The sequence below is a fragment of the Geotrypetes seraphini genome, chromosome 11 (assembly GCF_902459505.1).
Source record: "Geotrypetes seraphini chromosome 11, aGeoSer1.1, whole genome shotgun sequence".
NCBI classification, from domain to species: Eukaryota; Metazoa; Chordata; class Amphibia; order Gymnophiona; family Dermophiidae; genus Geotrypetes; species Geotrypetes seraphini.
In genome coordinates, this window is record NC_047094.1 from 48345017 (window position 1) to 48489195 (window position 144179).

The 144179-nt window shown below is 42.5% G+C and overlaps 2 protein-coding genes across 8 annotated transcripts in view; one reads left to right on the plus strand and one right to left on the minus strand.

The window, feature by feature from the left end:
- Nucleotides 1-1212: 1212 nt before the first annotated feature.
- MSS51 (MSS51 mitochondrial translational activator) lies at nt 1213-68477 on the minus strand. Its single transcript, XM_033962775.1, has 7 exons — nt 68200-68477; nt 52431-52640; nt 48451-48606; nt 41106-41230; nt 26806-27369; nt 3908-4001; nt 1213-3797 (listed from the first exon to the last, which is right to left on the minus strand). The coding sequence occupies exons 2-7, from the start codon at nt 52613-52615 to the stop codon at nt 3563-3565; spliced, it is 1359 nt and encodes a 452-aa protein (XP_033818666.1). The 5' UTR covers nt 52616-52640; nt 68200-68477; the 3' UTR covers nt 1213-3562.
- A 13769-nt stretch (nt 68478-82246) lies between these two features.
- CFAP70 (cilia and flagella associated protein 70) overlaps nt 82247-144179 on the plus strand; it is a 201122-nt gene continuing 139189 nt past the window's right edge. For 2 of the 7 annotated variants that reach the window (XM_033914697.1, XM_033914703.1), the window contains exons 1-11: nt 82326-82476; nt 87951-88144; nt 90479-90665; nt 94882-94980; nt 95769-95848; nt 100140-100316; nt 107238-107420; nt 113289-113383; nt 131238-131331; nt 138556-138690; nt 142710-142856. In XM_033914697.1, coding sequence (XP_033770588.1) covers nt 88061-88144; nt 90479-90665; nt 94882-94980; nt 95769-95848; nt 100140-100316; nt 107238-107420; nt 113289-113383; nt 131238-131331; nt 138556-138690; nt 142710-142856 — 1281 coding nt within the window. In that variant the 5' untranslated portion in view covers nt 82326-82476; nt 87951-88060. The other 5 variants (XM_033914698.1, XM_033914699.1, XM_033914701.1 and 2 more) reach the window with 5 other exon arrangements.

Below are 144179 nucleotides of genomic sequence, written 5' to 3' on the forward strand. Positions count from 1 at the left end.
TTGCTATTCATTTCTTGAGTAACGAGTGTCCCCTGGGCAGATTGGAGAAGAGTGGAGATGGCAGAGACCATTGAGACAATTGTGATATTTGACTCCAACCTCTTTCATCAGATGTGTGAACATAAGAATAGCTTTACTGGGTCAGACCAATGGCCCATCAACCCAGTAGCCGGTTCTCATGGTGGCCAATCCAAGTCACTAGTACCTGGCCAAAATCTAATGAATAGCAACATTCCATGCTACTGATCCATGGCAAGCAGAGGCTTCCCCCATATCTTGAGCACAATGATGGTGTTGAGTTGCAGGGAATATTTTGGAACCTATGCTGACAATGAGGCCCTGGAACTACTCCTACTAGGAAATACGATCACATCACCCCTCTACTCCATGAAGCCCAATGGCTCCCCATATCGCACCGGACAACTTATAAAATACTCTTACTTGCCTGTAAGATCAAACTCACCCACTCACCAGAATTTCTAGACAAATATCTTATCCCTTATGTCTCACCCCAAGCACTACGATCTAACAGTCAGAATTTATTAACTATTCCATCCATAAGGGAGCTATTTTACGATACTACACGTAATACCATATTCTCTGTCAGGGCCCCAACCCTATGGAATGCTCTTCCATTGGATATTAGATTGGAAGAATCATTGGACAAATTTAAGACCAAACTACTTTCTTATTTAGGGACACATTTCTCACATGAGAATGGGCGATTCATCTAATCTACACTCTCCGTGCACAGTAATGAATACCAACCACTTTTAAGACGTGTCATTCCCCCAACCCTCCTTTGTCTTCTCCTTGCCATCTTGCCACCCTTTTTTGTTTATTTTTTCTCGATGTATTTTACTCTTACCTAGTCCTTGATCCTCCCGTTCCTGTACGTTTATGCCTTATCTGTTAAACATATATAGATTTTTTTTCTTTTTTTTGTATTGTAATCCGTCTAGTTGATAGGCAGTATATAAAGTACAGAATAAACTTGGAAACTTATCATTACACTAGTCTTTTAGCCCGTTACATTAACAGGTGCTAGAATATATGTCTGTCTTTCTTTCTTTCTGTCTCTCTCCCTGGCCCCCTTTCTTTGTCTGTCTTTGTGTGTGTTTCCCTGCCCCCTGTGCAGCAGCAGCAGCATTTCCCCCCACTCCCCCTTCTCTTCCCACAGTCTGGCCTTCGGTCCCCCCCCCCCTTCCCTTCCCGCGGTCTAGCCTTTAGCATCTGTCCAGGGAGGAGCGTTACTGTCCCTTTAAGAAAGTTTTCGCAGCTCCCGCAACCATTGCCACCGCTTCACTCCGTCTCCTTTTCCCTCAGTCCGTCGGGTCCCTCCGGGGGGGGGGAGGGGCAGGGAAACCGAGGTCTGCACGCCGGCGAGCAGCTAGGAGAAATGGAACTGAATCCAGGGGTGGGGATGAGGTGGGGGGGATGGTTGCATGCGAGCTTCCTCCTCCTCCTCCTCCCCCACCCCCTCCCAGGTCACCGCCAGTCAATGAAGGGCTGCTGCGCCTCGGGGGCTGAGGGCGTGTGGTGGGGCCGCGGCATGAGCCGTTTTGTCAGTTTGCGTGTGCGGCCATCCTCGCGCTCAGTCCACCATGCGCGTGGGCTGCCTCTGCCCTCGGGGTCCCTCGGCGGTGATGCCTTCTCCCTCGGCTAAGAGAGAGATGATAATTGGTTTAGCTACAGGTAGGCACAGACTCACCCATTTTGGGCCCAGGCCCACCCAGTAACAGCACCACACTGCCCTCTCTCCTCCTTGAGGTCTGTCTTCCTATCTCTCAACCCCGTCCTTCCCTGGTATACCTTACATGCGTCACTAGCACCTGAAATGATTCATTTTTGCTGCCGGTGCTAGCCACAAAGGCTTCCCTCTGCTACATTCCGCCATCACTGACATCATTTCCTATTTCCTGTCTGGTGGGATATGGCAGAGAGAAGTCTTTGGGGCTGATGCCAGTAGCAAAAATGAATCGCTGCAGGCAATGGGTACACATATAAAGTATACCGGGAAGGGACAGAGTTGAGAGAGATAGGAGGGGAAAGATAATGGATAGGCATTAAAAACCTGCATTTTAAAAATATCTCTGGGAGGGGTGAGGGGTGTGGAAGTTAAATGTGTCCCATCCAAGTTAAATGTGGGCCCTTCCAAAATGCTGGGTCTGGCTACACCACTGTTGTGTTATGTTATATTTTATTTCATGTTATTGATGATACATATTCTGCCACATGCTATTTATGTTTATTAAGATTTTTGATATACCGCTCCTGCATTTTACTGACATAAGCGGTTTACAATATAACAAATAATGAAAGGAATTCAATTGAACATATTCAGATAGAAAAGATAGAGATAGAGACAATATATGTACACATCTCAACAAATATTACATGAAGATACAAACAAAAATTACCTTAAAATAAATTAAATTATAAATTAAAAGATTAAACATTAATTAAATTAAAATAAAATAAATTCCAGTCAGACATTTAGAGGTCCTTTTGCTAAGCTGTGGGGTTTTCCTGCATGTTAAGGCCGTTCTTACAGCAGCTGGGAAACAGCCAATTTTCCATTTTCTGGAATTAATGCCAATGCGTGAATGTTGCTATTAGCATATGGCCGTTATCATAAAATTAGTGCGTGAGCCCTTACTGCCACTTATTTTGAAGGTGGTAAAGGACTCATGTACTACTCCTAGACTAATCAGGTAGCACGCAGTAATGTGGCTGTGCTGTTTTGCAGTCACGCCCTCTCAGAGAAAAATAAAGAACAAAATTTTTAATGCATGATTTCCACACAGACATTGGGCTTTTATTGCAGAACACCTTAGTGTGTCCCACGGTAAGTCCTTTTAAGCTACAGTAAGCACATGCAAGGCAGGTTGCAAAAAAAACCAATAGCAAAACATTCGTAGGAAAAACAATTATCCAAAACCTGTTTAAGGAGACAGATGCCATATTGTACTGTTGTCCCCATATAACACAGACATTAGGGTCCAAGATATATGACTTTATCATAACTGAATCTATATTATAATCTGGGCTGCAATGAAATATATAATAAGAAAAAAAAATGTAATTCTCTGTTAAATCAAGCTGCGTTATGTGAGATCTATAGTTTATATGAGGATAATGCCAGGCAAGAAGATGAGAGTATGTTAAGAAAATTGGGAGATAAAAGCCCTTACAGCAATAAAAATATTAGTCTGATATAATAATTGTAATGTTGTTCCACTGTGTATATCCTGGTTATATATATATATATAGATATAGATATATATATAATATAAATGCCATCCTTGGGCATTCTGAACTTCCTCAAGTTTAAAAGGTCTAGCAGGTATAGGACAGAGACAGAAAGTGAACTAATGTCGCTTATTGACAGGGGAGAAGAATTGGAAGGATGCATTTTTTTAACCTGCATAAACTTCTCTTGCTGCCTATCTATTCTACTACAAAATATACTTGTGCTCCAAAAAAGTAGAATACTAAATTATCTGCTATATCAATGGGCTTTCTCTCTTAACTGGGTATGTACGAGTACATGATCGTGTCTTTAAGCTTCATTATCATCTTTCTCTTCCTCTTCCAGTTCTCCCAGATTCAGCCCCTCATCCTTTCCTGACAGTCCATAGAACATGATGTAGTGGGAATTGCTATGTACTGGCTGCTTATTAGGGTTGGACTGGACTTGCTCCAATTTCAGGGAAGCAAAGGGGTTGATATCATGTGCTGTGATCTGTATCTCCAGCTCCATTAGGATTTGCAGAGAGTACCTCAGTTCCTGTTCACTGTCAACAACAGAAGAAAACAGAGGCAAAGGGGTATTCAACTCCTATTTACTACTAAGAGTGGGAAGAAGACGAGACAGCAGAAACTACAACAGAAATGAGGGTCTTACTTGTACATGGTGAAGAGTGAGGGAATTCTGTAGTCCCGCAATAGCAAAAGGGTGGGGAACCAGCCTTCAGTCAAACCCTGGGAGGCATGGAATCCTGCCAAGGAGAGAGAAAAGGAAGTTCAAGTCAGCTCCCTTATAGGCAATCTCTACCTTTACGGTGGAAAAACATGCCTGTGATCACAGAATACTTGATTGTATGACACTGATACTGCTTTTGGCAGTTGATATTAGAAACAGCTTTGCTACCATCTGGTTCAACATCCAGTTGCTGTGGTGATGTTGCAATACTGAATGTTCTCTGAACACCTTGTGCAAGCAGTCAGTTTCTTCAACAACTATACAAAGGACATGGATTTCTATGCATTTCCTTGAAATGGAGAACTCCCACTGTGAAGAACCATCACCACAGCATTTCCTGATGTGATACAAACACCCCATCTCACATACGCTCTCAAGATGAAGGTAATTATAATTTCTCTGCAGAAACTTAAACCACCACAGTGCCACTCCCCCCTGGCAAAATCCTAATTTTACAGGCCTTGCTACCCTTAGGGTTAAGATCTGTTTGAGTGGATTTGCTTTACATTGGTCAGAATTTAGAAAATACTGGTTCCTGTTAAATGCACCAGAAAACAATATACAGTAACAACGCATTTGTAGTTTATCTCCTTCTTCATGCTGTAAACCACCATCTGGGGGTCACATTAATAGCATTCATCTTTCATACCAGGCCATGATCTAATAAGACTGTAGGGATGGCAGCCATTTTGTTGGTTTCCAGTTAATTTAGACTGTAGGCCCAATTTCTTGATTTCCAGTTACTTTAACTGGAATTATGAAAGAAGTTTGGTGAGAAGATGATCATGTTATAAGAAAGAATACTGTCAGCATTTTATTCTTCTAGTGAAGTTTGTGGTGATTCAGCATTCACTGGAAACCAGAGAGACAAGGTTTCCAGTCAACTGCCCTTAAAATTTGTTTCCAAGCTCATTAAAAGAAATCAAAAACATATTTATAGTCCATTTACAGCTTAAATCCCCTTAATCTCTTCTTGTTTTTGAACAATGGAACATGTGCCGGGCTATGCTTAGCACTCCCAGTCGGGAAGCTGACCTAACAGTGACAGGAATGTGTCTGAGCTGTCCTCATCCATGTTTTGGGAATTGGAATGAACGTTTAGAGCCCTGAATGAGATCCTTGGTGTTAATATTATTTCCTGGGTTGTGTGTCACCGCACTTCTTCTTCCACTGGCAAAGAAAATGCTGTATGGATCTCTCCTGGCTTGCAACATGTTAAACAGTGAGCAGCATGAAGGTGTCTGGTCTGGATGGAGAAGAACATAGGTATAGTATACATATATTTGTACTTTCTAGTGTACAGGGGCTTAATGAACAAACACAATAGACTCCCAGGAAATAGACACATGGAACCAAGTACTCTGCTAAGCACCAGGACTAGGTTATAACTGTAACAGATTCTATCTACCTCATGACATGCTCCATCAAACTATATTAGCTCTTTAGCTGAATATATTCCTCCCCTAAATGTTCTTCTCTGAATTACCTCTTTAATGGCACAGTACGATAATCTTTACCGCAAAGAATCCCTAAGATTTTAATGTATCTCCAGAGCATCCTTGTACTATACTAAATTGTTCTCCATAAACTGTACTGTAAATCGCCTTGAGCCTCTATAGGCATAGCGTGACTCATTAATCCCAGATTATATTATATTAGATCAGATCATCTAATTTTCTGTATACCTAGTGTAACGGAACGTATCTCAACCTTGAGCTATAACTGATGCAGGTGTGAGCAAAACTCTGCCCCTTCCCCCTTGACTCTACTTCATGCACTGCACCCCAAATATAACTGCAATTCGGGCAGCAGTACAAGAAGGTCACATTGTGGGCTGGGGTGGGGGGAAGTACAAGACTTGGATGGTGTCACCAACTGGCCATATGATCAGAGCAGGCTAAGTCAGTCCTAGGTGTTCATAGTATCAATCATTGTACAGACACCATACCAGCTGGCTACATGATAACTAAGAGTGCAAGGAACTCATGAAGGAATTGGATCTATCTCTAATGAGCTCATTGAAGTACTTAATCTATGCACATACAGGGAGAAAATAATTCCATGGAATCATTTCTAATAATAGCAAGATAGGAGATGAGAAAACTGCAAAGTCTTGGCAGGAATAAACAAGGAAAGCATGGACTTGAAAATGCTGGAGTAGATATGTAAACTTTACTTTATTAGGCATTGGTATAGCACCTATCAACGTTATCTACATGGTTTACAATCAGGTACGCGAGCATTTTCCCTATCTGTCCCAGTGGGCTCACAAGCCATCTAATGTACCTGAGGCAACGGAGGATTGAGTGACTTGCCCAGAGTCACAAGGATCAGTGTGGGGTTTGAACCCACAACCTCAGGGTGCTAAGGCTGTAGCTCTCCTGTTTTGATTGGTAGGCCCTGAAAGGCAATATGTCAAGAAGTAATAAACAAACATGTTTAACTGATTAAATAGTACTGAGTGGGTTGAGAGCAGAGTTCTGCTGAACACTAGCTCTGATCACTGTGGCACTGTCTGGTTATACTTTGAACTGTTAAAGGTCTGTGCTCCTTGATCTTATTGTGAGATTTTGCCCGGCGGGTGTGGTCCCGCTGAGTTTGGGAGTTTGTGGTGTGTTCTCTCTGATCCGGTAAGAAAGTCGCTAGCTGTTTTTGTATTTTGTTTTTTAATGATTTTTAATTTAAGCGCAGTAAATGTTTTTTGAGTTTTCTGAGCCTTGTCGGGGTTTTGTGCTGATTTTTTCCTTGTGTCTTTTATCCTTTCAGTGATGGATTCTTCCTCTTGAGAAAGAACAGTTGAAGTACGATCTGTGTTGAGGAAGCAGAGGGGAGTTTGTATATCTGTTTGGATTTTATCGTTGTGGATGTGGAGTGTGTATGGATTATTTTTGATGTGACATTGATTTTGATTTGATATGGGCACACATGGACTTGGACTTGTTTGCCAGTTGATACAGGGCGCCACGGCACGTTTTTCATCGCCTTCCTGATCAGGATAAGACAGTGGATAAACAGCTGAGATAAGTATTACTCCTATCTTCTAACACTGTATACCACAGGGGTCAAACACAAGGCCCGTGGGCCATATCTGGCCCGCCTGGCCATTTTATGCGGCCCGTGGTGTGATGGCCCCGGTGTTATCTTCTGGCTGGCTACCTCCTCACTGCCACAGTTTGTAGAAAGCCGCACGCGGCGGCTCCTCACGTGTCCCGCGCCTCATCCAGAAGCATTCCATCTGATGTGACATCAGAGAAAAGGCTTCTGGTTCAGATGCAGGACACGCGAGGAGCTGCCGCCCGCAGCTTTGTGCACACTGCGGCTCCCATCTGCTGTTTTATATTGTCATCATCAACGGCAGGTATTTTCCATTTTGTTCTCTCCCGGTGCACAGCTGTTTTACTATTACCCGCCTTTTTGCTTCAGTTAAATGCTATTTCTTTATATGTGCCACACGTTGTCTTTCAACCTCATTATATCTTCTGGCTCACTGTAGGTTTTGTTTTCTCCTGGCTTGCCGGTATACCTGTATTGCCTGTTTAGTTGTTTTCCTGCTCTATTGCGTTCATTTTCACGGGTGCTTCTGTTTTTGTATAGGTGCCTTTCATACCACAGGTCATATTACTGTATTTACTTTTTCATATTACAGCATCAATCATTGTACATTGACTTGTTTGCCTTTTGTTCATACATATGTTTTTATAGATTGCAGAATATACTTTTAGTTGTTCATTGTTTTTAGGTTATCTTTTTAAAAGTTTTGGTTGATTTTTGACATCTCATTTGCCTCCTTTTCCTGTTTTGCTGTGTATATATGACAATGAATGGAAAAAATGGTGTTACAATTAGTACTATTATGGAGGCGGGGTCTGGGGTGGAGATTGGGCGGGGTCTGGCCCACGACTTAGCCTCTGTTTTGGATTTCGGCCCCTTAATGTGATTGAGTTTAACACCCCTGCTGTATACATTTAATTGGAGGTAGGGAGGGCGTGTGCTATGATGTAAATGCTAACATCTCTGTTGCCCGTTTATGGCATATTTGATGTTGATCTCACTGAGCACACATTTAATTTAATTAAACTTAATTATTGCATGTTCATTCATTTTGTCTGAATTTACCTGAATTCTCTTGTTTTGTGACTGTCTTTTTACAACCAGAATGGCCTTGGGGCAAACCTGGAGCTTATCTGGGCTCTGCCAATGTGAATATTCGGTGCCAGTGCCTGGATAGCTAACCAGGCAAACATGAGCACATACAAGGCAGGCCTAAGTCTGCCCAGTTGGTTTTCTGGATACTGAATATCAATTGGACCTGGATAACTTCCAACAGCCGCCAAAGATCCTGATATTCCACCTGGCATCTGGATTGGAATATCCAGGTTTAATCAACCCACAGTGATCAGCACTAGCTGACCACTGCTGGCTGGATAATAGCTGGGATGCATCTAAATCAGTGGTTCTGAGCCTTAATAGAACACCAAGTCATATCTCATCGGGGCCCAGCTTAACCCAGCAGACTAGGCTGTTGCCTAGGGCAGCAGCTTCTGGGGAGGGAGCAGCTGCAGTCAAAGCAAAATAATATGTTCTGATACTGCATTAACAAAGAGCCAGCATCAAGGGTGGGTGAGCTTCAATTATTCACCCAACTCTTAAACACTTTGGGTGAAAACAGATTCATTTTCTAGAAGATCTTGTTCAACTGTTTCAAGAAAAAAACAAACTGTGCAGGGAATGAATATACATTTCCCAGTTGCCAAATCAGAAAAAAAAGGACCTCAGTAACACTTTATGAATTCATTCTCTTAGATAGCAATAAAGAATACCATCACAGGTTAAAAAAAAAAAATCCACCTCCAAACACTCAATTAATTTACTTCAAAATATATTATTCGCATTCAGTTTTAGCAGAAAAATCCTTGTCCCTGCATAGTTTCGTGCACATTAGATAATTGTCTCATCACTTGGCACAAGATAGTTTAACTGGAGCACAACTTGAAAATCCTGTCAAATAGGAACAGACATAACAATATTCATATTTTGGGACTGAAGGTAATGACACAATTTGTTTCTTGGAAACATGGTTAACAACCTTATTGCAGTAGTTACCTATAGAGCAGGAGTGTCAAAGTCCCTCCTTGAGGGCTGCAATCCAGTCGGGTTTTCAGGATTTTCCTAATGAATATGCATGAGATCTATTTGTATGTACTGCTTTCATTGTATGCTAATAGATCTCATGCATATTCATTGAGGAAATCCTGAAAACCCGACTGGATTGCGGCCCTCAAGGAGGAACTCTGACACCCCTGCTGTAGAGCCACCACTTGAATTCAAATAGGCGCATAGAACTCTACCCGATTAAAAGCAGAGTTGAAATATCTGAGGGCCATAATTGCTTTAAAAAAAGTCCTTATGCTACCAATAGCTACTGCTGCCCACATATGGGTTTTTTTTAACATTGCCACAGCATCCAGGCAGTGGAAGGAACCTACGTAGGAGTTTCGTCAGCCGTAAGCCTGAAGTCATTATGCCGTTGTATAGATCTATGGTGAGGCCCCATCTGGAATATTGCGTGCAATTCTGGAGGCCTCATTATCGCAAGGATGTACTGAGGCTTGAGTCGGTCCAGCAAATGGCCACCCGGATGGTCTCGGGACTCAAGGATCTCCCGTACGAGGAACGGCTGGACAAATTACGGCTATACTCACTCGAGGAACGCAGAGAGAGGGGAGACATGATCGAGACGTTCAAATACCTCACGGGCCGTATCGAGGTAGAAGAAGATATCTTCTTCTTCAGGGGTCCGACGGCAACAAGAGGACATCCATGGAGAATCAGGGGGGGGAAATTGCATGGCGACACCAGGAAATACTTTTTCACCGAAAGAGTGGTTGATCGCTGGAATAGACTTCCACTTCAGGTGATCGAGGCAAGCAGCGTGCCTGATTTTAAGAAGAAATGGGATCGTCACGTGGGATCTCTGCACAGAGTTAAATAGGGGAGGGTTATTATGGTGGGCAGACTTGATGGGCCGCGGCCCTTATCTGCCGTCTTTTTCTATGTTTCTATGTTTCTATGTTTACAGAGTATCTAGCAGTTACAAACATGTAGAGAAAAAAGCCTCAAACTTAAGCAGCAGCATAAATACAGAAATTTCTAGCTGCTTTCAATCTTATCAATGAATTGAATCTGACAGGGTATAAAATTACTGAAAAAATGAGTGAGAAAAAAAATTATCAATTCACAAAAAATAATCTCACTCATAATATTAGCGTGTTTCACTCATATAATATTAGTCTAAATTCAAAATAATTATGCTTCACATATGCTCAGCGACATGAAGCTCTGTGGGGAATATCCCCATCACGGAGCTTACCATCCAGTCATTGCATATAGAAACATAGAAACATGATGGCAAATAAAGGCCAAATGGCCCATCTAGTTTGCCCATCCACAGTAACCATCCCATCCACAGTAACCATTATCTCTTTCTCTCTCTGAGAGATCCCACGTGCCTATCCCAGGCCCTTTTGAATTCAGACACAGTCTCTGTCTCCACCACCTCTCCTGTGAGACTGTTCTATGCATCTACCACCCTTTCCATAAAATAGTATTTCCTCAGATTACTCCAGAGCCTATCACCTCTTAACTTCATCCTATGCCCTCTCATGGCAGAGTTTCCTTTCAAATGAAAGAGACTCGACTCATGCACATTTACATTACGTAGGTATTTAAACGTCTCTCTCATATCTCCCCTTCTCCCGCTTTTCCTCCAAAGTATACAGATTGAGATCTTTAAGTCTGTCCCCATACACTTTATGACAAGGCCACACTATTTTAGTAGCCTTCCAACACCATCTCCATCCTTTTTATATCTTTTTGAAGGTGCGGCCAAACCACTCTCCGTGCACAGGAAAGTTAGAATAACACTTATCTTTAGCACGGATTTGAAGGACTTCACCTGACGCAGCCAGGTGATCTGGTGAATCAAGGATCCTTGTAAGGATTATGAATTCTTTTGCTGGAGCAGTGAAACTTTTGGAGCTACTGGAGAGTTTGAAGATTTTGTGACCAATTGGGGACTGTGAATTGAGTGTTTGATTCTCTAGCTAAAGATAAGTGTTTGTCTAACTTTTCTGTACACAGACAGCGGTTTGGACCTTTTTGAGATATGGAGCAAGTTCTCTGTGGAGTTTTTTTATGCCAGCGATAAGATTGAAGGCGGCTAGAAGTTTCTGTATTTATGCAGCTACTTACAGTAAGTTTGAGGCTTTTTTTCTCCACATTTGTGACTGCTAGATACTCTGTAAGTTCCTTCCACTGCCTGGCTTGGTAACAATTGATATGTAGCTGTGATTTAGGTTTTGTTACCTTTATATTGGTTCTTAAATATTGCCCTATAGAACATATTCCTCATGCTACTTTACTCTGGATCTTTTTTCTTTAGGAGCACTAGAACCAGTGGCGTACCTAGGGTATGTGGCACCCGGGGCCCATCATTTTTTGACACCCCCCCCCCAATGTAAAAAAATATTTTTTTGTAATGACCATGAAACGGAATAAATGGTCAGAATAGAAACAGGCAGTGAAAATTTTCTTATATTCCAAACATAACATAACATAAATGATGTCTGAATTGTCATGACATCAGAAGTACATATGGAGTAGTTGCAGGTGATGCTTGGGACAGTTCTGATTGTGTTAGTTCGGTTTTATGTGTTTTTTGAATAGAAGGGTTTTTATTTCTTTTTGAAGGTTTTGCAGTCTGTGGTTGATGTCAATTGGTTGTAGAGTTGGGGGTCGAGTGTTGCAGCTCGAATGGCTAGGAGGTTGTCGAACAGTTTTTTTCTTTTGACGTTTTTGGTTGGAGGGTGTGTGAATGGTGCGTGAGTTCTCCTGTCTGGTTGAGGTGGATTGAATTATTTAGCTGAAGAAATTAGTTACCCCCTCATCCCACACACATTAATTCTCTTCCATTTTTGTTCCCATTATAAAAAACACTGATAAGTTCCCAGAAAAAAAATACATTAAAATAAGAAGTGAACACAAAGGCCCCTACAGATGAGAACATAACATAAGAATAGCCTAACTGGGTCAGACCAATGGTCCATCATGCCCAGTAGCCCATTCTCATGGTAGCCAATCCAGGACACTAATACCTGGTCAAAACCCAAAGAGTAGCAACATTCCATGCTACCGATCCAGGGCAAGCAGACACTTCCCCCATGTCTTAATAACAGATTATGGACTTTTCCTCCAGGAATTTGTCCAAATCTTTCTTAAAACCAGCTACACTATCTGCTTTTACCATAACTTCTGGCCACTTCATTTTTAAGTTTAGATCTTTCCTTTCAAACAGAGACCTTGCTAGATGTCAAATACAGCACAAGGTAACTTCACATGGACTTAGCTGTGCAGGAAATGTGAATCTCCTCATACACCCACCATATAGTGCAAAAATGTGCAAAGGTTTGTTTTTTTCTTTCGATCACTACATAGCCTAATGCCACACAAGCAGCGCTGTTTCAAACATATTCTGTAGGTCAATGCTAAGGATAACAAAGTTTCCTTCCTTGGACCAGAAAGAGATACTGATAAACCACTGGAAGAGATCCCAAAACAACACCCAAAGACCCACTCAGTGTGTGATCCAGTTGAGTGGAGTGGACTAACTGGGGGGTGGAAATGGGCCCGGAGTTTGCTCAGCAGAATTTCCCAGACCACCTCTTCCTCTCAACACATTGACACACTGCCACCACCACCACTAGGAACACCTCACTGGGTAGGCCAGCTATGCTATAAACTTTATAAAACACATTATTATATTTTCTTATAAAGCACATATTTTAACTGAACTCTCTGACATCCTCAGCCTTTCCATTCACAAAAATAGAAGGAAGAAAAGTTCCCATTTCCTGCTGTCTCATGTCCCCGGCCTATACAATATTTTTTTTCTGCAGACCCTTCAAAAGTCTGACCAAATCCTCGTTTCACTTGCATTATAAAGTACTGAGGATGCCATCTCTCCCCAATCCCAGGTCCTAAAGTCTAAGACAGTAGCGCAAACTAATGCTGCCAGATTCAGGAAAAAAAATTTTGATTCGATTCAGCCTATTGAATTGGTTTTTCAATTCGATTTTCCTCCCCAGTTGGGTGATTTTTTTCAAAACTCCTGGGGTTTTATAGCTTTTTCACCCCCTTTGGCTTCTCCTAATCACACTGGCGCTGTGGTGTAAATAAAATAAAGAAACAAAAAGGACTTTTCCTCTCTCTGTTAAATCCTAGCTCACGTTTGCAGTCCAACACCAGCTCTGGCAGGATACACATTTCAAATCTGACATATTATAATCACAAAACAGAAAATAAAATTAATTTTTCTACCTTTTGTTGTCTGGTTATATTTCAAATCTTGTTGATCCAAGACTCTGGTTTTCTTCTGATAACTTGGGGTCTCCTTCTTTCTTCTTTCTGCATGCTAACCATCCATCTGCCAACTCTGTCCTCCCTTTCCATTTCCCTTCCCTCCCCAGGAAGTCTGGTATCTTTCCTTTTTTTCATCTCCCTCCACAGATCCACCTTTTCTTAACTACCCTTTCATCCGGCATCTCTCCCTCCTTCCCCACCACCCGAGTCCACAATCTCTCCCTTTCTTTTCCCAATTACCCTCCTATCCAGTATCTCTATCCCTCCTCCACACCATCCCTTGTGTCCAATTTCTCTCCCTTTCTGTTCCTTCCCTCCCTAAATCCCATGGTCCATCATCTCTCTCCCTCTCCTCTATTTTCAGACCCATTATTTATTCCTCCCCCCCAAAGTTTGGCATATGCACGTCTCTTTGAACACCCCCTTCCCTCCGTGTACTTCTAAACCAGGGTCCCCCCCCAAAGGCCTGTTCCCCCTTAAAGGTCTGCCTGTTCCCCCCTTGAAGGCCTGCACCCCCCTTGAAGGCCTGTCCCACCTCCTTGAAGGCCTGTCCCCCCCTTGTAGGCCTGTCCCCCCCTTGAAGGCCTGCCTGCCTGTCCCCCCCTTGAAGGCCTGTCCCCCCTTGAAGGCCTGCACCCCCCCGAAGGCCTGTCCTCCCCCCCCTTGTAGGCCTGCCTTCCTGTCCCCCCTTGAAGGCCTGTCCCCCCCTTGAAGGACTGCACCCCCCTGAAGGTCTGCACCCCCCCGAAGGCCTGCACCCCCCTTGAAGGCCTGTCCCACCCCCTTGTAGGCCTGTCCCCCCCTTGAAGGCCTGCACCCCCCCGAAGGCCTGCACCCCCCCGAAGGCCTGTTCCCCCCTTGAAGTCCTGTCCCACCCCCTTGTAGGACTGCCCCACCCCTTTGTAGACCTGTCCCCCCCTTGAAGGCCTGTCCCTCCCCCTTGAAGGTCTGCACACACCCCCAAAGGCCTGTCCCCCCCTTGAAGGCCTGCCTGTCCCCCCCCCCTTGAAGGCCTGTCCCCCCTTGAAGGCCTTCCTGCCTGTCTGTCACCCCCCTCCTCCTTGAAAGCCTGCCTGCCTGCCCGCCCGCCCCACCCCGAAGGACCGCTCGACCCCTGGCCTCCCCGCACCACTATGAAGCAGCACTACCTATGCTCCCGGCCTTGCCGTTCAGTTCCCCCACCACCACCCCCGAAGGACTGCTCGCCCCACTGACCTTCCTGCACCACCTATGAAGCAGCCGCAGCATAATCTCGACGTCAGCGATCTCTGCGCTGCTTAGGCGCTGCTTCCTGCGCCGCGTTCCCGCCCCTCCTCTGACATCAGAGGAGGGGCGGGACCGCGGCGCAGGAAGCAGCGCCCAAGCAGCTCAGGTATCGCTGAAGTCGCGATCCTGCTGCGGGCTGCTTCACAGGTGGTGCAGGAAGGTCAGTGGGGCGAGCGGTCCTTCGGGGGTGGTGGGGGGGAATGAACGGCAAGGTCAGGAACACCCCCTCATGGCTGGCACCCGGGGCGGACCGCCCCCCCCCCCCCCCCCCCCTTAGTACGCCACTGACTAGAACAGGTCAGGTATTTTTGATATAGAATTAGGTTGTGTACTAAGCAGAAAAGAGACCTTAAGCTGAACAGATCTGATAATTTTAAGATAGTGAACTGGTTTGATAAGACAGTGAGCTGAGCCACAGGTATACAAGAAGAGACATAACAGAGAAGAAGTAATAATACCTCTGAGCAAGTTGCTGGTGAGACCTCACCTTGACAATTATGTCCAGTTCTGGAGGATGCACCTCTAAAGAGATAGAGATAGGGTAGAGGTGGCTAAAAGAAAGGCTATCAAAATGATACAGGCAGTGGCATAGTAAGAGGGTGGTCAGGGGTCAGACTGCCCCAGGTACTGTCTCGATGGGGGCACCGGCACCTCTCTGCCCCGCCCCGCCATGCTTGCACTATCCTTCCCCTCCTTCCCCCTTGTACCTCTGTAGATCTTCGCCAACACAAGCAACTTCTCCTACCTCTTGCTCGCGCCGGCCTGGTTCCCCTCTGAATCACTTCCAGGTCACGAGGCCAGGAAGTTACATCAGAGGGAAACCCAATGCTGGTACGAGGGGCATCTGCCCTCCAGCCCAGCCAGCTGATTAACTGTTTCCCTTAACTGTATCTATGACATCCTGTTTGTCTGTCTTGGCTGTTTAGATTGTAAGCTCTTTCAAGCAGGGACTGTTTTCTTCGTGACTCTGTACAGTGATGCGTACATCTGGTAGCGCTATAGAAATAATGAATAGTAGTAGTAGTAAATATATTCAAAAGCATAAGGAAGACCCGAGTAGCAAATCTTTTTCAGATGGAAGGAAAGTCTAGAAGATCATGTTATAAGCTCCAATCTAAGAAAAATCCAGAGTATCCAAGTTTTCTTTAGAAATGTTTTATACTTCTACCCTAACCTACTTTATTAGCACTTGATGGAATATCAATGGACAAAAATGTGAGAATACTTCCAAATGTTAGTATATAGTATTTGATTTTGTTGCTCTTGCTAAACCTTGCTGCTAGTTGTTAAAAGTACTTCTCCAGGCCGAAGCGCTTAGGAAATATATTCAAAATGATCAAGCTTGAAGGGAAAAAGGTGAAACATTTTCACTGAGGCACACTGTGAAAAGATTGAGAGCCGCCAACCTTTCCATTATGCAGTAAATTAGAATGAAACTGACTGAATGGTTAACAAATAAAACAAGAAAAAGAAGGTGATATATTTTTATTGGGCTAACTTCACACATTTCTTGACTAATTTTCAGACATTAAAACTCCCTTCCATAAGTCAGGACAGATGGCAATCATTTGTTTTTATTTCTTAACCTTTAATTTGGTGCTTTCAAGTGGATTAACCTGGCAAGCGCACAACTTTATCCAGTGACAGATAGAATGGACAGAAATGTGCAGAGAGACGAGGAAGCAGGAGAGAGAGAGTTTTCCTTATTATCTGCACATATTTATTTAGTGGGGTTTAGTAACTGCCTTTATGAAGAGATTCGCCTGCAACCAGGAAGTGACTTCAGAGGGAAAGCCGAGGCTAGCAGGCTGGAGATGCTGCTTGCGCCGGCGGGGAATAGAAGAGGTACGAGGGGGGCGGAGGGAAGAGAGATGCCAGTGCCCCCACCAAGATGGCACCCAGACTGATCTTCCCCTTGCCCCCACCCCCTTATTACGCCATTGGCTACCACAAGGGTTATGAGTATCTACTAGTTCAGGGTAGCACAAGGGCCACAATCCAGTCAGGTTGTCAAGATTTCTACAATGACGATGCATGAGATTTCTTTGCACACAATGGAATCGGTACATACAAATCAATCTCATGTATATTCATTGTGGAAATCTTGAAAACCTGACGGGGTTGAGGCCCTCGAGGACCGTGGTTGCTCACCCTTGTGCTAGTTCTTTACATTGTTCTGTACGAGTAATCTGCATTTACTTATTGATGAGGTTCCATGGTCAGTGAATAAGCAGTAGAATCACAATGATGAGATGGTGACCATGTCCAAAGAGTACATATATTTCTGTACTACTAAAAAATAAGAGAATTAGGACAGAGCAGGAGTTCTCAACCCAGTCCTCAGGAGACACCTAGCCAGTCAGGTTTTTTAAGATATCCACAATGAAAGGCAAGGAATGTGTGGTGCTGTGGTTAAAGCTACAGCATCAACACCATGAGGTGGTGGGTTTAAACCCATGCTGCTCCTTGTGACCCTGGGCAAGTCATGTAATCCTCCCCATTGCCCCAGCTACATTAGATAGACTGTGAGCCCACCGGGACAGCCAGGTATAATGCTTGAATAACTGAATAAATTAATTTAAACCACTCTGAGCTCCCTGGGGAGAACAGTATAGAAAATTGAATAAATAAATAAATGTGTGAGATAAATTTGCATAAACTACCCCCATTCTATGCAAATCTATTTCATGTATATAGATTGTGGTTTTCCTGACTGGCTAGGTATGTCCCAAGGACTGGGTTGAGAATCCCTGGGGTAGACAGGCAAATTTCAAATTTATGTGGGGCCAGAAATTTAAAAGGAAACTCCATGTGTCATTTCCCTTTGAAAATTCAGAAATTGTCAGTCAGGAGTATCCATACCTTTCACGCCTCACTCGATGCAAGGATTTCAAAGGTCTGTCAGCTCTACCCTCCACTTTGCGGCATATATATTTTTGCCCACAGAGGAATAGGGGCCGTTTTGTTATTGTTTTAAATATTTCATTACTTGCTGTTATTCTATTAGAGATTATTTAGGCTGTGTTGTTTTGTTATGTGTTTACAGTGTATTTTATTATGTATGTTTATTTGTGACCCGCATAGAATTTCTGGATATGTGAGATATAAATTTTTAAACAAAAAAAAATAAACTCCTATCTGAGTAAAATCCTTTGAAAATTTCCCGTAGTAAGTTTAACTGTGTGCAAAATGGCAATGGTAAAAAATATCAATACAAAATATTTTCACCAGTTACGAGGTAGCAGCCTTATGAATATCTTTCTGTCAAATCTTTGTATATCCTGAACAAGCCCTTTCATGACATTTGCCATTTGCCCAAGAGAGGCGGAAACCTGCAGGGCTGCATAAACCACGTTATTTAGAGCTGGACTGTCTGCACCCTGTTAGGCGAGGAATGCATGAATAGCAACATCAGGACAGTGACAAAGAGAAAAGGAATTCAGGGCAGCATTGCTTGCAGGAGGTGAAAATGATGCTGATGAAATCTGCAAACATGTCGAAGTCTGCCAGAAATGCCACTGGGATTATCCACGCAAAGAGCAAAGCCACCATTACACTAGAGAGGAAGAGACAGCCAGCTTTCTCACAATGAACAGAATAAGGCATTTAGTCACGGGGACTGAAGCGCAGTCTATCACATCAGTGGAAGCACGGGTTCTGTTACACTCACTGACAACCAGACACAATGACTGCAGAGAGATTGATTGATTGATTTAGCCTTCTCAGTCATTTCATTATGAACCTTCCTTTGCACTGCTCTGTCAGTGCACCCTGAGATAATTCAAACATGTGGTTTATTCTTCAGGATATCCATAATTTTATTTATTTATTTCAAATGACATGAAGCGGTCCAGAAGAAGGCAATAAAAATGGTAGAGTGTTTGCACCAAAAGACTGGACCTGACTGTATACTCTGGAGGAGAGGAGGGACAGGGGAGATATGATACAGATGTTTAAATACTTGAAAGATATTAATATAGAACTAAATCTTTTCCAGAGAAAGGGAAAAGGCAAAACTAAAGGGCATGAATTGAGGTTGCAGGGAGATAGACTTTGGAAATTCTTTTTCACAGAGAGGATGATGGATGCCTGGATGCCTTCCCAAGGGAGGTGGTGGAAAGGAAAACAGTGACGGAATTCAAAAAAGCATGCGATAAACACAGAGGATCTCTAATTAGAAAATAAATGGTATAAACTGAAGAACTAAGGCCAATACTGGGCAGATTTACACAGCTTGTGTCTCATATATGGTGATTAAATATAGGATGGGCTAGGGAGGACATCGATGGGAAGTCCAGTAACTTGGAACACAAGGACATTGCTGTTCAGACTTTATGGTATGTATCCCGCAAATGATGAAGGGGTTGGATGATGAGGTGGAAACTCCAGTAATTGGAACCTAAGGACAGTACCAGGTGGACTTTACGGTCTATAGCCCAGAAATATCAAAGAAAAAAAGCCCATTTAATTTAACCATGAATTTATAATGCATGTAACTAATGGGCAGATTGGATGGACTATTCAGGTCTTTATCTGCTGTCATTTATTAAGTTTATTTATTTTAATAATTTCTATATCGTTTTAAGCCAAAACAGTTTACAAAGCCGTTACATACATAAAATGTTAAAACAAATTAAGACAAATAAAAACAGAAGGATTCAATTCTTACAGCACATCATCAAACAAGTGTAATCAATATTCAAAGGAATGCATCTAATATAATAAAACGCTAGGCCGTGCATGCGCACTTCCTATGTGTGCGCCGGTTTTCCGTGAGCTGTAGGAAGTGCGCATGCGCGGCTTACGCTCTGTCCTGCTCCCTGTTGAAAGACGCAGCGTCTCCCTTACAGTAACTTTGCCGTCGCCGCCTCTCCGCTCTCTCTCTTCCTCCCCCCCCCCCCCCGAGGCGGATGTCGACCATGGCGGCCCGAGTCAGATGTCGGCCATGGCAGCCCGAGTCGGATGTCTCAAATCAAATCAAAATTTAAAAAAATGGAGACTTTCAAAGGTATGGATGAGCGAGAAGGCAGAGAGTTGAAAGATTCCTGGGTGGGGGGAGAGGAGAGGAAGCAGAGATGCTGGGCAGGGGATGGGGTCTCATGCCCAATCACTTTAGGCTCAGGCCCACCCAAATGCTGCAACACACGGAAATGGAGGGCAGAAAAGGGGTTGATGGACAGGGGAAGAGGTGCTGATGAACAGGGAGGGGGGGCAGAAAAATAAAGACAGGCCTACTGCTGGACAGGGGGAGCAGGAAGGAGGTGATGATGGACAGGGGGAGGTAAAACAAAGGGAGAAGGGCTTCTGCTGGATAAGGTGAGCAGTGATTGGGTGGTGGAGGACACAGGGGAGGTAAAAGGAAGGGAGAATGGACAGGGGGAGCAGGCAAGGGGTGGTAGTGGACAGCCAAGAAAAAAAAACAAAACAGAAATACAGAAAGCGACTAAAGAGAGAGAAAAAAAAATAAAAACAGACATACACATATATATTCTAGCACCTGTTAATGTAACGGGCTATAAGACTAGTTAACAAATAATTGTGTTATATTCTGCCTTTTCATCAACAAGTAATATCAAAGGGGATTACATATAAAACATTCATATTAATTATATCATAAACATAATACCATAATGAATTTGGAAAATCATGCATTTGGGAAGCAAAAAATTCATTAGCCCTGCATCAATTAGAAGAAGAACTGGAAATTGCTACACAAGAAAGAGAGCAAGGCATAATTATTTTAAATGAGCCAAGTCAAAATATTAAAGTAAGAAGGAAAGCTAACAGTTTTCTCAGTTGCACAAGAAGTGAGGAAGAGGAGGAAATATTCCCTGTGTGGAGGAGTAGCATAATAGAGCATTGACTGCAATCCTAGGGAACTGGGTTCAATTCCCACTGCAGCTCCATGCGACCCTGAGCAAGTCACTTAACCTTCCGTGGCCCCAGGTACAAAAATCCCCTCTTCTATTAAACTACGCTAGCAGTTTTTAGCGCAGAGAGCTGCGCTGAATGGCCTGCGTTGCTCCCGACGCTCATAAGAACTCTATGAGCGTCAGGAGCAGTGCGGCTCCCCACACTAGAAACTGCTAACGCAGTTTTGTAGAAGAAGGGGTTAGATTGTGAGTCCACTAGGGCCAGAAAAAGTACCTGTATATAATGTGTACAGCACTGTGTACATCCAGTACTGTTATAGAAATGATTAGTGGTATACTGTAGGCCATTAGTGAATCTCCGGCTTTAGTACTTGTTCAGTTTTGGAGTATTGGACATTGATAGGATGGAAGAAGTTCAGAAAAGGGTTATTAAAATGATAGATGACCTATAACACAAACCCTGCAAAAAAGAAGTATAAGATGTTCAAATATACTCATTGAAAGAAACATTCAAATATTTGACAGGCTTCAATAAAATATAGTAGGATGAAATTTTACACAGAAAGTAAGGACAAGTATTTATGATCTGGGATTTTAGAAAGGAGGGGACAGGAGAAAATTGAGAAAGCAAAGTTGCTTACCTATCACAAGCAGGTGATACTCAATAGAAAATATAAACAAAGCTCTATGAATTTTCTATAGTAGTGAACTACTCACCTACAGAACTTTCTCCGTCAGCATCCTATAGAAACCTTAGCATGAGAGACCAACTCCTAGGGGGAAAAGTGAGTTTTGTGAGGACATCTTACTCTGTTGTCCTCAAAGAACACCCTTCACAAGTAATAAGCTTGGGTAATGTTCCCTCTGTAGTTGCAGCACTTTGAATAATCTGAAGCTCCTTAGTATGTGATGCTGGCAAATCAACAAAAATTGTATTACAATAGTTTATTGTTAAAACCAATGCATGAATCACTGTGCAAAGTTATCTCTAGACAAATAAGATCATAATTGCTTAGTTAGTTAGTTAGGTGCTATCGACTCATATTCGAGTCCTAGCGACTTGATGAATCAGGCCTAAAAAGAGATCAGTTTTGTGCTAGTCCAGTAAGGTCCTTCAGTGCTATCCACATGGTTATTTTCAACATGTCCAGCCAACTGATTTCAGGTCACTCTCTTTGTCTGGTCATTTCGATCTTCCCAAACATAATGTCCTTCTCCAATGATCTTTATCTTCTAACAATGTGACCAAAATAAGACACTTGTAACTTCATCATTCAGGCTTCAAATGACATAGCCAGTTTGACTTCTTACAGAATTGATTTTTTAATTCTTCTGGCAGTCCACGGCATGCAAAAAATCCTTCTCCAGTACCAAAGCTCAAATGAGTCAATCTTCTTTTTTTATAATTTCTCATAATTTCTTAGCCCCCCTCAATTTAAAAAAGTCTGATCTTCTTGTTATGTACCGGTAATTTCATCACTAATCTTACATCAATCACAACTTTACTAAGAAGGTTTGTATTTGCTCTATTTTTTTTTACTCTTAATTTTCAGTGCCTCTGAAGATTGCTAATATCTCAGTCTTCTGGGGACACCGCCCCTCCTTTTGCTCATGATCAGTGGCCTTAAAAGGTTGGCAGATGGGTAATTTGATTTGCTGTCATTCAACACTACAATCAAACTGGATCACTCCTATTAGTTAACTTTTGGTGGGCATATTAAATAATCGATCAGTTTGTTCTAAGACCAAAGCTGTAATGGATATTCTGTGCTCCTTTCATTTAAACATTCTGTTTCTTACAGAAACGTGGCTAAAGGACAGAGAGGAAGGATACTTCCTTTAACAATTACCGGTTGAGTTTTCTGCCCTTTTTGCTGCTCACCCATCGAAGCACCAGTGGGGTGCGAGTGTCATTTTCTCAAAACAACTAATAGTATCTGAGCTTTAACCGATGTCAATTATCTAGCCAAAATTATTAACTATTAAATTGGGTTTGAAGATGCCCATTTATCTTGGACTTTTATTCTGTTCTCCTGTCAGCAGCTACTTGAGACTCTTTCTTTCAATCGATAGCAGATTTGACTGTTGCATTCCCTCATCTTCTCTTTCTTGGAGACTTCAACATCCACATGGATCAGTGGTTTCAAACCCACGGCCCAGGGGCCGCATGCAGCCTGCCAGGTACTATTTTGAGACCTTCAGTATGTTTATCATAATCACAAAAGTAAAATAAAACAGTTTCTTGATCATATCTCTTTAGCTATAAATTACAATATTATTATTAAGACTTAGCCAAAAGGAAAGATTTAAACTATAAAGAGTTTTACCTCATGCAAAATTGTCATTTCTTTAATCAGACATTAACTATTTTTTCTGCAGCCCTCCAAATATCTACAAATCCAAAATTTGGCCCTGCAAAGAGTTTGAGTTTGAGACCACTGACATGGATGATAGCTTGTGTCTAGGCTGGTAACAACATGATAAACCTAATAACAATAAGTAAAACATACACTCAAATATACAAAGTAAAAACAAATTTGATAAGATCATCAAAATAAAATCTTTTAAAATCATACCCACTAATCCTATTGTCTAAGAATAAAGAAAGAATGATATATCCCTCTCATGTAGAAACCTTTCTTAATTCCAACGGTAAGGCGTTCCAACACACCAGACCCTGCATCGATAGCATAGTCTTGCGACTCACTGAGAGCTTGACAACACTCAATGGAGGCACCTCCAAACACATTCTGTCTGACAAGCGTAGCGCACACAAGGGGTGATACAACTGCAAAACACAATGTTCATTTATACCTGCAATTGGTACGGATAAGTGGGCGTGCCTACATGTAAGTGGGTAATGCCACCTTACGCTAGTATTCTAAACTTGAATCTGGGTGTCCAGATGTTGCTGTAGAATTCATGCTCTGCGTGCTGCGTTTGAATGCCTAAATTCGAGTGCACTTTATAGAACTGACCCCCCAATCTCTTTCCTTTTCAGATTCTTACAGTGACCCGGCTGTCTCTATCGGTACTTGCCACATGCAGTCTTGCAGAGGGTCACCGCGCTGGAGCTTCGCTGGCATCCATTTGGCACTCCCGAGTGCTATCTTTCCACCCCACCCCATCCCCCACTAAACCTTGTGCTTGAGTTACAGAGCAACTGCAGGACATCAGACAGAGAGGAAAGTTATTGCATTCCTGCTGTTACAGCTGTAAGCTCGTCATGTCCATTAATCTTTTGCTGCCCGTTTCTCATCCTTCAGACTCACAGCGAGAGACGTTCACTTCGCTGTCCTTGCAGCTGGAGACCTGAATGGCATGACAGTGCACTGTTGTAAGTATCCTATCCACTATTGAGACATTTGCCACTGGGGTTAGGATGCTCATTCAGGGACAATCCTGGCTGCAATTAAGAAGGCATTTAACAGTCCTCATGTGCTGATAAATTTATGATCCTGTTCTGAAATCGATCTTGCAACAGGAGAGAAAAACAAACAGAGGACAGAAAACATGAAAACCGGTATATAAAACCAGAAAGGAAAAATAAATGGTGTGAAAATCTAAACCAGCATCGAGCATTATGTTTCAAAGCTCATCTCATCATCTGGCAATTATCTAACGGACCAACATTCTTGTGGGCCATGTATAGGTGCTTCCTCTATTTCAAACCTTCTCATTCTCATCCTATGACTATCAATATATGACAGTGTTACAGCCCAATAGTAACACGCCTTTGCAAGTCTCTCCCTATCTCCCTATTTCTCTGTTTGGCTCGGCACCTTTGCAGGCCCTGACTGCCAGATCCAGCATGCATCACTCTCATGGCTCTGTGGATGTCTGTCTTTTCCGTATTTCTGTCTCTGGGACTCCTGCCAGAACTAACACATAATTTTCTCATATTCTGTTTGTTCCTTTTTTGATCCCTCCTATTCAAAGAGATTTCTAAACCTCAAGCAGTCTCTCTTTCTTTCTCTCTGTAGCTTTCTGACTCCATGGTCAATACAGTGTTCGCTCCTGGACAGAGTCTATTCACAGCTTGGATCTCTGACATTCTGGGACCCCAGGGCACCCAGTACAGCTCTCTCTCTCTCCCCTCTTGTTATATACCCAGCTTCAATATCTGTCTCCTATCCAGGAGCTCAGTACACTCAGATCTGATCTCTCTCCCTGGCAGTAGAAGACATCCAGCTTGGATCTATTTCAACTACCGGGAACTCAGAATGCTTAGCTCAAATTAGAGAATGACATGGGGACAAAATTTTCCCCGTCCCTGCAGGAACTCAGTTTCCCCATCTTGTCCCCATGGGTTTTGGACCTGTTTCTACCCCATTCCAGTAAGCTCTGTGTTAACTGCATAACATAAGAACATACGAATAGTCTTACTGGGTCAGAGCAATGGTCCATCAAGCCCAGTAGCCCGTTATCACGGTGGCCAATCCAGGTCACTAGTACCTGGCCAAAATCCATGGAGTAACAATATTCTATACTACCGATCCAGGGCAAGCAGTGGCTTCCCCCATGTCTCTCTCAATAACAGACTATGGACTTTTCCTCCAAGAACTTGTCCAAACCTTTCTTAAAACCAGCTATGATATCCGCTCTTACCACAACCTCTGGCAATGTGTTCCAGAGCTTAACTATTCTCTATGTGCAAAAAAATTTCCTCCTATTGGTTTTAAAAGTATTTCCCAGTAACTCCGCTGTTTCTCCATGCACCAGTTCAATGTATTACTGCTTGCTGTTCTCATCGAGCCAGCCTCCCAACTTGAATTTCACCATCTTAATGCTTACTGCATCCTCAGGAGGGGACACTAAACCAAAAACACCCATGGAAAATCTGCCCACATTCTAATTGAAATAAAACCAATATTACAGTGCTAAAACTAAGAAAATAAAACTGAAATAAACTGCCTTGAATCAAAATAAATTAAATAACTATCGCCTTTTTTTTTTTTTTTTGGTCGGCTCCCAAACTTGGCTGTTTTTGTTTTTTGGTTTAGCGTCCCCTCCTGAGGAAGCAGTAAGTATTAAGATGGCGAAACTCGAGTCGGGGGGCCGGCTCAATGAGAACAGCAAGCAGTAATACACTGAATTGGTGCACGGAGAAACAACGGGAATTGCCTCACAGTATCAACTAAAGGATAAGTAGCCCAGTTTATGTTTACAATCATTGAAAAGGAACGTTAGAATATTGAAAGCTGAGGCGGAGGGACCAGATGGTGCTATGATGATCTCGTGACAACCCGTGCTGGTAAAGTTTGTATTTCGCTTTAATTTTGTGGTTGTGGGTCTGAGAACATCATTCAATATTGAAACAAATAGATTATTTAATTTTTTTATTTTTTTTTAAGAAGAAGGGCTTGATTGAATTTAAACGTAGAACTCTGCGATCAAGGTTTAACTAACAGAAGAGGGAGCAACCAGATTGCCAGTCAAATCTTCAAACTCAACTATAAGCCGAGATTCCAGTTTTGGGGTCTTTTTTTTAGCTCAAAAATGTTGGCTTATAGTCAAATAGATGCAATCAAGTTTATCTTCGATTTAAGGAAATATGACCACATCTCTGAGTACTATTACAGGATTCACTGGCTACCTGTAATTATTCAAATCCTGTTTAAGCTTTCCTGCATTGTGCACTATTCTCTAAATGCCGACTCGCCGGAACAAATAGTCAATATGTTCTCCACCTCCCACTTCACCTCATCCAGGAATAACAACACCCTACAATCGATTGTCCCCTCATCTAAAGGAGTGAAATACAAACGAATATTCAACATCCTCTTCATGTCTGCAGCTACCAGAACCTGGAATGACCTTCCAGCACCCTTAAGAACAGAACTTAATTATCTCACCTTTAGAAAGCTACTTATAACTTACCTATTTGTTGGAGTTTTTCTCTTCTGTAATGTTTTTATTGAATTATTGTATTATTATTCCCTTTTCCTTCCTTTATCTGTGTCTGTTATGTATGTTAATAATTGTTTGTTCATTCCTTTTCATAGGTACTATAGTTAGATTGTGAGCCCATTGGGGGAGAGAGGGAGATTACTTAAAGTATCCATCCGATTAGATTTTTGGCCATTGTATAAGTCTAGTTTTTGTTTTCCTGTAAACCGCTTCAAAGCCAGTGTGATGATTTAGCAGTATATAAACTCTGCATTAAATTAAATGTATATGGTACATGTTATGAGAAGCAGAATGTTAAATTAATCAAATCAAGTCTTTGAATTTGGTAGAAAGTTTGACTAGGTATCATCTTACCTGGATGAAATCCCACCACAAGGTTAGGACGTGCTGCTTGTTGACTCTCCACTAGTGTCTCCCAGAAGTCATGGTAAAGGCCCTTATAACTGCTCAGATAGACTTTTCCTCTAGGTCCAAATGCTGTCAATGGGGGTCTCATGATAGGTCCATCAGCCACCTCAGGCCCCACCATTACTACCTCAATTCCTTGGTTCCCTGGAAACATTTGTGCTAGTTCGTCATAGTCTGTGATCCTGGTGTTCAGAGTTTCAATGTGGGAAGCCCCCACCACATGCACAGTAATGGGTCCAGTATAAGGGTCTACATGGAAAGCACCGAGTCCAAAACCAATGGTCATGGGTCGTGAAAGGAAATCAGATGTCAGACGTTTGATAGACTCTATAAGCTCTCCACCATCTGGCTTTGGCTTCCCTGCATTGGACCACAGTAGATTCATATAATGTCCTGTCAGTATAGAGCTAAGTTTCTGTTCCAGATGTTCTTGCATACAGAACCACTCCTCCCAGCTCTTCATTTCTGAAATGTGCTTTGTCCAAGAATCCACAGGGAAGGGGATATCACCTTAAATACAAGATTAGATGAGACTGAGGCATTATGGCCATTAGAATGATCATTAGAAGCTTTTTACCTAATAAATAACCAATGAAAGCATAAAATAGAGACTGACCTATTTAAAGACAATGTAGTTAAGAAGAAGCAGTGGGTCTTTCCTAGATAGAATATTTTAATCACCAGGGGAGTCCATTTTTAACACACAGCCTAGGATCAAGAACTTATTATTACAATAACACTCACACTCACACTCCTACCCTTTCACGCTGCTCCTTCAGTGTATCTCCTACAACCACCCTGAAACTGCTGTCCAAACACTGATTACAATGCCAAGAGGTCTGAATGATTTTCTTCTAATGGGAAAAGTATCTGTATATTGTCAGCACGTGGTGATTCAGACTAACATTTGTAATAATGTCACCAGAGACTGAAGGTAAATATTGAACAGAATCAAGGGACCCCATAATCTATAAACTACGAAGACGAAAAGTCACTCATATTCTGAACTCTTCCTGAATAAAACAAATGACAGCCAGTGGCTGATTAGAATCTCACAGCTCAGTTTGGTTTCTCTCTCCAGTAGAATGAAATGGGCCACTCTGTCAAAAGTTGAAGATACACTGATTTAAAGTAGTGTTGAATCCCTCTGCTCAAACTGACACCATAGGTCAGGGGTCTTTAAATCCAATCCTCAAGGTCCACAACCCAGTTTGGTCTTTATGTATAAGATCGGTTTCATGCAATGGAAGCAGTGAATGCAAATACATCTCATACCATATTCACAACCAGCCTAGGTTGCAAACCTTGAGGATTGGATTTGAGGACCCCTGCTGTAGGTCATCTGTCAGTGCAACCAAAACAGTTTCACGAAGAGCTTGTTAGTGTTTGTCATGCAAAAATAAGAGCCTCAATAATATGTTTATTTTTTTATGTTTATTAAAAGATTTGTTATAATGCCCAATCATATTTCTAGGCGGTTTACATCCAATAAAAATGGAAAAATAAAATTATTACAGACATCAATACTACCGAGGTAGAAATGAAACAGGGTTTCAAGACTAAGCTGGACAAGTTCCTGCTAAACTGGGACATACACAGGTGAGGCTGGACTCATTTAGAGCCCTGGTTTTTGACCTGGAGGCCGCCGCATGAGCGGACTACTGGGCACAATGGACCACTGGTTTGACCCAGCAGCGGCAATTCTTATGTTCTTATTTTAACATAGACTATGCTCAAACAGTGGGAAAGGGTAAAAAAATTACAATTAAAAAAAAAAAAAAAAAATCAATGACAGGAGTCCTCTTATGGAATAATTTGACTGGACCTCTTAGAATGCTTTCCGATATTCAGAAATATAACACTGTGCTGAAGATAACTTTATTTACAGAGACCTATTCTTGAAACCTTCTTTTGTTTTTATGATTTTGAGTTAGAAGAGCTTTTAGCTGTATATAATTTATTTACTGTTGTACTGTTATTTAATTATGTATGTATGATATGAACTGCTTAGGTCTAAGCAGGTACACATTTTTAAATAAATAGAAATAAATAAATGATATAACCTCCCTTGAACCCTGTTTGAAACTTTTCCAGACTCCTATCCAAAAAGATTGGAATTGAAAGGCAGGTATTCACTCAATCAATTTTGCCAAGAGCAAGAGATCGGACACTAGTCTATAATTATCACAAATGGCAATCTTTTAAAAATAGGACACACTATTCATTTCTGAAACAAGAAAGCATGTAACCTCTAAGGGAGGTATTTATACATTGATTGAACAAGGGTCTAAAAGATATGTTGTTGGTCTCATTTTGCTCAGGCAATTTCTTGCTTCATCTGTGCTTAGTATCTGAAAGTTATTCATAACTTACAGACATTTATCTTTTATCAGATTCAAAGAGATCTGAGTTTTCAACTTTCCCTTCAGCTCTGAATGACTATTATGCACTTTAACTACAAGAAAAAAATTGTCAGTTCCTCCTTGCCCAACATTGACTCCAGTCAGATGTTGATTTAGCTGGTTAACAAGAGCCATTCGTTATTCAAGCACCCTTTTGTCTACATTTTCCTCCGGTGATGCTCTAAATGATGACCACCTGAGGACTATGATGCCAGTCTAGATCCTATCTTGATCTGACTCTTTGTGGCATGATTGAGTGTATAATATTATGCAACTCCTGATTCCAGGAGTTACATGAAAAAGTTCACAGAGTTTGCAGTGGAATCAGTAATCCTGTCTCTTACTAATGAGAAAACAAGCTTTTGGACATTTCTACACCTAGAATTAGTGAAAATGATGTCTTGACTATCTATCATAATAAAACCCTAAGCGCGCATGTGCACTTACAACTTCGTGATCCCTGCCTCCGTGATCTGTAACTCATTGGCAGTGTTCGACGCATTCAGCTGGAGCCTGCAGTGGTTTGTGTGCGGCGTACCCTTTTTCCCTTTTCTTTAGTTGCGGCAGGGGGTGGCAGTGGACTGGGGGGGGGTATTTGAAGCGGCGGTAGGCCAGACGGCCAGACGGTACGTATCAGCAGTGGGGGCTGGTACTGGATGCCAAATTGGGCTTGAGCATATACTCCAAGAAGGACTCAGATGACTGGAGACCAATCCTGGATCTGAAGTCGGTCAATGCAGCACTAAGGGTGCCCAGGTTTCAGATGGAAACTGTGCGCTCATTCATTGCCTCGGTTGCGCCAGGGGAATATTTAGCCTCACTGGACTTTACAGAGGCTTACATACATATTCCTATATTCCTGAATTACAGAAGGTTTCTCAGGTTCCATGTGCTGAAGAGACATTTTCAGTTCTCGGCACTCCCTTTTGGGTTGGCAATGGTCTCTCAGCCTAAAGAAGGATAAAAAACTGCTGGAGAGGGTGCAGAGACGAGCAACGAAGCTAATAAAAGGTATGGAGAACTTGGAATACAAGGAACGACTTAAGAGACTGGGATTGTTCTCCCTTGAGAAAAGGAGACTGCGAGGGGATATGATCGAGACTTTCAAAATACTGAAAGGAATCGACAAAATAGAGCAGGAAAAAAAAATATTTACAATGTCCAATGTGACACGGACAAGAGGACATGGACTGAAGCTAAGGGGGGACAAATCCAGGACAAATATCAGGAAGTTCTGCTTCATGCAGTGGCGTACCTAGGGGGGGGCGGGGGGGCGGGCCGCCCCGGGTACCAGCCCTGAGGGGGTGTTCCCGGCCTTGCCGCTCAGTCCCCCCCCACGCCCGAAGGACCGCTCGCCCCACTGACCTTCCAGCACACCTATGAAGTAGCCCGCAGCAGGATCGCGACGTCAGCAATCCCTCAGCTGCTTGGGCGCTGCTTCCTCTGACGTCAGAGGAGGGGGCGGGACCGCGACGCAGGAAGCAGCTCCTAAGTAGCGCAAATATAGCTGACGTCGCGATCCTGCTGCGGCTGCTTCATAGGTAGTGCGGGGAGGCCAGGGGGGCGAATGGTCCTTCGGGGTGGGTCGGGGATCTGACCCAGTTCTAATACCTCTCCGTCTCCGTGCCGACCGACCCCCTCAAGGACCGACCCTTGGAAACATGTTTTCAGGCTTGGAATCCAGTTAAAAGGCAATAGACGCTCTGTCTATACCTGGGACCAAACTGAAAGAAATTTGTCCAGCCCTGGCAAGTTCAAACCCAACTCAAACCAAATTCTGCACTCCTGGGGAAGGGGGAGGTTTTGCTTCTGAGAAAGTGCTCCTTAGTACATCAGAATCTCTGTCTGCTTCTTGGCACCAGCACTGGAGAAATAATGAGACGCCCTACTTTCTTTCTGCATGTGAAGCCATCTGGAGGGGGGGGGGGGTGTTTGTGAGTACCAGAAGGCACTGCGAGGAAGGAACGGGGTATATTAGTAGATCTGTGTGTGATGGAGGGCACTAGGGCCAGCAGGAGTGAGGTACATAGTTAGAGCTGTAGAGGGGGGGGGGGGGGGGGAGAAGGAGGGTGTCCCTATTGCAAGGGAGGAGTGAGGTTTTCCCTCGCCTTTTCTTCAGTCCTAAAGTTCACATTTTCTGGCTTTGGCTGCCTTCAGCAGTCATGCGACCGGGTAACAAAGCCCCCCTGACCCTGCACGCTGTCTGATTCGGCTGCTGTTGAACAGTTTGCGTGCCGGAACCCTTCTCAGGCTGAGTGGAATTTGGGTTATGAGCTGCAGGGAGTGGTTGTGAATTTCTCCGTGAGAACCTTGTGCATCCTCCTCCAGCTTGAGTCCGCACTAGACGTCCCCACGTAGACGTCTGCACTAGACGCCCGCACTAGACGTCCCCACTAGACGCCCGCACTAGACGTCCCCACTAGACGTCCGCAATAGACGTCCCCACTAGACGTCCGCAATAGACGTCCCCACTAGACGCCCGCACTAGACGCCCGCACTAGACGTCCCCACTAGACGTCCGCACTAGACGTCCCCACTAGACGTCCGCAATAGACGTCCCCACTAGACGTCCGCAATAGACGTCCGCACTAGACGTCCCCACTAGACGTCCGCAATAGACGTCCGCAATAGACGTCCCCACTAGACGTCCGCAATAGACGTCCGCACTAGACGTCCCCACTAGACGTCCGCAATAGACGTCCCCACTAGACGTCCGCACTAGACGCCCGCACTAGACGTCCCCACGTAGACGTCCCCACTAGACGTCCCCACTAGACGTCCCCACGTAGACGCCCGCACTAGACGTCCCCACTAGACGTCCGCACTAGACGTCCCCACGTAGACGTCCGCACTAGACGCCCGCACTAGACGTCTAGTGCGGACGTCTACGTGGGGACGTCTAGTGCGGACGTCTACGTGGGGACGTCTACGTGGGGACGTCTAGTGCGGACGTCTAGTGCGGACGTCTACGTGGGGACGTCTAGTGCGGACGTCTACGTGGGGACGTCTAGTGCGGGCGTCTACGTGCGGACGTCTACGCGTGCGCGTCCTCGTGCGCGCGTCTTACATTCAGCACCAAGTGGCAGAAACCTAAACCCCAAACTCAGATAAATGCATTCCCAGGCCTTGTTCTCCCCTCCTCCAGGTCAGATTGCTGTTGAAAGCTGAGGCAACAGGAAATACGTCAGCCTCGGGGAGGATCGGAACTCAAGCTGGAGGAGGATGCACAAGGTTCTCACGGAGAAATTCACAACCACTCCCTGCAGCTCATAACCCAAATTCCACTCAGCCTGAGAAGGGTTCCGGCACGCAAACTGTTCAACAGCAGCCGAATCAGACAGCGTGCAGTGTCAGGGGGCTTTGTTACCCGGTCGCATGACTGCTGAAGGCAGCCAAAGCCAGAAAATGTGAACTTTAGGACTGAAGAAAAGGCGAGGGAAAACCTCACTCCTCCCTTGCAATAGGGACACCCTCCTTCTCCCCCCCCCCTCTACAGCTCTAACTATGTACCTCACTCCTGCTGGCCCTAGTGCCCTCCATCACACACAGATCTACTAATATACCCCGTTCCTTCCTCGCAGTGCCTTCTGGTACTCACAAACACACCCCCCCCCCCCCCTCCAGATGGCTTCACATGCAGAAAGAAAGTAGGGCGTCTCATTATTTCTCCAGTGCTGGTGCCAAGAAGCAGACAGAGATTCTGATGTACTAAGGAGCACTTTCTCAGAAGCAAAACCTCCCCCTTCCCCAGGAGTTCAGAATTTGGTTTGAGTTGGGTTTGAACTTGCCAGGGCTGGACAAATTTCTTTCAGTTTGGTCCCAGGTATAGACAGAGCGTCTATTGCCTTTTAACTGGATTCCAAGCCTGAAAACATGTTTCCAAGGGTCGGTCCTTGAGGGGGTCGGTCGGCACGGAGACGGAGAGGTATTAGAACTGGGTCAGATCCCTGAAGAAGCTCATTCTCCTTCTATCAGTTTGGTTCGGTGCAGTGGCGTACCTAGGGGGGTGCGGGGGGGGCGGGCCGCCCCGGGTACCAGCCCTGAGGGGGTGTTCCCGGCCTTGCCGCTCAGTCCCCCCCCACGCCCGAAGGACCGCTCGCCCCACTGACCTTCCAGCACACCTATGAAGCAGCCCGCAGCAGGATCGCGACGTCAGCAATCCCTCAGCTGCTTGGGCGCTGCTTCCTGCGCCGCGGTCCCGTCCCTCCTCTGACGTCAGAGGAGGGGGCGGGACCGCGACGCAGGAAGCAGCTCCTAAGTAGCGCAAATATAGCTGACGTCGCGATCCTGCTGCGGCTGCTTCATAGGTAGTGCGGGGAGGCCAGGGGGGCGAATGGTCCTTCGGGGTGGGTCGGGGCATCAGGCCTTCAGGGTGGGGCGGGCGGGCGGGCAGGCAGACTTTCAAGGGGGAGGGGGGGTGACAGGCAGGCAGGCAGGCCTTCAAGGGGGGGTGCAGGTCTTCGGGGGGGGGTGCAGACCTTCAAGGGGGTGCATGCCTTCAAGGGGGGGACAGGCAGGCAGGCCTTCAAGGGGGGGACAGGCCTACAAGGGGGGGGGGACAGGCCTACAAGGGGGTGCAGGCCTACAAGGGGGGGGACAGGCCTTCAAGGGGGGACAGGCCTTCAGGGGGGGTGCATGCCTTCAGGGGGGGTGCCGACCTTCAAGGGGGTGCAGGCCTTCAAGGGGGTGCAGGCCTTTGGGGGGGTGCCAACCTTCAAGGGGGGGTGCAGGCCTTCAAGGGGGGGGACAGGCCTTCAAGGGGGGACAAGCAGGCAGGCCTTCAAGGGGGGGACAGGCCTACAAGGGGGTGCAGGCCTTTGGGGGGGTGCCAACCTTCAAGGGGGGGGACAGGCCTTCAAGGGGGGACAAGCAGGCAGGCCTTCAAGGGGGGGTCAGGCCTTCAAGGGGGGGACAGGCCTACAAGGGGGTGGGACAGGCAGACCTTTAAGGGGGGACAGGCCTACAAGGGGGTGGGACAGGCAGACCTTTAAGGGGGGATAGGCCTTCAAGGGGGGACAAGCAGGCAGGCCTTCAAGGGGGGGTCAGGCCTTCAAGGGGGGGGACAGGCCTTCGGGGGTGCAGGCCTTCGGGGTGGGTGCAGGCCTTCGGGGTGGGTGCAGGCATTCGGGGTGGGTGCAGGCCTTCGGGATGGGTGCAGGCCTTCAGGGAGGGACAGACCTTCGGGTGGGGGGTACAATCCTTCGGGGAGGGTGCAGGCCTTCAGGGGTGGGGTTTAGGCCTTCAGAGGGGGACAGACCTTCGGGTGGGAGGTAAAGTCCTTCGGGGGGTGCAGGTCTTCAGGGGTGGGGTGTAGCCCTTCGGAGGGGGGACAGACCTTCGGGGGAGGGGGGGTCCTGGTGTAAAAGTACACAGAGGGAGAGAGGGAAGGGGGGGTTCAAAGATACGTGCATATGCCAGACTTTGGGGGTTAGAAATAATGGGTCTAAAAACAGAGGAGTGGGAGAGAGATGGTGCATAATGGGATTTAGGGAGGGAAGGAACAGAAAGGGAGAGAACTTGGAAACAGGGGATGGTGTGGAGGGGGGATAGAGATACTGGATAGGAGGATAGTTGGGAACAGAAAGGGAGAGATGGTGGATCCTGGGGTGGTGGGGAGTTGAGAAAAGGTGAATCTGTGGATGGAGACAAAAAAAAGGAAAGATGCCAGATCTCCGGGAGAGGGAAGGGAAACGGAAGGGGAGAACAGAGATGGCAGACGGATGGTTAGCACGGAGAAAGGAGACCCTGGCAAGCAAGACAACAAGAGCCTGGGACCAACAAGATTTGAATATTGATCAGAGAACAAAAGGTAGAAAAAATAATTTTATTTTCTGTTTTGTGATTACAATATGTTAGATTTGAAAAGTGTACATGAGACAGCTTGAAATGGGAACTTTTCTATTTTTGTGAATGGCAAGGCTGAGTTCAGTTAAAATATATGCTTTATAAGAAAATATAATAATGTGTTTTATAAAGTTTATAAGCATTGCTGGCATACTCGGTGAGGTGTTCCTAGTGTTGGTGGTGGTGGTAGCATGTCAGTGTGTTGAGAGGAAGAGGTAGTCTGGGAAATTCTGCTGAGCAAACTCTGGGCCCATTTCCACCCCCAGTTAGTCCACTCCACTCAACTGGTTCACACACTGAGTGGGTCTTTGGGTGTTATTTCTGGGTAGTTGTTTTAGAATCTCTTCCAGTGGTTTGTCAGTATCTCCTTCTGGTCCAAGGAAGGAAACTTTGTCAACCTTAGCATTGACCTTCAGAATATGTTTGTAACAGCGCTGCTTGTGTGGCATTAGGCTATGTAGTGATCGAAAGAAAAAAACAGACCTTTGCACATTTTTGCACTATATGGTGGGTGTATGAGGAGATTCATTTCCTGCACAGTTAAGTCCATGTGAAGTTACCTTGTGCTGTATTTGACATCTAGCAAGGTCTCTGTTTGGAAGGAAAGATCTAAGCTTAAAAATGAAGTGGCCAGAAGTTATGTTAAAAGTAGATAGCGTAGCTGGTTTTAAGAAAGGTTTGGACAAATTCCTGGAGGAAAAGTCCATTGTCTGTTATTAAGACATGGGGGAAGCGTCTGCTTGCCCTGGATTGGTGCACTCAGTTGTTCCCACTTGGAGAACCTATTGACTTTTACTGCTTTTCTGTGTGGCTTTAACATTTTTGCTATTCAGTATACCTAAACTATTATTCAGTAGAAAAAATTTGTTTGTTCAATCAAATCCTGTGTGGACATTGGACTTCTATGAGTGAATGTTCTGCTTGATTGAACAAACTAAATTTTTTCTACTGAATAATAGTCTAGGTACAATGAAAGTAAATAGCAAAAATGTTTGAGTAGATAATTAAGGAAATCTTTTTCATATTGCTTGCTTATGGACTGGGAAAAAAGACTGTTCAAGCAAATGTCTCCAGAACTGCTTTAATGGAAAAATGTGATTTTTTTTTTTTAAAGTACTTTGTGAAATTTATTGTTGTTGTGAAATTTATTGTTATACTTTGTTTAAACTTAAAAAGCGGTGTCATTAACAGTGAATCTAATCGAAAAATCGATTCAACAGGGTGAATCGGATCGAATGAAATATTTTTCTCTGAATCAGGCAGCACTATTGGCTACCATGAGAATGGGCTACTGGGCACGATGGACCATTGGTGTGACCCAGTTAGGCTATTCTTATGTTATGTTCTCATCTGTAGGGGCCTTTGTTTTCACTTCTTATTTTAATGTATTTTTTTCCTGGGAACTTATCAGTGTTTTTTTATAATGGGAACAAAAATGGAAGAGAATTAATGTGTGTGGAATGGGGGGGGGGTAACTAATTTCTTCAGCTAAATAATTCAATCCACTTCAAACAGACATAGGAGAACTCACGCACCATTCACACACCCTCCAACCAAAAACGTCAAAAGAAAAAAACTGTTCGACAACCTCCTAGCCATTCGAGCTGCAACACTTGACCCCCAACTCTACAACCTATTGACCTCGACCACAAACTACAAAACCTTAAAAAAAGAAATAAAAACCCTTCTATTAAAAAAACACATAAAACCAAACTAACATAATCAGAACTGTCCCAAGCATCACCTGCAACTACTCCATATGTACTTCTGATGTCATGACAATTCAGACATAATTTATGTTATGTTATGTTTGGAATAATGGTTACATAAATGAGGTTCAATAAAAGAAAATTTTCTGTGGGAGCATTTGTTGGAACTTCTGTTATCCTGATTTCTTCTATCTGTGGGCTTTCTTTAGCTAACCTACTTATCTGGGGCTTTCCACTTCTGCAGCTGCCCTTTTCACGGTCCACTTTGCGCTTGCACTCTCTGGGGAGGGGGGGTTGGGTCTGGGCTTGGTGGGGTAGGTGTGTCTGGTAGTTTTGTCTGGGTGGTGGCTGGGTGTTTCTTGGGTGCTTGTTGTGCGGATTGGTGTGTCTGGTGAGCGGTCTGGGTGTTGTTGCTTGTGGGGGTTTTTTTCATTATAAAATATGGCTGAGGGTCTAGTCCGGCTTATTATTCTTGTGGGTTCTGGGGTGGGATTTGTTTGCTTGCCCCAAGTTTTGGCCTTTTGTTGTGTATTGCTATGCCTCTCATTGGCAATTTTCTCTTGGGAGAGGCTTGTTCATGCTTGTTGTTGCTGTTACTCTCATTCTGTGTTCTTTTTGATAATGTATAAGTTTCTGTACAGACCATGGTTGCTTGTCTGGACCTTTTGCCATTCTCAATAAAAATACTTTGAAAAAAAAAAAAAAAAAAAGAAAATTTTCACTGCCTGTTTCTATTCTGACCATTTATTCCATTTCATGGTTATTGCAAAAAAAAAAAAAAAAAAAAAATTTTACATGAGGGGGGGGGGTGTCAAAAAATGATGGGCCCCGGGTGCCACATACCCTAGGTACGCCACTGGCTTCATGCAATGAGTGGTGGACACCTGGAATGCTCTCCCAGAGGAGGTTATTGTGGAATCCACCGTTCTAGGATTTAAAAGCAAACTAGATGCACATCGCCTTACGAGAGGCATAGAGGGATATGGGTGACTAAAATTACACCAGTTGTACACCTGGCTGGGCCTCCGTGTGTGCGGATCGCTGGACTTGATGGACCGAAGGTCTGATCTGGAGATGGCAGTTCTTATAACCCCAATTCTAAAAAATCGTAAAGTACCCTCAGCCCTAATATCCAACTATAGACCGGTAACTTCCATTCCGTTTATTATAAAAATTATGGAGGGATTGGTTCACACCCAACTGATGGGTTATCTTGATCAATTCTCTCTCCTCCATGAAACTCAATCTGGTTTTAGGCCATTATTCAGTACGGAGACAGTAATTGCGGCTATCTTAGACAATTTGCACCTACTGTTTAGTAAAGGCCTTAATGCCCTGATAATGCAATTCGATATGAGTTCTGCCTTTGATCTAGTGGACCACATGAAACTGCTACAATGCCTAGATGCCATTGGTATCCGGGATAATGTGTTGAACTGGTTCCGTGGCTTCCTTATATCCCGCACCTATCAGGTTCATTTTAATTATGAACTTTCCGACACCTGGAGCAATCCATCCGGTGTGCCCCAAGGCTCTCCACTATCCCCATTGCTCTTCAACGTCTACATGTCCTCACTGGGCACGAAGCTAACCCAGCTGGGGATAAAACTATTTAGTTATGCAGATGATTTTACAATTATCATCCCATTCACCAATTCTGTCTCCGAAACTATTCCCAAAGCTTCAGAAGCTATAAACATGATGGAACAATGGATGACAAACTTTAGGCTCAAACTTAATTCAGATAAAACGACTTTTTTCATTGCTTCACCACATCCACTTGACATTAAATCACCCCTCTGTATCAATAACCTTAGTTACCCTATCCAGCCCTCCATAAAGATACTAGGTGTAACTCTGGATCAATGCCTAACCATGAAAGACCAAGTAGATTCCTTAATCAGAAAGGGATTTTTCACTCTCTGGAAACTCAGATCCCTTAAAGCTTATTTTGTTACATCGGTTTTTAGAATCCTAGTCCAATCCCTCGTACTAAGCCTGCTTGACTACTGTAACATCGCCTATTTGGCAATTTCCCCAAAAAATATGCGACGCCTACAACTGTTGCAGAATGCGGCAGTCAGACTAATCTTTGGAATAAAAAAATTTGACCACGTGACACCCTACTACCGGCAGCTACATTGGCTGCCGATGAAGGCACGCGTAAAGTTCAAATTTGCCTGTTTCTGCTTTAAAGCATTACACGGACTTGCCCCCAAATACATTACTGACCTTTTCTCCTTCTCAACCAACAGACATAAGAGAAGTTCACATTCCAACTTCGTTTCCCCCCCAGTGAGAGGTTGCAAACTGAAAAAACTCCATGAATTCCTTCTCTCACACCAAGCAGCATCATGGGGTAAAGACCTAGAACAATTACTTTTGCCCTCTACTTATGAGGAATTTAGGAAACGTCTAAAAACACACCTGTTCCTAAAACATCTTGACAACTGATCCACTTATCTCTTTCCTCTCAATAGCGACCTATTGTCCTTTTGATCACTTTTCTCCTCAACAATGAATTTCCTTTCTAATTACTTCTCTTTCTTCTTCCCCTCTTGAAGTCAGTCAATTTGTACCTTTGCTTAATCTTTTGTAAACCGCATAGAACTTCACGGTATTGCGGTATATAAGCTGTTATTATTATTATTATTATTATGTTCTTATGTCCTTTACCAAGATGATGGTGGTGGCAGCAGCATACCTGCACAAGGTTGGGATTCAGGTACACCCAAACTTGTACAATTAGCTAATCACAGCTGAGTCAAAGGCTGAAGGCCACAAAGCAATGGCACAAGTAGTCCAGCTCCTGCAGGACGTTGGCTGGATTATCATTTCCGGAAGAGTTGCCTGGAAACGTCTCAGTCCCTGAAGTATTGAGATGATTAATTGAGATGGAGGATTGGGGATAGTACCTACTTTACTACCTATATCTGAGGATAGGTACCTACTTTACTACCTGTATCTGCAGCAGCCGTTCTATGTGGCATCCAGTACCTACTTTACTACCTGTATCTGCAGCAGCTGTTCTATGTGGCATCCAGTACCTACTTTACTACCTGTATCTGCAGCAGCCGTACTTTGACTGCTTTCTCTGGCTTTCTGGCCGGAGAATCTACAAAGAAGTCCAGAGGAGGACGAAAAGATTTGAGCTTTTAGCCCTCTCAAATAATGTCCAGAGCCCATTTGTCTGAGCAAATCTGTTCTCAGGCCTCCCAGTATTCCACAAGTCTCCCACCTATTCAGAGGAGGTCAGAGAGTGGCCTGGCGTCATTAAGATATTTAAGAAGCAGCTGCCGATCGGGCACCTGAGGATTAGGTGGGGCAGGGCTGAGGGTGGAGTGGGGGGCTGGGGCAGAATGGGCGGGGCCACTAGGGTTACTAGATGTCTGGAAAAACCTGGATATTTCCTCTTTTTAGAGGACTGTCCGGGTGCCTGGTGGGATTTCCAAAACCCACTGTTTGGGTTTTGGAAGATCCCAAGCTTGGGGAGGGGCAAGTCTGAAGGGTATCTGAACATGCTGGGATGCAATGTGACATCATCACGTCACATCTGCGCATGCTCAGAGGCCCTCCAGAAGTGGCCCGAAAAGAGCTCAGGAAAGAAGAGATGAAATTTGTATGGGGGCAGGGCTGGGGGCAGAACGGAGCTGGGCTGGGCGCGGAATGGGGCAGAACCACATGTCCTCTTTTTCACAGATGAAATCTGGTAACCCTGTTTTAACATCATCCACCTATAACCATGTTCGGGGTGGAGTTTGGGATAAGCACAGGCGGAATAGAAGACCTGATCTGAAAATCACACCTGCGGCCTCTGTCATCACTATGCACAGCTGGTGAGTTACTGAACTGGCTTGCCAGTCACAACCTTGCTCAATAATGGCCTTTCTCTCTTGTCATACACCATGACTGTGGTCTCAAACTTACAGCCTGGTGGCCACATGTGGCCCGGCAGGTACTATTTTGAGGCCCTCGGTATATTTATCATAATCACAAAAGTAAAATAAAACAGTTTCTTGATCATATGTCTCTTTAGCTATAAATTACAATATTATTATTAAGACTTAGCTAAAAGGAAAGATTTATAAACTATAAAGAGTTTTACCTCTTGCAAAATTGTCATTTCTTTAATAAGACATTAACTATTTTTTCTGAGGCCCTCCAAGTACCTACAAATCCAAAATGTGGCCCTGCAAAAGGTTTGAGACCACTGCACCACGGCATTTCATCGCTAAATGCTTATTATCATGGTAACCAATGAAATCTCCCGCAAGCTTTTCTTAGTTCTTACCCATGAACACGAGCCATTCCACCAGCCGATCAATGGCTGCCAACTTGAGTTTCTTGCAGAATTTTTTGTGGTCAGGCCAATTTGCTCGCTGGCACTCTAAGCTGCAGTAATACACATTCTGACACCTAGGAGAAAGTAAGAAGGAACAGGTCTTAAAGTGGAGAAAAGAGACAAGGGGGACATGCTGAGAAACAGATGAACACGGGAAAAAGAGGATTTGAGAGTATGCACTACCAATTTCAGTTTTCGGAGCTTATTCGGTTTTCGGCATTTCGGATAAAGGATCTTGTACCTATACTACAAACATCTTTTTCTTCTATTTTATATACTTTTGTTTCTAATATGGTTGAACATCTCTCCTTTGGAATTTCTCCCCATTTTTTTGCTTTATTTTAATGTATTTTGCAAGCATTTCTTTACTTCCTGCCCAGAAAGTGTTCCTGCTGTCCCCCAGCGCAGGTTAGTAATGGGGTCACTTTGATGAGGTGTCAGTGTTTGAGAAATCTGCAGTTTAAAATGTATAAATTCATGAGTGGCACAGATCAGGTAAATAGGGAATTGATATTTAAATTGTAAATAGTACTAAGACTAGGGCACACTGCACAAAACCGAAAGATAGCAGCAAATTTTAAACAAATTAGAGGAAATTTACTCCATAAAAGGGAAGGGGGAATGGGACTTGTATACTGCTTTTTTGTGGTAACATATTCAAAGTGGTTTACATATATAGTTACTTATTTTACACCTGAGGCAACAGAGGATCAAAGGGCAAATTATGTAAGAAGCTCCCAAAAGTTAGGCGCCGAACTAGGCACCATTCAGCGCAATTCAGGTAAAATTGGGTGATGTTTAATGAATCACGCTGAGCGGAACCTATTTTGGAGGCGCCCAATAAATAGGCCAGCTCTAGGCACAACTAAAAGTTAGGTGCCTATGTGAGCGCTTAAGCACGCTTAAGAGCAGCGATTCTGCAATAAGGCTCTTAACACGTAGCCACGCCCATGCCTAATGTGCAAAGCGCCTATTTTTTTGAAGACCGTCTAAATTTTTAGAGGCGCCGCATTGCAGAATCACTCTTTCTTGATAGGCGCCTAAGTTTCAATTGTTGCTGATTAAAAAAGTTTACTTGAGCTTGTTAATCAATTTAGATAGGCGCCAATTTAGATAGGAACCTCCAAAACAGGTGCCTAACATTAGACGCCGGTTACAGAATTTGGGCCTAAGTGACTTGCCCAGGGTCACAAGGACCAGTGCTGGGATTTGATCCCAAAGCCTCAGAGTGATGAAGCAGTAGCTCTGCCACTAAGCTACGCCTCATCAGGGTGCTGAAGCAGCAGCTCTACCACTAGGCCACTCCTCACATCAAACAATGATGATGTCACAGCATGACAGTTTAAAAGCCACTGGACAAGTTCCTGGAGATAACACCCATGAACAGCTATTAGCTCGGTAGACTTGGAAAAGCACTGCTTTCCCCTGGGAACAAGCAGCCCCCCCCCCAAAAAAAAAAGACTTAAACACCGCAACAGCTGGATTTTAAAGAAAGCACTTTGAACCAGCATTCTAATATGAAATTTCATTATGAGTTGAGAGTCAATGATAAGGGGATATAAAACTAAATAAATAAACAATGTTCAAATAATGAACTTGTAGTGGGGGGGGCTATCTCCTTTGGATATAAAAGGTCTGATGGGTGTCAGGTCAAAAGCGCGCCGGGACAAAGGCGCACCCAGATAATTGAGCGCAGCGCGCGCCACTCTAAATTACTGTTTTTAGTGCTCCGACGGGGGTGGGTGGGGGGAACCCCCCCACTTTACTTAATAGACATCGCGCCGCGTTGTGGGGGCGTTGTGGGGGGTGGGGGGGTTGTAACCCCCCACATTTTACTGAAAACTTCACTTTTTCCCTGTTTTTAGGGAAAAAGTTCAGTTTACAGTAAAATGTGGAGGGTTACAACCCCCTAAACCCCCCATAACGCCGGCGCGATGTCTATTAAGTAAACTGGGGGGGGTTCCCCAACAAAACCCCCCGTCGGAGCCCCTAAAAACTGTAATTTAGAGCGGTGCGGCGGCGTGCGCTGCGCTCAATTGTCGGCGCGCGCTTTTGTCTTTCGCGCCGTTGTCTATGAACCGGTCTGATGAGATTTAAATCCGTGCTAAAGACATGTCACCTGATATTCAGCACCTATTTAGTATAAAAAAGTTAGTATACACCGAAATCCCTACCACAACACACCATGGGAAGTTCAAGGGATACTACCTGAAGGCCCGTTCCATGAGAAACAAGGCACAGGTGATACATGACTGGATCGAACAAAAGAACCCAGACCTCCTATTTCTAACTGAAACATGGATGGTCTCTGATACAGATGTTATAATGAAAGAAATGTCACCGCAGGGTTACAAAATCATTCCAGTATCTAGAAGTTGGAAAAAAGGGGGAGGTCTTGCAATAATCTTAAAAGAATTCTTCAATTTCAGCAGGATAGATTTTAAAACTACAGAAGAATTCAAAATCCTAACTTGTAAAATCACTAATACTGAACTGGAAGAACCATTAGCTGTGACACTATTTTATATCCCCCTCCCCCAAAATGGACAAGAGCCAAAGAAGAATTCTTCAAATTCCTCACGGCGAACCCCATAAGAGGACCATATAATCTGCTGTTGGGCAACATAAACATACATCTAGAACAAGTGGGAAAACCAGAAGTGATCGAAATTGACACGTTTCTAACTACCCTCGATTTAACAATACCAGATAAGGAGGAAACACATGAAAAGGGACATCAATTAGATATAGTCACCTTTTCTCACAAAGACATCCCAGAATCAAAAATACAATATTGTACAGGAGCATGGGAGAAATGCTTATGGTCCGATCATTATATTTGCAATTTTGATTTACACTGGCAAAAGAAACAATCATTTGCAAAACACATAAGTAAAAACATAAAGAAAAAAACAGTCACCAGCAGAGGCATCATAAATCCAACCGAATTCTGGGCACATTACGAACTATATCCCCAAATTGAGGAAGAACAGAACTTCCCCACTAAATGGGGAGAGTTCAGCAAAGAAGTGTTAAACCAAATAGCACCAATTCAAACATACATAAAGAAAGAGAGGGTATCAAAAAAAGTGGTTCGATGCTGAACTACTAGATCTTAAACAGGAACTCAGAAAACTAGAAAGAACATGGCTCAAAATAGACAAAGAGGAAGATAAAAGAAACTGGAAACAAAAAAATTAAAAATTACAAAACCCTGATAAAAGAAAAACGTTCTAAACACTTCACACAAAAAATAAGAACATCTAAAATAAATAGCAGAGAACTGTTCAAACTGGTAAATAGGCTAACAGACACAACACAGATTCTGAAAAAGAATAATGAACACATACCATCGGTTGACACCCTTGCCTGCTACTTCAACAAAAAATTTTTAGACTTAAGAGCAACAATACCTACACCCACACCTGATTTCGAATTCCAATTCAGGCCGCAGGAAAGGGTACCCAGAGTAGACATGCTCTGGGATCATTTTGAGCTCCCTAATTGGCATCAATTCCTCACTTTGTTTAACAAATACTCCAAATCAAACTGCTTGCTATTCGAATGCCCATCTAAGATCATGAAAGTTGCAGTACCTGAGTTCAAAAGAGATTTATTTAACTGGATAACAACCACTCTCATCAGTGGGACATACCATGAGGAAATAGGACACATCCTGATCACACTCATCCCTAAAGATCAAAATAACTCAATCGCAATGAAGTCCAATTACAGACCCATAGCGAGTATTCCCTTATTCACTAAGCTACTGGAATGATTGGTCAACCTGGAACTAGTGAAGTACCTAGACAAATTTAACCTCCTTAACGAACACCATTCGGGTTTCAGAAAAGGATTCAGCACAGAGACAGACTTAGCGTCAGTCCTCAACCACCTTTTTTTGTAGGTGCTCTGATCCTACAACTAGATTTTAGCAGTGCATTTGACCTAGTGGATCATGAAATAATGCTACATTGCCTAGATGCAATGGGGCTCATGGAAAGAGTTTGGAACTGGTTTCAGGGTTTTTTAACCAAAAGATCATATCAAGTTATCAGCGATGGGAAATACTCCAACTCTTGGAAAAACCCTTTGGGAGTACCTCAAGGTTCCCCACTATCACCCACCTTATTTAATATCTACATTTCTTCTTTAGGACACCTATTATAAAAGCTAAACCTAAAATACTACATATATGCTGATGATATCTCTATTTTAATTCCCCTGAATAACGCGACCAATGAAACTTTAGAACACATTTCCCATATCATGACTGAAATTGAACTATGTACTATCAACTTTAAATTGAAATTAAACACTGAAAAGACAAAAATTTTCTTGGCAAGCCCAAAGAACAAAATCACCATAACATCAATACACCTAAACGGTCGCAATCACCCAATATCAAAACTAAACTAAAACTAAACTAAACCTTAGGTTTGTATACCTAGTGTCCCCGGCTCGAGACACCCAGAAGTGCGCTGGCGTCGGCATGATGACATCATGCACATGCACTGACGTCAGCACATATGCAAAGGCCTTTCAAATGGGCCTTGCGTCAAGAGAAGGCCCTACGCTGGAGAGAAGGGCCAGCAGAGAGAAGAGGTGCCGGTGTCGGGAAATTGCTTACAGGAGGTGCCTCTCTTCGTGAGAGGCATGTTCTGTAGACAGTCAGCCGGCGTTGGCACCTCTCCTCTTCTCCATTCTACCGCAGCACACCAGAAATCTCAGGAGGCACACAGTTTGCGATACACTGGGTTAGACAGAACAGTTTGCTTTTTTGATGATGACATGGAGATCACTAACAGAGTAGATATCCTGGAGGGAGGTGATACCATGAGAAGAGATCGCCAAATATTAGAAAAATGGTCAAATGTCTGGCAGTTAAAATTTAATGCAAAGAATTGCAGAGTGATGCACTTGGGGTGCAGAAACCCAGAAGAGATGTACAAGAACATGACAAGACAGTGACAAGACATGAAACAACGTGACAAGACAGTGGCCATTACCAGAAGGATGCTAGGCTGCATAGAGAGGGGTAAAACCAGAAGAAAGGAGGTGTTGAGGCCCCAACTTGGAATATTATGTTCAGTTATGGATAGGATTACCAGACTTTACCTAAGTAAACTCCGAACCCATTTTCGCTACTGGAATTTTTGAACATTTTCGGCAAAATGTGTAAACTTGGATTTAGATTTCATATCTAAAATGCCCCTCCACACCTACTAAACAAACTGGATTAGTACAGATCAATTCTACAAAGACATTCAATGGAATAACTGGCCTCTTTCACAAATGTAGAACACAGATAGATCCTCACCAAGTATGGTATAAGTAACCACAAACTACAAATAGAAATATGTAGACAAAAATTAACTGAAACCCTGTAACAGTGTAACACCAGAGAACTAGAAACAGTGATGCATTTCCTTCGTTACTATACAACATATAAAGATAGCAGAAATACATTTAAAAATGGACATATTCCACTCAAAAATTAAAAACTAATAAGGAAAATAAGGTGATATATTTTTTTATTGGACTAATTTAATACACTTTTTGATTAGCTTTCAGGGGTCAGCGCCCAAGAAAAAGATCTATATGTTATCATAAGCACTACGCCCAGTGTGTAGCGGCAGCCAAGAAAGCATATAGGATGCTTGGAATTATTAGGAAAAGGATGGTAAATAAGACCAAGAATATTATAATGCCTCTGTACTGCTCTATGGTGTGACCTCACATTGAGTATTGTGTTCAGTTCTGGTGGCTGTATCTCAAAAAAGATAGAGCGGAAAAGGTTCAAAGAAGAGTGCCCAAAATGATAAACGAGATGGAACTCCTCTCATATGAGGAAAGGCTATAAAAGAGATGTCTGAGGGGGGGATATGACTGAGGTCTACAAAATGCCACTATTCTATAAAACTGCAGGCAAATTTTTGGAATATCTTGGCCCGCCCATGCCCCTTCCCTGGTCATGCCCCCTTTTGAGTTGCATGCTATAGGATTTAGACACTAGGAATTATAGAATAGTAGACTGTATTGATACCTATGACATTCTCACCAATTTATCAAAAGATCTTATTACCTTTCAACAACCTTTACACAGGCTTTTCTAAAAGTCATAGATAAATCACAGGCATGTGAAAATCATAGGTGTCAAAGAGTTGTGGACATGATTAGATCAGATCTCTGTCCCTCAATGAGAATCAGAGGGAGATTATATTGAAAGAGAGCTGAAGAGATTCATATGCATATCGCTGGGTCATATTCATGAACTATTACAGAGTTCATATTTCTGCTACATTGATCACATTCCCTACTTTCAAAGGATTTTGTGATGATTATAATATTTTAGCACATAAACATTATTTTGAAAAAAAAAATTTTGGGGGGGCTGTCAGTTTACCACATTAAGAATATGTGATTGGGTACACTCTATACACATGTGATCCAAAGGATGCCAATAGCATGGTTTGTATCTCTAAGCCATAAAACACACAACATTCTTATAATTTTACAAATTTAGTCAATGGGTTCCAAACTTTATTAAATACACCACTAAATCCCCTACACTCTGCATTAATTCTTTCATATCTGTAAGTGGTGCACACGTTCACCCACCAAAAAGTATAACTTATTCTGTCATGGTTCTTCCAGTTACTCGTTATCAATTGAATGGCTATACCTGTCATGATCATAAATAGACAACTCTTATATTTATCTAGAGTGGATTTCACATGTAATATCGTTCCACAAATTATAGCCTCATATGATAGTAGAACATTTGAATCCAAAACTAAATTTATTTGTCCCCAAATTGACTTCCAAAATATAAATATAAATGGACAAAAATATAGCAGATGATCCAAAGTCCCAATATCAATATGACAATGCCAGCATCTATTAGACTTAGAACTATCTATTTTATTTAATCGAACTGGGGAAATTATAATGATGCATATTTATCTTATCTTTCCTTTTGTTCATTCACCTTTACATATCAATGGGGGATGGGGGATTGGAGGGAGGGGAATAAATATTGATGGTGACATTTGGGTAACTTTATTCTTCATTTATACTATATATTATGTTAAATTATGTTATTGTTATATGTAGGAAAACTGAAAATCTTGAATGATATATGTTACCTGTACAAATATTAGTGTAATGTATGCAATACCTACTGTTTGTTCATTTGTATGACACTGTTTTAGATTAAAAATCAATAAAGATTTTTAAAAAATAAAAAAAAAACACACAACATTCTAGTTTAAGTATAAGTGAAATCTTGCACCGTTTGCATCGGCGAAGGCTTCTGGGGTCAGGGAGACCATCTGGAAGCTTCTTACATTCCACACAGAATTTAAATGTGTCTTCCATTTTCTGAAACATGTCAAAGTATGTACGGATCCCAAAGGCTGTGGCTGGCTTCCTACCATCAACAGCTGACCTAAATGAAAAAGAGCACCAACCAATGAGATCACAGTATGACATGTACTAAATGCATGAAACTGCCTAGTAGAGAAGGTGGTAGAAGAGTATAATGTTGGAACTCAAGAAAACAGGATATATTGTATGCAGAGTAGAAGGGATAGGAGGAAAGCTAGAGAGCAAATACAACACAATTCAATTCAATTCAATGTAATACAATACAACACAATACTAATGTTCCACAATTACCCAGCTATATTGTTCAATGCAGACTAAGTTCTGAAGCACAGAAGGAAACTGGCAGACGAAATGGGTTTCCCACTCTTTTTCTGCCATCAGATTCTCTGTGTCTATATGTATTATTTGATCACCAGCAATATTTATTTTATTACACTTATTTCCTTTGAGCAGAAAATTACATGCTCATCTGTGCAGAAAAAAGGAGAAAAGCTGTACCACAGCAGCAAAAGAAGCAAGCTATGCCAGTGCAAATAAAAGGCATTTGAATCTATATTGGTCAATAGGGCGTCTCTAATATATCTGTATCAATAATGATGATGTTCTTTCACTTTGCCTACTATTATGTACCTGTGTTGACAAGGATAGAGCCCCTAATAGGGATTTCTTCTACTAGTGTCAGTAAGAATGTAAACATTATAAAGCAGTGGCTTAGCCAGACAACCAATTTTAGGCAGGCCTGAACCCAAAGTGGGTGGGCATCTCCCTCTCTTTCCCTTCCTTCCTATCCCTCCCAGCCTGTACAGCAGCCTCTCTTTCCCTCCCTTCTCACTCCCCAGCCCATGCAGCATCTTCAGGTCACCGGCAACAGTTCCTACACACTGCTGGCAGCCAACCCAGAAGCCTTCCCTCTGACGCAAAACGCAAATGTATCAAAGGGAAGACTTCTAGGTCAACTGCTGGTAGCATGTAGGAAACATTACTTTAGTTTCTTTGATTCCGCCAATACTTTGCGGTTCTAAGCGAATTACAAAAGGAAGAGATTCTGGTCATTCCCGGAAGATTACAGGGAAGCTCTTGGTTGTAACATTTGGAGTCTGGTGATAGAGTGAGGATATTGGTTGTATCAAGAGTTTGTCTTGACATATTTCTTGAACAACCTGGTTTTTATTTCCTCCTGAAGGTTTTGTAGTTTGGTGCTGAAATCAGTAAATTGGAGATGTGGCTGTCTAGTTTCGCTGCTTGCGTGGCGAGTAGTCCGTCATGTACTTTTTTACGCTGAATGCCTTTGATTGGGGAGTGGGTGAAGGGTGTCTGAAATCTCCTAGGTCTGGAAGAGTTGTTCCGAGTTAGGTAAGTGTTCAGGTAGAATGGTCCAGAAGGCGTTTGACAAGGTTCCGCATGAACGACTACTTCAGAAAATTGCAAGTCATGGAATCGAGGGTGAAATACTCACGTGGATAAAAAACTAGCTGGAGCATAGGAAACAGAGAGTGGGGATTAATGGACATTACTCAGACTGGAAGAACGTCACCAGTAGGGTGCCGCAGGGCTTGATGCTTGGACCCGTGCTCTTCAACATCTTTATAAATGATCTGGGCATAGGTACGACGAGCTAGGTGATTAAATTTGCGGACAATATGAAGTTATTCAGAGTAGTGAAGATGCAGGGGGATTGCGGAGATCTGCAACGTGACATAATCAGGCTCGAGAATGGGCAGCAACATGGCAGTTGAGGTTCAGCATGGATAAGTGTAAAGTGATGCATGTCGGTAACAAAAATCTCATGCATGAATATAGGATGTCCGGGGCGGTACTTGGAGAGACCTCCCAGGAAAGAGACTTGGGAGTTCTGATTGATAAGGCAATGAAGCCATCCACGCAATGTGTGGCAATGGTGAAAAGGGCAAACAGAATGCTAGGAATGATAAAGAAGGGGATCACGAACAGATCAGAGAAGGTTATCATGCCGTTGTACTGGGCCATGGTGCGTCCTCACCTGGAGTACTGCATCCAGCTCTGGTCACCGTACATGAAGAAGGACATGGTACTACTTGAAAGGGTCCAAAGAAGAGCAACTAAGATGGTTAAGGGACTGGAGGAGCTGCCGTACAGCGAAAGATTAGAGAAACTGGGCCTCTTCTACCTCGAGCAGAGGAGATTGAGAGGACATGATCAAAACATTCAAGGTACTCAAGGTATAGACTTAGTAGATAAGGACAGGTTGTTCACCCTCTCCAAGGTGGGGAGAATGAGGGGGCACTCTCTAAAGTTGAAAGGGGATAGGTTCCGTACGAATGTAAGGAAGTTCTTCTTCACCCAGAGAGTGGTGGAAAACTGGAACGCTCTTCCGGAGTCTGTCATAGGGGAAAACACCCTCCAGGGATTCAAGACAAAGTTAGACAAGTTCCTGTTGAACCGGAATGTATGCAGGTAGGGCTAGTCTCAGTTAGGGCGCTGATCTTTGACCAGAGGGCTGCTGCGTGAGTGGACTGCTGGGCACAATGGACCACTGGTCTGACCTAGCAGCGGCAATTCTTATGTTCTTATATAGGGTTTTGAAGAGCATGCAGTAGAATTTACATGCAGTAGAATTTATCGGTACATTCTTGCTTGTACCGGTAGCCAGTGTGTGTCTTGGAATGCGGCGGTGATGTGGTCGAACTTCTTCAGTGAGTAGATCAGTCTGAGGGTTGTGTTTTTCACTGTTTGTAGTTGTTTTATCATGGTGGTGGGGCAGGGTAGGTATATGATATTGCAGTAGTCTAGTAGGCCTAGTCAGGAGTCTTAATTGTGTTCTATCGAAGAATTTTCAGATTTATCTTAGGTTACGCTGCCTGCGAAGGCTTTCTGGACTGTTTTGTTGATATGTAGTTGCATGGTACAGCCTCTGTCTATTGTCATCCCTAGTATTTTTAGGTGGGGTTGTATGGGGGTATGAGATGGAGTTTATTTCAAAGTTTGTTATGGTAGGGATTCTGTCATTTTCGAGAAGTAGGAACTTTGTTTTGTCTGCCGGCAGCCTGTGGCTAAGCCCCTGCTATAAAGGGAATTCTGTTGCTAGGGTCCTACATCTATTGTGTGCCTTGCATGCTTAAATTTACAGAACAGTAGCACATATACTCCTAAGTGTATACTATCTGCAAAAATGTCAGCAAGGCATATAATAGCGCAGGTAAGTGGCGTAGAACTAGATTCTATAAATGGGAGAGAGCTTATAGGACCAGAAACAGATGACAGAGAGATGATGGCCAGAAACAGGTCCATGACAGTATCATTGCCCGGTGGCAATTTTTGGGTGGGCCAATAGATAAGATGCTGGGTGGCCATGCATTTTCTCCTCCCTTCTCCTCCCCCTCCCCCATCCACTCTCCTAAGAAATTTAAAAATTAAAATACCTTAGGTGGCGAGGATCCCCAAACCATGCCAGCTGAAGATATCTGGAACCTGCTGCCCCTACTTAGAAAATAGTAGCACAAGCTGTTGGCATCATGGGCATGCTCAGTTCTCACAAATGAACTGAATATGCCCACGGTGTCAGGATCAGTGGCTAAGAATGCTGCCGCTAATTGCTGTGCTTTTCTAACAGGGAGTAGCAGGTTTTTCTATACTTGTAAGTCAGCTAGAAGGTCTTGGGAATCCCCACCAGTTATATCAATGGTGTGCCACTGCTGGGTGGGTCTGTAGAGAAAGTGGAGGGGCTCAGGCCAACACAGGTCCACCCATGTCCCTAGTCCATGTACAAGCTCACTATGGCCTATATTTGCTGCAGGAATGTTATCTTCATCTGCAGTGTCTGCACAATTGCTACCACTTCCATTAGTTCTAATGCTTTACCTGAGCACAGATTGGTAATTGGTTCACTTGTGGTCTGGTGTCACTTACCTATAATCCTCATAGTTCTCCATGTTCAGCTTTTGCAGAATGACCTGAGACAGCCCAGGTACATTGATATCCATGGCCTGGAAGCCCAAAGAATCCATGTAGTAGCCCTGCAATGCTGCTGACGCTCCTGGATTCTGCTTAGAGGGATTAGATTTAGAAGATGGTCTCTGTCTTCTTTGAGCCATAGTAAATTTGAGGGTTGAAAATAAGCTGAAAGGTCAAGGTAAAAGGCTAAAACAGTGAATATCATCACTACTATGAATCATTTCTACAGCACTACTAGATATACACAACTCTGTATAATAAATATGAAATACAGTCCCTGCTTGAAGGAGTTTACAATTTATCCAAGAGAGACAAACAGGACAAATCCTAAACCCACAAACCACACATGAAAAAGGTCATCAACTGGACATTGCAGCATTCATGACATACCAACGATCCAACCCAGTAATTCAAACCCCCAAAGGTACCTGGTCCCCATCGCTTTGGTCAGACCACTTCACCTACAATTTCAAAATCAATTGGAACAAAAACAAAACCACACCTCAATCTAACATAAAAAGAACATACACCTCACGCAAATATATCGAACCAACCACCTTCTGGTCAAAAGTAGATGAATCACTCCAAGACCAAGACCCAAAAAACTTCATCTCTCACTGGAAACATATGTCCACCAACATCCTTGATGAATTAGCCCCACTACAAACCAAAACCAGAACCAACAGAAGATCAGACCCATGGTTTGACAATGAACTGCTCCAACTCAAGAAACAATGTAGAAGATTAGAAAGAAAATGGAGAAAAACAAATCTAGAACAAACAAAAACTGCTTGGAAAAGCAGCATCAAACAATACAAACGACTACTAAAAGACAAAAGGAAAACTCATTACTCAAATCTTATAGGCACAGAATTCCAAGACACCAAAAAACTTTTCCAAATCCTAAAAGATCTGACAGACACCAAACCCTACACAACCACAAACAATACCCCAATCCCATCAGCTACCCTCCTAGCTGATCACTTCAAGAACAAAATTATCAATGCCAGAGCCACCCTCGATTCTACCCCATCCCACCTAAGCATAATCACAACTCACCCCACAGAAAAAGATTCAACAGCAGCAGACAGAACTTGGTCTCAATTCACCAACATACAATGGCCCGAGTTCAATAACCTCTACAAAAAATACAGCCACGCCTCTTGTGACTACAACCACTGCCCTTCCTACCTCCTTACCACCTCCAGTGTAAAATTCCGAACACTACTTCTACAATGGATTCAATCCACGCTCACGGATGGCATTTTCCCCTCTGTACTCAGCAAAATCATCATCACTCCAATCCAAAAAGATCCAAAAGGACCACCAGACCAACCCTCCAACTTCAGACCTATTGCCTCAATACCGCTATACGTCAAACTTACAGAAGGCCTAGTGGCCAAACAACTCACTAATTATCTGGATGACCATAACATACTCCACCCCACGCAATCTGGCTTCAGATCCAATTTCAGCACAGAAACTCTCCTAGCCTCCCTTATGGACACAATCAGACAACACCTCAGCACAGGGAAGAAAATGCTCCTTATACAATTAGACCTGACCGCAGCCTTTGACCTAGTTGATCACAATATCCTTCTGCAAATCTTGGACGCAATAGGTGTCTCTGATAAAGTATACGCCTGGTTTGAAGGCTTCCTAAAATCCAGAACCTACAGCGTAAAATCAAACAACGTAAAATCAGAACCTTGGGCAAACCCCTGCGGAGTACCACAGGGTTCCCCACTGTCCCCCACCCTCTTCAACCTTTACACTGCCTCTCTCGGAACACATCTGAACAATCTAGGTATAACCACCTATAGCTACGCGGACGACATTACCATCCTCACACCTTACGATCAGCCTAAACCCACCATGCCAAACACCCTACACCGAATACTTAATACAGTTATGATCTGGATGAAAGATCACAAACTTAAAATCAACCCAGACAAAACCAAACTCATCCTATTCGAAAATGACAAAATCCAAACCTCAAAATATTTAGAACTCAACTCAATCAACTATCCCATCCAAACCACCATAAAACTACTAGGAATGACCTTAGACAGAAGCTGTACCATGCAACCACAAATAAATAATACAATCCAGAAATCTTTCACAATCATGAGAAATCTGAGACAAGTCCGGAAATTTTTTGAAAGAAATCAATTCCAGCTTATAGTACAATCTTTAATCCTAGGACTGCTAGACTATTGCAACATCCTTTTCCTCCCATGCCCTGCTACTATGATCAAACAACTTCAAACAATCCAAAACACAGCCTTGAGACTCATCTTCTCATTAAGAAAATTTGACCACATCACAGAAGCCTACATCAACTCACACTGGCTACCAATCCAAGGAAGAATACAATTCAAATTCTACTGCATGCTATTTAAATCCCTAAACGGAGACAGTCCTTCCTACCTGAATAACCGCCTCAACCGGGCATCCACACTCAGACACAGAAAAGCGCACTCCCCATTCATGCCTCCCCCAATCAATGAAGTAAAAAGATCAAAGCTTCACGATGGCCTCCTGGCCACTCAAGCCGCAAAAATGGATACCCGAATCTCCAACCTACTGATGACCACATCAGACTACAAGACATTCAGAAAAGAAATAAAAACAATACTTTTTAAGAAACTCCTAAATCAGCCCTAACATCACCTAATTTTACCTCCATGTACACAATTTTACTGTAAACTGTAATTATCCTTACCTCGAATTTACCTAACTACCACTCTAATGTATCTTCGATTCCTACACTGTAACCCCGTTTTATAAATCTTTTGTAAGCCGCCTTGAACCGCAAGGTAAAGGCGGAATAGAAATCCCAGATGTAATGTAATGTAATGTAATTCTGGTCACTGTATGTCAAAAAATATATAGTGGAATTAGAAAAAGTAAAAAAAGAGTGACCAAAATGATAAAGGGTGGGGTGGAACTTCTCTCATGGGAAAAAGGCTAAAGAGATTAGGGCTTTTCAGTTTGGAGAAGTGATGATTGATGGGGAATGTGATTGTGATCTACAAAATCCTGAGCGATATAGAATGGATAAAAATGAATCAATTTTTCACTCTTTGAAAAAGCGCAAAGACCAGGGGACACTCAATGAAATCACATTGAAATCCTTTTAAAACAAATCGGAGGAAATACTTTTTCATTCAAAGAATAGTTAAGCTCTGGAACTTGTTGCCAGAGGTTGTGCTAACAGTGCGTATCTGGGTTTAAAAAATGTTTGGACAAGTTTCTGGAGGAAAAGTTGATAGTCTGCTATTGAGATAGACATGGGGGAAGCCACTGCTTGCCCTGGGATCAGTAGTATAAAATGTTGCAACTATTTGGCTGATTTCTTACAGGTAATTTGCTTATTTGGCCTCCTCACAATTGGACTACTGTAATGTTCTATATTCTGGACTTTGCCATAAAGAGTGAGATGTCTTCAATTCGTGCAAAATAGTGCTATGAAACTCATTACTAGATCTCGTAAATATGATCATGTGACCCCCTTTACTTAAGACTGATCATTGGTTATCAATCACACACAGATTTGCTTATAACATTTTGCTCTTAGTTTTTAAAATTTGTTAGTCATATTCTCCTATCTTGACCATATCCATATCACTGTGCACCTTCACGAACATTACATTGCTTGCAACAGAATCTTCTTGTAATCCCCAATTCTAGACAGATAAGATATAGCACCACATGACACACTAATTTCTCAGTCTCAGACTCAGTCTCAGTCAGTCTTTGGAATTCCCTCCCTTCACACCTCCATTTAGAATCTTCCCTAAATAAATTCAAAAGTGATCTAAAAACATTCATATTTAATGATTCATTCAGTTAATCTTAATCTAATTCATAAGTTTTTACCTTTTCCAAAGGTACTTGCAGATTATCTGTGTTGACATCCTCAGCCTATCCTATACCTCTCCCTCTTTCCTATCAAATACTGCATTTCCTCCCCTCCCTATCTTAATCCCTTCTAAATTCTCAGACTTTTCTCTATACCTCTCTCATGATATGATTGTAAACAGTGTCATAGCAAGGATAGGAGGCACCTGGACATTGGTGCCCCTGTACTCTTCTCTGCTGTGTGCATGCTTTCCCTTTCCCCCGTACCTTTTGAATTCTCCAACCTGCTGCCTGCACCAGCCTCAGCTCTCCCTTTGATGTCACTTCCTGGGATCCCACAGAGGGTATCCCAGCTAGGCGGAGGTGCTCCTACCCGACGAGAGCAGACAGCGGGGGGTGGGGCTAGGGCAGGATTGGGGTGTAACAGGGTGAGGATAGGTGGAACTGGGCAGGCCTGGGGGTGGGTCTAGGGGGGGGTCCTGATTTGGTAACCCTATACATCAGGGATGTCAAAGTCCCTCCTCGAGGGCTGCAATCCAGTCGGGTTTTCAGGATTTCCCCAATGAATACGCATGAGATCTATTTGCATGCACTGCTTTCATTGTATGCTAATAGATCTAATGCATATTCATAGGGGAAATCCTGGAAACCTGACTGGATTGTGGCCCTCAAGGAGGGACTTGAACACCCATGCTATACATGAAGGATAAAGATTTATGGGTCAATGTGTGGAATACCACTTGGGAGAGATTCTTGGGAGTGTCACTAAGCCTTTGAAGATACACAAAGGGGAAATGGCTTGTATCAGGTTCTTGAACCAATAATGAATCCTCAGAATTTAGTGACTTCCATCGTCACCTTAATAGTACAGTTATTCACCTGCATTCTGTGTAACCCTGTGAATTATGTATTTTATGTTATCTGTATTTTGAATTTAAGCAGGATAGAAGTTTTTAAAATAAATCAATCAAATCTACAGTAGTTCTATGTTGCTTTCAACACTTCCTTTCCACATCCCAGTTGAGCTCTGCACCTTTTTTAGGGTTACCAGATTTTCCAGAACGAAAATCTGGACCCATGGCCCTGCCCCCAGGCCCACCCAGTTCCGTCCGGCCCTGCCCATTCCACCCGAGTCACACCCCATGATGCCCCCAGCCCCGCCGGTCAACCTGATCGCTTGTTGGGAGGGCATCTAGGCAGGCGCTGGTGTGATGCAATGATGTCACATGCATGCACGCGACGTCACCGCCTTGCACAGATGTTGTCCTGATGTTGCTGTTACCTGGAAGCTTTTCAAAACCCGGACAAAGTGCCGGGTTTTGAAAAGCTGTTCGGACCCCCGGACATGTCCTCGAAAAGGAGGACATGTCTGGGGAAATCCAAACATCTGGTAACCCTAACCTCTCTCTACATCTGTTGTCCTCAGAGGGCCTGGGGAGAACTGAATATGTTCATGCATATATTCAGTTATTAGTGTTAAAAAAAAAAAAAAAAAAATGCCCTCAAGGATTATGGTGAGCTCGCTGATAATGTAAAGATTAAATAGGTTTTGGTCCCAGTAAATATAGATTACATATTATTTATAATTTAGGCCCTCTTTCATTAAGCCCATGATAGAGTTTCTACTGCAGCTCAGGGTGTTAAAAGCTCCAATGCTGCTCTGACGCTCATAGGAATTCTATGAGTGTCAGAGCATTTAGCGCTTTGGGCCACAGTAGAAACCTCTACCGCAGCTTAGTAAAAGTGTGGGGGGGGGGTGGAGGGGGGAGATACCAAGAGCAGAGTATCACTGAAAACTGATATGCACTATGGAGCTCATGATAAAAAAAAAAATGTCCAAAAAGTGCCCTAAATCGGCACATGGACGATCAAAAAGCCAGATCGTCCAAGTACTGACAAACCAGCTTAGGCCCTTTCCCTGCCTCTAACGCCTAGAGCCGAGGGCCTCAATCCAGTTGGGTTTTCAGGATTTCCCCAATGAATATGCATGAGATCTATTAGCATACAATGAAAGCAATGCATGCAAATAGATCTCCTGCATATTCATTGGGGAAATCCTGAAAACCCGACTGGATTGCGGCCCTCGAGGAGGGACTTTGACACCCCTGGCCCAGAGCGAAAAGAGGCGTTTTTAGAGGAGGGGAAAAGGCGAGAGGTGGGCCGACCTAGACTTAGTTGTATAGCAAGTATAACCAAAACCTTTAACGGGTTGCGTAGTCAGAACTTATACATTTTGACTTAGACCAAATCAAAACAGGTCTAAGTTCCGAAAAGGGGCCGCTGAGCCTGATCGCGACTGCTGCGATCAGCTCAGCGGCCCCGGCAACCTGCCCACCCCTCACCACAACAATCGCAGCAGGAGAGATGGCTCATCTTCCCTGCCATGATCGCCCCCCCTAACTGCCGCAACCCGCCATCTCTCCTGCCATCACTCCTGCCGCAATCATAGGGAGGGAGGGATTCTGTAACCGGTGTTGTTTTTGACAGATGCCGGTTATAGAATCCAGCGGCGAAGGACTGGCCCCTCCTTCGCCTAAAAGGTCTTGTTTTGGGCGTTTAGGACTTAGGCTAGTTTTTGTTTGATAATGTGTTCTAAGGTTAGATGTAGTGGTGGTCTGGGCGCTTAAATTGCTGAACGTAGAGATAGGCCATTAAAAAAACACAAAAAAACCCCTTATTTTGGATGTTTTTTTTGAGAATGGACATTTTCCCTGCTGCTACTTTCAGTGTTTAGGGCCTTAGGCCAAAAGGGGACTTAGACGTTATTTTTTTATTTTGCCCTTCCACGTGTAGAGGTTCATATTTTTCTACGATAGACTGCAACCTGATTTTTGACATAAACAAAAGAATTTTTATTTATTTTGGTGTGTTAATTGGCTCACAGGTAAAGGGGTTGTATGTACTATTATATTTATTTCAGGGACAGCTCTGCTCAGATGTCATAGAGGGGGAATCCAATGCTACATAGATCACACCCCTAGGTAGGATACAACTCTTTCACGACTATGACATGTTAATATTGTTTCTACTGAATCCAGAGAAGAGTAGTAAACCGGATATGAAGTCTGGGAAATGTTCAAGCTTGTTTGCAAGCATTTGTTTACTCTCTTTGTTACCAGGGAAAATTGTTTGCGTAGGAGAAGGAAGAGAGCGAGGGCAGAACTTTTGGTGGGGAGGGGCACAGGAGCTGGGTTGGTTCTTTGGTGCCCTGGGTTCTAAAAAGTTAATACGTATATGCTTCTCTAGTATTGCTGCATGATGCATTAATATCTCTATATATTATTTCAGCACGCATGTTTCCAGTTTTCAAAGTGCATGTCTGAATCCTCATCTAATGCTCGTCTACCTGCTTCTCTTCCTTTCATCCTGTCTGCTCCCCGGGGGCTTCACCAATTCAGTGCTGAAAACAGTGACCAGGTTCATGAAACAGCATTTGAATATCAAGTAATGGAAGAGAAGGGTGTTGATTTTGCCCCATGTGTGTGTGTTGGGAGCGGGACCAGGGGAGGGGAGGGGGGGGGGGAGAAGCTGTGGAAAGGAACCCCGTTTACTCATAAAATATGTGTGGAAGGGAGTAGGCAAGAATTTGTCTGAGAAGGATATCTGTTTGGTGCTCGTACATAGGGTACTTGCCAACCTCCTGGGGTCACTGAGAAGGCTTGCTACAGCAATGCACCATTTATAGTACAAAACCTGGCTCCAGCGTGTATTACAGCATGGCAATACAAATGACAGATTGTTATTATAAAGGTCACATCTGAGAAAGGGATCCATATGGTCTCAAAAGCTCATATACAACATCATTCTGGAAAATTATAATTTATTCTGGTAAAAAAAAACACACCACAACCTACTAAAAGCCCCAGAGCCCTATAAATCAGAACTACAATACAACACTGACCAAATTACGCTCCTCAATAAATGATCCACTAAAGATGAAAAATTCAAGACTAACAAAAAAATTTGCTGGAGAGACAGGTTGAAATATTAATTCTATTTATTTTTAGTGACTTTTTTTTTTTTAAGATTGTTATGTGTGTTATCTCTGGAATATTTCTTATGCTATTGGCATTCCTTTCCTTTCTGTGGTTTGTTTTTAGCAATTATGTTCACCACTTAGGTCCTTAATTAGTAAATGTAGTATATCAAATCAATAATAACTCCTCCAAAAATGTAATGCAAGCTATGAGTGCAACTGCACTTAACTATCCCCCTCTTTTATAAAAGCTGGCAGCGCGCCGACACAGTAAATGCTCCGATGCCCATAGAAAATGAATGGGTGTCAAAGCATTTGCCGCTTTGTAAAAAGGGGCCTAAATAAATAAATAAATAAATAAGAGAGCTGGAAAATCTTTCAGTGTTAAAGACAGTGAATGCCCTTTGGCCATCAAAGTACATATCAATATTTAAGGCTAGCTTCCGTAAATGGAGAGAGTGCAGAGGCGAGCCACGAAACTCGTCAAAGGGATGGAGCATTTGGATTACAAAGATCGACTCAGGAAACTGGGACTGTTTACCCTCGAGAAGAGAAGACTGAGGGGGGATATGATAGAGACTTTTAAAATATTAAAAGGATTTGATAAAATGGACCAAGAAACAGCATTACTAACATTTTCAAATGTGACACGGACTAGAGGTCATAGCCTGAAACTGAGTGGCAGTAGGTTCAGGACAAATGTCGGGAAGTTCTGTTTCGCGCAACGCGTGGTGGGTGCTTGGAATGCACTCCCCGGGGAGGTTGTGGAGGAGACTACTGTACTGGGATTCAAGCGCAAGTTGGATGCACACCTCCTTGCATATCATATTGAGGGATACGGTAAATCTGGGTCTCCAAAAAGGAGTACTTAAATGGGCCGCCGCGGGTGCGGATCGCTGGACTAGATGGACCTCGGTCTGATCCGGCGAAGGCATTTTTTATGTTCATATGTTAATACTATTCTACAATGAACCCTCAAAAATGAACGCCTATTATCAAATACCTTTGAGTGCCAAGGACAAGCCTGCTGAAACCAGGTGTAATTCCCAGTGCCCAATCTAAGCGCACATCCCCGATGTTCTATAATACCACACGCAAATTTTAGGAATGCTCCTGAGCCGCCCAAGCATCTGCCATGGCCATGCCCCTTTTGGGTTGTGCTCTATGGGATTCGGGTGCACATTGCTGGCAAGATGTGTGCACAAATTCAAACTGGTGTCAATTAGCACTCAATTATTGCCACTAATTGGCTCATTAGCAAATTTAGTTGGGCGCACATTTTAAATCAGCACATACAGCGGAATCTGGGGGTTATAGCATTGTATAATGTATGATGTAAGATGTGATCTTGAGTCTAGTGACATTGTATTATACTGTAAATGCTTATATGTACTTTGATAGCCAAAAGTGACTCCTTGTAAGGCACAGGTGTCAAAGTCCCTCCTCGAGGGCCGCAATCCAGTCGGGTTTTCAGGATTTCCCCAATGAATATGCATGAGATCTATTTGCATGCACTGCTTAATTGTATGCTAATAGATCTCATGCATATTCATTGGGGAAATCCTGAAAACCCAACTGGATTGCGGCCCTCGAGGAGGGACTTTGACACCCCTGTTGTAAGGGCAAAACTAAAAGACTCCCCGGCTCTCTCTATCTATTTATGTATTCATTCATTTATTAGGCAAACAACTAGTAAAGGAACAAGCTACTTTAGATACCTTTTTAAACGAGTAAAGGTGCTCAGAATCCAAGATGGAGTGAAAAAACTTCAATTTGGGGTACAAACCCCTAAAAGGCGTTTTTTATAGAATCAATCATTGCACCATTTTGAGTAAAAAGGTAATAGAGAGTGCTTGTTGAAAAACACTCTGGGAATTAAATGTCCTTTAAATGTCCAATAAAGTGAATATTCTCCAACTTCTATATAAATTCAAAGAGTTTGAGTTCAAAAAAATAATAAGAACTTATCTAAGTGAGTTCATATAGCGTTGACCCGGCAAGGTTCTGACGCATTTCGCCAATCCTGGCTGCTTCAGAGAACCTGCTGCGCTGTTAGTGAACTGTTGCTTAAATAGTCCAAAGTTAAAGGTGCTTCTTATATCTGGTTCAGAGGAACTTCTTTTGCATTTCCTGTTATATAGAAGTTGGAGAATATTCACTTTATTGGACATTTAAAGGACATTTAATTCCCAGAGTGTTTTTCAACAAGCACTCTCTATTACCTTTTTACTCAAAATGGTGCAATGATTGATTCTATAAAAAACGCCTTTTAGGGGTTTGTACCCCAAATTGAAGTTTTTTCACTCCATCTTGGATTCTGAGCACCTTTACTCGTTTAAAAAGGTATCTAAAGTAGCTTGTTCCTTTACTAGTTGTTTGCCTATCCAGAGTTTTTGGGAACAACCCTCTTTCTGAAACTCTCCCCAGTTGTGTATATTGGATTGTTCATTCATTTATTGACATTTGTGGTTCCACTCCCATACTTTGCACTATATTTTTGGAGGAGTTTGTTTCTGGTTTTGTCTTTTCAAGAAAACTATAATGTAGGCACCAAAGGATCTGGAGAGGATTTCTTTTTATAAGTATGCCTTGCCCATTATAGAGGTCATTCTATAAGGCAGCATATCTGCATATAAATGTCAGAATTCTAGTCAGTTAGGCACAGACGTGTGTAAATAATAATTCAGTGCATGGTATTCTGTAAGTATGCACATATTTTCAATAGCGTGTACTTTGCAGGTAGGATGTTCACATGAGTGGAGTCTGAGTGGAGCCTGGGCATGGCAAATTATTATTACTACTGTCATTTCTATAGTACTGAAAGGCGTACGCAGCGCTGTACATTTAACATGCAATAGAAAAGCAAATAACTTATAGAATACTTTATTATGTGCATATTTACCATATTTGCTTGCAAGCATTTATTTCAGTTCTATGGCTGGCATAAGTGCTCACACCTAAACACATACATGGCATGGTTAGGCAGACTAGATAGAAAAATGAAAGCAGATAATGACCATATAGCCATTTCTATATTTAGTTATGCTAGTATTTTAGAGAGGCAAATAGGATTCTACTTTCTCTTACAGAATAGGCTCCAAGTGGGCCGCCATCCATAGAATTGCCCTCCACTTGCCCCACACAGCATTTCTGTTGGAAACAGGATACTGAGTTTGATGGAGCTTTGGCCTGTCCCAGAATTGCAACTCATAGGAATATGATGGCAGATAAAGGCCAAATAGCCCATCTAGTCTGCCCATCTGCAGTAATCATTATCTCTTTCTCTCTCTGAGAGATCCTACATGCCTATCACAGGTCCTCTTGAATTCAGACACAGTCTCTGTCTCTACCATCTCTTCCGGGAGACCGTTTCACGCATCTACCACCCTTCTGTAAAAAAGTATTTCCTTAGATTACTTCTGAGCCTATCACCTTTTAACTTCATCTTAAGCCCTCTCATTCCAGAGCTTCCTTTCAAATGCACATTTACAGGTATCTTTATCATATCTCCCCTCTCCCGCCTTTCCTCCAAAGTATACAGATTGAGATCTTTAAGTCTGTCCCCATACTCCTTATGATGAAGACCACACACCATTTTAGTAGCCTTTCTCTGGACAGACTCCATCCATTTTATATCTTTTTGAAGGTGCAGCCTCCAGAATTGTACACAATATTCTAAATGAGGTCTCACCAAAGTCTTATACAGGGACATCAATACCTCCTTTTTCCTACTGGCCATACCTCTCCGTATGCAACCTAGCATCCTTCTAGCTTTTGCCATCACCTTTTCAACCTGTTTGACCACCTTAAGATCATCACATACAATCATATCCAAGTCTTGCTCTTCTGTCGTGCACTTAGGTTCTTCACCCCCTAAACCTTACTGTTCCCTCGGGTTTTTGTAGCCCAAATGCATTACCTTGCATTTCTTAGCATTAAATTTTAGCTGCCAAATTTCAGACCATTCTTTGAGCTTCGCCAGGTCTTTCTACATGTTATTCATACCATCCTGGGTGTCTACTCTATTGCCGATTTTGGTATCATCCGCAAAGAGGTAAATCTTACCTGACAGCCCTTCAGCAATATTGTTTATAAAAAATGTTAAAAAGAACAGGCCCAAGCTCTTATGTGCTGTCGCACCATGGTGCAATACAAAGGCATTATAACATTCTCACTTTTGTTTTCTATTCTTTTCCTAATATTTTACTTGCTTTATTCACTGCCGCTGTTTCAAGGTATCATCAACGATGACACCTAGATCCTTTTCCTGGGTGCAACTCCGTAATGTGCCCCCAATGGTGGAATTCTTTACCACAATATATTAAAAATGAAAAAGATCTTACCTCTTTCAAAAAATCTTTAAAAACTCATCTTTTTAAAGATGCTTTTAACATCTACATTTTTAGACTCATTTAATAATTTTAGATTTTTAACTCTCCCATTCCCCTTTGTGCCTTTCCTTTTTTTGTTCTTTCTTCTAAATGTAAAAGTTGTAACTTTCCCCTTCTTTCCTCCCAATTCAAGTTCGTCTTGTCGTCAAGTATTAGTCACTTGGTTTGTATTTTGTACCTTTCGTCTCTTTCTATACTTTGTACATCGCTTAGCAAACCGATTAAGCGATACATCAAATATTAATAAACTTGAACTTGAAACTTGCAACTCCTAATATGGATCCTCGCATCTCATAGCTATAGTTTAGGTTCCTCTTTCCCACATTCATCCCTTTGTACTTGTTCATTCCATTGCTACTTATATTCAAATTAATTCAGTCTAATAATAATAGTAATAGCTTTATTTATATCCCGTCATACCTTTCAGTTCAAGACGGTTTACAACAAGAGAGGCTGCAGGAATGCAGCGAAGTTACATCAAGGGCATGAAGTAGGAGTAAACAAATAGGCGTGTGACATAATTATATATATCTGAAGGTAGGAGCATGCAAGTGGACGTAGAGGAAATCGTTTGAGGATGTTTAAATGAATTTATCAAATAAATGGGTTTTCAGTGCTCTTCTGAATGATTGGTTATAAAGCTCTACAATCCCTTCCTCTCCCTCAGATATCTCAGACGCTTGTCCCATGCTTTTTTTGAATTCTGATGCATCCTTAATTTCCACCACCTCTACTGAGAGGCTGTTCTACTCATCCAGTATCCTTTTCGGTAAAGAAATATTTTCTTAGATTACTCTCGAGTCTATCCTATTTCACCTTCACCCTAAAATCCCTTGTTCCACAGCTTCTTTTTTTCATTGAAGAAGACCCATTCCCTGTGTATTTATATCATGGAGATATTTAAGGGCTCCTTTTATGAAGCCACGTTAGGGGTTAAATGCGCGTAATAGCACGCGCTAATTTGTCGGCCCCACTAGCCACTACCGCCTCCTTTTGAGCAGGCGATAGTTTTTCGGCTAGCCGCGGGGGTTAGCACGCGATAAAAAGTTGCATGCGATAAAGCCGCTAACGCTGCTCCGTAAAAGGAGCAGTAAATGTCTTTGTCATATATTCCCTCTCTCACCTTTCTTCTAGTGTATACATACGTTATAGACCCCTTATAACGCATTTGATATAACGCATGGTCCCTCTTTTTTGTTATTACATGTTACACTGTGGACCCCATACAAAGCAGATTCAGTTATAAGTTTAATTTATTTAATATACCGCAAATATAAAACCAAAATTAAAATCTAAGCGGTTTACAGTGAATATAAATTGGGGAGGTAAAACAATACAAAAACAAACTCCATTACACTTAAAAGGAAAAAAACAATAAGGAAATAGCTAAGAAGAAGAAATAAAATTTAAATTGAATTAGGTTGGGCAGACTGGATGGGCCATTCAGGTCTTTATCTGCCGTCATCTACTATGTTAGAATACAATAAAATTTGCGTAGGGAAGTTGGGAAAAGGGGAGACCATAATATAACCTACTTAAAAAAGAAAAAGAATTTAGAATACATTAAAAAAAACTATAATCAACATGGTCAAATCCTTGAACCTCAACATCTACATTATATGTGTCCTACAATCTTAGCTGCTGCCTCAGCACTCTAAGGTTGCAAGTTCAATCCCAGTATGCTCCTTGTGACTCTGGGCAAGCCACTTAACTTACCATTGCCCTAGTACCACAGATGTATTGTGAACCTACCAGGACAGATAGGGAAAATATTTGAAGAGTACAGTATCTGATTACCATTCAATGTGTTGTAAACTACTTTGGATGAATCTCTTCAAGAAAAAAGCAGTTAAGAAATCCCAATAAATAAATGGGGGCAATTAACAAAAGTCATTTATCCAAGTATTTATTTATTTTTAATATTTATATATCGCTTATAGCCTAAGTGGTTTACATTCAGGTAATCAAATATTTCTCCTTATCTGTACAGTGGGCTCACAATCTGGTTAAAGTAAATGAACTACATACATAGTAATATAGTAGATGACGGCAGATAAAGACCCAAATGGACTGTCCACCTTTATGCTAGTAAACCTACAGGTGATGGTTCTTTCAGATGGATGACTGTCAGACCTTTTGTTTTGGCTGCAGCTGGTCTCCGCCAACCCCCACCCTCATCTGGCTGCCACCCTAGGCAACTGCCTATACCTAATGACTACGCCAACCCCAAGGTATTTGTTCCCAGAAGTATCCATAATGATGTAAAGCCTTAGTACATTGTTATCAGGTATTAAAATACCTGTACCTGCTTCACAGAATGTTAAAATACTGTTCAATTTAATATATGAGTGTACAAAAAAACTGTAGTAATTGCTTCTGCATAATTTTCATTTTTAGTACATAATTCCCTGGAGTTTAACAGAGCAAGCAGACTTATGCATCTGGAAGGTTCAGCTTTTTCCTCTCTTAGCCTGTAAGATACACTTTAAAACAGAAGAGCAGCTCTCAAGCCTGAGATTAGACTCCCACTCTCAGAAATTAGAAACAAAATGTTTTCTCTCAAGAACGCATCTTGACACAGATAAATAGAACCTTCAAAATAGATGCCACTATTCACCGTTTTCAAATAAACACTTATGCATGATACACGCAACAGTTTAATGGATTTGCAGTGACAATACTACAAGTCATTTGAATTTCAGAGAAAAAGTGAAACACATTGTTCTAAGAAGCAATACTAATCCATTTTGGAAAATTCCTACAAAAAAAGGCAGAGCCAGAGTATTTATTTTAATTTATTATATACATACCATTAATATCCTAAGTGGTTTACATTCAGGTACTTTATCATATTTCCCTATCTGTCCCGATGGGCTCAAACTCTATCTGGTGTACCTGGGGCAATGAGGGGATTAAGTGACTTGCCCAGGGTCACAAGGAGCAGTGAGGGATTTGAACCCACAGCCTCAGGGTGTTAAGGCTGTAGCTCTAACCCCTGCGCCACACACTCCCACTCCATTATAATTGTCTAGGAGTGCACAAAAAACACTGGACAACAGGCTTCAGTTTTACTGATTTTTGAAAAAATTTAAATTCTTTAGAATAAAAAATTAGACATCAACTGATACTTGTTTGTAATTTAAACAAAATGCATTTCATTTAGTATACCTCCTTCTTCAAAAATGGACTCAGGGCAGCTTACAAACTTTTGCAAAAATACGAGGGTAAGGAAGGATTTTTGGAGACACTAAAATGCTTCCAAATTTAGATATCTGGAATAGGTAAATGGGGAAAAATCATTAAAAGAAAATATGTAGACAGAATGTAAATTAGGATGTTGCCCTGAAGGGTAAAATAGAACAGAAAGATTGCGTGAAATGGAGGGGACATGCATTTATTCTGCAGAGAAAGGCTTAGTGCCATCTAGAAAACCTGCCACTTGCTTCCAAAGTCTGACCCAATCACAATATAAAAAGAAGAGGCGCAAGCTTACCTCTACAATTTTCTTCCTTTCCTTGTCTGTTTGTAATTCGGCTCAGAATTTTCTACCCAATGACTTCCTATACAATAATTTTCTGTCCTGGGCTACAGCTCCCTGCTTGTCTTCTCCTAGGAAATTTTCTGCTTCCAGCTGCTAAAGTGTTGAAAATTTCTAATTGTCTATTAATACCCACTAGCCAGACTCTGGATTGGGGGAGGGATGTGTTGGGCAAGCAATCCATATGAGTAACAGAACAGACTCAGGAGATTTGACACATAGTCCATAAGGGGATGGAGGGTCTTTTTGCTACTTTTGCCTGTGTTATAGGAGAGTTCAGTGCTGCCCTCTGCTGAAGGAGCCATGTACTGTACATTATGCTTCTCTTCCTGTGGTCAAAGGAAAACTGCTTAAATACAAGCACTCAGGGTGGCTTCAGATGTAATGATTTAAAACAAGATTAAGTGCAGTGCATTTCAAATCCCAAAACTAAATCTGTCTTCAAAAGCAGGAGCAGCTATATAAGTCTACACAGTAACACTAACTGTTCAGATAAAATAGAATGCAATTGGGAGTTTAAAAATCAGATATGAAAAAAGAACTGCTCAGACCTCTGTATTTCATGGTGCCTTTCTCTTTTTTTTATATATACTTGTACATTCCAGGAAAGACACAGAGAATCCTAAGGAGATATGGAAGCTCTGCATAATCAGGCTCGAGGCATCAACATGGCATCAACATGGCAGATGAGATTCAATGTGGATAAGTGTAAAGTGATGCATGTCGGTAAGAAAAATCTCAAGCAAGAGTACAGGATGTCCAGGGCGGTACTTGGAGAGACCTCCCAAGAAAGGGACTTGAGAGTTCTGATCGATAAGTCGATGAAGCCATCCACGCAATGTGTGGCGATGGCGAAAAGGGGGAACAAAATGCTAGGAATGATAAAGAAGGGGATCACGAACAGATCGGAGAAGATTATCATGCCGCTGTACCGGGCCATGGTGCGTCCTCACCTGGAGTACTGCATCCAGCACTGGTCACCGTACATGAAGAAGGACATGGTACTACTCGAAAGGGTCCAGAGAAGAGCGACTAAGATGGTTAAGGGGTTGGAGGAGCTGCCGTACAGCAACAGATTAGAGAAACTGGGCCTCTTCTCCCTCGAACAGAGGAGATTGAGAGGGGACATGATCGAAACATTCAAGATACTGAAGGGGATAGACTTAGTAGATAAGGACAGGTTGTTCACCCTCTCCAAGATAGGGAGTACGAGAGGGCACTCTTTAAAGTTGAAAGGGGATAGATTCCGTACAAATGTAAGGAAGTTCTTCTTCACCCAGAGAGTGATGGAAAACTGGAACGCTCTCCCGGAGGCTGTCATAGGGGAAAACACCCTCCAGGGATTCAAGACAAAGTTAGACAAGTTCCTACTGAATAAGGACGTACGCTGGTAGGGCTAGTCTCAGTTAAGGCACTGGTCTTTGACCAAAAGGGCTGCCACGTGAGCGGACGCTGAGCATGATGGACCACTGGTCTGACCCAGTAGCGGCATCTCTTATGTTCTTATTGCATGTGAATATACTCAGTTTAAACAGGCTGCTGACAATTATATGAATACTTTTAAACAAGCTAAAACTTTGCAGGTAAGTAAATTAATGGAAATTATTTTAAAACAGAGAATACTGATGGGACCAGGAAGTGATGTTAGAGGGAGAGCTGAGGCCAGCGCAGGCAGCAGGTTGGAGATGCTGCTTGTGCCAGTGAAGAGTTAAAGAGGTACAGGGTGGGGGAAGGCACACATGCATGGCAGAAAAGGTGGGGGCACCACCGCCACAAGCACCTTCTATCCTTGCTATACCACTGATTTAGACTGGTCAGAACGCTTAAGAGAGTCTGCACTGAAAGCAATTATTCTAATACTTATAAAGAAGCTGAGCCTCCAAGGTTGCAAGTTAAAATTGGATCCAATGGTTTTGGAGATGATTTGAGATTCATTGGATCCATGCTTCTTATTTAAGGTGGAATCACTTGAATCTGGAGTCTCCAATGGATCTGACTTTACCCACTCCCCAACAATAAGGGCAACCTGGTTCTACAAAGCAAAGAGGAGAACTGATATTTTTGTTTTCACACTCTTCCTTTTTTCCATACTAGGCAGTCTAATTTGTTTAATTATTTTACTATTAGTGTCAAGGCTGGTGATGTTGATGGTACAAAATTTCAGCTGACTTTGCTCTCTAGGAGCATGAATGTCCATAAATAACTGGCAGGCCATACAAACTATTATGAGGGTAATTTCAAGGAGAAAAACCAACTCAGTAAAGGCAGATCCCTTTTAGAGGTAGAGACCAGAAAAATGGCCATTTTTATTACCCATGATGAAGGCTTTTACTCTTGAAAAGGAGCCATTGGCAGCTCTAACCCTCCACCCCCATCCCCACGTTTAACAGGTGACGATTTTACCTCATGCCTCAGGATTGCACACAAATTTTGGCATAGATCATTTAGGGTTATGTATAGAATCTGGGAGTAAGAATACAGACAGACAACTTAGGCCCTCTTTTACTAAGGTACGCAATTGATTTAGCACATGCTAAATGCTAGCGCGTGCATGTTAATCTATGGACGCTTTAGCGTTTAGCATGTGCTAATTCGATAAGCACGTGCTAATTGGTTAGCGCACCTTAGTAAAAGAGGGGGTTAGTTTCTTGATGTTTGGTTCTCGTGGTTCTAATAAGATGTGGCATAAATTCCTATGGAGATGGGAAGAATCGCTGTTCTGCTTCTTCAGTGAGAATCTGAAAGAGGAAAAAAAAAATCACAGGCCAGCTATAACGAAGTAAGGCCAAGGTATGTGGGGGCTGCAAGCAGCACCAAAGGCTATTCCATGGAGTGGAGAAAATCTGTAATACCCCTAGCATAACACCAGACCAGGCAGCAACCGGCATGTATGACAATGAGAGATATATTCTTCTTGGGAAATTTTTCATATACTTTGATATAGTAACAAAGTAACATAGTATAGGACGGCAGATAAAGACCTGAACAGTCCATCTGTTGTGAGTTTTTTTAATAAATAAAGTCTGCCCATTAGTTATACCCATTAAAAATACATGATTACATTAACTTGTCTCTTCTTTGATATTTCTGGGTCATAGACTGTAAAGTTCACCTGGTATTTAAGAACATAAGAATAGCCTTACTGTGTCAAACCAATGGTCTATCAAGCCCAGTAGCCCGTTGTCATGGTGGCCAATCCAGGTCACTAGTACCTGGCCAAAACCCAAAGAGTAACAACATTCCATGCTATCAATCCAGAAAAGCAGTGGTTTGCCCCATGTCTTTCTCAATAACAGACTATGGACTTTCCTCCAGAAAATTGTCCAAACCTTTCTTATACAGTAAATGCCAGACTGGGACAAAATATTAAATAAAACCAGCTACGCTATCTGATCTTACAACAACCTCTAGCAATGTGTTCCAGAGCTTAACTATTCTCTGTGAATTGAGTGAAAAAAAATTTCCTATTGGTTTTAAAAGTATTTCCCTATAACTTCATCAAGTGTCTCACTAGTCTTTGCAATTTTTGACAGGGGTGAAAAATCGATCCACTTGTACCCCGTTCTACACCACTCAGGATTTTGTAGACTGCAATCGTCTCTTTTCCAAGCTGAAGAGCCCTAAACTTTTTTGGCTTTCCTCATACGAGAGGAGTTCCATCCCCTTTATCATCTTGGTTGCACTTCTTTGAACCTTTTCTTGTGCCACTATATCTTTCTTGAGATAAGGAGATCAGAATTGAACACAATATTCCAGATGAGGTAGCACCATGGAGCAAAATAGGGGCATTATAATATTCTTAGTCTTGTTAACCATCCCTTTTTTAATAATTCCTAGCATTAATTAGAGATTAGAGAAACTCAGGCTCTTTTCCCTGGAAAAGAGGAGACTTAGAGGGGATATGATAGAGACCTACAAGATCATGAAGGGCATAGAGAAGAGATTTTTCAAACTTTCAAAAAATACAAGAACGAGAGGGCATTCGGAAAAGTTGAAAGGGGACAGCTTCAAAACAAATGATAGGAAGTTTTTCTTCACCCAACGTGTGGTAGACACCTGGAATGCGCTTCCAGAGGGTGTAATAGGACAGAGTACGGTATTGGGGTTCAAGAAGAGATTGGGCAAGTTTCTATTGGAAACAGGGATAGAGGGGTATAGAAAGAGGATTACTGCACAGGTCTTGGACCTGTTGGGCCGCCGCGTGAGCAGACTACTGGGCAAGATGGACCTCAGGTCTGACCCAGCGGAGGCACTTCTTATGTTCTTATGTTATGTTCCCGTTTGCTTTTTTGGCTGCCGCCACACATTGGAAGGAAGGTTTTACCATATTGTCTACGATAACACCCAAATCCTTTTCTTGGGCGCTAACCTCCAAGGTGGACCCTAGCATCTGGTAACTGTGATTTCGGTTATTCTTCCCAAAGTAGCACAGTGGCTTAATGCACATTATCTCAGTCTTAATTTGCAAAACTGCCAAGTGCTGTGGATCACAAGCAAGTATGAGTCTCCTATGACAGCGATAAAATATAGCCCAATAGAAATTTGGAGAAGTCAAAAATTAGTTATGATACCATAAAGACCTGCTCCAATATCTCAAAAGATTTTTTACACTTAGCACCCTGGACACACCATATCGTGTACAAATAAATTAATGAATTATTGTTTTGCTCAGGTAGCAAGCCAGTCTGTGGCAATCTCCATTAGTACCTAGGAGATTTACCTGGGGTTATCCACAATGTATGTACAACCTGCAGCGCACTGCCAGGTCTCCCTACAAACATCATTGAGCACTAACCTGAGGGTAGTTTTTTTAATCCAATTTTTTGTGTAAATATATAATCTAAGTCCAAGTGTGAAGAGTGTAAATATAAAAAAGAGATATGTATATCAAGAGTTCATATCAATCACTGAACGCGTACTTCATGATAGGCAAGAGAAAAGTTCCCGACTGTGCATAATTAATAAGTCAATTTAAAATGGAACTTATCTCAAAAAGTCCGAGATTATATATTTACACAAAAAATTGCTAAAAAAAACTACACTCAGGTTAGTGTTCAATGATGTTTGTGGGCAGACCCGGCAGTGCGCTGCAGGGTGCATATACATTGTGGATAACCCCATGTGATTCTCCTGATACTAATGGAGATTCCCACAGACTGACTTGCTACCTGAGCAAAACAATAATTCATTTATTTATTTGTACATGATATGGTGTGTCCAGGGTGCTGAGTGTAAAAAATCTCCTTTGATTGCTCCAACACAGGATAGCTATAGGTTTACCCATATTTCTTCACTATATCTTAGGAGTTATTATTGATTCACTATTAACATTTGAACCTCAAATTTCCAAGGTTATTGGGTCATGGGTAGAGAATGGCACTGGGAAAATATTGTCCCCGTGAGCTCCATCCCTGGTCCTGTCCCATCCCCGCGAGCTCCATCCCCAGCAGCATCCATACAAACCTCAAACAGGTACGATTATGTATATTTGTCTTTTTATTAACGTACTGTATAAAAAGGAAACAAAATTCTTTACAAGTTAACTAAACTATCCCAGCCTATACAAGCACAACCCGTAATTTTAACTGTCCTGATTTTTTGATCCATAGATGAACAACAAATCATCTACAATCTCTGGATTCAGTCTAGCTCTCCTTTCTTCCACAGTCCTTCCCGCAATAGAGAATGTCCTCTCTGAAGATGTGCTGGTAGCTGGAATGCATAGGATCCCCCATGCAACTTTTGCTAGTTTTGGCCAACTTTGTTGCTTATATTTCCAAAATCTCAAAACATCAGCATTAGCATCAGTTGAACATAGATAACTATCTACCTCATTAACAGCAACCTTCTGAGGAGACATTGTTTCATAAAAATCACTCAGGAAATCAATGATTGCATCCATTTTCATTCTTTGGGAGGTACCCGGCCCTGGGAGCGCTTCCACAGTGATGCTCTCTGGGAATGTGGAATGTTAATCCAGATAAGAACTTGATCCTTCCATTTCAGCCTCCTCAAAGATTCGATTGCCTGTGTCTTCCGGGAAGATAACTGGATTATTTTTCAGACATGAGTGTAAAAGGGAAGCAATGCTGTGTAATTGATGAACTGGGAAATAAAGTGTTAATTAACTGTTCAAAATGCTTCTTTATGGCAGCAACAAGTGAGAATCTGTGGCAGTAACAATCAGATGTTTGAACAACTCAGCACATGTTGGAAGAAGATTGCAGAGAGTAGGCGTCTTATCAGCAGACAAGACAGTTGTTGTTTCATCAAAGTTGCATAAGATACAAATTGTGTCACTTAGTGCTTCATTCAAATCCAAACGCAGCCTCTGCATATATTTTTTTAATCATTATACTCAGACAGTTGTTTAAGATGTGGTAGGTTTTGAGATAATGAGTCCAGCATTTTATAGATACTGTTCCATCTCGCTGGAACAGCCTGTTTAAGGCTAGTCTCAAGCTTGTGATGTATTGTTGAAAGCTTTAAGACAGGGGTCTCAAAGTCCCTCCTTGAAGGCCGCAATCCAGTCGGGTTTTCAGGATTTCCCCAATGAATATGCATGAGATCTATGTGCATGCGCTGCTTTCAATGCATATTCATTGGGGAAAACCTGAAAACCTGACTGGATTGTGGCCCTCAAGAAGGGACTTTGAGATCCCTGCTTTAAGACATGTGAGACAGTGTCATTTGCGATATTTATCAGCCCACTTACAACAGCAACTGGAGAATCAACCAACATCGTGTTTCAGTCCATGAACCAACACAAGATTCAAATTATGACCTGCACCTGATATCCACTGTTGATTCTTGAATGCAGCCTTAACATTAGCTCCACTGACGATAAACCCCAAACTCTTCCAAGATTTCCTTGACAGTAGATCTAATATTATCTGCAGTGTGCTTATCAAGCAGAGTTCTGGTGGCAAGGATTCTTGAGTGAAGATGAAAATTGTCATCTACATAGTGTACAGTTATTGTTATGTATGGCATACCAGTTCCATCTTCAGTCCACAGATCAGTTGTAATGCCAAACGCAAACCATCAGACAGTGCAGCTTTTTCTTTTTCAGCAATAGCAGAAATATGTCTAGACATTGTTCTGGCAGAGCAGAGTATCTGATTTGCAGAAAGCTGGCCATATTTTGAGCCAATGGAAATCAACTTCTCTGCAAGACGAGTGAATCCAATTCCTTTGATCGTAGAGAAAGGTCCGATGTCCATGGCGCACATTGAAGCAACTGCATCAGCATCTGCTTTCACTGTAGTGGGCACGGTCATTCTGTATTCATCCTTCTGACTCACTTTATGTAAGAAGTCCTTGATGTTTCTCGTCACTGTATGCTTTTGCCCACAGCTTGTTGCATGTGCTTTCAGTCCAATGGTTCCATAATGCGACCTCCACCTCAACGCCATCTTGCAAGTCTTGCACATGGCGAAACCGCTGCTTTGACCATCCATGAGATGACAAAGGACTTCCACACCGCACCAGCTCCATCATTTTCGATAAAAGACAATCACTCACTTTTATAATAATGAGATTCTGCACTGTTGAATTATCCATGATAAGTTAACCTAGAAAAAAATAAACAGTGTGAATCACCCAACAAACAAAAAACAAGACAAAAAACAGCAGTATACTACAAACTATTACAATGGACTGAATCTGAGTATATTATTATAATTCATTATAGTGGTTTGCCTCAGTATCAATGCTTTAAATATAAATACTCTACTTTGCTAAATGAGAGCAGAATCTCTTTCAATGATAACAAGCTTTAGTAGAGCAGCCCAAATCCTCTTTTAAGGAATATATTTTTAAAGTCAGACTCAGAAATCAATGCATGCCCTGAACTACGGTAACTGGTACCACTGTAGAGAATGACAGGGGGGCAAAGATTTTATAGTCAGCTCTGTAGTCAGTAAGTATCAAGGTACTGTTCGAACTTCTACCAAGAAGTGGAAAATTATGGGTTCTGTTAATGTCAAGCCACAGTCAGGTAGACCGAGAAAGATTTCAGACACAACTGCAAGGAAACTTAGTTTGTAGGGATGCAAAGAAAACCCCAGAAGCAACTTCTGAAATACAGGCTTCTCTGAAACAAAGTGATATGGCTGTTTCAGCATATACAATAAGGAGATACTTGAACAAAATAGGACTGCATGGTACAGTTCCCAAATAAAAGCCATTGCTACACCAATGTCACAAAATAGCCCACTTACAATGTGGCAAACAGCACCTAGAGAAGCTTCAAAACTTCTGGAACAAAATCATTTGAAGTGACGAGATCAAAATTGAACTTTATAGTCATAACCATAAACGCTATGCTTGGAGAGGGGTCAACAAGGCCTATGAAGAGAAGCACACCATCCCTACCATAAAGCATGGAGATAGATTTCTGCCTGAACAACCTCCCATAGTGTAAAATAGCAGATTTTGGAATGGTACATATGAGGGGAGGAGGATCTTATGAAAGCATCGAGCAGACAGAGGAGCCAAGGAGTCACCAGAACCCTGAGGGAGAAGCATCGAGTCTCACCAAGGATACAGACTTGAGACCAAAGAGGAAGCTGAGGAAGGGGAAATCTGCAATCGTGGTGGGAGACTCAATCCTGAGAGAAGTGGACAGTCACATAGCAGGAGGGAGAGAGGACCGGCTGGTGACATGTCTCCCAGGGGCAAGGACGAAGGACATCACCGACAGAATCGAGAGGATCATGGAAGGAGCTGAGACAGAAGAGACAGCGGTGATAATCCACGTAGGAACAAACGACGTAAGCAGCAGAAATTACAGCAGGACTACGCTAACTGAACATTTCAAGAGCCTGGGGAAGAAACTGAAGCTGAGGACGAAGAGGATAGCATTCTCAGAGATCCTGCCAGTACCGAGGGCAGATGTAAAGAGACAGACTGAGCTACAAGCAATGAACGCATGGCTGAGGAGATGGTGTGAAGAGGAAGGCTTCCACTTTGTGAAGAATTGGACAACTTTTTGGGGGAAGAACAAGCTCTACAGGAGGGACGGACTACACCTGAGCACGGCGGGAACAAGACTGCTGGCGAACAACATCAAGAAAGAAGTAGAGATGGCTTTAAACTGAGAAGAAGGGGAAAGCCGAACATCGACCAGACGTCGACATTTCGGAAAACAGTATCAAATGAAGATGCTGAGTGGAAAAAATCCTGGGAAGAAACGAATGACGCACCACAGGGGTCCAAAGGTCAAGCGGAACCAGAGAACAAAAAAAAGAGCATACAGCAGGAGTTAGGGGAACAGTTGAAATTGAGGAACCAGGCTGAGGACGAGAAGGACAAGACATTGGGAGAGGAAGAACAAAACGGAATTCAGGGGCTGGAAGCCTGCAAGGAGGATGGCAAGAGGGAAAATTCACAAGGCAGAACAATGAGGAAGGGAAAATACCAAGACTTAAACTGTTTATATGCTAATGCAAGGAGTCTAAGGGCCAAAATGGGAGAACTGGATGTCACAGCTAAGAATGAGGACCTGGACATTATAGGAATTACAGAAACATGGTGGACTGAGGACAACAAATGGGACGTAGTATTGCCCGGGTACAATCTCTATAGGAGAGACAGGACCCACAAGAAGGGCGGAGCAATAGCACTATATATAAAGGACACCATTCACTCGACCAGATTGGATACAGCAGCAAGGGTGGAAGAACTGGAATCATTATGGGTTAAATTACCAGGAAGAAATGGAGCTGACATAAAATTGGGACTGTACTATCGCCCGCCTGGACAAACGGAAGCAAACGACAAAGAACTGGAAGCAGAATTGAGGAGAGAATGCAAAAGCGGAAGTGTACTGGTGATGGGGGACTTCAACTACCCCGGGATAGACTGGAACATTGGGAACGCAAGCTGTGCGAGGGAAACGGAATTCCTGGAGGCTGTGGGAGACTGCTTCATGGAACAGCTTGTTAAAGAATCAATGCGAGGGAATGCTACTCTCGACCTAATCCTAAACGGACTAGGGGGACCTGCAAAGGAAGTGGCAGTTGTAGGACCACTAGGAAATAGCGATCACAACATGATCCGGTACAAATTAGAGGTAGGAGCATCCAAAGTGAAAAGAACTGCAGCGACAACGCTCAACTTCAGGAAAGGGAACTATGAAGCTATGAGAGCAGTGGTGAAAAAAACTCAAAAATCGCTCAAAACGGATGGAAACCGTAGAGAAAGCATGATCCATATTCAAGGACACGGTGCTGGAAGCACAAAACCTGTACATTCCCAGGTTTAGGAAAGGGTGCAAAAAAAATCGAACAAAAGACCCGGTATGGATAACGACAGAAGTAAAGAGGGCGATAGGAGATAAAAGAAAATCGTTCCGAAAATGGAAAAAGGACCAAACCGAGGAGAACCGGACAGAACACAAAAATTACCAGAAAGAATGTCACCGAGTAGTTAGGAATGCAAAGAGAGAATACGAGGAGAAACTGGCTGAGAAATCCAGAGACTTCAAATCGTTCTTCAGATACGTCAAGGGGAAACAACCGGCGAGGGAGGAAGTAGGACCGTTGGATGATGGAGACAGAAAGGGGGTGGTAAAGGAGGAAAAAGAAGTAGCCGACAGGTTAAACAAGTTCTTCTCGTCGGTCTTCACGAGTGAGGACACATTGAATGTACCAGAACCCGAAGAGATCATAAGTGGAGATCAGGAAGAAAAACTGGTGCATATAGAGATAAGCCATGAGGAGGTCCTCAAACAGATAGACAGACTAAAAAGCGACAAATCTCCGGGCCCGGATGGAATCCACCCAAGGGTTCTAAAAGAGCTAAGGAACGAAATAGCGGAAACTCTCCAACAAATTTGCAACTTGTCCTTGAAAACTGGGGAGATCCCGGAGGACTGGAAAATAGCAAATATCACACCTATCTTTAAAAAGGGATCGAGGGGTGACCCGGGGAACTACAGGCCAGTAAGCCTGACATCAGTCCCAGGCAAGATGATGGAGGCACTAATAAAGGACACCATCTGCGAACACATAGAAAAAAATGGACAACTAAAAGTGAGCCAGCATGGCTTTTGCAAGGGAAGATCGTGCCAAACAAACCTACTACACTTCTTTGAAGGGATAAACAGCCAGATGGACAAAGGAGAACCCATAGATATCATCTATCTCAACTTCCAAAAGGCCTTTGACACGGTGCCCCATGAGCGGCTTCTTAGGAAGCTGTGGAGCCACGGGGTGGAAGGGGACGTACACAGATGGATTAAACACTGGTTGGCAGACAGAAAGCAACGGGTCGGAGTGAAGGGCCACTACTCGGACTGGCGGAAGGTCACGAGCGGTGTTCCCCAGGGGTCGGTGCTCGGACCGCTGCTGTTCAATGTATTCATAAACGACCTAGAAGCAGGGACGAAGTGTGAAGTTATAAAATTTGCGGATGACACCAAACTCTGCAGCAGGGTTAGAACCACAGAAGAATGTGAAGACCTACAAAGAGACCTAAACAAACTGGAGGAGTGGGCAAGCAAATGGCAAATGCGCTTTAATATAGAGAAATGCAAGGTCATGCATTTAGGGAAAAAAAACCCGATGTTCAGCTACAAAATGGGGGGGTCAGTGCTAGGGGATAGTAATCTTGAAAAAGACTTGGGTGTGCTGGTAGATACTACAATGAAACCAAAGGCACAATGTGCAGCGGCCTCCAAGAAAGCAAACAGAATGTTGGGTATTATTAAGAAGGGCATTACAACCAGGAAGAAGGAAGTCATCATGCCGCTGTATCGTGCGATGGTTCGTCCGCATCTGGAGTACTGTGTCCAGTATTGGTCACCATACCTCAAGAACGACATGGCGATACTTGAAAGGGTCCAGAGAAGAGCGACGAAAATGATAACAGGTATGGAAAACCTTTCATACACAGACAGGTTGGGAAGGCTGGGGCTCTTCTCCCTTGAAAAGAGGAGACTCAGAGGAAACATGATAGAGACTTTCAAGATCATGAAGGGCATAGAGAGGGTGGAAAGGGACAGATTCTTCAGATTATTGGGAACCACAAGCACCAGGGGGCACTCAGAGAAGCTGAAAGGGGACAATTTTAGAACCAATGCTAGGAAGTTCTTCTTTACACAGAGGGTGGTGGACACCTGGAATGCGCTTCCGGAGGTTGTGATAGGACAGAGTACACTACGGGGGTTCAAGGAAGGATTGGATAAATTCCTGAACGATAGGGGGATTGAAGGATACAGATAGAGGTAGAGATAGGTTTTAGACAGAGTATGGATAGAAGGATAAAAGGGATTAGAGAAGGATCACATTACAGGTCATGGGCCTGAAGGGCCGCCGCGGGTGCGGACTGCTGGGCAAGATGGACCTTGTGTCTGACCCAGCGGAGGCAACTTCTTATGTTCTTATGTTCTTATTACTGGAATAACTATAGGACCTGATTCACTAGTTTCTCTCATTTTATGTCTACAGGAAAATTGCTCAGTAAACAGGGCCGACAGTTAACACACAAAGAGAAAGAACACAACAGAGAAGACCAATTGTCATCTGGTATGCCCAGTTATTCTGGTCCTCACTGCCAAGGAAAATAGTCCAACCTCTATCCTTAGAGCATTATCATTTAAGATATCTGTCCTGTTCCAAGACAATTTTCACCACCTTTCTCTTTCATTCTATTCTCTTGAACAGAAAAGCATGCAAAATCTCATCTTGAGTTTATAGCCAGCACCCCTCTCCTGCCATGCCTAATCGGGATTAAATGCAACTCGAGAATATTTTTAGAAACAAACCCTTCTAAGTTCAATACCAATTTAGTAGCAACAAACAGGAAAACATGGAGCCCCATGCAAACTCTTGCCTCTTCCACTATTTTAAGCTGTTTTTAGTGACTATTTAGTGGATAGTTGGGGGTTGGGCATTGGTCCCTCCTGGGGAATCTTCTTCTACCTTTCTTGATCTTTGCCCTATCCTTTTTTTTTTTTTTTGTAAAGCTTTCTTTTCACTACTTACTTTGTTTTATTTGTAAACTGCTATGAATCTGTGTGAATGGTAGTGTAGCAAGTTTCATAATAAGGAAAAGGCTCTTGTAAGGAATGTCTTTTTTTTCTTATACAGTCTGGTACAGAAAAGATTCATAGTATGGGGAACTACAGTTCATCCTAAAAAGCTAAAATAATCTTTCGTATTTTATAAAACTAAAGGGCTAAGGCAGTAATCTTCACTACCCACTACCGCAGCAGTTTACACTTGATTAGTGCAGAAAAGTCAGTGTAAACTACTGTGCTAAAAAGATGCATAATGGGCATTTAAAACATATTAAATTGCTCCCAATGTAAAAAAAAAAACCAACAAAATCAAACCTGCGCTAAAATCAAGCATAATTTTGTAGCACTAACAACCCCCCCTTTTTTTTTTTTTTTTTTTTACAAAACCGCGAAATGAAGGCAAATAAAGACTTCTAGCTCAAAGAGTGTGAGCCTGAGAAAGCTTTCAAACGAGTGTGGCCAGCTTCTGAGTGATACTTGGTATCTCTGCTTTTCCTAGTATCAAATCCCTTAGGTGCTGGGGAGAAAGGAGAGTACAAAGAGAGAAGATTAGAGAAAGAGCTGTACTTTCTCTAATATTTCTGCTTTCTCTGTTGCTGGGTTGTTTTTTTTTTTTTTTTTGCAGACCTCACACAACCCTAAAGCTTTCCTCCATCTGGCCCAAACCGCTCCTTAGTTGTAACAACTACAAAAGATTGAGAGGGGGGGGGGAGAATAGGGGCGGATGCGGATTTCCAATACCTGTTAATACTTCTAGCCTTCCAGGAGTAAGTGAAACATGTAAAAAAAAAAAATCCTTTATAATCTCTAACTACGGTACTATCAAGGAAATGATGAGCACAGACTTTCAAAGGTACGGGGGAAGCATTTGGAAGGTACACTGACTGACAATCCAGCTGGCACGGGCTGTTTTCCTTGTCGAACACGGCTGGTTGCCATGGAGCTCTTCGGTCACATGTTGACGCTTTCTCTTTAACAGCCTACTTCTTCCAGCGCAGAGGCAAAAGTGCTGCTTTGCAGGTCCAGGGCAATTCAATTCCAAGAAATGTAGTAATGTTTCTGAGATTCTGCTCAAATTGTTCTTGCAGGGAGACTTGACAGATTCAGTGTGAAGGAAGTAAACTGTCTGCTAATGGTTATCATGGGTTGATGCACTTTGTTCTGTTGTGTTTATTAGTAGTCTGCACGGTGTTTAGAATAATGAAGGGGTAAGAAAGCAAGCGGCTGCCGTTGGTTCTGTTGTTACCTTTATTAGTGGTGATTACTGACTGTTTCATCTTGGGACAAAGCTTGTTCGGTTTTGAGGGAACATTTTATTGTTAATATGTTGTGCTGGGATTGTTCGAGGGGAAATCAAGATACTGTACTGTATTTTGTTTTTAATTATTAATGTGGAAAGTAGTTTATTTCATTGACTATCAATGGGTTAATTGATCCTATTAAAAAAGAAAAGTAATTTTTAACGATCCTGCCATTGAGACTTTGCCTGTTTTCAGGAGACAACAGGAAATTGCTTGCTCTGGAATTTCAAACTTAATGGCTGAGGACAGGCAGAGCTTCTGTGCAGGTGCTTTTTCAAGTTCTGCAGCACAGGAAAAATATACCCTTATATGAACTCTGATGCAGAAATGGATTTCATCTCGCTATATTTGAAAACTAGTCCTATTATAGTAATCTAAACCCTATTAAGTACAATCTTAGTTTTCATGGAAACGGAAAGTTTCTGAGGACCATACAGAAAGGCTTACGGTAGAGCTGCAAGAAAAAGATCTGGGTGTCATCGTGGGCAATATGCTGAAACCTTCTGTCCAATGTGTGGCGGCAGTGGCCAAGAAAGCAAACAAGATGATAGGAATTATTTAAAAAAGGATAGTAAACAAGAATGTTATAATGCCTCTGGTGTGACCTCACCTTGAGAATTGCGTAGGGCTCTTCAATTTGGAAAAGATGGCTGAGGGGAGTCTACAGAATCCTGAGTGGTGTAGAATGGGTACAAGTGGATCAGTTTTTTTTATTGCATCAAGATTTACAAAGACTAGGGGATACTCAATTAAGTTACTGAGTAATATTTTTAAAACCAATAGAAAGAAATATTTTTTCACTCAGAGAATAGTTTGAATGCATTGCCAGAGAATGTGATAAGAGTGATTAATGTAGCTGGTTTAAAAAAAAGGTTTGGAAAGTTCCTAGAGGAAAAGTCCATAGTCTGCTGTTGAGACAGACATGGGAGAAGCCAGTGCATGGAATGTTGCTACTATTTGGGTTTTTGCCAGGTACTTGTGACTTGATTTGGCCTCCGTGAAGACGGGATTCGGGGCTAGATGGACCATTGATCTGACCCAGTAAGGCTATTCTTATATTCTTATGTGGATGAACGTGTAGCATATGCGAGAATAATGCTCTGCTGAGCAAAATTTATGCATGGAATACTTGCAACTAATATGCTTGTGTGTGTGTGTATGTGGGAGGGAAGAGCACATGCATGAGATCTGTTTGCATACAGAGGCAGTACATACAAATAGATCCCACATTTATTCATTGGAGAAATCTTAAATATCTGACTGGGGTTCCAGCCCTGTTCTAAGTTCTGGATTAACTAACATTGCCAGCTGAATTCAGATTTGCCCAATAGAGTTAATCCAGACTTGGTTTTACCCTATGTAGGATTTAGTTGTTCTCGCTTATGAAAGAAGTGTTAGGTTTTAGTTAATTTTGGTTTTTGTCTTCTATTCTTTCAGTTTCTTTGTGTAAACCGAGTCAAGCTTCTAAATTAGAAGATGACCTGATATACAAATCTAAGGATTAGATTAGGAACATAATGGCCATATGGAGCAGATGGATGGTACATCGAACCAAATATATTGCCTCCACAAGCATAGCAAGATTCCATGCTACTGATCTTGGGCATGAGCAGTGGCTTTCCTCATGTCTATCTTATTAGCAGATTATGAACTTTTCCTCCAGGAATTTGTCCAAACCTTTTTAAAACCCAGATTCACTAATTGCTGTTACCACATCCTTTGGTAGCTTTACTATTCTTTGAGTGAAAAAATATTTCCTGCTATTGGTTTTAGAAGCATTACCATGTAACCTCATTGAGTGGCCCCTAGTCTTTGTACATTTTGAAAGAAAACAAGTTACATTTACCCATTCTATACCACTCAGGATTTTGTAGACTATCGTATCATCTCTCAGCTTTCTTCTTTTCCATGATGAAGAACCCTAACCCTTTAAGCCTTTTCTTGAAGGAATTCCATTCCCTAAATCATTTTGGTTGCCCTTCTTTTAACTTTTTCTAATTCTGCTATATCTTTTTTGAGATACGGTAACTAGAATTGCACACCATATTCAAGGTGAAGTCACACCATGGAGCAATGCAGAAGCATTATAATATTCTTTGTCTTATTTTTTATCCCTTTTAATAATAATTCCAAGCATTCTGTTTGTTTTCTTGACTGCCGCCACACACTAGGCAGAAAATTTCAGCATATTGTCCACAATGACACCTAGATCTTTTTTGGGTGATGACTCCTAACATCAGATAACTGATTTGGATTATTTTTTCCCCAATGTGCATCACTTTGGATTTGTCCACATTAAATTTCATCTGCCATTTGCATGCCCAGTCTTCCAGTTTCTTGTGATTTTTCACAGTCTGCATACATTTTAACAACTTTAATAATTTTGTGTCATATGCAAACTTGATGACCTCGTTTGTTCCCATTTCTACATCATTTATAAATATGCAGTGGGGAAATTGGAACTACAAGTTCTTGCAAGCAGTGGGAGTAAACCCAGGACAGGATTAGCCATGTTAGGCAAATCTAGATCCAGTTGACAATCCTAGAGTTAACTAACATGAAGCAACAGAGCTGCCAGCTTACTGAGATCCAGGAGAGAGAATTTAGATCAGTCCTGGATTTCTGACAACTCTCATCTTGCTGAATTATGGGACTTGCAGCACTAATTTTGAATGGGTAGAATTAGGGACTACAAATACCACACTGCTTTTGGACACAAGGTCACAAATAGTATTGGCCAAAAAGTCTCTCTCTTGGACCTTGAAACTTGGTAGCTCTGAAAGCTGTAGCAGTACATCTGCATTGTTTCCAAGAAGCTGGAGCAACCTATAAAGCCCTGCCATGGTTAATAACCCTAGCAATGAGCTTGATTTGAACAAAATAGACCAGCAAGGCTGCCAAGCTGCCAGTTCCTGGAGAGAAATATTTTGACCAATCCTGGTTTTGAACTTAAATCACAAAGCAGTAAATATTTGTGGTGCCTGATCCTACCATTGAAACCGATGCTACTGGTCTAATAATGCATCACAATAAGATGTTAGAAATTCAGGATTCAAACCATACTTTAATTACTGTTCTTCCAAAGCCTGGGAAGGACTATTTGTAACCTGAATCCTATCAGCATATGTCCCTTATCAGTTTAGATTGAAAAATTTTAGGTAGAATATTGATGATACGCCTAGCTAAGGAGGTACCAAGACTAGCGGGAGAACAGCAGGCTGGATTTGTTGCAGATAAGCAAACAGTAATAAATGTGAGAAAGTTGTTGTTGGTAGTGGAATGGTGCAGGCAGCAATTGATACCGACCCTGGCCACAGTTTTGACTCTGTAAAGGCCTTCGATAAAGTGGAATGGTTCTTCTTATTTCCACTCTAGAGAAGGTATATATTTGGAGGGCTCTTTTTGAATCAGGTTTGGCAGACTGGATGGATCATTCGGGTCTTTATCTGCCATCATCTACTATGTTACTATGTTTGTAGATGTTCTGTATCATTGTCCCACAATAGCTGTATTGGTAAATGTGTCACCCTCTCCTAATTTTACTTTATGTAGGGGCACTTATCAAGTGTGCCCCCTAACCCCACTTATATATATCCTCTTTTGGCAAGGTTTAAGAGTGACAAGGGGATACCAGGAGTCTCATGTGGGTGTAAAATATTTAGCTTTTGAAGATGATAGTATGTTGGTGCGTAAGACTCCCATCCATTCCATTTTTAAAATATTACGTCATCTTTTTTTTTTTAACTTTGGGGCCGTTTCTGACTTCAAATGTCTTCAAATCAGAGGTATTCCCAATAAATATTCAGGTGGGAAATCATAAGGCCTCTTTTCCTTTAGAAGAGGCTAAGAGTTTTGACTGGTATAAAGAGATTAGGTTCATACCTTGCTAATATCTTTTCTAGTAGATAGGTGTGCCATTCTGAACAGTAGGTTATTCTCCCCATGCTTGTGTGCCGGGCAGTAGGAGTCCACTCCAGGTGTTCAGTTCCTCCTCCTGCTGCCCTTTTCAGGTTGTACCAAAGCAAGTAATAGTCCTGTATAGAAACACATAAGAAGGAGGAGTATGGAGTGACTCCCCAAATACATTTCTGTTCTGCTCTGAGAGAAGTATAACAAACAGTGTTAAACATCATAATTGAACAATCAAAACGTTGAAATAGCCATACCAAAAATGGCTCAAACATCTTAACTAAACTTTAAAAACGCTGAAAACAGAATTTTAGAGGTGGGAGATTTTAGAAGTGGCAGAAACCATTAAAAACAGCTCTTTCAAAGCCTCCTGCCCCTCACCCCCCATTTTGTCTATAGGCAATAATAGCCTTTCTCACTGTAACATGCACAATGAAGTTGCTGCAACCTGCCTTAGCTCTAAAAAGTAGCTAGATATGGGAGAAGAATCACTGCCTCACTCAGTCAGTCCTCCAAATGCTGATATCTTCGGGCTGCTAGTTAGAGCAAAGTCGAAATGATAATCAACCTCCACGGAAATGGGCACGGAAAGGCGGAGAAGTGAAATTACAGCCGGCATCATAAAGAACCTGCTGAGCCTCCTTTGGGAGCCTAACAACCTGCACTCAAGCCCCTCTGAATCAGTAGGCGAGCTAAGCTACTAGGGATATGGACCCCGAGTTCTAAAAGTTTTCTCAGGTTGGCCAAAGGGATTAGCCAAGGAATTGGCCAAGGGATTAGTGTGCCAAATCTGCTTCTTCTCCACACAGGCAGAGCTTACCCCCGCATTGGGGAGTCTGGTGCACCGAAATCTGCAAACACCACAAGAAAACACCAAAAATAATGAAATATACAAAGCAGATCAGAAATGCAGAAGGAAAAACTGAAGGGGGCAGTGGAGCCCTTTGGAGAAGGAGGAAGAGTTGAAAACCTGGAGTGGAGTCATTCTGCACAGCTCGCGAGCATAGAAAGAATACCCCTACTGTCCAGAATGACACACCTATTGCACTAGAATTGGGGTTAATGATTTGAGTTTCCTATATACAGATAATATAAGGGCATTCTTAAAATCATCTCTGGATAAACTGCAGATGTGGAAAAGTTTCCAGTCTCCCTATCAGGAAAAATTTTCTTACATAAGATGCTTATTGTCCTCTGCTTCTTTTACATTTTTCAATATTTCCCTTACAAATTCATTTTCAGGATTTTGGTATTCTGTTTCAGGCACTTATCAAATTTTTGTGGGGGGCAAGTGACCTAGAATTTCTGTCCGAACATTAATGTTACCTAGGGATAAGGGAGGTTGAGGTTTATTGAATTGAAAAATCTATAATTTGTCTTGTGCTATGAGATTTCAAGTCTCCCTTTGAATCAGCAGTTTGTCTCACTGTGTTTAAAGACTAACCTGTGTTGGATCCTTATCTTTCATGCAGATTCTTCTTTTCATGCTTTGGAGTAGATCCCAGCCCAACAGGCCATTCTTTTGCTGAAAGAGGCATCAAAGTTTTCAGGGGTTGCCTCTTTTCCTGGCCAAATAGTAAACATGGAGACGGCACACAGCGAGATGAAACCAAATCCAAGTTCTCCTCTGAAAGTGCAAATTACAGTGCTGCGAGGACATGACTTGGTAAAGATTATCTTTAGCTGTCTTAACTATAATGAGAGAGTTGTAGGGCTTAATGACTTTATTACAAATCAAAGAAATACTTAATATACAGTACTTATCAATCTTAAGTGCAACCCATTTTTCTTGTAGTATCTTTTGCTATGTTTTCTATAGCATTTTGCATCTTGCTGTCAGCATCACTGCTTACAAAACTCTGCATTATCAGATATAGCTTGAACTTATCCTGCTTCTCTCATATCTTTAAGCATGATATTTGTGCATTTTGGGCAATGCTTCTGGAGGCACATTGTTCAAACCTCTTATGAATGTAAGAAGGGGTCAAAAATTGTCTAAGACTATATAAGAGACCTGCTCCCAAATTTTTAAAATTGCCCATGGCACTTTGAGTTGACAATAATTTAATTAAATAATGAAGGTGAATTATCAGTTTCTGGGGAATAACCTTTTGAGTTTATCTTAGGTTTTCACCCGGGTATATCCCACAGACAACGTGCACCCTAAAGCACACTGTGGGCATTACCCCAAAACATCATATATATATAATCACCATTATTGTTTTCTTTTTTTGATCATTCAGAAGTGCTCTGTGCAATAAAAAAAAACTTTTAAAACATTCAATGTGAGTGTCACTGTGATTCCTGAATGGAAAAAATCAGTGAAAAAAGTTGCTTTAACTTATCTGGAGATGATCGCAGCTGTCCAAATAATTTAGGGTGCATTGACTGAATGCCCTTCAGAGACCCCCCTGTTTCATGACCTTCCTCAGGGGCAAGCTCAGAAATTCAACCCGCTGCTATCACTAGTCCACCATCTCCAAAACGCCGTGACTAAAGGAAAAACTAAATGTGACTACATTTAAAACCAGGAAGTCTCCTGGGCAACATCTATTCCAGCGTAAAACACGATGACATCATGATCTAAAATCCGCTTTTTAGCAATTAGTCAGTTAGTCAACACCTGAAATTTGCTGCTGTCAGCCATTCAACTGACTCGTTCATGCCGTGCGGCATGTACGAACGTAGATCCAGAATTGTTCCCTGGATAACAGAATTGTTTTCCTGTCCCCATCAAAGTTCTGAGAAACCTGGTCTATTATAAACCAGCGCATGTGTTCAAACAAATGTTCTTTCTCTACGCTGTGAGCCACCATTGGAGCATTCTGTTTCTTTGTTTTCAATGATGTTCTATCATTCTCACTCTGGCTGTCCGTGTTGTACTGCCTACATACAATTGGCCACAGGGACAGGAAATGACATAGATCACAAACAGAGAATCACAAGAAGTCGATTTTCTGAGGGTGTATTCCCGTTTAGTCTGAGGATGAGTCCAAACAGTCCCAATTGCAGTGGTTTCACAGCAGGAGCAATGCCCACACGCTTTGTGCCCCTCTGTGCCTATGAGCTTGCCCCTGAGGAAGGACATGAAACAGGGAGGTCTCTGTAGGGCATTCAGTTAATGCACCCTAAATTATTTGGACAGCTGCGATCATCTCCAGATAAGTTAAAGCAACTTTTTGATTAACGGTTGCAACTTTTTTCACTGATTTTTTTCCATTCAGGAATCACAGTGACACTCACATTGAATGTTTTAAAAGTTTTTTTTATTGCACAGAGCACTTTTGAATTATCAAAAAAAGAAAACAATGATAGTGATTATATATATACATATATATATATATGATATGATGTTTTGGGGTAATGCCCACAGTGTGCTTTAGGGTGCACGCTGTCTATGGGATATACCCAGGTGAAAATCTAAGAGAAACTCACAAGGTTATTCCCCAGAAACTGATAATTCACCTTCATTATTTAATTAAATTATTGTCAACTCAAAGTGCAATGGGCAATTTTAAAAACTTGGGAGCAGGCACATCATTCTACTCAGGTTTTCAGAATTACCACTATAAATATGTACGAAACAGATTTGCATGTACTAGAGACTCATTATATGCAAATCTATCTCGTTCCTATTCATTGTTGTAATCCTGAAGATTTGACTACCCCCATGAGAGAGTCCAGAAGAACTGGTTTAGGGGGAAACATTTGAAAAGCCTAGGCAGTCTCAAACTGTCCTTGCTAACTTTCAGTCAGTTGGCAGGTCTGTGGTCTTCCATTTGCCTAAACAGCTGTTGATCGGAATATAGCATGTAGTTAGAATTTGATTTGTGACATATGATAGGAGAGTAACAAAATGTTACTAGAGGAACGCTAGGGGTACAGCAGGGGCAGGAAAGCAAGCGAAGGGTTAAGAGACTTCAAAATCTTCTATTGGTGGATACTGTATACTATATAAGAAGAAGAAATTACAGAGAATTGTTTTGTTTCTCTCTTATAGAAAAATGTTAAGGGAGAATCGGTTCTGACATTTATACGAACAGAATATAATAATGTTCTGCTTGGGGACTCCTCAAAACACACAACTGTTGCGAATAAATCTGTGGAATATAACTTCACTTGCAGCTTTGACTACAGCTTTGATGGGAACAACTCTCTAGATGACATCGCTCACAAACCTGTCATCTGTAAGGATTCCTGCCTAAATTCGAGGTGGAAACAGTTTGAGAAAATGTTTAGGAGCTGAGGAAATGATCTATATTGTTTAACTAGTGTTTGATTTAGTTTTATCTAATTGGTTTTTGGTTCTTTTTATTTTTATTTATTTATTCTCTCCCTTGCTCCTCCCCTATCTTCATTCATTCTCACGTCCCACCCACCTCCCCTGGGTTGGCTTCTCTGCTAGCTATCTGAACTGAGGAGGCGCGCCCTACACTAGGCGGGAAGGCACTCGCGCATGCGCGGTGCAGGCGACTTGAAACTTCGAGTTTCTTCAAGCAAGACTGCTTGTGAGGCATTCGCATCGGGGCTCCGTTGGATCATGTCACCCACTAGAAACATAGAAACATAGAAATAGATGGCAGATAAGGGCCAAGGCCCATCCAGTCTGCTCACCTTAATGACCCTCCCCTACCTTTACCCTGTGAATAGATCCCACGTGTCGAACCCATTTGGCCTTAAAATCAGGCACGCTGCTGGCCTCAATCACCTGAAGTGGAAGACCATTCCAGTGATCAACCACCCTTTCAGTGAAAAAGAATTTCCTGGTATCACCGCACAGTTTCCCACCTCTGATTTTCCACGGATGCCCTCTTGTTGCCGTGGGACCCTTGAAAAAGAAGATATCCTCCTCGCCACAATGCCGCCCGTGAGATACTTGAACATCTCGATCATGTCTCCCCTCTCTCTGCGTTCCTCGAGCGAGTATAGCTGTAATTTATCTAACCGTTCTTCTTACGGGAGATCCTTGAGTCCCGAGACCATCCGGGTGGCCATTCTCTGGACCGACTCCAGTCTCAGCACATCCTTGCGATAATGCGGCCTCCAGAATTGCACACAGTATTCCAGGTGGGGCCTCACCATGGATCTATACAATGGCATAATGACCTCAGGCTTACGGCTGACAAAACCCCTGCGTATGCAACCTATGATTTGTCTTGTCTTGGATGAAGTTTGCTCCACTTGATTGGCAGCCTTCATGTCCTCACTGACGAGTGAGACTAGCTGCCTGCTGTCCCTGGATAACAACTGTTACGGTAAGTAACATTGCTTTCTGGACATGTCCAGAGGTGTTACAGAGTAGAGCGGGTTGCTTCAGAGGATTGAAAAGTTTCATTTGGTGTTAATCTTCATGGCTTTCTTGAATAGCAAGGTTTTTATTTCTTTTCTGAAAGTTTTGTAGTCTGGGGTCGCAATTAATAGATTAGAGAGTTGGTGGTCTAGTTTTGCTGCCTGTGTGGCTAGAAGGTCATCGTACAGTTTTTTTTTATGTTTGATGTCTCTGATTGGAGGGTATGTGAATTGTGTCTGGGTTCTCCTTTGTCTGGTTGTTGTAGTTTGGATTAGGTGGTTGTTCAAGTAGGCTGGGCTGTCACCATTTATGGATTTAAATAGTAGACAATAGAATTTAAATAGTATTCTTGCTTGAATTGGGAGCCAGTGTGAGTCAAGGTATGCCTCAGTGATGTGGTCGTATTTTCTTAGTGAATAGATTAGTCTCAGGGCTGTGTTTTGTACTGTTTGTAGTTGTTTTATCATTGTTGCGGGGCAGGGGAGATAGAGGATGTTGCAGTAGTCAAGGAGACCTAGGACTAGGGACTGGACCATGAGCTGGAATTGTTTTCTGTCGAAGAATTTTCGAACTTGCCTTAGGTTTCTCATGACTGCGAATGATTTCTGTATTGTTTTGTTAATTTGTGGTTGCATGGTGCAGCATCTGTCTATCGTCATTCACAGAAGTTTTAGAGTGGGTTGAATGAGGTATGTGATTGAGTTTATTACTAGGTTTGTTATGGTTGGGGTTTTATTTTTTTTCAAGAAGTATGAATTTTGTTTTGTCTGGGTTCAGTTTTTTAGTTTGTGGTTTTTCATCCATGTTGCCACTGTTTCTACAGTTCTGTGTAGTGTGTCTGTCATGGTGGGCGTTGGCTGATCAAAAGGAAGGAGAATGATGATGTCGTCTGCATAACTATAGGAGGTTAAGCCTATTTTAAGTTTGCGGATGATACAAAGTTATTCAGAGTAGTGAAGACACAGGGGGACTGCGAAGATCTACAAAGTGACATAATCAAGCTCGAGAAATGGGCAGTGACATGGCAAATGAGGTTCAACGTAGATAAGTGCAAAGTGATGCATGTTGGTAACAAAAATCTCATGCACGAATACAGGATGTCCGGGGCGATACTTGGAGAGACCTCCCAGGAAAGAGACTTGGGAGTTCTGATCAACAAGTCGATGAAGCCATCTGCACAATGCGCTGCAGCAGCAAAAAGGTGAACAGAATGCTAGGAATGATAAAGAAGGGGATCACGAACAGATTGGAGAAGGTTATCATGCCGTTCTACTAGGCCATGGTACGTTCTCACCTGGAGTACTGCGTCCAGCACTGGTCGCCGTACATGAAGAAAGACACGGTACTACTCTAAAGGGTCCAGAGAAGAGCGATTAAAATGGAAGGAGTTGCCATACAGTGAGAGATTAGAGAAACTGTGCCTCTTCTCCCTTGAAAGAGGAGACAGAGAGGAGACATGCTTGAAATATTCAAAATACTGAAGGGAATAGACTTAGTAGATAATGACAGACTGTACACACACTCCAAGTTGAAAGGGGATAGATTCCATACAAACGTAAGGAAGTTCTTCACCCAGAGAGTGGTGGAAAGCTGGAATGCTCTTCCGGAGTCTGTTGTAGGGGAAAACACCCTCCAGGATTTCAAGACTAAGTTGGACAAATTCTTGCTAAACTGGAACGTACACAGGTGAGGCTGGACTAATATAGAGCACTGGTCTTTGACCCGGGGGCCGCTGTGTGAGCGGACTGCTGGGCACGATGGACCACTGGTCTGACCCAGCAGCAGCAATTCTTATGTTCTTATGTTGTCTAGGCAGTTGCCGAGGGATGCAATGTAGAGATTGAAGAGTGTTGGGGATAATGGTGATCCTTAGGGTACGCCACAAGGGTTGAACAATGGTTCTGATTTTTCATTGTTTGTCTTTACTCTGTAGATCCTGGATTGTAGGAATCCTTGAAACCATGTGTGTACTTTGCCTGTGATTCTTATTGTATCTTGTATTTGTAGCATGAGGTCAAATGCTGCTATGAGATCTAGTTGTATAATCGGCATTTTTTTGCCTGTGCTGAGGTGTTGTCTAGCTGTGTTCAGAAGGGAGCCTAGTAGTGTCTCAGTGCTGAAGTTGGTTTTGAATCCAGACTGTGTAGGGTGGAGCAAGTTGTGGTTTTCTAGATAGTTGGTGAGGAGTTTAGCTATGAGGCCTTTCATTAGCTTGACATATAGTGGAATTGAGGCTATGGGTCTGTAGTTGGATGGTTGATCTGTTGCTCCTTTTGGGTCTTTTAAGATTGGGGTGATGATGATTTTGGAGAGGTCTTATGGGAAAAGGCCATCTGTGAGCATGGTTTGTATCCATTGCATGAGGAGAGTGCGAAATTTTAGGCTGGAGGTTTTTAATAGGTATGGAGGGCATTGGTTGAGGTCGCAAGCTGCATGGCTGTATTTTTATAGCGTTTGTTAAGGTCAGACCCTTGTATTGTGCAGCTGATTCTTTTTCTGTGGGGGGCATTGTGATCTCATCTAGGTGGGTTGGGGTTCCTGCGAAGTTTGTCCTGACAGTTGTAATTTTGTTTTTAAAGTATTCAACTAAAAGGGTGGCTGAAGGGGGAGGGTTGTCATTTTTGGCTAGGTAGGTGTTGGTGTCTGTGAGTTCTTTTAGTAGTTGGAATAGTTTTTTTGTGTCTTGGGCTTCTATGCCTATTTGGTTTGAATAGTATGTCTTTCTTTTTTCTTTTAGTTTTAGTTTGTATTGTTGGTTTAGTTTTTTCCATGCTGCTCTTGTTTGTTTTTGGTTACTTTTTCCCCATTTTCTTTCTAGTCGTCTGCATTGTCTTTGAGTAGGAGTAGTTCATTGTCGAACCATTTGTCTAATTGTCTGCTGATTCTGGTTTGTATTGGGGCTAGCTCGTCTAGGGTAGTTGTACTTATATTGCACCTTTGTGAGATGAAGTCTTTGGGTTCACGTCTTGGATTGTATCGTCTGTTTTGTTCCAGAATTTGGAGGGGTCGATGTATGTAAGTGATTTGTAGGTTAAGCTTTGGGGTTTTGGCTAGTACTGTGAATAGCAGTGGAAAAGTGCTCTTTGCCCAATCAATTCTGTTTATCTTTGCAGTCACTGTGTTTGAAATTTTATCAAAGGAAAAGAAACAGAAGGAGGAGAAAGCAACAACTTTAGGACAGGCATCAGCAGAGCTGTTTCCCCTGCTGCAAGGTTAGTGATTGAAATGATTCAACTAAGATTCAGTAAACAGGATTGTTGCTGGGCCAAACAGTACTTCAGATGGTTGAGAGAGAAGGTGTATCTACCATGCTGTACTTTGCTTCCCTGAGCCCTGGGAGTCTCTGCCTTGTCCCTGTGCACCCTTCCCCTTTGTTCCCTTGCAAGCTGCTTCTCCTGCTACTGTTCCGACACCTTTGCCCTTCTTATTGCAGTCCTGTGGTTCACTAGTCAGTTGTCTGAACTGTATAGCATTCAAAGTAGGGTTACCAGATGTCCGGATTTCCCTGGACATGTCCTCCTTTTGAGGACATGTCCAGGGGTCTGGACAGCTTTTCAAAGCCCAGCACTTTATCCAGGTTTTGAAAAGAAATCACGTCGGGAGAGGGCATCCGTGCATGCGTGGTTGATGCCTTTCTGCCTGATAAACCAGGCAGCCGTGGGGCGGGGGTGGGGGCTGGTTGAGGGCAGAGCTAGGGTGTAACGGGGCAGGGATGGATGGAACTGGGCGGGTCTAGGGGTCTGGATTTTGCTAACGTAAAAATCTGGTAACCCTAATTCAGAGGCCCATGTGAGTCAAGTTGCTGAAGAATGAATTGTGCGGGTCATGGGAGGGAGAAGCACTGGTGCTAAAAGAGTGCCTCGGCTTAGCATCCCGCGCAATCATTTGGCTTGCCCCCATCCCTCTCATGCAACTGCCCTATCAGCAAGGATTAGATGAGTGCTGTGATATCTCATTCCCTTAAACTTTGGGGTTGATTATGTCTTCTGTTTCTTTACAGGGCAGTGTAAATTCAAGACAACTGTCCCGTTGCATCCTGTAACAGTCTCTCCGCTAGAGACTGTTCGACCAGATAGCAAGGTTATGATCTTCACTGAAACCTAGTAATTCCACAAAATTCATAGCACTCTCATTTCTTTAGGAACCAAAAAGAAGTATAAATATGCCAGTGCTTAAGCTTGTTTAAGTGCGTTGTATGTTTTGAATTAAAGCCAGTATTTTCCTTGCAAGTTCCAAGTGCAATAGTTTAAGCCAGTGTTTATGACCTCAAGTGAGGACATGTGATCATTAGATGGGAGTCATAAAACTAGAGTTCCCTCTCCCTCTGGACCTCCTCTATGACTTAAAGCCTAGGAGTAGCAGTCAGCCTGGGGTCTGTGTTAGTAAACATAAACATGGCAAATAACTGCAAATAAAGACCGCATGGTCTATCCAGTCTGTCCATCCATACTAACTGCTCAGCTCTACAATCCCTTCTTGCTTAGAGATCCTCTGTGCTTTTGTCATGTTCTTAGACCTTGCTCCCTCTTCTAGGTGGACTATCTTATGTTAAAATATTTATTTTTTTAATGTTTAAACCTTTTTATTAAAACACCACCATCATTGTGTTTCAAGTACCAACTCTGCTTCAGAGTGTGGCATTCTTAAGAACATAGCCTTACTGGGTCAGAGCAATGGTTCATCAAGCCCACTAGCCCATTCTTACGGTGGCCAATCCAGATCACTAGTACCTGGCCAAAATCCAAGGAGTAGCAATATTTCATGCTACTGATCCAGGGCAAGCAGTGGCTTCCCCCATGTCTTTTTCAATAACAGACTATGGACTTTTCCTCCAGGAACTTGTCCAAACCTTTCTTAAAACCAGCTATGCTATCCGCTCTTACCACAACCTCTGGTAATGGGTTCCAGAGCTTAACTATTCTCTGAATGAAAAAAAATTTCCTCATTGATTTTAAAAGTATTTCCCTATAACTTCATCAAGTGTCCCCTAGTCTATCGATTCATTTGTACCCGTTCTACTCCACTCAGGATTTTGTAGACTTCAATCATATCTCCCCTTAGCCATCTCTTTTCCAAGCTGAAGAGCCCTAACTGTTTTAGTCTTTCCTCATACGAGAGTTCCATCCCCTTTACCATCTTGGTCGCTCTTCTTTGAACCTTTTCTAGCGCCACTATATTTTTCTTGAGATAAAGAGACCAGAATTGAATGCAATACTCCAGTTGAGGTCGCACCATGGAGCGATACAGGGGCATTATAACAGTCTTAGTCTTGTTAACCATCCCTTTTTTTAATAATTCCTAGCATCCTGTTTGCTTTTTTGGCTACGCCGCACATTGGGCGGAAGATTTCATTGTATTGTCTGTGATGACACCCAGATCCTTTTCTTGGGCGCTAATCCCCAAAGTGGACCCTAGCATCCGGTAACTGTGATTCAGGTTATTCTTATCCAATGTGCATCACTTTGCATTTGTCCACATTAAATTTCATCTGCCATTTAGACGCCCAGTCTTCCAATTTCCTAAGGTTCGCCTGCAATTTTTCACAATCCGCATGCGTTTTAACAACTTTGAACAATTTAGTGTCATCTGCAAATTTAATCACCTCTCTTGTCATTCCAATTTCCAGATCATTTATAAATAAGTTAAATAGCACCGGTCTCAGTACAAAACCCTGTGGCACTCCACTGTTTATTCTCCTCCATTGAGAAAAATGCCCATTTAACCCTACCCTCTGTTTTCTATCCGATAACCAATTCCTAATACACAACTGAACTTTGCCACCTATCCCATGACACTTTGGCCTCCTTTTACGAAGCCGCGTTAGCGGTTTAGCGCGTGTAATAGCACGCACTAATTTGCCATCCGTGCTAGCCACTACCGCCTCCTCATGAGCAGGCGGTAGTTTTTCGGCTAGTGTGGGGGTTAGCGCGCGCTGAAAAAGGTGCGCGCGCTAAAGCCGCTAACACGGCTTCATAAATGGAGCCCTTTAATTTTCTCAGGAGTCTCTCGTGAGGAACTTTATCAAAAGCTTTCTGAAAATCTAGATACACTGGCTCACCTTCAAAAAAATCAAGCAAATTGGTGAGGCAAGATCTCCCTCAGCTGAACCCATGCTAACTTCGTCTCATTAAATCATGTTTGTTTACGTGTTCCACAATTTGATTTTATATTATTGTTTTTACCATTTTGCCTGGCACTGAAGTGAGGCTTACCGGTCTGTAATTTCCCGGATCTCCCCTGGAGCCCTTCTTAAATGGACTTATTTCTTAAAGAGTTGTATCCAAACAATTCCACATTCTTCAGCTCAGTAACTTGAAGCACGATCTTGTTGGTGTCTTTGCTCACTCCTGAGATATGTGCTCTGCATTTCTATTTTTTGGATATCTATTTCAAGATTTAATTTAGAGGGCTATTTTCGATACAACGTCCAAATCTAAGTTTGGACATTTTGCGGAAGACACACAAAAAGCCAGTACTAAACAAGGCCATTTTCAAAACTGTAAAATGTCTATCTTGTTTTTTTCAAAAACAGCCACTTTTCAGACGTGCATCTATCTTTTTGAATCATAACCCCCCCCCCAAAAAAAAAAAAAAAACACGCATCCAAAAGAAAAACGCACAAAATAAGCCATTGGGATGTAGGAAGGGCCAGCATTTGTCGTAGACTGGCCACACAAACATCCCAGCAGAGCAGTGAGGCACCTCAGGGGCCACTATAGTGAACTTCACATGAAAGGTCCCAGATATACATCTCACCATAACAACTCCTACTATTACTTATCACTTATATAGCACTGAAAGGCATTTGCAGTGCTGTACATTTTGACATTTATAGACAGACATGACATAGAGTTGGGGATGCAGAACCCAAGGTAAGAGGAATTAGGCATCAAAAGCACTTTCAAAGAGGTGGGCTTTTAACTGGACTTTGAACACTGCCTGAGACAGATTCTACCATAGGTTTTGGGCAGTTTGTTCCAAGCATATGGTTCAGCAAGGCAGAAGGGACAGAGTCTGGAGTTGGCAGTTGAAGAGAGGAGCACAGATAGGAGGGACTTACCAGCTGAGCGGAGCTCACAGGGGGGATCATAGGGGGAGATAAGTGAAGAGAGGTAGTGAGGGGCAGCTGAGTGAGTGCATTTGTAGGTCAGTAAAAGGAGTTTGAATTGTATTCGGAAATGGATGGGAAGCCAATGAAGTGACTTTAGGAGAGGGGTGACGTGAGTATAATGGCTTTCCCGGAATATAAGCCATGCAGCTGAATTCTGGATGGATTGGAGGGAAGCGAAATGTCTAAGCAGAAGGCCTGAGAATAGCGAGTTAAAATAATCTTAGCACAAGGTGATGAGGCCTGAGAGTAGCGAGTTGCAGTAATCTAAGCACAAGGTGATGAGGGCATGGATAAGTGTTTTGGTAATGTGCTCAGAGAGGAAGGGTCAGATTTTGGTAAACATAAATATGATCACGTTACACCTTTATTGAGATTCCTTCACTGGCTTCCTGTTTATTGGAGGATCCAATTTAAGTGTGCAACTGTAATTTTCAAAATCCTTTATGGTATTTTTTCTCCTTTGGTCTCTGTTTTGTTTAATTCACAAGAAATCTCTAACTCTAGGAATTCTCAGAAATTTAAACTTGGTTTTCCCACTGTAAAGAGAATAAAAACTATGGCCAATTTCTGTCAATCATTTTCTTTTTTTGTTCATAAAAATTTGGACTGACCTTCCTTCTGTAGTTAGAGTTCTCTCTCATTTATCCATTTTTCATAAAGCATTGAAGACATACTTACGTATTTCAGAAATTTACTAACGACTCTTCCTCAAATAATCGACTATAAAAGATACAGTTTTTGCTCTAATCTCTTATATATTTCATTAATATTTTATTAACCGATTTGAGCCCTCTTGTAGGGATGAATCGGTATATAAAATCAAAGATTAGGTTAGATTAGAAAGACTTGGCAGATTTTAGCGATATGTTTTATCTGGGCGGTGAAGGAGAGAAAGGAGTCCCGAGATGACCCCGAGATTAAAGAATGACACGGGGACAAATTTTTCCCCATCCCCCGTGGGAACTCGTTGTTTGTGTTTGCATAGTGTGTTTTAATTTGTGTGTTTGCTTTCACATATTTTTGGAGTGGGTTGTTTGTTTGTTTGTTTTCTATCTGGCTTTTGTAAACCTTTTATACATATCACATCAACACCCTGGTATAAAATGAAGCCCTATAGAAGAAAATATCCATGCTAAATACAGTCTGCCATCATTTTGAAATTAAATCCTTATAGCTGACCTTGAAGTATGTGTACCTAAATCACAATGGTTGAGATCTTTTAGTCATAGAAATTCCCGATTTCTTTGGATTCTCTTGTAGCCAAGCCTGGAGGTGTCTATATCTGTCCCTGAGCCCCTGCTTTCTGAAAACCAGTTCTCACATAGTAACCTATTGAAGGTGACGGTGGAGACTGTCTATTCTGTTCCAGAATCATGGAGCCTTCTAGGACCTCAGTACAACTATGTGGTTTGCCTTCAAGTGCCAATGACTAGAGAGGTAAGTACCAGTTAATGGATTCATATATAAGATTAATATAGAAGGAGATTCTTTCTGTGTTCATATATATGTACAGGCTTGTGTGCATGTTGCTGTGTTTACAGTTTATTTAAAATTTAATACAAATGCTTAATAGAAAATTTCTAAGCGGTGTACATATTAAAAACAGGGAAAACAAAATTGTTTAAAATACTAAGATAAACGCAGACATAGACGAACCTGACACAGAAGGAACAAGGAGAAAAGGAACAATGAGGGTTACAACAATAGAATGGGGAAAAACAAGTGCAGAAAATCATATTTGAAATAGATTAGAATGCATGAGTGGGCAAAGTAAATGTTATCAGGAGTTGAGAAAAGGTTCTCTCTGTTGACAATATGGTATCAGCCACACTTTTGCGAACTTTTGTAAACTGTAAGCCTCTATATGAATTGTGAGCTCGGTGTTGGGTATATAGTTACAATTGTGTATTCATAAGCCTTGAGTTTATAAAATATCTGAATGTAAACTATGACCCTTGTGGATATGAGCCATGAGACTGTGATGTACAGGCCTGTGTATTAAAGCTAGGAATTTCAGTATATGAGTTGTATATATGTGTGAGTTATAGGCTTGTACTTAGAAGCTATGAATTGTATGAATTATGGTTCTGTACTTGTATAGCAGAAAAGGTGAAATGTAGCCACCATGTTCACAGATCAGATTGCTGTTAAAACGTTGGATCATTTACTGTATCATTGTCCCTACATTAAAAGTTTTTGGAATGCAATTTGGCCACAAATTAATAAATTGATGGAAAATCATGTAGCAATATCATATGATACAGTATTATTTGGAACGATGATGAGAAAAAAAAGTCAAATTTCACCAGAAAATAACAAGCTTTTATTAGTTATGACAGGGGTTGCCATTCAACATATAACCAACAATTGGAAGAATTACAGAAACCTAAATTGTACATTTTGGTGGAATACAATATGTCACATATTCAAAATGGAAAGAGCTATAGCAATACAAAGAGGGACATATACTAAATTTATAAAAATATGGGGGCCTTTGACAAAATATTGTAATGAATAATTAATAGGATTTTTCTTCTTCTTTTCTTCTTTTCAATATCTTCTTTGTGACACACATGAAGGGGAGGGTAATGAAAACAACTTTTACACAATATGATATAATATGATATACAATATGTAATATATGATTGGAAAGTACTAGAAGGGTGGGGGGAGGGAGAGGGGATAAAAAAATATATTTAGAATAATATGTATTAGATATAAAAGTGATATTGTGTATTCATTAATTGTATTTCAATATTTTGTACACTTTATGTAAAATTTGAAAATGAATAAAAATTTTAAATGGAAAAAAATAGATGTGTGCATGTGAGAGGGAGAGAGAATATTATGTTTATTATTCTAGGGATAATGTCTAGTTGTTAATACACTTCTCCCTTGGTATTCGCGGGGGATAGGGGCAGAGCTGGACCGCGAATAGGGGCAGAGCCGGACCGTGAATTGAGAAAAACCGCAAATAACTTCTCGCCCGGCTCTGACCCACCCCTGCCTCCCTTCCGCCCTCTCCCCAGCATCCCAGCCTTACCTGATGGTCTAGCAGGCTTTCGGGGCAGGAGCGATCTTCCTACATTCCTGACCCATGCAGATCGCCAATAGGAAATGACTGTCGTGAGTTCCCATAGTCTCTCGAGACTACGATGGGAGCTCATGGCAGCCATTTCCTATTGGCGATCTACCTGGGGCAGGAGCGTAGGAAGATCGCTCCTGCCCCGAAAGCCTACTAGACCACCAGGTAAGGCTTGGATGCCGGGAGGGAGGCTGGAATGTCCTAAACTATGGGGGGGTGATTCCCCCCCAAAAAAAATCACGAATATGTGAAACCACGAGTGTCAAAACCGCGAACAGGAAGGGGGAAATGTAAACATATTTGTACTTATAATTGTTCCTTAATACATGCCTCTGTTTTCCCACTGTGGATTTGCAATTTTCTATGCATGTTCATGCTTCTCCAGAGACAAGCAGGGGAGACACAGGCACATTTGTTGGTGCAGTCCTCGGACTGATCCTGTGCTCTCCCCTAGCAATAGTAAGCTTTTGGCTTACTGGGCATGTGCAGGGATTCCTGCCTTCAGTGGCTCCTCCCCTCTCCAGCTCAGTTTTTTCTTCGCAGCTCTCTCCTCAGTCTCTCATACACAAAACAGAAAAATTATCCAAATTCTACTAAATGGTACAAAAAAATAAAACATGGAACAATTCTACTATGGAATATTTACAAAAAAAATTCTGCAAAGACACCATCCTTATCGAAGCTGATGTCTCTTCAATGCACTGTAGCAGCTGAGGCAGTTCTCATTAGGTGCCACAGCATTCATTGCAGCTCACATCTCTTTCAGCAACATGGTATTGCCGCAGCAATTGGCCGCCTCTGTCGCTCCCTCCTCCCAGAGCCCTGTTTCGGCATCATTGGGAGAGGTAATCCATCACTCTCCATCAGTACTTACAGGAGTTTCAGACCACCACAGCAAACTGGAAAAAGCTTCAAGTACCACCACACTCAAAACTGGCTTGCCTTTCATTGTGAATCCAACACCCCGATAGTGGCATGATTAGGGTTGCCAGATTTTACGATTGTAAAATTGAACCCGCCCCTAGGCTCACCCATCTCCACCCCAATCCCGCCCCTCGCTACCTACTTTGGTTGGGCAGGAGGAAATCCGTGCATGTGCGGATTGCCTCCTGTTCGACACGAATGAGAGGAGGCTTTTCAAAACCCAGACAAAGTGCCGGGTTTTGAAAAGCCGTCTGGACCCCTGCACATGTCCTCAAAAGGACGGGTGCATGGGGAGGGGCCTAAGACTTCGGGTGCCACGCATAGGAAGTGACATCAGAGGGAAAGCCAACTGGGTTGCAAAGAGCACTTTGTTGACCACCGCAAGCAACAACTTCAACTAGAGGTACAGGGAAAGGAGGGCATGCGCTGCAGGCAGGATTGGGGAAGGAGCGGGGAGGGAGCCAACAGGGTTGCAAGGACTGCCGCAAGCAACAACTTCAACTAGAGGGAAAGGGGGCGTGTATAGCAGGCAGGAGCGGGGGGGCGGGGCAGAGACTAGGGCGGAGAGGGGCGCCACTGCCCCAGGTGCTTCTCACCCTCACTAAGCCACTGGTCCTCCCCATTTCTAATTTTAGGTAATCTAAACATTTGCCTTGACGATTCTCCAGATATACTTGCTCGAGACTTCTCAACTTTTCTTTAAGACTTTTCTCTTCAGCACCTAAACACTGATCCCTTGACCAAAAGTCTTAATGCTGGATCAACCCCTTTACTGCAGCCTCTGATTTCAATCTTGTGCCTTCCAATTCGTTTTTCTTCCCAAACCTAGTGTTGCACTGAAAAGATCTATTGGTGAAAAGTTCCATAATAGTAACACTGAGTAAAGCTTTTGCTTATTTTGACTGGAGTTGCCATTCAACAGATTACGTTCAATTGGAAAAATTGGAGCAGATTAAATTACAGTTTTTGGTGGAGTTCTGTATGTCATCTTTATAAAATCGAAAAAACATTAGCCACACAGAGGGGATATTTTGGTAAATTTTGAGATGTTTGGGGACCATTAACAGAATTTTGTAATGAGTAATAAACATTTTCCCTTAATAAGATAATTTAAATGAAGGGTGGGATGGGTTTCTGATATTTTATTAAAATATGGATTTATAGGAAAGTATATTGTATAATATAATATAAATGAATGATTTTTATGTAATAGGGATGGGAAGGGGGAGGATAAATTTCATGTATTTAAGATGATTATAATAGCAAATCAAATGATGTTTTTCAATCAATTGTTATTTCTTGATGCACTTGATGTAAGTTGTAAAAATGAAAAAAAAAAATACTGAGTAAAGACTTTTCACAGACCTCCCTCCTCTACAAATTGCTGCAGATCCTATCAACAGTAGTTCTTCCAGCAATACTACCCTGGGCGACGATTTGTCCCTTACAGTAGACCAAACCTCCAACGCCCTCACGCTCTGCCTCTTCTCAAGTACAAGGCCTGAGAGAGTGAAGGCAGACCCCCAGCACCCAGCTGTCTGCTCTGGTCCAATCCTAGTGTTTGTCACATTGCCAGTGGGAAGCCAGTTCAACAAAACTAAACTAAACCAAACCTTAAGTTTGTATACCGCATCATCTCCATAAAGATAGAGCTCAACACGATTTACAGGTAATTCAATAAATGAGGGAAGGACATAATAAGAAATTAGAGGTTATGAAGAGGATAGCTAGCTTTACATTTTAAATAGATAGCTTTACGTTTTGGAGAAAAGCCAGGTTTTCAGATGCTTTTGGAATAATTGGAATGAGCTTAGGTTCCGCAGCGGGGCAGGGAGGTTATTCCAAAGCTCAGTGAATTTGAAGAAAAGGGGTTTCCCTAATTTGCCTGCATACATGACGCCTTTTAACGAGGGGAAAGATAGTTTGAGTATATGGGCGGATCTGGTCGTCTCGAAGGTCTTGAAGAATTCCAGGATAGTGGGATTAGGGGTGGAAGAATGCCATGCAGGATCTTGAAAATTAGGCAGGTACATTTAAAGTGAATCCTAGAAATCACCAGAAGCCAGTGAAGTTTTGACAGAAGCGGGGAAACATGATCAAATTTGCTTTTTGCGAAGATCAACCTAGCCACAGTGTTCTGGATCCACTGAAGTCTTTGAAGATTTTTCTTGGTTAGACTTAGATAGATGGAATTACAATAGTCCAGTCTGGAAAGAATGATTGATTGTACAAGGACAGCAAAATGTTGTTGGTGGAAGCAGGATCTCACTTTCCTCAGCATGTGAAGACTAAAAAAAATTTCCTTCCCAATCAGCAAGCTGTCACGATGGTGAGTTGGGTCCTGAATATCATCTTGCTAAACTGTCACCTCAATTTCCTCTCAAGAGTCCTAGTTTCTCAGTTTTGTCGGCCATCACATACTCCTCATTACCACATCCCACTGCTAGCAGCGGAACTTATCCTTCTCATTCAGAAAACAGTAGCAGAGAAAGTACCCACCCATCAGAAAAACATGGACTTTAACTTAATTGTCTTCCTTATCTCCAAAAAAGACTCAGGGCCTTCATCCTATCTTAGATCTCCGTTCACTAACTGCCTACCTCAGGCAGAATAAGTTCAGAATGATCTCACTTCCCATCATTCTAAGACCCTCCAATTCAAATTTCTCAGCCACTACTACCAGTACAAGGTACTACCTCTTGGCCTCTCTTCACTGCCATGAGTCTTCACAAAGTGCCTTGCAATAGTACCAGCGCATCTATACAGGAAAAAGCATTTTGTCTTTTTATACCTTGATGACTGATTCTTTGCATGTTCATTCCAGACATCACTTACTTCTCCTTATCCAGGACACCTTATCAACCCCACAATCCCTGGGATTCATCATTACCTATGAAAAGTTGTTCCTGTTTCCTGCTGATTTATTCACATTCATAAGAACTCACATAAATACCATGACAGTTCATGCCTACCTTTCCGAGGAGAGTCATGGGGCAATAACACAGCTTTGCAACCAGGTGAAAGATTCATCACAACTGCTTGCTCAACACATTTTACACCTCCTAGTCCACATGGTGGCATCTCTCTCCTACGTTCCACATGCAAGGCCTTACAATGACACCTTAAGTTCAACGCTTACAGCCACTCTCACATCAGATTCCGTTTCCAAACTCACTTAATATAGCTCTTCTCTGGAGAATCCAGTCTCCTTCTTTTCAGGATGGTTGCCCATTTTCAGCCTCTGCCATCTAATCTTAAAATCACAACAAACTGCTCAAACATGGGCTGGGGAACCCATATGGGTCACATTAAAACACAGAGTCATTAGGACCTGAGGGAACTGCACCTTCGCATCAATCATCTTGAACTTTGTACAGTTTTTTTTAATGCCTTGTGAGCCTTCTACCCATGGCTTCAATGCAAGCACATCATCATACAGATGGATAATCAGGTAACAATGTTTAAGTCAACAAAGAAAGGGTTCAGGATCCCTACACTTTTCCCTTTAGGCAGACCTACAGACAGTGTACATTTCAGGTCAATCAAACGTGATTGTAGACTCACTCAGCCATAAGCTTGATCCTCATGAATAGTCTATCAATCCCACAGTACTTCAGACTGTTCTGACTATGTTGAACCCCAGTCATGGACCTCTTTGCTTCGCACAGCAAATACTCACAAGTTTCTTACAGCACATCAAGCCTTCATGAAAGATGCCTTCTCCATTTCTTGGATGAAGCACCTCCTGTATGCCTTTCCACCACTTTCCACTAATCTCCAGGGTCCTTCAGAAAATTATCAAGGACTCCGCATATCTCATCCGGGTTGCTCTTTGATGGCCCAGACAAATCTGGCTTCCTCTTCTTTGAACCTCCTTTTTTACCTCAAAGGAACAGCGGCACTTCGTCATACCACTCAATTTTTTATCGCCTAATTTGTACACCCTGGATATTCCAGGTCAACCTGCCTCTCAAGGAACCATCTCCGTATGGATTTCCAGTTGCATTGCTACGGTACGTCAACCATTTCTTGGCAGACTCGGCACACTCAGATTTTGAGCAACAGCTTTTTCAGTAGTACACTTCCAATCAATACCGATACCGGCATCTGCAAAGCTGGCACCTTGTCCTCAGCATTACTGTTTGCACATGCCCAGTAAGCAAAAAGCTTACTATTTTATAGGGGAGAGCACTGACAAAAAAGATCAGTCTGAGGTCTTCATCAATAAGAGTGGCCACATTCTCCGGCTGTCTATGGAGAACTCCCATTACTGGTAAGCAACTGCGCTTTCTCAGCACATCTACAAAGATTTGTCTGTGATCTTATCCTGTTGGTATTTGCGTTTTTAGAAAGAAAATCCTCTGGTGTTTGCAAATGGGGTTTTGAAGGCTGGGGGTGAAAAAGAACCAGTTCCTAGGCAAAAGAAATGGCCCGTTGGTAAATTCCTGGCACAAGGAGCTCAGTACATCCAAGACTCTTTCATCATTGGTGGCACTTATGAAGAAGAAAATGGAGAACTGAACCGTGAAGAGGTGAGGGGAAGATGAGTCATGCAGTTCTGGGGTCAGGGGACATTATAGTGAGGAGAGAAATGTATCATAAGAAAAAGAGAACCATGCTGAGATGAGCTGCTGTGGCACAGGGAGGGGGAAGGGAAGCTCTGTAATTCTCTACCTGAGCAGTATGTATAGATTTACCGTTTCGGTCCTATTTGTTTGTCACAATTAGATTGTAATCTCTCTAGAGCAGAGACTGACTCTTGTGTGTTAATGTACAGCGCTGCGTGCATCTGGTAGCACTATAGAAATGGTAAGTAGTAGTATATGGACCACAGCTCTGTATAAGAGGTGCTAAGGAAACCTTGTAGACAATGTGCATATTCCTCTCAGTGTTCTCTGGGGTGACTCATAGATCTATTGCAAGCCACTTAAGGCCTCTGCTTCTGCTACCCAGCATTCCCAACAGGTACTGATGAGGTCTTGCAGTCCATATTCCTCCCAGCATTCTCCAGGGTGACTCCCAGATCCTCCCCAATCCACTCAGGGCCTCTACTCCTGCTACCCAGCACTTTCACCGGCTACCTACTAGGTGGTGCTTGCTCCTATTTCCAATAGCTTCAATGCACTTTATTTTCTTGATACAGACTCTTTTCAGTCTTTTTCCCCATATCATCACCATCTAAAACTAAAAATAGCTAAGACCAAGCTCCTTATCTTTGTGCCTAAACCCACCTTTCCCTTCCACATTATTTCAGTGGACAACACTCTCCTCCTCCCTGTCTCGTCAGCTTGCAACCTCAGGGTCATCGTTGACTCCCCTCTTTCCTTCTCCGCTCAGATTCACCAAAATGCTAACGCTTGTTGTTCTTCCTCTATAATATTACCAAAATCTGACCTCTCTTCTCCAAGCATAAGAACATAAGAATAGCCTTACTGGGTCAGACCAATGGTCCATCAAGCCCAGTAGCCCGTTCTCACTGTGGCCAATCCAAGTCACTAATACCTGGTCAAAACCCAAGGAGTAGCAATATTCCATGCTACCGATCCAGGGCAAGCAGTGGCTTCCCCCATGTCTTTCTCAATAACAGACTATGGACTTTTCCTCCAGGAACTTGTCTAAGCCTTTCTTAAAACGAGCTACACTATCTGCTCTTACCACATCCTCTGGCAACATGTTCCAGAGCTTAACTATTCTCTGAGTGAAAAAAAATTTCCTCCTATTGGTTTTAAAAGTATTTCCCTGTAACTTCATCGAGTGTCCCCTAGTCTTTGTAATTTTTGATGGAGTGAAAAATCGATCCACTTGTACCCGTTCTACACCACTCAGGAATTTGTAGACTTCAATCATATCTCTCCTCAACCATCTCTTTTCCAAGCTGAAGAGCCCTAACCATTTTAGTCTTTCCTCATACGCTTTTAGAAAACTCATAAAAACGACCTTATTCGACAAATATATCACCTAAACAGAATCTCCACCGAATACTTCTTTCTTTTCTCGCTCCCAATATACCCCCTCTAAAATCCTAATAAAACCGTTATCTTGCAATTCGGGACATCTCTTCTAATATGTCCCCCCTGAAAATTCTTAAACTGTATATTGTAATTTTCGATGTATTTTTTGTAATTCGAGACCTTTTCCTAACAGGTCCTCTCGGAAATGTATTAGAAACATAGAAAGTGACGGCAGAAAAGGGCCAAGGCCCATCGAGTCTGCCCACTCCATTGACCCACCCCCCTAGTTAATTGCTCTCTGATGACCCTTTCCCTCGAAGAGATCTGACATGAGCATCTCAAATGATCTTAAAAACTTGCACGCTGCTGGCCTCAACCACCTGTACTGGGAGCCTATTCCAGCTGTCCACCACTCTTTCAGTGAAGAAGTACTTCCTGGTGTCGCCATGAAACTTCCCGCCCTTTATTTTCAGCGGGTGTCCTCTTGTGGCTGAGGGTCCCCTAAGAAGGAAAACATTATCTTCTACCTTGATGCGACCAGTGACATACTTAAACGTCTCAATCATGTCCCCTCTCTCTCTACGTTCCTCGAGAGAGTATAGCCGCAATTCGTTCAGCCTTTCTTTGTATGATAGATCTTTGAGCCCCGAGACCATCTTGGTGGCCATTCGCTGTACCGACTCGATTCTCAGCACATCTTTGCGGTAATGTGGCCTCCAGAATTGTACGCAGTACTCCAGATGAGGCCTCACCATGGTTCTGTACAAAGGCATTAGGACGTCGGGCTTCCGACTAACAAAACTTCTCCGGATACAACCCAGCATTTGCCTAGCCTTAGATGAAGCCTTCTCCACTTGTTTGGCCGTTTTCATGTCATCGCTGATGATCACCCCCAAATCCCGTTCTGCGGCAGACCTTGCTAAGGTTTCTCCATTCAATGTGTACGTTCTGCACGGATTAGTGTACTGTACATTTTTATATTTTTGCATTCTTAAAGTTGATGTACTCTGTATTTCCTCTGACTATCTGCATATTGTAACTTGCTGAATGTAAACCGCCTAGAAGTCGCAAGATTGTGGCGGTATAGAAAAATAAAGTTATTATTGTTATTATTAGTTATTATTCATACGAGAGGAGTTCCATCCCCTTTACCATCTTGGTCGCTCTTCTTTGAACCTTTTCTAGGGCCACTATATGATCTATTCCTTTTGGTTGGGAGGTGAGGTTTCTGAGCCTGCGTTGCAGTTGCTTTATTATTAACAAAAAGGATTACAGCTGTTTATGAAAACCTGAAGCGGCTTCAGCTCCTGAGGATGCCTATGCGGCGAAATGAAAGATTATGTTAGACTGGCTGTCTGAGATCAGTTGTCATCAGAAGTGAACCCACAGTGGCATGATTTTATGAACACCACAGGAGTTAAGTCCACAGAGCATAAGGCTAACAGTAACATTATTACTGGATGAACTTTTAAAGATTGGATGGTCCAGGTTTTCTTGGCAGCAAGAGTGTACACCCAGGCTGTAATGTGATGTTGTAAATTGCTGTTATGCAAGTTTTGTGAGAGTGGGAAATAAGTATATTTATGAAACATATTTATGGTAAAGATTGGATATGATTTAATAAATAAATTTGATTATCTGATTAATTGCAGTATTCAGCTTCTTCTGCTTTTATAGTATGTGTTAACACTATATCTTTCTTGAGATAAGGAGACCAGAATTGAAAGGAACACTCCAGATGAGGTTGCACCATGGAGCGATACAGGTGTATTATAACATTCTTAGTCTTGTTAACCATCCCTGTTTTAATAATTCCTAGCATCCTGTTTGCTTTTTTGGATGCCTCTGCACATTGGGCAGAAGGTTTCATCGTATTGTCTTTGATGACACCCAGATCCTTTTCTTGGGCGCTAATTCCCAAGGTGGACCCTAGAATCTGGTAACTGATTCAGGTTATTCTTCCCAAAGTGCATCATTTTGCATTTGTCCACATTAAATTTCATCTGCCATTTGGACGCCCAGTCTTCCAATTTCCTAAGGTCCGCCTACAATTTTTTACAATCCACCTGCGTTTTAACAACTTTGAACAGTTTAATGTCATCTGCAAATTTAATCACCTCGCTCATCGTTCCAATTTCCAGATCATTTATAAATAAGTTAAATAGCACCGGTCCCAGTACACTACCAAAACTTTTATCCACACTCTCATTACCTCTTGCAGAGATTATTACAACTTGCTTCTCTTAGGTCTTCCGCTCAACCATCTCTCTTCCCTTTAATCTGTGCAAAATTCTGCTGCATGACTTATATTTTGCAAGAGCTACCATACACACATTACCTCTCTTCTCAAGTCACTTCATTGGCTCCATTTCCAAATACAGTTCAAGCTCCTCTTGCTGACCTGCAAGTACATTCCCTCTGAAGCCCCTCAATGTCTCTCAACACTTTTCTTCCCCCTATGCTTCCCCTGTGAACTCCTATCTATACCCTTCTCCACTGCCAACTCTAGACTCCGTCCCTTCTATCTTGCTGCAGTGTATGCTTGGAACAGACTGCCTAAGTCATTATATCAGGCTCCGTCACTATCAGTATTTAAATCCAAGCTAAAAGCTCACCTTTTCAAGGCTGCTTTCAACTCCTAACTTGCACTCACCATAAAATTTCCTTTATCCTTCCTATCATTCTCTCTGCAAGTGACTCTCCAACCCCTATATGTTCTGACTGTCAGTTAAACGTACAGTGCTGTGTATGCCTTTCAGCGCTATAGAAATGATAAATAGTAGTAGATATATCAAACCACTGCATATTTCAAGACTACATGGCCCATTTTCTGCTTTCAAAAACCAACAAGAAAATCCAATACAATCTGCAGTGAATGGAAGGGAGAAAAGTATGAACAGTAAGGGTGATTTAAGTATATGCATCTGAAAAGAAAGGTCTTTAGTTTGGGTTTAAAGCATTCTAAGGATGTTTGAAGACTAAGAGAAACAAGGAGAGAGTTCCTTTGCTGTGGACCATAAACCAAAAAAACTGTACGCCTTACAGTTTTTTGTGGGTTTTTTTTTGGTTTACGGTCCACAGCAAAGGAACTCTCTCCTTGTTTCTCTTAGTCTTTGATAAGCCTGAAAGAGGGGCGGGGGTGGGTGGGAGGGTTTATTTTATTCATCTTATAATATAAATAATTTATCAATATATCTTGTATTATTTGCAGTTGCCAAAGGAAGGGGAGGGGATGGGTTTATAATTGAGAAATAGTTGGTACACTTATTAAATATTATATACTGTTTCAAGATTATAGTAAAAGATTATATAATAATGTATGAAGGAATATCGAGTGTGTACGTAATGAAATTGTATAAATTTAAGTGGTACACTTGTTGTTCTATGAGAAATGAATAAAAAACTTATAAACAAAAGCTGTATGCCTTAAGTGCTCGTGTATTGTATCATGATATACAGGGATGGTAAGCAGATTTTGGTGTACCGATCAGAGAGATCTGGTAGGAATAGAGTATATGGAATGAGATAGCGTGAAAGTATGCAGGTTCTCCTGAGTTAAGAACTTTGAATATTAACAGCAGTGTTTTGTATGAGATCTGATGGAACATAGGGAACCAATGTGCTTTTTAATTGCGGGGTTACTTGATCAAATTTTTGGGCATTGTGGATTAGATGTACAGCTATGTTTTGATTAATTGTAGTCATTGAGATTCTTATATTCTTAAAGACTCTGTAAGTAGTGTTTTTAAATCAAAAACTTATCGTTCTTGCCCTTCTTATCATCTTATGAAAAGCATATATTGGCGACAGGGGGGGAAACCTGCTACTACCACTGCTGGCTCTTGTGCTGAAGCTAAGAATAACTTACCTTTTAATTCTAGGTGACATATGGCCAGTATGAATAAATCTTTTTTTTTTCTTCTTGTTATACTTGAAGTGGCCACCTTACTGAGATTTGATGTAGTTTTTATACAAGGCAACAACTTTGTGAAGATGCTGAGAAAGATTTAATGAGATCAATATGTTATCTTCTGCCATCATAGATGCTCAGCAATTCACCAATGTGTTCTCTGTCAATCCCCTGGGTGGTAGGTGGGGCTGACCTTAGGAGGATATGGGGCCTGGCACGATTCATCAGGAATGGGTGTCCCCAATAATGAAAAGTCAAGAAATGAGATAGTTCCACCCGCCCAAGATATTATAAAACAAGGGAGGCGGCACTATACCTCTTGACTGACTGCTGAAAACTCTTCTGTGCCAGCTGCAGTAGCTTCTAGCTTATTGATTTCAAGTGATGCCCGATTCAGTGGAAAAAACAATGATAGCACGTGGATGTCAGAAATACAAAGCCAAGGGTAGTAGCCTCAATTCCTCCCTCTTAGTGGTAAGGATAGGGAATGTTGGTCATGAGTTTATGTCTGGTCTTAATGCTTATTCTTCTATTCTTAGAACAAGAAGATGCGGATAGAGGCTGAGACAATGAAAAAGAGGGTTGTTTGGGATTTAGAAAGGCGTTGCTATCTAGATCTCTTTGCTGTGACAAAGTAAGGAATAAAATCTGCTGTCATAATCTAGGCATGTCTGATAATCATCTATAGCAATCTTCTGGTTTCAGGAAGTATTTGAATAAAGTAATGTGGTTACTGTGTTGGTTCACCTGAATACACAGAAATAAAGACTGATAAATAAAAATATCTAAGGTGATACCATTTCACTGGACTAACACAATACATTTCTTAAGTAGCTTTTGGGAACTAGCACCCCCTACCTCCGGACAAACTATCCAAAAGATAAGAATGCTAGATAAAATAGGTCAATGATAAAAAGCATTTCAGTGATAGTCTGAAGGAGGAAGGTTGATGAATGATCATCTTACATTAGAAAAGGCACATATTGTGGTTGGAATGGCGACTCATGTTTCCTTTACGTTTATAAAAGTAGCAAAAAACCTCCCAAACCCCAAGGAAAAAATGGATAAGGGGGAGAGACAAGAACAAAACAGTAAATCTACTCACATTAATAATAATTTGTTGAATGGGGAGAGTCCTCAGTCACACAGCCACCTACTGGGAACTCCCAGAGGAAAGGCTGTCACTGGCTTACACCCAGAAGAGTGTTAACTGTGAAACATCCCCAGGCTCTCTCCGTGCAAATAAATGAATAAAGTGCACCCCAAAAGTGCAAAGTGTGAAAAATAATTATAAATGCATCAAAAAGCACACTCTTGTACAGTAATTTGTAATTGTCTCTACCTGGACGGAGTTAACATCTGCTGGCTGTTCTTCACACGGAGAAGCTAAGTACTTCCAGATTGTGATTGCTTTGTTGGATTTGGACACTTTATTTTCCTTTTGGCCCCCTGGATAAGGGGTAGAGACAATTACAAATTACAGTACAAGAGTGTGTTTTTTGATGCATTTATAATTATTTTTCACACTTTGCACTTTTGGGGTGCACTTTATTCATTTATTTGCACGGAGAGAGCCCGGGGATGTTTCACAGTTAACACTCTTCTGGGTGTAAGCCAGTGACAGCCTTTCCTCTGGGAGTTCCCAGTAGGTGGCTGTGTGACTGAGGACTCTCCCCATTCAACAAATTATTATTAATGTGAGTAGATTTACTGTTTTGTTCTTGTCTCTCCCCCTTATCCATTTTTTCCTTGGGGTTTGGGAGGTTTTTTGTTTCTTTTGTAATTTTTTACCTCCCTCATATTTGGGTTTCATCTTTGTCCTTTACGTTTATGTCATGTTCTCAGTATCAAAATGCCTAGATTGTATAAAGAAAATAGAATATTAATGGATACATGGAAAACCTTACGTTATGTCAGTAATTTAACACCTATTCCAATAAACAAGTCAACAAATCAAACTATATACCTAAACTCCAAGATTCAAATTGGTGGATTTAAAGTCATCTGGAAGCATTGGATGATAGCAGGTATACGTATTTTGGATGATGTCATTTCAAATGGTAAACTGCTTGATTTTTCATAGTTGCAACATAAATATGGTCTTAATAAATCTCAAAGCTTTAGATGGTTGCAACTGAAGCAGGCTATTCAGGATGGGTTCCCTGAATGGAAAAACCTTAATAAACAATATAGTTTGGAGTTCTTATGCTTTCAGGCGGACTTCCTGGGACACCAGGCTGCACAGTGGTATAAATTGATATCTGGATTTGTGAATAAAAAACTAAAAACTGATCTCAGAAACATTTGGAGCATTGAGATTAAGCATCAAATTTCTGTGTCTGAATGGCCACGAATTTGGTCTTGGAGGATGAGATGTACAGTATCCGCATCTATGAGACAAACTTGGTTCTTTTTTTACATAGAGCATTTTGGACCCCTGTTCGTTTACAAAAATTGGATAGCTTTAAGTCAAATAGATGCTGGCATTGTCATCTCGAGCCAGGGACTTTAGATCACTTATTATTCTATTGTCCATTAATTTTGGCCTTCTGGAAATCAATATGGGGCCAAATAAATTGCTTACTAGAAAATCCTGTGGCATTATCGTATGACATGATTTTCTTTGGAATCTCAATGAGAGCAAAAAGCCAAATTTCATCTAAAAACAATAGGCTTTTATTGATTATGACAGGGGTTGCCATACAACACATCACGAGTAACTGGAAGAATTGGAGTAGACTTAGTTATAGTTTTTGGTCACATGTATAGAATGGAAAGAACAATAGCTATACAAAAAGGAAATTATATTACATTTAAAGAGATTTGGGGGCCATTGATATAAATTATTGTAATGAATAGATACCATTTTTCCATTATAAGAACATTGTAATAAGGGGATGGGAGAGGGGGTTCTGAATTTTATTAAATGATTAGATCAATAGAACAAATTTTTTATAAAATATATTTGATTATCTATGTTATAGTAAGGGTGGGTGGGAGGAGATCAAACCTTATGTTTGTATGTTTAATATGATAAGAATTCAAGTGATATATTCAATTTTAATGTTAATTATTGTTACACTTGATGTAAGATGTTAAAATGAATAAAGATTTACAAATATATCATATAAGTATTCTTTTCTATTGATCTAAACAATTAATAAAATTTAGAACCCCCTCCCATCCCCACATTTGCAATTATACTTGTAATGGTATCTATTCATTACAATAATTTGTCAATGGCCTCCAGATCTCTTTAAATTTATTATAATTCCCCTTTTGTATAGCTATTGTTCTTTCCATTTTATAAATGTGACACAATGAATTCCACCAGAAATTATAATTGAGTCTACACTTCTCCCTCGTTATTCGCGGGGGATACAGGAAGAGCCAGACCGCGAATGGTGAAAAACTGTGATTATCCGGCTCTGACCCACCCCCACCTCCCTGCTGCCTTCCCGGCCTTGCCTGGTGGTCTAGAGGGCTTTCGGGGCAGGAGCAATCTTCCTACACTCCTGCCCCGTGCAGATCGCCATGAGGAAATGGCTGCTGTGAGTTCCTGTAGTCTCTCGAGACTATGACGGGAACTCCCTATAGCCATTTCTTCATGGCGATCTGCACAGGGCAGGAGCGTAGGAAGATCACTCCTGCCCCGAAAGCCCGCTAGACCACCAGGTAAGGCCGGAAAGCCGGCAGGAAGGTAAAAAATATGTTTTTTTAAAATTTTCCCCCTCCCCAGAAAAAAATCGCAATTATGTGAAATCGCGAGTGCAGAAACCGCGAATGGGGAGGGGGAAGTGTACTCCAATTCTTCCAATTACTTATAATATGTTTTATCCCAGGACAAGCAGGCAGCATATTCTTGACTGATGGGTGACGGCACCGACGGAGCCCCGGTACGGACAATTTTAGAGTGATTGCACTCTAAGAACTTGGAAAGTTCTGGTAGGCCGCACCGCGCACGCGCGAGTGCCTTCCCGCCCGACAGAGGCGCGCGGTCCCCAGTTTCTTAGTTTCCGCGGAGCTAAGAAGACGCGTTTCCTCAACGGCTGTTGAAGAAAATTTTTTCGATCTTCCCGCTCGCATAAACCTTTGCTTAAATAAAGGTTTCTTTATTTCTTTTAAAAAAAAAAAAAAAAAGACTAACTTAGTTGTTTTTCTTTTCATTTTTCGTTTCGCCCCGGCGGGGCCTGTTGCCACGATCGAAGCCTCGGCCTTCGATTTGGCAGAGGCTGTCTTTACTTTCATGCCCCCTCAGCCCGGGTTTAAAAAGTGCCAGCGGTGCACTCGGCCAATCTCACTGACAGACCTGCATAACTGGTGTCTGCAGTGTCTTGGTCCCGACCATCAAGCGTCCACTTGCACCTGCTGTGCAACTTTGAAAAAAAGAACACTTAAAAACCGCCAAATCCAGCAGCGGTTACTCTTCGGTGCCGAGATGTCCGATTCCACCGTACCGGCACCGACATCGATTCCATCTCAATCGGCACCGACTTCATCGACACCGCGCGATATCGCGCCGGCGTCGCATCCAGCAGGTAAGCCGGCTAAGAAGCCTTCCCCGCTGGAGCGTCCTCCGGTCTCCACTGCAGTGAGTCCAATCCTGCCGACCTCGAGGCGCCCACGGAAGCGCTCCGCTCCGATTGAAGTTAGCCCCTCGACATCGGGTTCTTCGTCGGAGTGTCGAGCAGCACCCAAGGTACCGCAGAAGAAAAAAGCGGTACCGGTGCCTTCGCTGGACGAGCGTATTGCCGCCGTTCTGCAGGTACAGTAGAGAGAACAACTCCAACAGCTACTGCCTGCTCTTTTACCCCAGAACCTTCCAGTTCCGATCCGGTCGGAGCCATCGGTACCGATAGTGGAACGCCCTCTTTTATCGGCATCCACTTTGTCGGTACCGGTTCTTACCACCTCATCGACTTCGATGCCGATTTTAGCTCCAGAGCCTAAATCTCACCACCAGGCGGTACAGACCTCGGTACCAGCACAACAGGTTGCATCGCCTGGTACCGTATCCATGAGGTCGGGCAAGTCCACCCATAAAACCCGACACCTGGATCCCTCCACACCAGAGTCTCGACACCATGGCTCTCAGGTTAGGGATCCTGATTTATGGGGTGATTCCGAAGAGCCCTTTCTATCCGAAGGTGAATGCTCTTCTGATGAAGAGGAACACCTTGTTACCAATCCCTCTTCTCACCCAGATTCCACATCTTTTCCATCTTTCTTAAAAGAAATGTGTGAATCTTTGTCTATTCCCTTGGAGGCTGAGTCAAAGAAATCTAAGGCATTTCTTGATGCATTGGACTTTGACCAGACTCCAAGGGAATTTCTTAAACTTCCTCTCCATGATATCTTGAGAGAAACGTTTTATAAAAACCTAGAGACTCCCCTGACTGTCCCAGGAGCCCCTCGTAAACTGGACTCTTTATACAGGGTGATTCCTATTCCTGGGTTTGATAAACCCCAACTCCCGCATGAATCTCTTTTAGTGGAATCCACTTTAAAGAAATCAGCAGGAGCTAATGTGTATGCCTCAGTCCCTCCTGGCAGAGAGGGCAAATCAATGGACAAATTTGGCAAGCGTTTATATCAAAATGCCATGCTAGCCAACAGATCAGGAAACTATGCTTTTCATTTCTCATTTTATTTGAAGCATTTGATCCAAACAATATCTACTTTTGAGAAATATCTTCCTGATCGCAAAAAATCTAATTTTCAGGCCTGTACTTCCTCTCTTCTCCAGTTGAGAAAGTTTCTAGTAAGATCAATTTATGATACTTTCGAATTGACTTCTAGAGCCACGGCTATGTCAGTGGCTATGCGCAGGTTGGCATGGCTCAGGGTCTCAGAACTAGAGATAAACCACCAAGACCGTCTAGCAAATGCACCTTGCTTAGGGGATGAGCTGTTTGGTGATTCCATGGATTCCACCACACAAAAACTATCGGCACATGAGACACGTTGGGATACTCTCCTAAAGAATAAAAAGAAGACTCCACCTACTAGGCCTTTCCGACAACAATCGGCCTACCAACGCTGTTATGCTGCTCGCCCCTTACCTCAGGCTACTCAACAACCTAGACGTCAGCGCCAACAACAACAACGTCAACCTCCGAGGCAGACGCAACAGCAACAAAAACCTCCTCCACCTCAAAAGTCTACCCAGCCCTTTTGACGTGTTTCTCCAGAGCATAGCCAATATTCCACCATCTGCCCATCTTCCTCAACCGATAGGAGGGCGCCTGACCTATTATCTCAGCCGTTGGGAGATCATTACATCCGATCAATGGGTCCTCAACATCATTCGCCACGGCTACTCTCTCAACTTCCAGACTTATCCCGATCAAAGTCTGCCAAAAGAGTCTGCTTTGAACACTCCTCAATCCTCTCTCCTGATTCAAGAGGTTCAATCCCTCCTTCTTCTCAACGCCATAGAAGAAGTTCCTCTAGATCAGAAAGGACAGGGATTTTACTCCCGTTACTTTCTAGTTCCAAAGAAAACAGGAGATCTCAGGCCCATATTAGATCTTCGAGATCTCAACAAATGCTTGGTCAAGGAGAAATTCAAGATGCTTTCCTTAGCAACTCTTTACCCTCTTCTCAATCAGGGCGAATGGCTATGCTCCCTCGACCTCAAGGAGGCATACACTCATATTCCCATCCATCTAGCCTCCAGACAGTATCTCCGCTTCATGATCAACCACTGTCATTACCAATACAAAGTTCTCCCCTTCGGACTTGCTTCATCTCCAAGAGTGTTCACCAAATGTCTGATTGTGGTGGCTGCTTTCCTTCGTTCACATCATCTTCAAGTTTTCCCTTACCTGGACGATTGGTTGATAAAGGCCAATTCTCCTCAAACAGTGCTACTGGCCACCAATCAAACCATCTTGTTCTTACAGTTTCTGGGGTTCGAGATCAATTTTCCCAAATCTCATCTCATCCCCACTCAGAGACTTCAATTCATTGGAGCGGTGCTGGACACGATCCTCATGAGAGCATTCCTGCCGTCCAACCGTCTCCACACTCTTCAAGTTCTGTGTCAACAGGTTCTTCCTCAAAGTTCCATCTCTGCCAAACAAATGATGATACTATTGGGACACATGGCTTCAACAGTTCATGTCACCCCTCTGGCACGTCTTCACCTGCGCACACCTCAATGGACCCTAGCTACCCAGTGGTCCCAAGCGACGGATCCTTGCTCACGTCACATATCTGTGACATCATCTCTTCGTCAGTCTCTACAATGGTGGTTGGTATCCTCAAATCTATCCAGAGGTCTTCTGTTCCATCTACCTCCTCATCAACTAGTCATCACAACCGATGCCTCCCCTTATGCTTGGGGAGCTCATTTGAACGAGTTCCAAACTCAAGGCCTTTGGACAGCCCAGGAAAAGAAGCATCACATCAATTTCCTGGAACTCAGAGCGATGTTTTATGCCCTCAAGGCTTTCCAACATCTTCTCTTCCCTCAAGTTCTTCTGCTGTGCACAGACAATCAAGTGGCGATGTACTACATCAACAAGCAGGGTGGAACGGGCTCTCGCCTCTTGTGCCAGGAAGCCCAGAAGATCTGGACTTGGGCCATAAATCATCATCTATTCCTGAAAGCGATTTACATTCAGGGAGAAAAGAATTCCTTAGCGGACAAGCTCAGCAGAATTCTCCAGCCTCACGAGTGGACAATCGATCCTTTCACTCTACAATCCATCTTCGCTCAATGGGGCACTCCTCAGATAGACCTCTTTGCAGCTCCTCACAATTACCAGCTGCCCCTATTCTGCTCCAGACTCTACTCTCCTCACCGTCTGGCAGCGGATGCGTTTCTCCTCGACTGGTCAAATCTGTTCCTGTATGCTTTCCCTCCTCTGCCTCTCATGTTGCGGACCTTGTTCAAGCTCAAGAGGGAACGAGCCACCATGATTCTGATTGCTCCGAGGTGGCCCAGGCAGCATTGGTTCTCCCTTCTACTTCAACTCAGTTCCAGGGAACCTTTTCTTCTTCCACTGTTTCCTTCTCTGCTTACACAGCATCAGGAGACCCTTCTACACCCCAACCTCTAGTCTCTGCACCTGACAGCTTGGTATCTCTCGGGCTGACTTCTCATGATACGCTTTTGTCTCAGCCTGTTCGTTCAATTCTGGATGCCTCAAGGAAACCTGCCACTCTGCAATGTTACCATCAGAAGTGGACACGTTTTTCTTCCTGGTGTCTTCTTCATCGTCATGATCCTACTTCCCTGGCAGTGGAGACCTTGTTGGATTATCTTCTTTCTTTTCCGACTCTGGCCTCAAGTCCACTTCAATCAGAGACCACCTCAGTGCTATTGCGGCTTTTCATGAGCCAGTCCATGGAAAACTCCTCTCAGCTCATCCCTTGGTGTCCAGGTTCATGCGGGGTCTTTTTAATGTGAAACCACCTCTTAAAGCCCCTTCTGTTATCTGGGATCTCAATGTAGTTCTTTCCGCTTTAATGAAGCCTCCATTTGAACCTTTGGCTACCGCTTCTTTCAAGTTCCTCACTTGGAAGGTACTTTTCCTTATTGCTCTTACCTCTGCCAGGAGGGTCAGTGAGCTACATGCACTAGTTGCGGATCCACCTTTTACAATCTTCCATCATGACAAGGTGGTTCTGCGTACACATCCAAAGTTTCTCCCTAAGGTTGTCTCTGAATTCCATCTCAACCAATCCATTGTTTTGCCTGTCTTCTTTCCGAAACCTCACTCGCATTCTGGAGAACAGGCTCTGCATACTTTGGACTGTAAGAGGGCTCTGGCTTACTATTTAGACCGTACTAAGCCCCACAGATCATTCCCTCAACTCTTTCTGTCCTTTGATCCGAATAAATTGGGACGTCCTGTTTCTAAGCGTACGTTGTCTAATTGGCTGGCAGCGTGCATTTCATTCTATTATGCTCAGACCGGACTGACACTGGAAGGTTCTGTCATGGCACATAGAGTCCGAGCTATGGCAGCATCTTTAGCTTTCCTCCGTTCCACTCCTATTGAGGAAATCTGCAAGGCTGCTACTTGGTCCTCAGTTCATACTTTTACATCTCATTATTGTCTGGATGCTTTTTCCAGACGGGATGGACACTTCGGCCAATCTGTTTTACAAAATTTGTTTTCCTAATGGCCAACCTTCCCTCCATTCCTCTTTTTATTAGCTTGGAGGTCACCCATCAGTCAAGAATATGCTGCCTGCTTGTCCTGGGATAAAGCACAGTTACTTACCGTAACAGGTGTTATCCAGGGACAGCAGGCAGATATTCTTGCGTCCCTCCCACCTCCCCGGGTTGGCTTCTTAGCTGGCTTATCCTAACTGGGGACTGCGCGCCTCTGTCGGGCGGGAAGGCACTCGCGCGTGCGCGATGCGGCCTACCAGAACTTTCCAAGTTCTTAGAGTGCAATCACTCTAAAATTGTCCGTACCGGGGCTCCGTCGGTGCCGTCACCCATCAGTCAAGAATATCTGCCTGCTGTCCCTGGTAAGTAACTGTGCTGTATGGTGACTCCTGTCATAATCAATAAAAGCTTATTATTGTTTGATGAAATTTGGCTCTTTGTTCTCATTGACATACCAAATAGAATTGTATCATACGATAAAGCCACAGGATTCTCCAATAAACAATTTATTTGGGTCCAAATTGATTTCCAAAAGACCAAGATAAAGGGACAATAGTATAACAAATGATCTAGAGTCCCTGTCTCAAGATTACAATGCCAGCAACAATTAGACTTAGAGCTATTTAACTTTTGTAATCTAACTTGGGTCCAAAATGCTCTATGTAAGAGAAAAAAACAAGTTTGTCTCATAGATGCAGACACTGTACATCTCATCCTCCAAGACCAAATTTGTGGCCATTGAGACGCAGAAATTTGATGCTTAATCTCAATGCTCCAAATATCCCTAAGACCAGTTTTTGGCTTTTTATTTACAAACTAGTCCTTAAGCCCGTTACATTAACGGGTGCTAGAATAGATTTGTGCGTCTGTCTTTCTTTCTGTCTCTCTCTTTCCTCGGCTGTCCACCACCACCAGCAGTAGCCCTTCTCCTTTCCTTTTACCTCCTCCGTGTCCAGCAGCACCCCTTCCCTAATCCCCCAGTCCAGCAGTAGCCCTGCAACCTTCCTTTTACCACTCTCCTGTTTAGCAGCACTCCTTCACTGCTCCCGCTGTCCAGCAGCAGCCCTTCTCCCTTCCTTTTACCTCCCCACTGTCCAGCAGCACTCTTTCACTGCTCCCCCTGTCCAGCAGCAGCCCTTCTCCCTTTGTTTTACCCTCCCCCTGTCCAGCAGCACCTCTTCCCTGCTCCCCTTGTCCATCAATACCTGCTCCCAAACCGCAGCTGCTTCCATTGCGTGGTCCTCTTAGAGTGAGTGACGGTGGGAGGTGTTTTCCACCTCCTTGGTCGCCATTTCAAACTCCGCATGAGCAGTAGGAGCCAGAAAACTGCCAGACGCTCGTTCTACTGGCACAGAGCTACGGATCACAGACACAGGGATCACGAAGTTTGAAGTGCACATGCGCGCTTAGGGTTTTATTATAGTAGATCCGTTTATCAATTTATACCACTGTATGGCTTGGTGTCCCAGAAAGTCCACCTGAAAGAATAAAAATTCCAAACTATATTGCATATTAAGGTTTTTCCATTCAGGGAACCCTACCTGAATGACCTGCTTCAGTTGCAACCATCTAAAGCTTTGTGATTTATTAAGACCATATTTATGTTGCAGCTGTGAAAAATCAAGCAGTTTACCATTTGAAATAACATCACCTAAAATCCAATGCTATCATCCATTGTTTCCAGATGACCTTAAATCCGCCAATTTGAATCATGGAGTTTAACCATATAGTTTGATTCGTCGATTTATAGATTGGAATAGATGTTAAATTATTGACATATCGTAAAGTTTTCCGTGTATTGTCACAATCCTATCCCTAAAGCTCGGCTTGTGCCAGACGTGCCCTTAGCTAGTCCTGGCCCAGCCATACAAAGAGCCAACCACGGGGATAGGGTTGTGACCAGGAATAGGGAAAAACCTGCATTTCCCTTTAATTCTGAGATAGCTGATCTCCAGGGAGTAGAAGCCTTTGGGGATAACAGCCTGGAACAGCCTCTGAGGAAGTCTACTCCCACTGCTAACTCCCAGCTGCAGGAGATAATTAAAAATCCTAAGAGAGCTAGGCAGAAGGTGCAGGCGGCCCCTCCTCCTCCTCAGAGAACAGGGCGTGTTCGCCTCAACGTATTAGAGGCTGCTCTGAGGAGGAGACAGTCAGTTTACCCTGGGCCAGCCCAGGAAGGGGTCTCACAAGATTGCTCTCCTGAGTCTCAGGACATAGAGATGGTGGATACAGCTACTAGCCCTGTTGCCAGCCAGCCAGCACTACCAGAACTAATGGACTGCCAAGAGCATACCAGCTTGCCTGAAGATATTCCCATGGAGGAGAGTTAAGTGGCAGGTCTGGGTAGTTTGTTATATGCCTAAGTTAAATTCCATTTTGTCTGCTGCTCAGTGAATGTGTTTCTCTCGAGAGAGGAGTGAGACTTGTGCTGCACTGCGGGGTTAATGCAGGAAAGAAAGAAAAAACCCCCCCAAAAAACGTTTTTTTTTGTGTTCTGAACTTAAAGGTTCTGCTCTAGTTAAATCTACATTTTTGAGTCCTTGCAGAGTGTGGGACTGTGAGGGAGTAGTAATTGGGGGGAAACCACTTGACATCCTGGTTGGGATTGTGGGGCCGTTTGTGGCATTCTGTGTAACAGAAAGTATATGGTGGTTTCAGCTACTCCCCTCCCCCACCAACTCCTGTTAAGTTGGTTGGGACCAAGCCTGCCTTATTCTGGGGCTTGGGCACAGCACTGCATGAAAGTGATACTAGCATTATTAAGTAACTGCCTGGTGCTGAAGGCAGCTGTATTCAGAACTGTTTGTTTACCTACCTGGATTACCTGCAGGAAGGTGAGAGCTGAGACAGGATTTTTTTTTTGTCAGCTCTATTTTTGTTTTGGACTTATTTATTTTGTTGCTTGGAGAAAAGACTGACCTGAAGTCTCCCCTCCAGTGTATCACCACAATAAAGTGAGACTTAATGAACTTTAAATTGACTCTTTTGGAATCTTTATCCATATTGATATTGAACAGTGACCAGCAGGACTTCCTTCCTTTATGGGAAGCACGCCGGAGTAGCGCTGTCGTGAGCGTCGACCGGAGTCACACTGATTTACAGGCACCGGCCTCGCTACAAATGGTGTCAGAAGTGGGATAGAGCGCCTCCTGCTGGACATTTGGTGAACTTTGGAAAAAAAAAAAAGGTTTTGACTTTTTTGGTTGTTTTTTTTTAGCTTATTGTTTTAGTTTGTTTGTTTAGTTCCGGTCCGGGAGCAACTGGTTCCAGACTTCTTGGTCCCGCTAGCTGAGGAAGCGGAGTCTTCGGAGGAGGAGAGGATCCTTACCGGGTAGCGGAGACGTTTCCGAAGGAGTCTAACCTGACCTATGAGGAGCCGATGTTGAAAGGCCACAGGGAAGGACCAGACCCGGGTGTAAGAGGACAAATACGCAGACAAACGACTGGAGGCCAAGGAGGCCTACAAACCAAGGCTCAGACTCACCAATCGCTCTGGTAAGAGTACCTCAGCAAAGGGGGGGTTGGTGAGGGAGAGATAGGTGCAGGTGTAAAAGTACCGCACTTGGAGAATTTTTCTTCTTGCTTCTCTTCTAGGCATCAAGGCAGGATGGACCAGCAACAGCTGATGGCCTTTCTGACCGCCGAGAGACAGAAGCAGAGCGAGAACCTGCAGGCCATGCTAAAAGCAAACCAGGACTTATGGAATCGCAAGCAAGAATGGGAAAGTCAACAGCATGAGGACCTGATGAAGGCGATAAGCACACAGGCTGGGGTCTTGACGCAGCTATTGCAGCAGCCAGCTGTCAAGCCACACACTGAGCCGGCGCTGAACCTGGACTGCCCATCTGCGGTAGGACTAAGCCCTTTTTTTTTGTCCGATATAGTCAAAAAACCGCCTAGCCAGGAGCGAAGCCAGGGGTTTTGGGAGCCCAGGGGGGCAGCGGATCAAAGAGGCTGGACACCGGGGGAGGGGGCTAGAAAGTATTTAGACTTGGACTGGCCGGAGAAAGCTAGGGCCTTGCCCCAGGCTGAGGGGAGTGCTACGCATTCCCTGATGCGGTATTATGAAAACTCAGGGGAACCCAGAGTTAGGAAGACTTCACAGGGAAGGAGTCTTTGGTGTTTTCGCTGTGGGGGAAGTGGACATACACAGCGTTTTTGTAAAGGGAAGAGAGATTTGATAATCACAAGTGGCCTGGATAGATACAGTCCTAGGGAGTATCAGGTGCCAGTTTCAATAGCAGGAAAACAGGTAATGGCCCTGATAGATACTGGCGCTGACCAATCTATGATGGCTGCAGACCAGTATAACTATATTTTCCCGAGGGAGAAAATGAGGGAAAGAGGAAGGACGGTGATTATTCGATGTGTGCATGGGGATAGCATCAGATACCCGCTCCGACCGACAACTATGCTGTATGGGGATAAGGTATACAGGGTCGATTTTGCAATCGTGCCTAAAGCTCCCTATGCCCTTATCTTAGGCCGAGATTGGGAAGGTCTAGGGGAATATTTAAGAGTTAAACAGGGCTTGGTGGGTACTCGGTCCCAGGGGCCGGTTATGTCAGTAGAGGAGGAAGGATTGGACCACATTTTTCCCTTCAGGGGGGAGGTGGTGCAGACATTCTCTCAAAGACAGGGCCGGCAGACTCAAGCCCAGAAACGGAAACAGAAACACCAAAGGAGTCAGGCTCTACAACAAGTAACCAGTTCTAAGGAAATACCCTGGCTCCCTCAAGGGGTGAGGGAAGCGTTTCCCACATTCCCTGCTGAACAAAAGGCCGACGCCTCCCTTCAAGAGGTTTGGCAGCAAGTCTCCGTACCTTCCCCGGGTGCGATTAGGTTCCGGGTAAGACAGGGGTTATTGTACAGACAGAGTGCAGGACAGACCTCTAAGGTTAGACACGAGCAGCTGGTGGTCTCGCAGGGGTTTCGTAAGATAATTCTTCAAACCGCTCATGACCATCCCCTGTCGGGTCACAAAGGGGCAGAGGCCATGGAAATTCAGGTGTTGAGGAGATTCTTTTGGCCGGGAATATCTCGGGATGTGGTGAATTTTTGCCGATCCTGTCCCGTCTGCCAAAAACTATCCCTCAACAAGCCTGCCCGCGCCCCATTAGTCTCTGTTCCTAGGGTGGAGGAGCCGCTAGCATGGCTGGCCATGGATATGGTGGGACCGCTAGAGAGAACTCCACAGGGGCATAGTTTTATTCTCGTCGTCATGGACGTGGCCACGAGGCATCCGTGGGCATTTCCGTTGAGGAAGTCATCCTCTGCCGCTATTATGAGGGAATTGGTGGGTCTGTTTTGCACAGTAGGGTTTCCCCGAGAGGTCTTGACAGACCAAGGGAGTAATTTCCTTTCAAAGGAAATGGAAAAGTTCTGGCAGGGGTTCCGGATTCGACATATAAAAACTTCAGCCTACCATCCCCAGGCCAATGGGTTGGTTGAGCGTTTCAACCAATCGCTCAAGCAGATGTTGAAGAAGGTTACCGGGCAGGATAGAAGGGACTGGGACCTTTTCATTCCTTTGGTTCTGTTCGCAGCCAGGGAAAAGGTACAAGACTTCCTTGGCGTCAGTCCCTTCGAGATGCTATACAGTAGGACTCCCCGGGGCATATTAGATATTGTCAGGGACCAGTGGGGGTCACAGGAGGGGGCAGAGGCCAATGTTGTATCCTACCTGGCAAACCTAAGGAAAAGGCTTGCACAAGTGGCTCGGATAGGTAAAGACAATTTGGAATGGGGGAGGAAAAGACAGAAGCTCTATTATGACAGGAAGGCCAAGGCCCGCCAATTGAAGGTGGGGGATAGAGTGTTAGTCTTGATACCCTCAGATCCCCACAAATTCCTAGCGGAGTGGAAAGGCCCAGCCACCATTGTGGAAAGGCTTAATGAAGTGGATTATCGGGTCAGGGATGAGAGGAATAGGGTTCAGACATATCATGTTAACCTCCTGAAGCCCTGGCGGGAAAGAGAGGTTTTGGCCCTAATGGCCGAGCAAAAACAGGATGATGACCTGGGGCCCCAGATAGCGGACTTGACGCAAACAGAGGCGGTCAATATAGGGACCAGCTTATCAGAGGGACAAACTAGACAGCTGGAAACCTTGATACAAGATTTTCAGGATGTGTTCTCTCCAATACCGGGTCACACAGAGGTGGTCACCCATGAGATAATCACTACCCCAGGGAAGATAGTGAGGGTGAAACCTTATAGGTTATCCGAAAAGAAGAAAGAGTTGGTACAGAATTTGGTGGAGGAAATGCTGTCTCTGGGGGTGATTGAGCAGTCCCAAAGCCCTTGGTCAAGTCCCATCGTTATTGTGCCCAAGGCGGATGGCACCCCCAGATTTTGTATAGACTTCAGACAACTCAATGAAATATCCCAATTTGATGCTTTTCCCATGCCCCGGGTGGATGATCTATTAGACCGGCTGGGGCAGGCCCAGTATCTCTCCACTATCGACCTTACGAAGGGATATTGGCAGATTCCTCTGTCACCTAGTGCTAGGCCCAAGACCGCCTTCAGTACCCCCCTCGGCTTGTACCAGTTCTGGCGTATGCCATTTGGCCTTCACGGCGCGGCTGCTAAATGCCAAAGGAGTATTACAGAGGTACTAAGGGGACACCATGCCTATGCGGACGCCTACTTGGATGACATTGTGATTCATTCCCGGAGTTGGTCACAACACCTAGAGCACGTAAGGGCGGTATTAGACTCTTTAAGGGAAGCAGGGTTTACGATCAACCCAAAAAAATGTTACTTGGGCCAGAGGGAAGTCAAATATCTGGGATATGTGGTGGGAAGAGGACAGGTCAAGCCCCTCGTAGACAAGGTAGAGTGTGTAAGGAACTACCCGCGCCCCACCACGAAGAAGCAACTCCGGGGGTTCTTGGGGCTCATCGGGTACTATAGACGGTTTATACCCGACTTCGCCACCCGGGCATCGGCACTCACAGATATGTTGAGGAAGGATAGGCCAGACACACTGGGATGGGAAGCTTCGGGTAGAGAGGCACTGGAGGACCTCAAGAAAACCTTATGCACAAACCCGGTGCTTAGGTCCATTGATTTATCCAAACCCCTGATCCTTCAAACTGATGCCTCAGGCACAGGTCTAGGGGCCATACTGAGTCAGGAAGTTCAGGGGGTGGAACACCCGGTATTATATTTAAGCCGCAAGCTTCATCCCAATGAGAGGAATTACGCGACCGTGGAGCTGGAATGTCTGGCCGCTAAATGGTCGATGCAGACCCTGGAACATTATTTACAGGAGCGTGAGTTTACCCTGGTAACTGATCACGCAGCGCTGAAGTGGTTAAATACGATGCGGAATAATAACTCCCGTCTCACCCATTGGTATTTGGCCCTTCAGACATTTCGGTTCAGGGTACTGCATTGGCCAGGGCGATTGAGCGTGAATGTGGATAGCCTGTCTAGGATGCAGGAAAGTACAGAGTCAGGTTTGAGATCTCAGGGCGGTCATCCCTTAAAGGTGAGGGTATGTCACAATCCTATCCCTAAAGCTCGGCTTGTGCCAGACGTGCCCTTAGCTAGTCCTGGCCCAGCCATACAAAGAGCCAACCACGGGGATAGGGTTGTGACCAGGATTAGGGAAAAACCTGCATTTCCCTTTAATTCTGAGATAGCTGATCTCCAGGGAGTAGAAGCCTTTGGGGATAACAGCCTGGAACAGCCTCTGAGGAAGTCTACTCCCACTGCTAACTCCCAGCTGCAGGAGATAATTAAAAATCCTAAGAGAGCTAGGCAGAAGGTGCAGGCGGCCCCTCCTCCTCCTCAGAGAACAGGGCGTGTTCGCCTCAACGTATTAGAGGCTGCTCTGAGGAGGAGACAGTCAGTTTACCCTGGGCCAGCCCAGGAAGGGGTCTCACAAGATTGCTCTCCTGAGTCTCAGGACATAGAGATGGTGGATACAGCTACTAGCCCTGTTGCCAGCCAGCCAGCACTACCAGAACTAATGGACTGCCAAGAGCATACCAGCTTGCCTGAAGATATTCCCATGGAGGAGAGTTAAGTGGCAGGTCTGGGTAGTTTGTTATATGCCTAAGTTAAATTCCATTTTGTCTGCTGCTCAGTGAATGTGTTTCTCTCGAGAGAGGAGTGAGACTTGTGCTGCACTGCGGGGTTAATGCAGGAAAGAAAGAAAAAAAAAACCCCAAAAAACGTTTTTTTTTGTGTTCTGAACTTAAAGGTTCTGCTCTAGTTAAATCTACATTTTTGAGTCCTTGCAGAGTGTGGGACTGTGAGGGAGTAGTAATTGGGGGGAAACCACTTGACATCCTGGTTGGGATTGTGGGGCCGTTTGTGGCATTCTGTGTAACAGAAAGTATATGGTGGTTTCAGCTACTCCCCTCCCCCACCAACTCCTGTTAAGTTGGTTGGGACCAAGCCTGCCTTATTCTGGGGCTTGGGCACAGCACTGCATGAAAGTGATACTAGCATTATTAAGTAACTGCCTGGTGCTGAAGGCAGCTGTATTCAGAACTGTTTGTTTACCTACCTGGATTACCTGCAGGAAGGTGAGAGCTGAGACAGGATTTTTTTTTGTCAGCTCTATTTTTGTTTTGGACTTATTTATTTTGTTGCTTGGAGAAAAGACTGACCTGAAGTCTCCCCTCCAGTGTATCACCACAATAAAGTGAGACTTAATGAACTTTAAATTGACTCTTTTGGAATCTTTATCCATATTGATATTGAACAGTGACCAGCAGGACTTCCTTCCTTTATGGGAAGCACGCCGGAGTAGCGCTGTCGTGAGCTTCGACCGGAGTCACACTGATTTACAGGCACCGGCCTCGCTACAGTATCCATTAATATTCTGTTTTCTTTATACAATCTAGGCATTTTGATGCTGAGAACATGACAGAAACGTAGAGGAAACATGAGTCGCCATTCCAACCACAACCAGTCTTGGGTATTGTCAATGAGATCTGGGAGGATCCAATACATACCCTGGCGCAAAATATAGGCTTGATGATACCTATAAAAATTGGGAAAATTTACCCCACCCTCTGTAATTGACTTTTGTAGAGATACTAAAGCGATTCTAGGAATTTTACCCAGCCAAACAAATTTTATAAGAATATGATTTAATTTTTTATAAAAGGACCCCTGAAAAAAAACTGGTATCATACCCATTTGATAACAAACCACGGGCAATATCATCATTTTGATTGTTTGAACTCTCCCCCATCAAGAATGATATAAAGGATTCCATTGCTCACACATTTCTGTTACCTTCTGTAATAAAATTTTTTATAATTTTTTAGTACTAAGAAGGTATGAATTCCAAAACACTATAGAGTGGCATCACCAAGTAAGTTTTTGTGTATTGCAGCTTGCAGAAACGCATTACAGAGTTCCGGTACTGGCCTGTAGAGATTATGAGAATTCCTATTGCTGCTGGGGCCAAACCAAAGCCTGGAAAAGCAGTAAGCATAATTTAGAGTCAGATTTGGCTTTAAAGTAAGTATAATTTAGAGTAAGATTTGACTTTATCTTACAACTTCTCATTGGTAACTCATGGTAAGTTGTCCCCAGAGGCTCTTCGATTGTTAACCCCCATTTCCTAACCTGTGTTAACATTTTTGTTTTAGTTATGCTCATAGAAGGCAATTCTAACAAAGGACATCTGATTGGCGCACATTCTATTAAGGAACATAGGCATTTACTTTCCTTTTATAAAATACTATCATAAATTAATATATACGTACATATTCTGTTAGACATAACACTTTCAGTAAACATAGACCTAGTGTAAATGTGTGCACCTAACTGTCAGATACATGCGTACTATGTTAGTTAGGCTTGTAGTTACAGAACTGCACTTAGGCAGAATTTTGGCATATACCTGTATATGTACTGTGGTAGTGTGGATTAGTGGCTGGCTGCAGGGCCTCACAAATTATGGCACATACAGATTGCAAGTAAAAGTCAAACCACTTTATTTATGTACACAAAGAAAAATAGCCAGCCCTGTTTTCTCACAGGCTTGTTACTTCTGGTAAAGTCTCCTCAAGCATAGTCAGTTTCAGCAGCCTATCCCTGACATAGATTCACAACTTTCTCAAACACAGGCACATTTCCAACAGCCTGTCCCAGACATGGCTTCACAGCTCCCACAGCCAAAGGGTAATTGGTCTACCTAGGCTGGTTTTAGTTACCGTATATACTCGAATATAAGTCGAGAACCCCTTTTTCTCCCCAAAAAGAGGAAAAATGGTTGACTTGAATATAAGTTAAGTGGCTCTGCACCCAGCCGCCTCCCTGCCAAGCTCTGCACCCAGCCTCCTTCCTACTGTCCCCTGCGAGGCACTGCACCCAGCACCCTTCCCTCTCTCCCCTGTCAGGCATTGCACCCAGCCCCCTTCCTTCCTTCCCTCCCTCCCATGACAGACTCTGCACCCAGCACCCTCCCCTCCCTCCCCTCTCTTCCCCCATCAGGCGCTGCACCCTGCACCCTTTCTTCCCTCCCTCCCCTGTCAGGTTTTGCACCCAGCACTGTTCCTTCCCTCCCTCCCCTGTTAGGCTCTGCACCCAGCACCCTTCCTTCCTTCCCCCGTCAGACTCTGCACACTCCCTCTCTCCCAGGCTCTGCACCCTGCCCTAGCCTCATACCTCTACTGCTTATCCCCAGTGGAGGTGCAGCGGACAGGAGTGAACTTTCTGAGTTCCTGCCCCACGCTAACCAGCAGCTGCAAGTTTCTTCAGCCGCTGAGCAGCACGAGCAGGAATGTGATTTGGCGCTACTGCTCGGTGCTGAGCAGCTTTCTTACTGGCTCTCAAGAATTCACAGTAAGGAAGCTGTTCAGCACCGAGCAGCAGCGCCAAATTGCACAGCTGCTTGTACCAAAGAAACTCATTTTAGCCGGTTAGCAGCGGGGCAGGAACTCAGAAAGTTCGCTTCTGCCCGCTGCACTTCCACCAGGGATCGGCACTAGAGGTCTGAGGCTAGGGAAGGGAGGGGGGCAAGGTGCAGAGCCTGGCAGCAGCAGCCTGCAATAATTTTGGAAAAGGGTGTATTGTTGGCTCAAATATAAACCGGGACCCCCATTTTTGGGCCAATTTTTATAGCCCCAAAATCCCAGTTTATATTCGAGTATATACGGTAGCTCCCATCCAATCCCTGGAGGCAAAGACTTGCAAGTTTCTTCACAACACAGGGTAGAAACATCTGAGCTAGGGCCACTACTGTTCCTGGAACTCGCCTCAGGTACTTCAGCCAAGCCAGAACACCTTGAGAAGCTCCTCATTCTGGTCCTTCTGGTACTGTTTTGCTAATAGGCTTTTAACTTCTTGCTCTCTGCTTGAGCTCTGCCCTCCTGGCCAGTCAGTCTAACTTGCCTATTGTTAAGATGGCTCCGCTTCAGTGAGTGAGTGTTCTTAAAGAAATCCAACCTTATACAACCCACACCCTCACATGCACACATGCATGTATATTTTATTTATTTATTTATTCAATTTTCTTTTTTTTTAATTAATCTGTATTAATTTTCAAATCAGTAAAAAGTACAGTAGCCATAACAGTAAGCACTTATTTTCAATCAATAAAATTACATAAAGAATAACCCCCTACTAGTACTTATGCATGTATATATAAACAAAGACTACAACAAAGAAATAACCCTCCCCACCCAACCTCCCACCCTACCCTGGATGTGTATAGAAACTCACTAAAAGTAAAAATAAGAGACAATTATAATGAAGTGATAAAAGACTTCAAGGGGCCCCACACCAATTTAAATGCATTACTATGCCCTAACATATCAGCATTCATCTTTTCATACCTATAGCATAAGAATAAATTTGCCCACCAGAAAGGAAAATTAAGGCGATCGTAATTTTTCCAATTGTGAGTGATCATCTACATGGCTATCCCAGTCATAATAAGGAGCGGTCAATTTTTTATACTGTTCTCCCAAGGGAACTCAGAACAGTTTACATTAATTTATTCAGTTACTCAAGCATTTTTCCCAACACAATTGGTGTGTAAAAGCTAGCACTAATTTATAGAGTTAGTCCCATAGGCAATAGACCCCAATCAAGAATAATGGAGCTTGCATTAAACAATGCATGTTAAATCTTGTAAATACACATTTAAAGGAAGCTATAAGTTTGTACCTGAGGCAACAGAGCATAAAGTAACTTGTCCAAGGTCACAAGGAATATCAGCAGGAATTGAATCTTGGCTTCCCTGTTTTCTATCATTGTTCTCTACTTTTGCATCGGATAATTTGACCCTTTTACATTGTACACTTTGTTTCTAAGGATCTCAATGTGTTTTAGTTGAAGATATATTATTTATTTATACTTTTTATTCATTTCAGCTCACACATTTTGGATGCATTCATGCATATTTAAATTTTTGTGTCTCAATGGCCACAAATTTGGTCTTGGAGAATGAGATGTACGGTGTCCGCATCTATGAGACAAGCTTGGTTTTTCCTTTAACATAGAGCATTTTGGACCCCAGTTAGATTACAGAAGTTAAATAGCTCGAAGTCTAATAGATGCTGGCATTGTAATCTTGAGATTGGGACATTAGATCATTTGTTATACTATTGTCCCTTTATTTTGACCTTTTGGAAATCAATCTGGACCCAAATAAATTGTTTGTTAGAGAATCCTGTGGCTTTGTCGTATGACACGATTCTATTTGGTATGTCAATGAGAACAAAGAGCCAAATTTCATCAAACAATAATAAGCTTTTATTGATTATGACAGGAGTCGCCATATAACATATCATGCATAATTGGAAAAATTGGAGTAGGCTTAATTACAGTTTTTGGTAGAACTCATTGTGTCACATCTATAAGATGGAGAGAACAATAGCCATACAAAAAGGGAATTATAAAAAATTTAAAGAGATATGGAGCCATTGACAAATTATTGTAATGAATAGATACCATTTTTCCATTATAAGTACAATACAAGTGAAGGGGTGGGAGGGGGGAATTCTGAATTGTATTAAATGTTTAGATCAGTAAAAAAGAATAATTCAAAAGATATATTTGATTACATATGTTATGGTAGGGTTGGGAGGGAAGGGGTTAAATTTTATGTATTATTGTTAAATATGACAGAAATTCAAATGATGTATTTAATTTCAGTTGTCAATTTATTGATACACTTGTAAGATGTTAAAATGAATAAAGATCCTTAAAAAAAAAAAAATTTGTGGCACAATCTGACTGGTATGTTCACTTGCTTCAATATATGTTCACTTCACCAACTTTTATCATAATCTGGTCAGCCAAACTTGCTCACTTGACTATTTCATTCACAATTACGATCAGCAGCATAGACTTTGCATGCTCTCCCAGTGGTGTACCTAGCATATGTGACACCCGGGGCCCATCATTTTTTGACCCCCCCCCCCATCTGTACAGAAAACATGATTTTTAGTAACAAGCCACACGTCACACATGAGTACCTAGGAAAAGGCAGCATCTTACATACTGCAGTGAGCAGTACAACATCAATACACCCATTGTAAAACTAAACAAGCCAGGCTAGTACAGATCAATCCTGCAGTCAAGCCTAACAAAAAAAACATGTCTTTCGAACACACAGAACACAGAAAACACCTTCACCTAGTATGAAATATGTAATCACAAACTAACCCCTCCCTCTTTTACAAAACTGTAGTGTGGATTTTAGCCACAGTGGTAACAGCTCTGATGCTCATAGAATTCTGAGCATCAGAGCTGCTACCACCATGGCTGGCGCTAAAAAACGCTCCACAGTTTTGTAAAAGGGGGGGATAAAATAGAAATGCATAGACAAAGGTTAAATTGAACCGGTAAGAAGCTGGACTCTGCATACAATGCAACACCACAGAAACAGTGACACATGTCTCCTAAAGCAATTAATAAATAGAATTTTTTTTTCTACCTTTGTCTTCTGTGGTTTCTGCTTTCCTCATCTTCTTGTAACTCTCTTCCTTCTATCCACTGTCTGCCGTGTCTCTTCTCCTATATGGCATCTTCTCTCCTACGCCCCTTCCAGAAACTGTATGCCTCCCCCTTCCATCTCTCCTTTCACCCCCATTGGTCTGGCATCTCTCTCCTCTCCTTCCCTCTCCCACACCTCTCCTCTGCAATCCCTTTCCCTTTTTTCCCTCATTTTCTTTTTCAATTTATTTTCTGCATCTGTCTAGATTACTTTCATACTACCCTCTCATCAATGTCCTTTTGTACTGTCTACCTAAAATTGCCACCTCTTTCCCTCACCCCTTCCAGTATCTAACTCTATCCTCGTCCCTCAATCCAGCATGTGCCCTTTTTTCTTTCTCCTCCCCACTTCCTTCCAGCGTTTGCTCCCCCTCTCCCTCACACTTCCATTCAGTGGCTGTCCCTCCTCTCCCCCACACTTCCATTCAGTGTCTGTCCCTCTCTCTTCCCCTTCCATCTACTGTTCACCTTCTGTCTCGCTCCTTCCAGTCACTGCCCTCTCTGCCCTTTCCATCCAATGTCTGCCTTCTCTCTCTTCCTACAACATCTTCCTTCTTTCTATGCTCCTTTCATAACTATCTATCCTGTGCCCCTTCTCTCCTTTGTACATGATTGATTTCAGCTCTGCCACCTCTCCATTTTTTTTCTCTCTGTCACCAACCCAAACCCTATGCTCTGTCATCTCTCTCTCTTCTCCTTTCTTTCCTTCACACCCCACAGTCTGGTATCTGCCCTTCCCTGATTCTCTGGCATTTCTCTCCTTTCCTTCCATCTTTCCCTCCCCCTCCATGCTCTGAGATCTCCCCCTTCCTTTTCCCTTAGTCTGGCATACCTTCCTCCTTCCCTCCAAACCCGGGCATCTCCTTTCATTCCCTCCCTCATCTTCCTTATCCCACCAGCTGGGTACAGCAACACTCTCCCCTGCAGTTCTGGACTTCCCCACACCTGCTCCCCCCCAAATTGCCAATGCTTCTGTTACTCTTTTTTCTTCCTCCCTTCCCCCAACACGGGACCCTGAGGCACCATCATCTCTTAGTCCCTCTAACACCAGCCCTGTAGCTCCGGACTTCCCCACATCTGCTCCCCCCTCCCCCGATCGCTATTATTTTAAATGTTATGGCAGCCGCGGCGCTGTATCCATCGGAGGAGACTTCTAACCTCGGCCTGCCCCAGAACTCTTCCTGCAACAGCAGCTTCCTGTTCCCGCCTAGGCAGGCGGTGGCTGCAGGAAGAGTTCTGGGGCAGGCCGAGGTTAGAAGTCTTCTTCGATGGATACAGCGCCGCAGCTGCCATAACATTTAAAATAATAGCGATCGGGAGAGGGGGGGAGCAGGTATGGGGAAGTCTGGAGCTGCAGGGCCGGCGTTAGAGGCAGTGAGAACAGCCGGCTGTGCACCCCCCCAAGGTATGCACCCGGGGCGGACCCCCCCCTTGGTATGCCACTGCGCTCTTCAGAATATTCTCCAATGCACTCCGTCCAGTCACATTCTTTATCATCTATTTTCCATCACCTCTTCAAATCTTATATTGCATGATCACCATCACTGTTCACATATATTCATGATTTTAATTAATATATTTACACATGTTCTAATAGGACCCCAGAAGAAGGTTATTCATAACTGAAACACGGACCGTGTTGGGTCCATACCATAATTCTTTGTTGTGTGTTATACAGATTGATTTTATTTTGAATGCATCGCTTTATTTGAGAAGAATAACTGTCATTAAAACTTTGTTTTGTTTGGTTTTCCCTGATTCTCAGCCTTCTGCTTTAATCACTAGACTACTCCTCCACTTTCCAGTAGAAGTAACAGGCATGAGATTTAAATTCCCAGAGTGACCTGAAAATGATAACACCTGATGTTCAGTAATGGTGCAGCCAACACTGTTTACAATTACGCTATAGATCACAAGGCTTCCTTTACTCAACAATGATGTAGCTGAAGAATGAGCTTGTCCTAAACAGGAATATTATAGCTAGACAGGGGTGGGCAATCATGGTCCTTAAGGGCCACAATCCAGTCAAGGTTTAAATGTTTCCATAATGAATATGCATGAGATTGATTTGCATGTACTGCTTCCATTGTATGCAGATTGATTTCATGCATATTCATTGTGGAAATCTTGAAAACCCGACTGGGTTGTGGCCCTTGAGAACTGTGGTTGCCTACCTCTAAGTTAGAGAGTAAGGTGCCTCCTAAACAGCAAGGATGCATTTAAGAATAAGGCCCTTTTTAGCCAGAAAATAATACAACTGAGGAATGAAAATCTGGCCCAGTTACAAAGAAAAATGGGGAGACCCAATGATCCACAGTGAAAACAATCCACCGATGAAAACAAAAACTGTGGATATAGATGTTCTGGACATAATTTATTAAACACTGACATATAAAACCATGAAAATTCAATTAAAAAAGTACAGTATTTTTTATCATTGTACTTTTTTAATTGAATTTTCATGGTTTTATATGTCAGTGTTTAATAAATTATCTCCAGAACATCTGTATTCACAGTTTTTGTTTTTGTTTTCACCGGTGGATTGTTTTCACTGTGGATCATTGGGTCTCCCCATTTTTCTTTGTAACTGGGCCAGAATTTCATTCCTCAGTTCCTCAGAACAATCTCTTAGGATATGGAATTTGAGCATAGAGAGAGCCTGTTCCAGCAATATGTTTCTTTGTTTTTCTTCCTGTTTACAGGGAGAAGATGAAATTCAAATCTTCTTCCATGGTGTGGCTTATGTGAACCTAATATCCTTGCTCTACCCTGGAGTGAAATCACTGAGAGGAGCTTTCCGCATTGTAGGTTACCAGGATATTGAGGTGTTTGAGAAGGTAAGAGGGAATCTTTTAGTATGACAAATTATTGCCTGAGCAATAATTGTCTTTGGTTAGTGCCAGAACTTGATTAATGGTCACCAGTCCAGTATTGTTTCTTCTGCTAGATATATCTAGTAGAGCTAGTTCTGCAGGCTAGTTATGTTTATGGACCAGATTCAGTAAATGACACCCAAAGTTAGGCATCTGTGATAATGCGAGTGAGGATGGGCCTAGAGCCAGGACAAAATGGAGCCACACAATCAGTGGAGGTAGAAACATAGAAACATGATGGCAGATAAAGGCCAAATGGCCTATCCAGTCTGCCCATCCTTAGTAACCATTATCTCTTCCTCACTCTAAGAGATCCCACATGCCTATCCCAGGATTTCTTGAATTCAGACACAGTCTCTGTCTCCACCACCTATTTTGGGAGGCTGTTCCATGCATCTGTAAAAATGTATTTCCTTAGATTATGCCTGAGCCTATCACCTCTTAACTTCATCTTGTGCCCTCTCATTCCAGAGCTTCCTTTCAAATGTAAAGTACTTGTTCCATTCACAGGTGGGGGTGAGAAAGTAAACATAAAAATGTTCCTTAACAAGGTTCTCCAGTGGCCTGCTTCTACAGCATACACTTTACTTGTCTCTGGCTTGATTCCCTAAAATTACCAATGTATACTGTAGTAGTTACTTGGGTTAAAAATCCAAAGTTGCAAAGTTCCAAGTTGAACTTGGCCTGCCTGATTGTAGCAGTAGGGTTATTAGACATCCGGATTTTCAATTGCAGAGGGGAGTTAGACAGGGTTGTCCTTTATCTCCTTTGTTATTTGATGTTGTATTAGAACCCTTATTGTTAGCAATACAGCAAACGAGGGAGATACAAGGTATTCCATATTCAGATATGGAATATAAAATTTCGGCTTATGCTGACGATATTTTACTTTATTTGAGAAATCCAGAATCTACCTTATCTTCTTTATTGGAATTAATTGATAAGTTTGGTAAATTTTCAGGTTATAAAATTAATTGGAATAAATCTGAAATTATACCTTTAAATATTCATTGTGTAAAAGGATTATTTGACACTTTTCCATTCATATGGAAAGAAGAAGGATTTAAATATCTTGGCATTCAAGTTAAAAATACAATTGAAGATACTGTAAAAGAGAATGAAAAATATGTATTAAAAAAAGTTACGGAATTATGTGAGCAATGGAACCCATTACATATTTCTTGGTGGGGAAGAGTTCAAACTATTAAAATGATGATGTTACCTGTAGTTTGCTACCAAATGAGTATGATACCTATTTATTTTCAGGGGTCCTTTTATAAAAAACTTAATAGTATTTTAACAAAATTTCTTTGGCTTGGTAAAACACCTAGAATAGCTTTAGTAACTTTGCAAAAATCAATTAAGGAGGGAGGGGTAAATTTTCCAAATTTCTATAGGTACCATCAAGCCTATATTCTACGTCAGGGTATGTATTGGATCCTCCCAGAACTTATGGATAATGCACCGGATTGGTTATATTTAGAATGGCGCCTTATGTTTCCCCTAAATTTAGTTCATCTGCCAAGTATTACCATACCTAGAAGATATAGAGAAAATAAAATATTAATGGATACTTGGAAAACGTTGAGGTTTATTGATAAATTAACACCTATCCCAATAAACAAATCAACTAATCAATCTATATGGATAAACTCCAAGATCAAAATTGGCGGAGCTCAAATCCTTTGGAAGAACTGGATTATTGCAGGCATTAGATCTCTAGATGATGTTATTTCAGAAGGTAAACTGCTGGATTTTTCACAATTGCAACATAGATTTGGTCTTAATAAAACACAAAGTTTTAAATGGTTGCAATTGAAGCAGGCCATTCAGGTTGGGTTCCCTGAATGGAAAATTTTAAATAATCAATATAGTTTAAAGTTCTTATGTTTTCAAGCAGACTTCCTAGGACATCAAGCCGCATTGTGGTATAAATTAATATCTGGATATTTGAATAAAAAACCAAAAAATGGTCTAAGAGATATTTGGAGCATTGAGATTAAGCATCAAATTAATGCATCTCAATGGCCACTAATTTGGTCTTGGAGAATAAGATGTACAGTGTCAGCATCTATGAGACAAACTTGGTTCTTTTTATTACATAGAGCTTTTTGGACCCCTACACGTTTGCAAAAATTAGACAGTTCCAAGTCCAATAAATGCTGGCACTGTAATCTGGAACCAGGGACATTAGATCACTTATTATATCATTGTCCCTACATTAAAACTTTTTGGAATTCAATTTGGCCACAAATTAATAAACTGATGGAAAATCATATATCAATATCATATGATACAGTATTATTTGGAATGATGATGAGAAAAAAAAGTCAAATTTCGCCAGAAAATAACAAGCTTTTATTAATTATGACAGGAGTTGCCATTCAACATATAACCAATAACTGGAAGAATTATAATAACCTAAATTATACATTTTGGTGGAATACAATTTGTCATATATTCAAAATGGAAAGAGCAATAGCAATACAAAGAGGGACATATATTAAATTTATAAAAATATGGGGGCCATTGACGAAATATTGTAATGAATAAACAATAGAATTTTTCTTCTTCTTTTCTTCTTTTTAATAATTTTTTAGTGACACACATAGAGGGGAGGTAGTGAAAATAATTTATACATAATATGATATAATATGATATATAATATGTAATATATGATTGAAAAGTAATAGAAGGGTGGGGGGAGGGAGAGGGAGAAAAAATATATTTAGAACATGATGTATTAGATATAAAAGTGATATTGTATATTCATCAATTGTATTTTAATAGTTTGTTCACTTTATGAAAAATTTGAAAATAAAAATATTGGGAAAAAAAAAAAAAAAAGACATCCGGATTTACCCGAACATGTCCGCTTTTAAGAGGACATGTCTCGGTGTCAGGACAAACTTTGAAAACCCGGCAGTTTGTTCAGAATTTGTAAGGCCCTGAGCTTGGGGCCTCTGAGCATGCGTGGATGCAATGTGATGACATTGCAATGTGATGTCATTGCGTTGCATCCACGCATGCTCGGAGGCCCTGCAAATGCAGATAATTGAGCTCAGGGAAAGAGGAGATGAGGTCTGTGTGGGGAGGTGCTGGAGGCAGAATGGTGCGGGGTGGGGCTGAAGGCGGAACAGAGCAGGGCCACGTGTCCTCTTTTCACCTGGAAGAAATCTAGTAACCTTATTCACACATAGATAATAGAAGCAAATAGGATGGGGCATTGCTGCTTCCCTCTGGGAATCCTTAACCTAGCTGTGTCCCTGACTTTTATGCTTCCTGAACCATGCCATCCTTGCTCCATCCCTCCCATGTCACTTTCCTCTTGGGCAGGACTATGGGTTTTAAGATGACTGACACTGTGAGGGAGTATCCTAAGGGAAAATGGCAGCATCCTATAGACTCCTTCACAACACTTTTAGAGAAAAACTGTTAGAGTTTTTATTGACAACCAGAAGCAAGTACATGACCAAAAGGTACAACTAGGAAAGCAAAAAATCAGACAAAAGCAACTAGTGCAACTGGTGCAATACGGAACATGGTCAGTCATCAATAAATTTTTGCTCTTTAAAAAGCTGTTTCGGGTAGGGAGGGAGGCAGCAGGGGGGGGCTTAGGGTGGGATTAGGGCAGGGATGGGCAAAACTAGGTGGGCCTGGAGGTCCTAGCCACACCCCCTTTTGAATTGTATACTACGAAATTTAAGCATGCATGTTATAGATTATGGCATAGGGAAAATCTGCATGTTACTCCTAATTACTGCCAATTAAGTGCTTTTTAACTTCAATAATTGATTGTTAGTGCCTAATTATCTGTTAGCTTGTGCACAGATGTTGGATCCGTGCCCAAATCTGGGCAACCTATACAGAATCTAGGGATAAGAGTGCAAGAAAGGAGCAGTTTCCAGAAGGAGCAGGGGCTAGATAACATTAATTTTCTTATGGTGCTCTCAATCCAGAGTCTATTCCCTTCTTTCTTGCAGACCAAGCAACAGTTTAGTGTCCTACGTGAAATTATGCGACAGTCCAAACAAGGTTACAATCTTCTAGGGATCAGCTCTCCACCTGCTAAACATCCATCAAGTAGAGCTTCAAAGGATGACAAGGGAACAAAAGATTCTTCAAGAAAGGTAAAAACACAAGGGTCCCAGAGATTCAGGGAGGAGGGACAAAACATATCCTTGAACCTTTCTCAAAGTGACATGGAAAAATTTTAACTAAGGCATTAGCGTTAAGATTGGCTAAAGCTCTCCCTTTCATTATAGATATGCATCAGACAGGTTTTGTTGCTCAAAGACATTCATCTCCTAATACTAGATTAGCACATCACATGTTATATTTGACAAAATCCATTAATGACCCAGCATTCTCTATTTCATTAGATGCTGAAAAAGCTTTTGATAGAGTGGAATGGACCTTCATGTATCAGGCAATGGAATGGTTTGGTATAGGATCCGGATTTATACAAATAATAAAAGCATTGTATAGCTCCCCTGTTGCTAGATTATATATCAATAATAATTTTTCAGAAAGATTTATTCTACAGAGGGGGGTTAGACAAGGATGTCCACTATCTCCTTTGCTTTTTGATATCGTGTTGGAACCCTTGTTATTAGCTATAGAACAGGTAAAGGAGATACAGGGTATTCCGCATTCAGATAGAGAATATAAACTATCAGCATATGCGGATGATATTTTACTTTATTTGAGAAATCCGGAAACAACCATTCCAAATTTGCTTGAATTAATTGAAAAATTTGGAAAATTTTCAGGTTATAAAATAAACTGGAATAAATCAGAAGTGCTTCCACTCAATGTACATTGTACAAAATGTTTATTTGACTCATTTTCTTTTATTTGGAAAGAAGAAGGATTAAAATACTTAGGAATTTGGATTACAAAAACTATAGATGAGACTATGAAAATTAATGAAAAAAATTTATTACAAAAAGTGTCAGAAATGTGTGAACAATGGAATCCTTTATGCATATCTTGGTGGGGGAGAATACAAACTGTAAAAATGATGATATTACCAGTAGTTTGTTACCAAATGGGTATGATACCAATTTTTTTTCAGGGGTCTTTTTACAAAAAATTGGATAAGATGTTAACAAAATTTATTTGGCTTGGAAAAAACCCCAGAATTGCTCTAGTATCTTTACAAAGACCAATCGCGGAGGGAGGGGTAAATTTTCCAAATTTTTATAGGTACCATCAAGCCTATATTATGCGTCATGGTATGTATTGGATCCTCCCAGAGCCCATTGAACATATACCAGATTGGTTCTGGTTAGAATGGAGATTAATGTTTCCTTTACGTCTGAGTCATGTTATCAGTATTCAAATGCCAAGGTTATATAAGGATCACAAAATATTTGTTGATACTTGGAAAACTATAAGATATATAAGTAATCTAACTCCTATCCCAATAACTAAATCAACGACTCAAACAA

Coding starts and splice junctions, on each gene's coding strand:
- MSS51 (XM_033962775.1), bottom strand. CDS start 52,615: ATGGCTCAAAGAAGACAGAGACCATCTTCTAAATCTAATCCCTCTAAG. Junction 27,370..41,105: donor GGAATGGCTCGTGTTCATGG/GTAAGAACTAAG, acceptor CTTGTATTTAAG/GTGATATCCCCTTCCCTGTG. Junction 3,798..3,907: donor TCACTCTTCACCATGTACAA/GTAAGACCCTCA, acceptor TGTTGTTGACAG/TGAACAGGAACTGAGGTACT.